At 41.1% G+C, this 114,102-nt stretch overlaps 5 protein-coding genes across 59 annotated transcripts; 2 read left to right on the forward strand and 3 right to left on the reverse strand.

Moving 5' to 3' along the window:
- Positions 1-483: 483 nt before the first annotated feature.
- rerg (Ras-related and estrogen-regulated growth inhibitor) lies at positions 484-7,062 on the reverse strand. Of its 11 annotated transcripts, XM_045707931.1 has the most exons (9): positions 6,922-7,000; positions 6,532-6,571; positions 6,267-6,355; positions 5,903-6,066; positions 5,534-5,586; positions 2,565-4,556; positions 2,323-2,379; positions 2,076-2,149; positions 607-1,349 (listed from the first exon to the last, which is right to left on the reverse strand). In XM_045707931.1, exons 6-9 carry the CDS (start codon positions 2,683-2,685, stop codon positions 864-866), a joined length of 738 nt encoding a protein of 245 aa, XP_045563887.1. In that variant the 5' UTR covers positions 2,686-4,556; positions 5,534-5,586; positions 5,903-6,066; positions 6,267-6,355; positions 6,532-6,571; positions 6,922-7,000; the 3' UTR covers positions 607-863.
- Positions 7,063-10,403: 3,341 nt separating this feature from the next.
- LOC106587097 (CUGBP Elav-like family member 1) lies at positions 10,404-72,036 on the reverse strand. 43 transcript variants are annotated; one of them, XM_014175063.2, is made up of 17 exons: positions 71,859-72,018; positions 70,282-70,326; positions 44,755-44,877; positions 31,042-31,229; positions 26,450-26,532; positions 25,507-25,555; positions 25,201-25,335; positions 24,637-24,716; positions 23,191-23,352; positions 18,685-18,763; positions 17,653-17,823; positions 17,297-17,413; positions 16,981-17,184; positions 16,712-16,732; positions 16,350-16,493; positions 16,053-16,226; positions 10,404-12,797 (listed from the first exon to the last, which is right to left on the reverse strand). In XM_014175063.2, the coding sequence occupies exons 3-16, from the start codon at positions 44,856-44,858 to the stop codon at positions 16,099-16,101; spliced, it is 1,665 nt and encodes a 554-aa protein (XP_014030538.1). In that variant the 5' UTR covers positions 44,859-44,877; positions 70,282-70,326; positions 71,859-72,018; the 3' UTR covers positions 10,404-12,797; positions 16,053-16,098. The 43 variants fall into 43 exon arrangements, with proteins under 43 accessions (XP_014030538.1, XP_014030535.1, XP_045564031.1 ...); XM_014175060.2 differs by having other exon boundaries at positions 10,404-16,226; positions 71,859-72,036; XM_045708075.1 differs by having other exon boundaries at positions 10,404-16,226; positions 18,685-18,751; positions 25,204-25,335.
- ptpmt1 (protein tyrosine phosphatase mitochondrial 1) lies at positions 71,966-75,543 on the forward strand. 3 transcript variants are annotated; one of them, XM_014175092.2, is made up of 4 exons: positions 71,966-72,240; positions 73,931-74,011; positions 74,389-74,580; positions 74,718-75,543. In XM_014175092.2, exons 1-4 carry the CDS (start codon positions 72,238-72,240, stop codon positions 74,847-74,849), a joined length of 408 nt encoding a protein of 135 aa, XP_014030567.1. In that variant the 5' UTR covers positions 71,966-72,237; the 3' UTR covers positions 74,850-75,543. The 3 variants fall into 3 exon arrangements, with proteins under 3 accessions (XP_014030567.1, XP_014030566.1, XP_014030565.1); XM_014175091.2 differs by lacking the exon at positions 71,966-72,240 and adding an exon at positions 72,290-73,073; XM_014175090.2 differs by lacking the exon at positions 71,966-72,240 and adding an exon at positions 73,119-73,798.
- Positions 75,544-78,384: 2,841 nt separating this feature from the next.
- On the forward strand, positions 78,385-84,855 carry LOC106587101 (NADH dehydrogenase [ubiquinone] iron-sulfur protein 3, mitochondrial). Its single transcript, XM_014175094.2, has 7 exons — positions 78,385-78,600; positions 80,253-80,309; positions 80,573-80,670; positions 81,185-81,334; positions 81,526-81,651; positions 84,120-84,239; positions 84,572-84,855. Exons 1-7 carry the CDS (start codon positions 78,546-78,548, stop codon positions 84,731-84,733), a joined length of 768 nt encoding a protein of 255 aa, XP_014030569.1. The 5' UTR covers positions 78,385-78,545; the 3' UTR covers positions 84,734-84,855.
- Positions 84,856-85,480: 625 nt separating this feature from the next.
- On the reverse strand, positions 85,481-96,654 carry c1qtnf4 (C1q and TNF related 4). Its single transcript, NM_001141731.1, is given in 3 exon segments — positions 85,481-87,472; positions 87,475-88,549; positions 96,595-96,654. Coding segments are annotated over 2 exon segments (1,110 nt in total). The 5' UTR covers position 88,549; positions 96,595-96,654; the 3' UTR covers positions 85,481-87,436.
- Positions 96,655-114,102: the final 17,448 nt, after the last annotated feature.

The following is a 114,102-nucleotide window of genomic DNA, read 5'->3' on the forward strand; positions in this document are numbered from 1 at the left end:
TTATATTTTTGTTCAATAGCACCCATAAGCTTTGTTTAGTCATCTTCTCCCTGGTCTTCACAACTATCCATCTTTCCATGTGTATAAATATCAAATTAGTATAGCCAATATACAATACATTCCTTGCACCCCCCGCACATCAAAGCAACTATAGCAGTCTTTTCTATTGCAGGTGCCCCTAATCGTAAAGGCTTGTATCAGGTTTCAGAAATAGGATCCTTTTTAAGGCCCTTTTTACTCAAAAGCCCTAAACTGTGCTGAGTATATGGTTAACATGAATATTTGATGGGGCCACTTTAAGTTCCACGTTATCTTTTGTGTATATACAGTACCTCAGATAGTAGGTGTAGTTTGTGGCTTTCAAAGAATATACTTAAACATAAACATCGAAGCAGGTAATGGTTTCTACTGCCTTAAAGATCGATCTTGAGGAAAGATCAAATACACCTGCCTCTTCTACTTTCAAAAATATACTCTCTGTGTACATCTGCAGAATGTTCATTTTATTCTCATGATACTGCAACAAATATTTACATTTTATTTCTAGATGTTTTTGATATTTAGTTTGTTGTTCATGTCTCATCAAAATACAAAACAGAATTGTAATACTCTTATTACGCTTGATTTTAATCTTATCCCCACAAATATTTATAGAATTACATTCTACAGTAATTGCTAGGTCCATCTTCCGACCGAATGTGTCCAAGTCTCTTATCCAGGTATCCAGGTGTCCAAGTGTATCACTTTCCATAGAGCACTAACACAGCTATTCTAGAGAGGCACGCTGCCAGAACAACATGTTTCACTTTTCCCCTGTGAATAGCCAAATCACAGGCGCTGTTCAGAGCCCCAACCCATCCGGCTCAGTCAGGCAGGAAGTCCCTGAATGAGCTGAAGCTGAAGCTGCGGCCAGGGGTGCCAGGAGGATTGGAGTTGATCCTGGGGATCTTCTCCATCAGCTTGGAGACTGCTCTCCTGCGAAATGAGGCTGGGGAAGTGTCAAGTTGCTGGATCACATCTCCATAAAGAACACTAAAGACGGCCGCTGTCTCTTCCCATCCGTCACGCACTGAAATCTCATGGAAGGGCAGTTTTAGGCCCTGTGACAGGCCTTCTCCATCCTCAGTGCTCACCATTCGGTCAAACTCAAGGTCCTTCTTGTTGGCCACAATAACTATGGGTGGAGGCTCAGGGCTGCACTTGCGGGCGCCTGAAGAGGAGTGGATGTGATTGACGAGGAAACAGAGGCGCATGACCTCGTCAAAGCTACACCTGTCTGTTACAGAGTACACAATCACAAATCCATCTCCCCACTTTATCTTCTCTTCGATCAGCAGGGCATCTTCCTCCTTACAAGAAATGTATATTTAGATATAGAACTGCAACAACAACACAAAAATCATATATCAATAAAAAAACTATACCAGAGTATACCAAACATTAGGAACACCTTCCTAATATTGAGTTGCACCCCCCCTTCCCCCTTTTGCCCTCAGAACAGCCTCAACTCGTTGGGGTATGGACTCTACAAGGTGTTAAATGCGTTCCACAGGGATGCTTCCCACAGTTGTGTCAAGTTGGCTGGATGTCCTTTGGGTGGTGCACCATTCTTGATACACACAAAACTGTTGAGTATGGAAAAACCCAGCAGTATTGATGTTCTTGACACAAACAGGTGCGGCTGGCACCTACTACCATACTCTGTTCAAAGGCACTTAAATCTTTTGTCTTGCCCATTCACCCTCTGAATGGCACACATACACAATCCATGTCTCAAGACTTTAAAATCATCTGGTCAGCCTATGTCATGGAAAGAGCAGGTGTTCTTAATGTTTTTTATACTCAGTGTATATGATTGAGTGGAATGTATTTGCAGAAATAATATGGCCAATTGACTGGTAACACATAGGTCTTCAAACTGCTGACCATGGTTGCATTATATTAAATACTCAGGATTCTGAATCTGGACAGAAACATGAGTGGTCAATGATGATTAGATAGCCTACAATTCTATGTCAAAACGATTGTTTCATAGGAGGATTGCATAACTGTTAGGTTAAGCCAAGCACGCTCACCTGCCCTGCAGTGTCCAGTATTTCAAAGTGTACCACATCACCACCAATAGACATCTCATGTCTGTATATGGTCTCTGCAGAAAGACATGCCAATTGTTTGTCAAACTTGATAGAGTGATCCATATTTATATTATATTCGTTCTAATTATTTATTAGTCCTTAATACACTAGGCTACACTGCGTCTTTACGCATGGCATGACATATCGGATTAAAGTCGACGCAATCCCTCTCCCTCCGAATACCTACCGAGCGTTGGGTCATATTCGCCAATGAATCTTCTAGTGATAAATCGCACAGCCATTGCTGTAAAATACGAAATGAAATATGAGTTTTATGAAAATTACTTTTGATAGATATTACACGTGTGAAACTGAAGCAAGTCTGGAACTAGAGCGCAAATCAGGATAATCTGATGATAACACATAACCTATGCTATAATATTTTCTACATCAATGATTGTTTCTATGCTAAAGTGGCTCTGTGCTTACCAGTTTTGCCAACAGCCGCTTGGCCCAATATCACTATCCTGACCGTTCTCGAAGACAAACTGCCTGTCTTTTTCAAAGTTCTTGATAGACCAAAATTGGTGGACATGGTTTCTTTATCCATTGGATGTTGTTAAATTAGTAATCAAAATCAACATTCAAAACCATAAAAAGTTTCCAAATCATATTCGATGCGTTCCCCGAGCTCAACGAGATTGTACCAGCACCCGCACTCCTGAATAGCAACCTGGACTCAGGGGTAGACGTAATATAGTAAACAAAAAGCCTGGCCCTCAAATGAGTATATGTTATGTATGGTATGTATTAATTTGTGGATGTCCATTATCCATTTATTATATGTTACGTATTAGAATTCGTATGGTTAACTAACCTTAACAATTTAACCTAACATACTAAGTAGTTGCTAATTAGCTAAAATGCTAAAGTTGCTCGTGATGACATTCAAACACACAACATTTGGGTTACTAGACGTCCACCCTGCCCAGACAGTAACATTCTGTCTTATATAATCATACCATACTACTTTGAGAGAGTTTTAAAAGAACCGACCTCAGTCCTCTTTAAAGTGAACTCTGGGGTAGAAAAACAAAATAAGTCAGTTCTCTTTATATTCACACTGCCCTTGCCTTTCAATGAGGAATCAAATCTTTTGCCAGTTCATGTCACTTATTTTGTGGGCCGAGTCCTCTTTGCATTCACATTGCTATGTTTAGAAAGGAACCAAGATATTTTCCAACATGTACTCTGGGTTTTTACAAAGTGCAGGACAAGCCATTTAATCCAAATGTGTTATCGGACAGCTAGATATACCTACTTACATTTTAGAAGCTAATAGATTGCATTTAGTTAAAATATGAGACATATTCATTAGAATCAGAAGATACTATTAACATGTACATTTGATTGGTAACAGAATACATAGCAATAGAGTAACTGCAGAATAAATAATGCTGTCATTGAAAATTGTACACCCAAGGTGGGCTACTGCCCCTTTAAGAGCTAGAATAGATTGCCTACACTATGTTGTGATTTTCACCAAATATGTTGTCTTCTCACACTATTCAAACTCCACAATCAATAAACAGCTTATGAAGGTCTCTTAGCCTATAGATCACATATAGCAAAAAAACTCTTAACAAAAATAAAAGTAATTGACAATCGCTAGTCAATATCCAAAAACAGCAGTTTTTCCCACAAACATGCAGATCCTCATCTTCTCTCTTTTGTGACACCAACATGAGGGTTTATGGCAGGGGAAACAGTGTGGTGCGGGAATAATGACAAGCGAACTTGGGGAGCTTGGCGTTCACATTGTCCTAAAAAAGTGAACCAGACCCCAAATTCAAGCAAAGCCAAGTCAGACCACCTCTCGAGATGGTCTCAGTTCAGATCGCTTCGGGGGCTCTTTTGAGGGGTCTGAGTTCTTTTGGAGTGTTCACACTGCACACAAAAAATAAGCGAACCACACTAAGTTCACAAAAATTGCCTGAAAGGGACCAAGTGTGAAATCATTGTCTCTGATTTTCGTTTACTATGTTATGTCTAGTCTATGAGACCAGACTGGAATACCTCAAGTTTTCCTTCTTTTCTGTCTTCAAGCTAGGTTTCTCAACTCCGCAACATATCATATGGCTATTTGTCATATAGGCGAGAAACTGTGCCTGAATTTCACCGATTTCATAACAGATTCATAAATAATTGACCTTTGACAGATTGTTGTAGATGTACAATATAAGCACATCTGCTTACATAAAAAAAGGTAAATTTACAAAGATTAACTTTAAAGATACCAAATGTTGTGTATAAATAAATACGTTTTCCCATTATATTTTCATACTGAGCACGTGTTCTCAATTTCAGTGGCACATTCACAGACCAAAAGTTTATTTACAATTCAAAACATATAGCATCATGTGAATCTGGGAGCAACTTCAATTGTGTTGATCCGAAGCACTGTCTGTGGTTGCACAATAACTGAAAAAGGAAAAGACAATAGTTAGTCTTGCAGCAGCCACACTTATGTAGCATTATTCTGAAAAACATACTGTCAGGTTATTCATATTGCTTTCACAGAATTTACTTCAGAGGATGAATATCCTTTAGAATGTTTGAACATATAATTCATGAAAAATGCAAGGCCTCAAGTGTGCCTCTCTTTTCTGTTGTGATATCCTGGGTCATTTCCGCTCTCTGGAGAGATGTAATGTTCCTGTTTACTCCAAGAAAACAATATCAAATTATACTTGACCAGTAATTGGCATGTGTGGACAGAGGAATTTAGGTCATTCATTGAAATCTAAAAAAAAAGATGATTATGATCCATCACCCAACTATGTATCTCTTAATTAAAAAGTGTGTAGTGTACCCATTCATACAGTGGTTTCCCACTTTCCTTTTCTACTAGCTACCTTGGAATGTGTCACTTTCCCACAGTAAAACTCTTGCAGCTTTTACACACTTTGTTCATGCTGACAATTCTCCTTGGGAAATTATATTTGATGTTTACATTAGAGTGTTGTTGTTTAGATTGTTTCCCAATTAAATTAAAATACCCTTCATAGGAATATTCAGGGAATAGTGTTGTGCCAGCTTAGATTTGTACACTACACAATTTTAGATATTATTTTAACCTCATTGCTTAAATATCAAGAAAAACATTCAACATGTAAAAAAATATATATATATATATATATATACACATACTTCTTTTCTTCTGGTATCTGTGTCTTTTCCAGAACCGCATGTGAACTTTGGGCCAGGATTCAGTCTTCTCTATGACAGTTGCCTCTACTCTGACCAAATCACGACTACATGTGAATAGAGGAGGGGAAATGGCTGTTAGAAATATAACAACAAAAAAGTGCAGTATATTCTACGCCTTACTGCATACATTCAAAACCCAAACATGCATAATTTCCCCTTCAGTTGAGATATAGAACTAGAAAACTTACCCGAGTAGGGGCCTCCCAATCAGTGTGAACTCTTCTCCACCAACCAGCAGCACCTATTAGATGGAAGGATTTTGTCCATAAAAAAAGTGTAGTCTACACGACTGCACTTGATTCTAGGGTCTACCAACATTGCAGTTAACAGACTTAATTTGTGTGCCAAACATAGGGCAAGCGAAAGTACATGTGTTTGAGAACTGTAATTTAGTAATATCCATAAAATAATTTACAGGTAATTTACAGCAATAATTTACAGCAATGGATTTGGTAAGAGCATAAAAAGATCTGGGACAAGACTAAAAAGATTTGGCACGTGTGGAAAATCAGTCCTTTCCAAATAGTAATAACACTAAGAATATAAAGCTCACAGACCTTCTCAAGTCTAATCTGGTCACCACATTCAGCATCAATGCGGTTTTCAATGAGGATCAGGTCCTCATTTGTCACTTTCCATTGTCGACTTGCAAAATGGACAACTGCAAAAAGTCTTCCATAGTCTTCCTTTGCAAGGACAGTGTTCACATTTTCTAGAACCACTGAAAGGCAATGGGAGAGTGATCGTTCAGACACAGTAAATTACAAATACAATGAGTCTAAAGATTGATTTAGCCCTAGGCTGAAATGTTATGTCTATCTTTCACTCCAAAATAGCTATGTATTAAAACGTTTTAGAGGACAATTATTTATCGTAAATAGTCCTTGATGCGTGTTTAATGATATTGCTTTATCAAAACACCTTTGTGCTGCCTCTCCTCTTCGTCACGGCTGATGTAGGACATTTCTGGCCACAAGGGTCTGGATAAGGACGTCTGTGGTACATAACTGCTGGGGCACATGAGCCGAAATTGCGTTATTTTGAGTCTATCATATTTTGGATGGGTGAAGGTGTTCTCTTTAAATAACTTGAAATCAGACATCACACAGTAAGAATTGTAATCTAGAATCAATATGGAGTATGAAGTAATCATTTTACATTATAAAGTTGAGTGGATATACTGTACCTTGATGGTAATTTGATGCTCTGAGAACTTTGATGACGTGCTAGGGCAGGACACAGAAGTCCCGAACGACAGCTCTTCAATTAGTTTTTTTTTCCCCTCAGAGAGAGATTGATCCTATTCATTAATCTCTGAAATACACGCTTGTTGGCTATAAAGTACTTACACACCAAGATTATGCTCAATACATTCAATAGCTACCAATTTTATACAGACGAGACGCATTAATGAAAGCTGCTGTTTTCCCTTTTGATTTCAACACAACACTCACCAAGTTTATGAGATGTAATGGTTAGCTAACGTGCAAATTTAGCTTGCTCTATTTCAGAGATAATACACTGCACGAATAATTCGACCAGTTTAGATTTGTCGACATACGGGTAAACAACCTACCCATTTGATTAAGAACAGGAATTTTCATATGTGATTGTAATCTCCAACACGTTCTCAGCATCTCCAGATATCCATTCCTCAAAGTCAGCGCCATCTTGCTTGTGAACGGTAGGTGTTACAGTCATTATATTCCCCGGATTACTGTCAAGTAAAATAAATTCCATAAAAAAACTTGCTATTTGGAAATTAAAGATGCACTATACATAAATCCTTCGCCATTTCCTAGTTGCTAAAATTCTAATAGTCGCCTAATTTCATGTTGTGACAAAACAAGCAAGAATAGTGTAGAGATGTATTGTACTGTCTAAACTGTGAAATACATTTTCCATAACCAAAAATATTGTATTTTCAGCTGTTTGAAGCTGGTGTACAAAACCGAAAGAAAAATACCAAAAAATAAATGTCAGAATAGGAAGGATATAAATAGCGCACATAGAACAGAGCTACTGGTTTCAATGAGATATATAAAGCACATTTCTATGTGCATTTGGTCGGTCGCCCAAATAATTACATATTGCAGCTTTAATAAGACCCAACATTTCACTCTTTTTTTGTTGCAAAACAAGTATTGAATAGATAAATGCAGTGGAAGGCAGAAATAGGTGTGAATGAATGAGAAATATGCTGCTACATACCTAAAGAATAACATATCATTAATAATACGCCAGCCACTCAAGTCATAGACTGTTCTCTCTACTACTGCACAGCAAGGGGTACAGATGCACCAACTCTGGAACCAACAGGACCCTGAACAGCTTCTACCCCCAAGCTATAAGACTGCTAATTAGTTAACCAATAGCTACCTGGAATATCTGTATTGGCTCTTTTTGCTCTAATCTCTTTAAACTCATCACATACGCTGCTGTTACAGTCTTATAGGTACTTTATCCCTACCTACAGTGAGGGAAAAAAGTATTTCATCCCCTGCTGATTTTGTACGTTTACCCACTGACAAAGAAATGATCAGTCTATAATTTTAATGATAGGTTTATTTGAACAGTGAGAGACAGAATAACAAAAAAATACAGAAAAACGCATGTCAAAAATGTTATAAAATGATTTGCATTTTAATGAGGGAAATAAGTATTTGACCCCTCTGCAAAACATGACTTAGTACTTGGTGGCAAAACCCTTGTTGGCAATCACAGAGGTCAGACGTTTCTTGTAGTTGGCCACCAGGTTTGCACACATCTCAGGAGGGATTTTGTCCCACTCCTCTTTGCAGATCTTCTCCAAGTCATTATGGTTTCGAGGCTGACGTTTGGCAACTCAAACCTTCAGCTCCCTCCACAGATTTTCTATGGGATTAAGGTCTGGAGACTGGCTAGGCCACTCCAGGACCTTAATGTGCTTCTTCTTGAGCCACTCCTTTGTTGCCTTGGCCGTGTGTTTTGGGTCATTGTCATGCTGGAATACCCATCCACGACCCATTTTCAATGCCCTGGCTGAGGAAAGGAGGTTCTCACCCAAGATTTGACGGTACATGGCCCCGTCCATCATCCCTTTGATGCGGTGAAGTTGTCCTGTCCCCTTAGCAGAAAAACACCCCCAAAGCATAATGTTTCCACCTCCATGTTTGACGGTGGGGATGGTGTTCTTGGGGTCATAGGCAGCATTCCTCCTCCTCCAAACACGGCGAGTTGAGTTGATGCCAAAGAGCTCCATTTTGGTCTCATCTGACCACAACACTTTCACCGTTGTCCTCTGAATCATTCAGACGGGCATGTATATGTATTCTTGAGCAGGGGGACCTTGCGGGCGCTGCAGGATTTCAGTCCTTCACGGCGTAATTGTTTTCTTGGTGACAATGGTCCCAGCTGCCTTGAGATCATTGACAAGATCCTCCCGTGTAGTTCTGGGCTGATTCCTCACCGTTCTTATGATCATTGCAACCCCACGAGGTGAGATCTTGCATGGAGCCCCAGGCCGAGGGATATTGAGTTATTTTGTGTTTCTTCCATTTGTGAATAATCGCACCAAATGTTGTCACCTTCTCACCAAGCTGCTTGGCGATGGTCTTGTAGCCCATGTAGGTCTACAATCTTGTCCCTGACATCCCATGGAGAGCTCTTTGGTCTTGGCCATGGTGGAGAGTTTGGAATCTGATTGATTGATTGCTTCTGTGGACAGGTGTCTTTTATACAGGTAACAAACTAAGATTAGGAGCACTCCCTTTAAGAGTGTGCTCCTAATCTCAGCTTGTTACCAGTATAAAAGACACCTGGGAGCCAGAAATCTTTCTGAGAGGGGGTCAAATACTTATTTCCCTCATTAAAATGCAAATGAATTTAACATTTTTGACATGCTTTTTTCTGGATTTTTTTGTTGTTATTCTGTCTCTCACTGTTCAAATAAACCTACCATTAAAATTATAGACTGATCATTTCTTTGTCAGTGGGCAAACGTACAAAATCAGCAGGGGATCAAATACTTTTCCCCCTCACTGTATATGTACATATCTACCTCAATTAACTTGTACCCCTGCACATCTACTCTGTACTGGTACGCTGTGTATATAGCCAAGTTAACATTTATTGTTTTACAATTTCCATTTCTCTTTCATTGTTGGGAAGGTCCTGTAAGTAAGCATTTCACTATTAGTCTACCCCTATTGTTTCCAAAGCATGTGACAAATATTTGATTTATGAAGACTTTATTCCAAAATAAATACATTTAAAAAACTATATTTTTGAAGGTTCCCATGAGGACTTTTCCAAGCCTCAACACTTTGGCAAAAGCAAACAGAACAGCGTCTGTAGACACCTCTGTGGCAAAGCAACAGCTCCATTTTTTTAGGGGGAATACCAGTACTGTAGGTCAAATAATGAAAGTCACAGTGGGGTGCCAAAATAGAGTTGGCTGTGAATTGTGTATTTAGGGTTTAATATTACTGTATTGAATGACCATTTCCTTGTCAAGATTGTGGGATTCTTTTTATAGGCATTAGCAGAGAAAAGTATAACTAACAGAAGCAGACTCCAGTGCTGCAACCTTTGAAATACCTGTCCTTAGTCTTTGTTTTGCTTGCTCCAACCTGTCCCATAACGTTTTGTGGGTTGGTGAGAAAGACAAAACACATCTGGTCATTTTCAGCACCAGAGCCCATGCTTCCCAAATTGTCTTGTCAGGCCTCTCTCTAAGTTGTCCAATGGTAATCATAATGGTGGCCATACTCATGACACATAGGGTCATCAGACTCCCAGCAGGAGAATGGGCCTATCCCAGGCCTAAATTGAAAAGGCTTCCTGCTTTTACAAATTGCAGTAAATCAAGATACCAGTAGGGGTCCACATGTAAAGAAATTAGCTTAACTTGCAATTCAGGCTCTCAACAGGGATCTGTCAGCGGTGTTCCCCTACCATGAAATGTACTTTGACGCAAGCAAAAATATGTTCAGGAAATGTACCTTTTCTAGTTGACTCAGATATTTCAACATATTATGCCTTCATATTTTCTTCAGAGAAAAGAGCAAATAGAGACAATTTTAATATGAATTTTTAAAATGTTTAATTGTACATAAACAAACCAACCAAATAGGGATCACAATTTTGGCTCACAAAATGACTGCTTATTGAGTGTGCACTTAGCTTCACGCCTGTGGAGACCGTGTTATCCTTAATCCAAAACATTTAAGACAATATCGAACTGAAATTATTAAAAAAGCAACTGTTTTGGCCATGTAATAAACTCAGCAATGTCTCACAGCAAAATCACAACATTGTAAAACAAAACAAATATAAAGAAAAGATTTTAATTGAATTCTACTAAAGGCGACTTCACAGAAATGCATTATTTTATCAATTAATATTACAGCTGTACAGACTAAGGTTTGGTCATGTGGCAACTAAGCTCTACATGGTTGAACTTCTTGAATTTCAATGTCACATTGTGAAATATAATAACTGTGTTCAAGTAGAAAAGGCAAAAACTGTACAAACCAAATGTTAAATAGAAAATCAGTCACTTTGTACCAATAATAATGCTAAAAATATCCAACAGGTTTCTTTTTTAGGATCACATTTAAACTCAGACCTAGCAGCTGACAAATCTGGAAATACAAATCTGTCACATAATGTTAAAATGAAATGAGCCCAGTCAATCCAATTACAATTTGTCTATTTTTTCTGTAGGCCAATTAATTTAAGGAGATTCCATCCAACACATTTTTGTTGAACAATGGGAGATCAATAACCCAGAGAAGTGTTTTTTAACAGTGAAAATAATTAAAGGGTAGTTCTGAGTACAGAACATGTGACAGTTCTATGATGTGGGAAGAGGTTCCATTTCCAAAACCCAACCCTGGTTTGAGAAGAGGGCCCTGACGTTAACCAACAGGGATGGAGCCATGTTTTAACTACTGCAAAGACAAATGGTTTGTATAGATGTGGACCACTTAAATTATGACAGTAGAAGGGATTCATATTGCGTAAGTAAAGCAAATTGACGAGGTTAATGCACAACGACACACACTTAACATGGCAAAAGTTATCAGACAAAATCATAAGGTCAGATAAAGCATCACTTCACACGCTACAGACAGTGCCAATGCAATACAACTATATTAAAGACAGGGTATGCTAATAAAACCTGTGCTCTCTGGGAATAAAATACAAAGTTTATCAGGACCTGCATGAAAAAGGTAGTGTTTAGCCTTTATTATGAGACAAAAACAAAATCACTCCCAACCCAACATAATTAATCCCAAAGTGCCTACAAATAAACCTTTAAGGGCACATGCTTTATAACCTGGTTTTAATGCATGAGATCTTTGATTTTGTTGTTTGACCTAGTTTGGGGACTATTGTACTACAGAAAAATCTAAATAATTCCAACACCTAACTTCACCTCAAATCCCAATATAAAATATGGGTCTCTAAAATTAGTCTAAACACACACATGAAAACCTACAAGGTACAACCCACCACATTAACGTTGAAAAAGAAACCAACCCCTACTTTTTGTTGCCCAGATCTTAACTTCAGTGGGTAACGTGTAAGAGATAAATGTGACCAACAGCATCGTTTGGCACTAGTTTATTCATCTTTTTTTAATTTATTCTATAACAAAACGCAATCACATTTTGCTGAGGATTTCAGTGCAGTTACAAAAAACATGCATGCTAAATATATATTTAACTGTGAAAAGAAAATCAATTCTGCTAATTTTATTATTCAGACTAAGGATGATTTCCACACAAAAGGAAATTAAAACATTATGTGCCTGTGATGACTTCACACTGAAAGACAAAAACAGTGATTCAAGTGTATATCATTGTCACTCAAAAGAAACTCCCAAAAAATTACCATCATGCCAACTAGCCTAGCACAAAATTACAAAGTCATCCCCAGTTCAGCAAAATGTGACCAAAGACATCCTAAAAAAAGTGTATAACTTACAAGAGAGAAAACACCCAAACACAGAAGTCGTTTCTATAAATTGATTGGTTGTTTTCAGACACAAAACAAAAATAACGTAGGTTGGGGGCGCTAGGAAGACCGCTCAAAATATAATGGGAAAAAGAAATTAGTTTTACTATTAAGGTAAAATTAAATAAAACAAAATGAAACACATTTGGAAAAATTGAGTGGTTATGTCAGTAAGTTCTACAAAAATAGATTCTCTTTTTTGCTTGTAACAATACTCATGTAGCTTTATACATAGATTTTCTTGGCAGTCTTTCTAGCGCACCCTACTGGCAGCACAAAGGACAAGAGAGAAACACCCCCCCCCCCCAATAAATGCCAAAAGCTAACAAAGGTCAAAAAGGTGAACATTTCAAGCATCAGAGAAGTGCAGAGGACAACGAACTGGACGATGAACTTTTGACGTCACATCAACATGCTAGGCAAACGATGAACAAACGGGCACGAAGATATCTAGAATAAAACAAAACAGGGAGACAAACCTAGGTTAAAGCAACAACGGAAAAAGGAGAGGGAAGAAAAAAGAAAATCATGAATGATTATCTTTGCATGGGGAAGGGGGGGGGGGGTCACTACCAGATTCACAATCTAAACACAGAACATTTAATGTGAGACAGAAGAGGTGAAAGGACAGAGGGGGAACACAAGCAACATGCGATCAGAGAATGGAGGTGAGAACTTACAGGACACAACAGCGAGACACCACACTGACTGCCTACTACTTACTGTACAGTCAACATTTGTGACTTAGTATTACGTTTGAGGATTTTTAATACAGTAGTCAAAAATAAAAAAATGATTAGTATTCCAATTTCAGAAAATATTCCTCCCAAGGGGTTTAGTGCCGTCTGTCCCAATGTGCTTTTATAATTTCCTTACTGATTGTAAAAATGGCAATTTTTTTGATATTCATTGCTTGTAATGAGTCACCTGGGTTATGAGCCAGCAATATTAGATGAAGTGTGCTTTGACAGAATGATCTATGAGAGCTGATTGTCAACTAATCTCAATTGACGTTTCTCTTTTGGTTTTGTGCTTTATCTGTTCATAACTCCATCATATGCAATGCAGCTAACTTACATCCACAGCAAAACAGTGAAGTACAGTATCTGGCAAGGAGGTAACGTCTTTTTAAATAAGAGGCAGTTTGTCAATACAATACAGAAAGGGTAAGTAAAGAAAGCGCAAACAAACTTCAGACATTTTACATAAATGAGTAAAAAAGTTTAAGCTATAAAACTTTAAGACTACATTAGTCTGTTTCACTTTGTAAACAAAACAGCTTTTCTGTGAGTGTTTGGCATCTTCTCATGTTCTCTACCATAATCTGCTGCTATTCTTAAGGATTTGTCTTGTGTACGCTTACTCAAAATTATGCCTTTCATACAAAACAAATGTATGAGATGTACAGTAAAGTTTACAGTGATGGTTTAGTTCATATACAACAACTATGAACAACTATGTGCCCCCATCAGTTGAGAATCAGTCTTTGGACTTATTTTAATGGCAGCAAATACCCTTGACTTAACCCTGCTTAAGCCTATTTTCTCAGTTGGTATTGTTATGCACATGGAAATAATAGTTAAATAGGCACATCTATTCTTAAAATGTAAGGGGACTACTGTTTCGAAACCTTTAGCAGCACTGGCAAATCCTACTCATTGACAGTTCTATACAAAATTTCCACTTGTTGCACATGAACAATAAATACTTGAATAGGGCTACACAGGTCAGTAGTTTAACCCTCACATATTTAAATGTAGTAACCAACGTCACATTAGGATTCTACAAAATACTGTTGAAGATTCTTGAAAAGGATCATTTAAATTCAGATAAATAATATAGGCAATAAATAGTTCCCGACACTCGGGAGAAGTATAAAACCCCTATAAAAATAGAAAAGGCATAATAGTTTTGTAATATACATCTGGACAATTGTTTATTTACCATTTCCATAAAAACACTTCATAAGTTAATGGAGGTCTAAGAAACTGATTACTGTGTTGTAGTGATAAACATTTATTTAACGTCGCCAATCATGAAACGCTAGCGTTTTCAGTCAATAATAAATACACACACTGGAATAAAAATCTGCAGGGAAGCCAGTATTTTGAGTGAGTAGTCTCATCTAACCAGCTCAGAGGTTTAGCAGACTACTTGAACTGAGGATGACGAAGAATTACAAAACATTTTGGTTAACACAGAGGATAAATAATAATAAAATAAATAATATCTACTTATAACATTATTTTTGCATCAGTAATTAGTAGAGACGATTGGATAAGTTAGGATGAATCTGACAAAATGTTAACTTTTAGTGTTGCACTTTTCCAGAACACTCACTATTCCTGCAAGCCTAAAATGCCAAGTGATATTCCATTTAGTGTTAGCAATAGGACTGATGATCTACTTGAACTGACTGCTAAAAACAGAAAGGAAATAGATTGAATGTGAATATTCTAAATGGGGCGGAATGCTCGTTTGAAGCTAAAGATCATGGCAGAATAGAGACTGCATAAGTTATTGCCACTATTAAAGTTACTGTTCCTCACTTAAAAGATATGTGAAGGGCAGCATGAGACAGAAGGCCAAATTTACACATCTGACAGGTGGGGAATAAAATTACTTAAGCCAGATGACACCATAGTGGCTGTGTTCATTAAAACTTAAAGTAGGACCCAATTATACCTCCCTTCAGCACAGTATCTGTTAAATGATGCAGGACCCCATATTCTCTATCAGATATTCAATTGAAAAAAGGGGGAAGTATTTCAGATAAACTACACTACATGCCTGAAGCAAGGGTGTGGCATTTTGACATTGTCTTGAGACAAATCAAGAGGTTTGCAAGTTAAATATCTCACAAAACCATCCAAGGCAATACTGCTGACGTCTTACAAATCAATGGATTCAGAGTTGTAAAAAAGTATATTTTGCGCCAAAATATAATGTTGAGGAAAGAAATTCAAGCTTCTTGTTGGTTGTTGAATAAATAAACAAACAAAATTATAAATAATAAGTAAAAGCCTACTGTATGCATTGTATTCCTGGTACAGCATCACAAATAGACTTCAGGCAACTTATACAAAATAAAAAATAAAAAGATAATGGCTCATCTGCTGGAGTGAAGTCAGATCTTGCGTACATGTAGATAATTGATCATTTCAGTTGGCAAACAGCTATTGTTTTCTTGCCATTATCCGGTGCATGGTCTGTCCATCCTCATTTCAAAAAGGCAGTTTTCTGGAAGGCTCCGCATGACGCTCAGTGTCCTAATGTACTGTATCAGTTTACGAATGCAACCATGGGGATGGTTTGGTTATGATGGGATTCATTTGAAGTGGGGTCAGGGGGCATGGGGCAGGATTAGGTGGTGGTGGGAGCAGGAGTAAAAAATTAAGGGGATATTTTGGCAACTGGCTGTCATTGTGCAACATCATTATGACTTAAAACTTTTACACAGCAAACTAATGACCACCTTAACTTAAAAACAAACTAATTCAAAACCAAAACAGAATGTAAGTATCCAGTTTCAGTTGAGCAAAATCATATACTTTTTGTTTTCTGCTTGCGTTTGTTAATACAGAGAACAAAAAGGAGTGACCCCAGCAAAGTGATCATCTTGTCATGCGCAAAGGGAGAGGGAAGAATGAGGAGGGTAGGGGGTTGAAGCAGGGTTTTAGTTTCTTATTCACACACTCCACTTACCAGAAAAAAACATTTCCTAACCAAGTCCAATTGAGAGATAAAGTGCTCAGTATGGCTTGCTGTCATTTTTGGATCGCTTCAGCTGCACCTTTAGTCGCTTCATACCAATTTGGAAACCGTTCATCGACTGAATGGCGGCCTGAGATGAGACTGGATTGTCGTAACTCACAAAGCCTGTAAGAGAATCCAGATAAAAGTCATATGCAAGATATAAATCAATCCTTGCCTTCATAATAAGAACACACTATATACACAGCCTTACTAGTGATGTGCTGTTTTCCCCATCCTCCAGCTTACCAAAACACTTGCTGAGGTTGGTCTGCTTGTCAATGAACACCTTAGCGGAAATAACGTTGCCAAAGGGCATGAACATCTGGAGCAGGTCCTGGTCTCCAAACTCCTGGGGGAGGTGGTATATGAACAAGTTGGCTCCCTCAGGGCCTTAAGAGAGCAGGAAATAATTTATTAAAACGTCTGACACAACAAGATGTCAATGGATACAACTAAGCCAGAGGCAACCATTTTGTTTTTGACAGATTAATAGCATTTCAAAATGTTATCTGAGGAGCCTTTTGATACGTATTTCTGCTCATTTTAAAATGAAATTTTCAACAACTAGTACTGTGAAAACATTTCAGAGTGTTGCAATTAAATCTTACCCGTGCTCCGACTGTCGCTTGCTGTAGCAGCATATTTAAAACAAGACAGAACCCTCAGGTGACAATACATATTTTCACCAATATGCCACACTAAGGTCACATCACAAATGATTTAACCTAAACTCTTAATCTCCCTTGCACTAGTACTACATTCAAACATGAATCACAGCGTAGCATGTGATCCCTGTAGAGCAGACATTTGAGTTAACACAAATCTCTCCATCCCCACTCCAACCCTTTTATGCCCCATCTCCATCCCCCTTACTTGCCTTCCTTCTGGCTCCCTGCAGCACTGACACTCTGTTGGGAGAGCAGGCTCTGGTTGTAGAGGCTGGGGAGGGCGGCAGCAGCAGCGTACTGCTGGATCCCGGAGTAGGCCTGGGTAAGGGCTTCCATGGTGCTACCAGTTCCGTTCGACATGCCCCCGCTGCCTAGACCACCGTTCAGGGCTGCCATCCCTAGACACAGGAGCTCTGTTACAAGATTAGGGCTAGAATACCTTGAATATGTATCATGCACTCTTCACATTTGAGATAATATATTTGTTGTAAATTAATTAATACAAATATGTTTGAGTCTGCTAACCTGCAAGTGAGCCCATGTTGAGGCCGGCTCCAGCCCCTGCGGCCAACGACTGCAGTGCCCCTAAGGAGGCCATGGGGTTCACTGAGTTGTTGTTACAGGAGGTGGGTGACGATCCTGCTGTGGAGATGAGTCAACCCCAAAACAATTAATCACCTAGAGGAAAACTCCACTAGTAGGACTTCAAAGTCTTAATACGCAGACCAGGGAACAGCCTGAATGCAGAGACTAGGGACGGGGAAGGCAACAGGAGGAAAGGTTCATGAGAAACAATCAACAGTGTTTACAGAGGTAAGTCCGTGGAACGAGGTTAAAGATGCATACAGGTGAGGGGGTGAGAGATAAAAAGTGTGACCAACCCTTGTAGGTGTCCCATGATGAGTGTGCCTGCTGTCCAGTACTCGTACCTGAGCTGGTGAGCACGCTGAGGGGACTGCTAGAGGTGGTGAGAGCGCTGCTGCCCGTGGGCGTGGCCTGTGTGGCGCTGGCCGCCGCTGCCAGAGCAGCCAGGTTCTGCATGGCATTCAGCCCTGAGACACATGCATAATCGGCACTTAAAAAGGCCCTGGAACCTAGATCTCGCTTAGGTCAATATATAGGCTACACCAAGTCGAAACTAGGATCATGCAATCACTGTTTTTGTTTTACAGCATGTGAAGCTTAAAGCAGAGAGTTGCAAGTACCTTTCCAACACAATCTGAAAATGGGTGAGATGGGAGGCAAAAGTACAAACTTAGCAGCCCACTCAATCAACACAACAAGAGCACCGGCCAAAACACACAGAAAGCAGATACCCCATAGATCACTGCATTGTTGTAAGTCAGAGAAGAGGGATAATGAGCTAACTTTGGTAAACATTTTGAACCAACTCGGATGAAGTTTCAATACAAAAGTTAAAACAGGCTTTGTAAAATATTGAATAATTGTAGCTTGCCCCATGACATACCCCGTGGCTCTGGATAAGAGCGTCTGCTAAATGACGTAAATGTTATCATATTGGAATGAAAAACATTAAATTGTTCCGTTTTTGCCTTGAATTCGATCAGCAGACACTGCTAGAAACCAGATTAAAAAAACACCAATTTGTTTGTTAATGTTTACGTCTGGAGTTTCCTGGTGGCAGCGCGTTTCAGCTCAAAATGTGATTAATATATGAGCAGGATATCAACATGTTCCCTCACCACTGCTTGACACAAACACACCGCACTGAAGAGATTACTTCGGAGTTCAGGCATGCAGGGAATGATGCATGCAGCAGTATCAATAATGCACATCTTCACCAGGCACATTACAGATGGCAGTTGGATGAGGAGGAAAATACATTTAGCATGCAGGTGTAAGAATGGAAAGGGGGGGGGGGAGGAGGAGGTAGGAAATGTCTTTGTTTTTACCTGACATACCAGACATGGGGTGAAGGTTGTTGAGGGTATTCCCAGAGGTGGCAGACTGCTGGAGGAGCTGTAAATAAAGCTAGACATTACACCAAAACAGAGAACAAAGGGTCAGGACTGCATCCAGGACTGTGCTTTCAGGAAAGAAATAGCAGAGAGAGAGAGAGAGAGAGAGAGAGAGAAAAAGGTAAAGTGGGTCAGGAGGACAGATGAAGCGTAAAAGGACAGGAAAGAGTGGAGGTGTAAATGTTGGTGATGAAGAAGGAAAGAATCACAGAGAAAAGAGTTGAAAAAAACATGATGCTGAGAAACACAGTGGGATGAAATGGGAGTTAAGAGGATTTAAATGGAAGGCAAGACAGTGAAGAAAAGGAAGAGGTTGGAAGATTTTCACAGCACACCCATGGAGCAGCACTAACAGCATTGTAGAAAGCTCTGCCCTCTATATTGGAATGGCCACATAATTGGAGGGTCAGAATTAGAGAAGCCAATTGAAAACATATCAGGTCTTTAGATGAGTTGAGACTAGATGGCCATTCAACATAGATAATTGGCAACGATGCAAATATAAATCTAACATTGTCTAGAAACACAGCAAACCAAATACAAGCAAGGAGGGAGGGAGAGAGGGAGAAGTCTGGATGCAAAAAATGGGTCTTCGTCTAACCTGTCAGATTAAGTAAATGGCCCAAAGACTTACACAAAAGAAATCAGATAATGTGTCTACTCGGTAAGGTCAGGGAGAATACTTACGAGGCAAAACTAACAATGTTCAATGAATGGAAATCATATGTCAAATTAAGTCTAACAAATTGACAACCTCCAGTTGGCACTGTACAGTCAATGCTCTAGAGCAGGGGTGTCAACACATATGGCCTGGCCTGCGAGGTGGTCCAATCCGGCCAGCAGGTGGTTTGTAAAAAATAAAAAAAGGTATCAACTGACGTTATTTGCCACATGCTTCATACACAACAGGTGTAGACTAAAAGTGAAATGCTTACTTACGGGGCCTTCCCAACAATGCAGGGATAAAAATAGAGAGAAATAATAGACAAATAACACAAGGAATAAATACACAATTGAGTAACTAGAATTTGCCGACATACACGGTGCACCAGTACAGAGTCGATGTGCAGGGGTACGAGGTAATTGAGGTAGATACAGTTGAAGTCGGAAGTTTACGTACACTTAGGTTGGAGTCATTAAAACTCGTTTTTCAAGCACTCCACAAATGTCTTGTTAACAAACTACAGTTTTGGCAAGTCGGTAAGAACATCTACTTTGTGCATGACAAGTATTTTTTCCAACAATTGTTTACAGACAGATTATTTCACTTATAATGCACTGCATCACAATTCCAGTGGGTCAGAAGTTTACATACACTAAGTTGACTGTGCCTTTAAACAGCTTGGAACATTCCAGAAAATGATGTCATGGCTTAAGAAGCTTCTGATAGGCTAATTGACATCATTGGAGTCAATTGGGGGTGTACCTGTGGATGTATTTCAAGGCCTACCTTCAAACTCAGTGCCTCTTTGCTTGACATCATGGGAAAATCAAAAGAAATCAGCCAAGACCTCAGTAAAATAATTTTAGACCTTCACAAGTCTGGTTCATCCTTGGGAGCAATTTCCAAACACCTGAAGGTACCACGTTCATCTGTACAAACAATAGTATGCAAGTATAAACACCATGGGACCACGCAGCCGTCATACCGCTCAGAAAGGAGACGTGTTCTATGTCCTAGAGATGAACGTACTTTGGTGCGAAATGTGCAAATCAATCCCAGAACAACAGCAAAGGACCTTGTGAAGATGCTGGAGGAAACAGGTACAAAAGTATCTATATCCACAGTAAAACGAGTCCTATAATCGACATAACCTGAAAGTCCGCTCAGAAAGGAAGAAGCCACTGCTCCAAAACCGCCATAAAAAAGCCAAACTACGGTTTGCAACAGCACATGGGGACAAAGATTGTACTTTTTGGAGAAATGTCCTCTGGTCTGATGAAACAAAAATAGAACTGTTTGGCCATAATGACCATCGTTATGTTTCGAGGAAAAAGGGGGAGGCTTGCAAGCTGAAGAACACCATTCCAACCGTGAAGCACGGGGGTGGCAGCATAATGTTGTGGGGGTGCTTTGCTGCAGGTGCACTTCACAAAATAGATGGCATCATGAGGGAGGAAAATTATGTGGATATATTGAAGCAATATCTCAAGACATCAGTCAGTAAGTTAAAGCTTGGTTGCAAATGGGTCTTCCAATTGGACAATGACCCCAAGCATACTTCCAAAGTTGTGGCAAAATTGCTTAAGTCAACAAAATCAAGGTATTGGAGTGGCCATCACAAAGCCCTGACCTCAATCCTATAGAGAATTTGTGGGCAGAACTGAAAAGCGTGTGCGAGCAAGGAGGCCTACAAACCTGACTCAGTCACACCAGCTCTGCCAGGAGTTATGGGCCAAAATTCACCCAACTTATTGTGGGAAGCTTGTGGAAGGCTACCCGAAATGTTTGACCCAAGTTAAACAATTTAAAGGTAATGCTACCAAATACTAATTGAGTGTATGTAAACTTCTGACCCACTGGGAATGTGATGAAAGAAATAAAAGCTGAAATAAATCACTCTATTATTCTGACATTTCACATTCTTAAAATAAAGTGGTGAACCTAACTGACCTAAGACAGGGAATTTTTACTACGATTAAATGTCAGGAATTGTGAAAAACTGATTTGAAATGTATTTGGCTAAGGTGTATGTCAATTTCCAACTTCAACTGTATGTACATATAGGTAAGGATAAAGTGACTAGGTAACAGGGTATATAATAAACAGTAGCAGCAGCACATGTGATTCAAAAGAGTTCAGGCAAGAAGGGCCATGGCAGATAGTTAAATATTTAACCAAATATCGTACCCGGACAAACTACTTAGCAGTCTTATGGCTTGGGGGTAGAAGCTGTTCAGGGTCCTGTTGGTTCCAGACTTGCATCGGTACTATCATCAAGGACATCAACCACCCGAGCCACGGCCTGTTCACCCCACTATCATCCAAAAAGCGAGGTCAGTACAGGTGCATCAAAGCTGGGACAGAGAGACTAAAAAACAGCTTCTATCTCAAGGCCATCAGATTGTTAAATAGTCATCACTAGCCGGCTACCACCCGGTTACTCAACCCTGCACCATAGAGGCTGCAGCACTATATACATAGACATGGAATCACTGGCCACTTCAATAATGGAACACTAGTCACTTTAATAATGTTAACATACTGCTTTCTCATATGTATATACAGAGATGGGCTGTATGTTCCCAACATAAGCATTGATGAATGATCACGCAGAGAGAAGACCGCAGAGAAGCAAGATTTAGACATTGCATATAATTTAACAGTTCCATTTCACATCATGCTGTTGATATAAATCATGTATTATAATTTACCGGTTTCTTGCAGTTATTTTTCCCAGGAAAAAGGAGTGGTTTTGGGCAGTAAATCTCAGTAAGCGGGTTTCTGCCATTCAACCCTAATCGATACCGCTTGCCATGCGGTAGCAGAGAGAACAGTCTCTGACTTGGGTGGCTGGAGTCTGACTATTTCTAGGGCCTTCCTCTGACACCGCCTGGTATCAAGGTCCAGGATGGCAGGGAGCTCGGCCGCAGTGATGTACTGGGCCATACGCACTATCCCTGTAGAGCATTGCGGTCGGATGCCAAGCAGTTGCCATACCAAGTCGTGCTGCTGGCAGTCAAGATGCTCAATGGTGCAGAACTTTTTGAGGATCTGAGGGCCCATGCCGAATCTTTTCAGCCTCCTGAGGGTGAAGAGGCGTTGTTGTGACTTCTTCACGACTGTGTTGGTGTGTGTGGACCATGATAATTCCTTAGTGATGTGGACACCCAAGGAACTTGAAGCTCTCGAGCCACTCCACTACAGCCCTGTCAATGTGGATGGGGGCGTGTTCGGCCATCCGTTTCCTGTAGTCCATAATCAGCTCCTTTGTCTTGCCGACATTGAGGGAGAGGTTGTATACCTGGCACCACACTGCGAACTCAAACTTTTAAATCAGTAAAACCAAATAAAAACTGTAGAAATGATAATGGATCTACATTCAATTTTGACGGCGATGAAGCACAACACATTTTCAGTGCGTCCCTCCGGACCTCTATGTAGACCGAATGCGGCCCCCTGGGCAAAATTTGTTTGACACCCCTGATCTAGAGACTGTCTAAACCAGTCTGCCAAACAGCAGTGCATTTTAATGTGTCCCAGCTGTAACCCTCATCTTTCTAGGACAAACCTGAGATTGTAGCCAATTGTAGCCCAAACCTTAATTTGCTTGCAAACACAAACAACAAGCTAAGCGTTGTCCTGAATAAGTACCTCGGGAAATTTGAACCAAAAAATGTGTCAATTTCTAAACTGGAACATGAACAAGGGCTTCAAGCCAAGCCACGGGTCTTTCCAAAGCTCTGCTGGGGATGGTGCAGGAGGAGGTGGTCACTTACTGCCAGATACTGTGGGCCCAGAGAGTTGAGCCCGGTCAGATTCCCCCACATTGAGGCAGCGTTGAGCTGCTGCATCTGCTGCTGAAGCTGCTGGGCGATGCGCTTCTGCTCCTTGTCCTTCTGCGTGTCGGCAAACTTCACTACGATGGGAGACGAACAGCCCTAAAAATTCGGTATAGACAGCAAATGGTGTCATTTGAAAACAATCTTCGATATTCCTCCAGCACGATAACAGCAATTTCAAAATGGCATTACTTGAGTAATGGGCCCTTTAGCAACCCAATCATATAAGTGAGGTAAAGAGGAAAACAGCAGGTTATTATGTTATACTAAACAAAAATATTAAAACGCAACATGCAACAATTTCTAAGATTTTACTGAGTGACAGTTCATATAAGGAAATCAGCAATTGAAATAAATTCATTAGGCCCTAATCTATGGATTTCAAATGACTGGGAATACAGACATGCATCTGTTGGTAACAGATACCTTAAAAAAAGGTAGGGGCTTGGATCAGAAAACAAGTCAGTATCTGGTGTGACCACCATTTGCCTCATGCAGCGCAACATCTCCTTCGTATGGAGTTGATCAGGCTGTTGATTGTGGCCTGTGGAATGTTGTCCCACTCCTCTTCAACGGCTGTGCAAAGTTGCTGGATATTGGCGGGAAGACGCCGTTGCACACGTCGATCCAGAGCATCCCAAATATACTTAATGGGTTACTTCTGGTGAGTATTCAAGCCATTGAATAACTGGGCCATTTTCATCTTCCAGGAATTGTGTTCAGATCCTTGTGACATGGGGCCGTGCATTATTATGCTGAAATATGAGGTGATGGCAGCGGATGAACGGCACGACAATGGGCCTCAGGATCTCATCACGGTATCTCTGTGCATTGAAACTGACATTGATAAAAATGACATTTTGTTCATTGTCCGTAACTAATGCCTGCCCATACCATATCCCTACCACGGGGCACGCTGTTGACAACGTTGACGCCGTACACGTGGTCTGTGGTTGTGAGGCCGGTTGGACTTACTGCCAGATTCTCTAAAACAATGTTGGAGGCGGCTTATGGTAGAGAAATGAACATTCAATTATCTGGCCACAGGTCTGGTGGACATTCCTGCAGTCAGCATGCCATGCCAACTCCAGTCCAAGGTACATCTGTGAAACGATCTTGCTGTTTAATCAGCTTCTTGATATGCCACAACTATCAAGTAGATGGATTATCTTGGCAAAGGAGAAACGCCAACTAACAGGGATGTAAACAAATTTGTGCACACATTTTTTGAGAAATAAGCTTTGTGCATATGGAACATTTCTGGAATCTTTTATTTCAGCTCATGAAACATGGGATCTACACTTTACTTGTTCCATTTATATTTTTGTTCAGTGTAGATTCTCTGTTTCTGAGGGATGGGAGGTGTGCAGGTTCAATGCTTACCTCCATAGTTTGTGATTGGTGCATGGATTTGATTGTTGACTGTGCCATCTGTCTTGCTGTAAAAGTGATAAACGCACAACCTGCAGAAGGGGGACAACTCGTAAATGGTTGACATACACGGTCCTGACTCCTGACAGCATTTAGAAACACATAACAGAAAGCATACAGCCCAGATTGCAGCATGATATGGAGTCCGGTAAGTTTGATTTAGTTAAACAGCCCCAAAAAAACACACTTGGAACAGTGTCAAACAGATATTTGGATCATCAATTACTAGAACTTAGTCAATAGAGACTAAGATTGGCACATTTTCTGTGAGAGGATATGTATGGAAGATGTGTGGGATTTGTCAACGAGAGGACAAATGAGAGTAATGACTTATCACTCATCTGTTTGCAACTACTTTAGAGTGTGTGTATGTACCGTATGTAGAGAGATTAATGTTAAAACAACGACCAGTTCTTATAGTATAACTGATAGAGTAAATGTGTTTGTGTACGTCTTGTTGAAGGTGTGTGTGTGTGGATGACAATGAGGATGAAAGGTGAACTGAATCTGCCTCACCACGGCTCAGTCCATCCGGCCCACGTAGTATTCTACATTCCTCGATCTGTCCGTACGGCGAGAACATAAGTCTGATGTCATTCTCATTACACTTTTTCGATATCATCCCTATGAACAACTTCCTGTCTTCCACCGCTGAAAGAGACAATGAGGAAGAAAAGGTTGTTTCATCAAACAACGACTAACTGCATTAGAGACAACATACAACAAAAAGGGCAGCTTCTAAGAGGTAGGGCTTCAACATAAAAACAAATTACCACACCATCCAACAGTCTCCACTGCCTGCAGAGATGTAGCTATACTCACCATTATTCTTCTCACTGTCAGCTGGCTTCATCTGAATGGGGTGATGCATCTGTTGGGGTAAGACATTGAATTTAAAGGAAGCAAGAAGTGCTGACAGACTGCCTTGATGGGTATGAATGGATATGTGTGGTAGGCATCCCTATAAAATCTGCGACGCGGAGAACGCAGACGGAATCGCAGAATCCAGACATTAAAACGGAATTCAACAATATATTTAACTTAGTAGGGAATCAAATAAATGTATTGAAAATTATTCAAATTTGCCCAAGTTTATCATAAAACATGAACAGAATGCATCAGTGATGGGTATTTCCTGCAACTTTCTGAAGAGGCAACGAGAATTCCCCGACTGTATGTGCGGTGCGCGCATCTACCACTTTGTGTAGGCATTAACAATGATGCTACTAAGTATTCTGGTAGATGGAAAGGCTTTCCCAAAAACCTTCTCAATTAAATGTCAACTACAAAGTAGCCTATGCTTACCTGGCAGAATGAGATCATTATTTGCATCAATGCAGTATTTCTTTTGCAAACTATCATCACATCTGCTCTACAAAAACAGCCTATTGCTAGGTGCCATTGAAATGAAAGGGTAAATGCACACCAAAATCGCAATACAATGTAGAAAATCTAGACCTCAAAAGCAGTCTCCTGATGTGGTTTAACCATTGTTGTGGACTTAGAAAACAACTAAATGGGATGCTCTATTTAAATAAGTGTGATTTTTGAGAGGGAAAACCTGAAAAAAGGGGGAAATGGAAACCTGGAAAAACTAAATGGAGAAAACGGAATGTTGGGGGGGGGAGACAGATTTTATAGAGCCCTACATCGAGATAAAAGCTGAACAGGAGCACTGACTGTTGTACTACAACCTGGCACGCTACCCAATACTTTGCCTATTCGATTTACTGATGAAGTTAAAACTTACACCAATTCTACTCACCCCTGGGAGAATTTTCATGTTGTGAAGGGCATTTTGTGCTTCCAACGCCGATTTGCGAGCGTAATATGTTATGAAACAACAACCTGTTTGGAATGGGGATAGACAGTTGTTAGACAAAGTAAATGTTACTCAATTTTAAAATGACATTGATAGAGTATTGGTGGGCCATCTATGCCTCCTTTATTAAAAAGGCTGCGCGACCGAAAGTAACCACCACAGTTCACATATTCTGTACATGCGCTACTTCACGCACACATCCCCCTCCCTTCACGTTTCTCTCCCCCTTCCTATCAACCAATTTGATCGACATGATGTAGGCTAGCCAACATCCGAGTCATTTCTGAACAGCTGATATAAAAACCTGGGATTTTAACAAACATTCCCAAAATATATATGCAATACCAGTCAGAAGTTTGGACATCTACTCATTCCAGGGTTTTTCTTTATTTTGACTATTTTCTACATTGTGGAATAATAGTGAAAACATCAAAACTATGCAATGACACATACGGAATCTCATAGTAACCAAAGAAGTGTTAAACAAATTAAAAATATGTTATATTCGAGGTTCTTCAAACTTGCCACACTTTGCCTTGATGACAGCTTTGCACACGCTAGGCCAGGCCTGGGCAAAGGCCGGCCCGAGGGTCGTATGCGGCCCACTACCTGTTTTAATATGGCCCGTGGAATCATGCTCAGATCACATAAACGTATTTGTTATTCAAATTAAAAGCCCAATGAATACCTCGCCTTTCTGTAATGATTTAACTCACATTGCTTGTGGGACATTTATTTTGAAGGCACGTATAAATAACTGCACGAGGACAGACAGTGACTGACAGGCTGACACACAGTTAGTTACAAATAGTAGCTAGCTAGAAATTGCGCAAAAATGAGTTTTTCAAAGATTTCAAAGAAAAGGAATGTAGAGTGTTCCAGCGAGAGTGGACATAAACATATTTCTTTATTGAGGTATCATGGAAAGCTGTGTGCAAAGAGAGCATCGTTGTCTTGAAAGACAACAACTTGTCCCGACACTTCCAGACGAAGCATGCAGAGAAATATAGGAATATGTCTTCTGAGCAGAGGGCAAGTGCATCGAAAGAGTTGCTTTCTCAGTTGCAAAAGCAGCAAGGACTTTTCACAAAACTGCATTCAGCAAACGACGGAATTGCGAGAGCTAGCTATGCATCTTAATTATTATTATTTTATTTTTTTAATCTTACTTAAAGGTATTTTTGCAAAACTGCATTGTTGGTTATTAAGGGCTTGTAAGTAAGTATTTCACTGTAAGGTCTACACCAGTTGTATTCGGGGCATGTGACAAATACAATTAGATTTGAACTGTCCCACAAAATTGCTAAACATCTGCAGCAATACTTTGCCCCGACAAGAAAGAGCTGTTTGAAAACAACAGTTGAAAGACAAGATCAAGTAGCTGAGCTGAACCCAGATCAGAAAATTATTTTCCTGCATTGCATTATTCATCAGGTGCTCTGTAAATGTGTTCTGAAAATGAGCCATGTTGTAGATAGTCACTAAAGTGGTAAACTTCATAAGAGCAAAATCTTTAAACCACAGGCAGTTTGTCTCACTGTTGGAAGAGACAGAGTCGGGTACTGAAGATCTCCCCTACCACACAAACGTGAGATGGGGTGAGTTTGGGGAAGGTGCTTAAAAGGGTGTGGGACCTGAAGTCGGAGATGGCTGAGTTTCTGCAAATGAAAGGAAAATATGTGGATTTCCCTCAACTGCAAGATAAAGAATGGTTGGCTGATTTTGCCTTCACCGTGGACATCATGGCCCTCATGAATGAACTGAATTCCAAACTACAAGGGAAGGGCCTTTTTGCACATCAGATGTACAGCCTTGCCAAAGCCTTCAAGGGAAAATTACTCCTCCTGACCCGACAAGTAGAAGCCAACAATCTCACCCACCTTCCTACACTACTAGTCTGTTCCCTATCAGATGACCAGTGGGAGAAGTATACGTCGCCCCTGCGTGCTTGAACGGTGAGTTCATTGTTTTGAGGATTTCAAAGTGTTGGAAAATGACACGCTGTTGGTTTCCTCTCCTTTCACCTTCAATGTGGATAACGCTCCCACTGACCTGCAACTTGAGCTTATCGATCTTCAACCTGATGCAGTGATTGGAGAACTATTCAAAACAATGTCACTGACGAGGTTCTATGCATCACTTGATGAACAAAACTTCCCAAAGATTGGGAGTCATGCTCAGAAGATGTTTGTACTGTTATGGTCAACCTATGTATGTGAACAGACATTTTCAGTGATGAAATATAAGATCGCTCATCTCTTACTGACTCTCACCTCTCATCTATCCTGCGGATAGCAACGTCAGTAACTATACCTGACTTCACTGGTCTAGTCAATGCCCATCAGAGACTACACTCCTCACACTGATTGAGTAGTTTAAATGTAATGTTGAGCTCTCTCTTTCTTGTGCATGCCTGTTAACAAGAGTTCTGTCTGTGGTGCTGAATGCACAGTGTACTTTTCCCTCCATGTAGTTACCTACCAAAAGGAGAACATGGATGTGGTATATTTCTGTGCATGTTAAAAAAAGTTAAATAAGTAGCATATCTGATCGTGATTTACAGTAGATATATCTGTCACACAGCCATACACATAACGTATAATCCTGTAATATGATTCTGGCCCGCGACGGCAAAAATATAGTCCTATGTGGCCCTCCATGGAAAACAATTTCCCAGGCCTGCTCTAGGCATTCTCTCAACCAGATTCATAAGGTAGTCACCTGGAATGCATTTCAAATAACAGGTGTGCCTTTTTAAAAGTTAATTTGCGGAATTTCTTTACTTCTTAATGCGTTTGAGACAATCGGTTGTGTTGTGACAAGATAGGGGTGGTATACAGAAAACAGCCCGATTTGGTAAAAGACCAAGTCCATATTATGGCAAGAACAGCTCAAATAAGCAAAGAGAAACAACAGTCCATCATTACTTTAAGACATGAAGGTTAGTCAATCGGTAAAATTTCAAGAACTTTGAACGTTTCAAGTGCAGTCGCAAAAACCATCAAGTGCTATAATGAAACTGGCTCTCATGAGGACCGTCACAGGAAAGGAAGACCCAGAGTTACCTCTGCTGCAGAGGATGAGTTCATTAGAGTTACCAGCCTCAGAAACTGCAGCCCAAATAAATACTTCAGAGTTCAAGTAAGTGATATCTCAACATCAACTGTTCAGAGGAGACTGCGTGAATCAGGCCTTCATGGTCAAAATGCTGATAAGAAACCACTACTAAAGGACACCAATAATAAGACTTGCTTGGGCCAACAAACACGAGCAATTGACATTAGACCGGTGGAAATCTCTACTTTGGTCTGATGAGTCCAAACTTGAGATTTTTGGTATCAACCGCCGTGTCTTTGTGAGACGCAGAGTAGGTGAACGGATGATCTCTGCATGTGTGGTTCCCACCGTGAAGCATGGAGGTGGTGTTGTGATGGTGCTTTGCTGGTGACACTGTCTGTGATTCATTTAGAATTCAAGGCACACTTAACCAGCATGGCTACCACAGCATTCTGCAGAGATACATATGTCATCCCATCTGGTTTGCGCCTAGTGGGACTATCATTTGTTTTTCAACAGAACAATGACCCAACACACCTCCAGGCTGTGAAGAGCTATTTGACCAAGAAGGAGAGTGATTGAGTGCTGCATCAGATGACCTGGCCTTCACAATCACCCAACCTCAATCCAATTGAGATGGTTTGGGATGAGTTGGACCGCAGAGTGAAGGAAAAGCAGCCAACAAGTGCTCAGCATATGTGGGAATTGTTGGACTGTTGGAAAAGCATCCCAGGCACATTCTTGGCATTCTCTCAACCAGCTTCACGCTGGTTGAGAGAATGCCAAGAATGTGCAAAGCTGTCATCAAGGAAAAGGGTGGCTACTTTGAAGAATCTCAAATATAAAATACATTTTGATTTGTTTAACACTTGTTGGTTACTACATGATTCCATATATGCCATTTCATAGTTTTGATGTCTTCACCATTATTCTACAATGTGGAAAATAGTCAAAATAAAGAAAAATCCTTGAATGAGTAGGTGTGCCCAAAACTTTGACTGGTATTGTATACATATTTTGTAGGCCAATTTAAAATGTAGGGTACAACTTTCTCAGGTCTGTTGTAACTAAGGATATTGCAGTTGCACAAGTAGGGCGCAGTATACACATTGCATTGGAGCAAAACCAATCTGCGTTTTAACCAATTAACATACATCTGTTAAACTGAAAAAATAACATCTATTTTGACTGGCAATCTTCCTCCAGCTCAGACAATGTTGCAAAAAAATAATAACATTAAATCGCTATTTAGACTGCCTGTCTGAGTCCTGCTTGTTTGATATGCTGTGGTAGCGGAGGGAGTAGTAAAGTAGAGAATACCGCAAATAGGCAGAAGCTTCTGTTGTTTAGCTATCGGAAAAAGGATTCCAGAGAATTCAGCAACACAGCCAATACATATAAAAAAGGCAGGGAACTCTGGATAGGGTGAGGAAGTGTAATGGACACCTCTTGTGAAGAACTCAAGACAGCACTGTCACCTTTGCTCTGTGGGGGGTTTTGACTCCTGTCACGCAACACATTGATTTCGTAGACGGCGCCGTAAGGCTCAAAAAGCTCCCGCAGCTGTTCCTCTGCCCAGGACCGTGGGATCTGGCCAACAAACATCTTGATAGCGTCGATGTCGGGCTGGTCCGGGTGGTCCAGGGTCCCATTCATCTTCTTTGCCCTGAGAGAAAGAGAACGGTTGTTAAAAAATGGCTACCTGACGTGAACTAGGGCAACAGAAGCTACATTTACAAGCAGTCTTCCCCAGTGGTACATTCAATATGACCCTGCTGGAAATAACAATTGCATAATACACTACATAATACACTAAGCAGCTGGAAGCTTCACAAAATGGCATCTTCTGAGCAAGGGCTGTTTTGCAGAAAGGTACAATCAAGTGTAGACTATTTCAGTAGCACTGCATAACTTGTAGTCAACTAAAGTTGTTAAGTGTCAGTTGAAAGAGGTGATGTGACTGAGGAAACATTCGAAAATGCATACAAAAACATACAGCACCAAATGCATACTGCCAGCCGAGAAATGACCTATGCAACTAAGACCAATAGCTCTAAAGAGAATGATCTTGAATGTGGACATTCGTTTTGGGAGATCTGATCTTTCATAACCAAACAATGATTTATTTCATGTAATATTGAATGCTGCACAGAACAAAAGAACATCAAGTCTATCCTTGTCAAATCCATAATGTGTATGAATTAATATAAAAGCCATTTAAATATCATTTGAATTTGTGCAAGCACAAACCAACTAGGTTTTCAGTTGACCAACACTTACCTCCATATCAGAGAAATCCAATCAAGACTGTTTAACCTAATAAAGTAGTCAAATTCTGACTACGCTAATTCTATTTTTATGCATTCAGACACCGATCATATTCAGTGTTTAAGCCTATATCACATTTCAAACAAATGTAAGACGGATTTATTGAGATTGCACAAAAGATTTCAAATAGGACAAGAATATTTCAAGGTACCCAAGTGGGGTACCTTGAAATATAAGTGAGCACTAATGATTGATAATAGGATGATCCATTACTAAAAATAGGCCAGAAGTTAGGTTTAGAGGATATCCCTAAAACAAGAAAGCGGCATAATCAAGGAAATTGAGGGAGAGGAGAATGATAGTGATATTAGATCTTTTGAAGTTGGTAGGATTTACAGTGCATTCGGAAAGTATTCAGACCTTGACTTTATCCATATTTTTTGAAATGTTAAAGCCTTATTCTAAAATGGATTAAATAGTTTATTCCCTTCATCAACCTACACACGATACCCCATATTGACAAAGCAAAAACAGATTTTTAGAAAGGTTCACCTTCCAACAGGACAACGACAACCCTAAGTACGCAGCCAAGACAACGCAGGAGTGGCTTCGGGACAAGTCTCAATGTCCTTGAGTGGCCCAGCTCGAGCCCGGACTTGAACCCAATCCAACATCTCTGGAGAGATCTGAAAATAGCTGTGCAACGATGCTCCCCATCCAACCTGTGGCGCAGCGGTCTAATGCACTGCATCACACTGCTAGAGGCGTCACTACAGACCCTGGTTCGATCCCAGGCTGTATCACAACTGGCTGTGATCGGTAGTCCCATAGGGCGGCGCACAATTGGCCCAGCGTCGTCCGGGTTAGGCCGTCATTATAAAATAAGAACCTGCTCTTAACTGACTTCCCTAGTAAAAATAAAAATCTGTGCCTCAACACAATCGTGTCTCGGATCTCTACGGACAATTCCTTCGACCTCAAGGCTTGGTTTTTGCTCTGACAGGCACTGTCAACCGTGGGACCTTAAAATAGACAGATGTGCGCCTTTCCAAATCATGCCCAATCAATTTCATTTACTACAGGGCAACTCCAATCAAGTTGTAGAAACAGCTCATGGATGATCAATGGAAAGGGGATGAACCTGAGCTCAATTTCGAGTCTCATAGCCAAGGGTCTGAATACTCTGATATCTGTTTTTAATTTTTTTATAAATTAGCAAAATTGTCTAAAACCCTGTTTTTGCTTTGTCATTATGGGGTATTGTGTGTAGAGTGATAAGGAACATTTATTTAATCCATTATAGAATAATGCTGAAATGCAACAAAATGTTCAAAAAGGAGGTCTAAACACTTTCTGAATGCACTGTACATTGAGAAAGGCCGAGAGAGCACGGAACACGTTCCGAGAAATACGTAAAGCGATAGATCTAAGGACACCATTTTATGAGCACTTGAAGGGATAATTCGGGATTATGGCAATGATGCCCTTTAACTACATCCCCAAATTCAGATTAACTCATGGATACCATTTTTATGTCTCTGCATCCAGTATGAAGGAAGTTAAGAGGTAGTTTCCATAGACTTTCCAAACATTGCACTAATGCTAGTTAGCAACTTCCTTCAAACTGCACGCAGATGTAAGAATTATATCCACGAGTTCATCGGACTCGAATTGCCAAAATCCTTTAGTATCACTTCAAGGATACCGGGAAATATGATCTCAACGGACACAAAACTGCCTTTTGAAATGTCATTTTTTAGTCATTGAAGGACATTCTGGTCCAAGGTAAATCTGTGCCCTTCAATTAAACCCGGTTTGTGAAAATCCTTCAACCTGGTTCTATTTCTGTTGTACTCATAACACAAACAACCATTAGATCACTGAATAATATGCAAATATATTCTAGATCGAAATGGCCTCAATCAAATAGGCAAACCAACCATAAGCTTTAATAGGGTTGGGCGGTATACTGTGGCATTTTGAAATACACACGCTATGATTTTCAATTCCATAGAAATTATTTTTGTAATCAATGTTAATTTTTTTTTAAATACAGTAAAAGTGTGCACAAGGTTAATAGATAAAACAGATTGCATTCTTAATTTCACCTGATTATTTTTCATTATGAAGTTTTCCGAACAGCTGATTGAGCCAGTCAGGTGTTTGTTTACAAAGAAGTACAATGAGCAAATGGGAGCTTTGTGAGGGGAGTCACTCCTGTGCAGTGCAACTTAAGTGAGGTGATGAAGTTACACTTAGTTCTATGACATTCACAACTGTTTGTCAGCTATATGTTATAACTATTAAGTTAACTTTCTAAAAATGTGCCAAATTAAAATTATTTGCAGCTGTTTATTTGGTTTGCTAACTTGCTAGCCAAGTGGCTATTGCAAGATCAAGCTTCTGAATCTTGGTAACAGCAGAGACAATCCCCTGCTTGATTACAGATATACAGTTAGATATACAGTTGAAGTTTACATACACCTTAGCCAAATACATTTCAACTCAGTTTCCACAATTCTTGACATTTAATCCTAGTAAAAATTCCTCGTTTTAGGTCAGTTAGGATCACCACTTTATTTTAAGAATGTGAAACGTCAGAATAATAGTAGAGAGAATGATTTATTTCAGCTTTCATTTCTTTCATCACATCCCCAGTGGGTCAGAAGTTTACATACACTCAATTAGTATTTAGTAGCATTGCCTTTAAATTGTTTAACTTGGGTCAAACGTTTTGGGTAGCCTTCCACAAGCTTCCCACAATAAGTTGGGTGAATTTTGACCCATTCCTCCTGGACAGAGCTGGTGTAACTGAGTCAGGTTTGTAAGGCCTCCTTGCTCGCACACGCTTCCTCAGTTCTGCCCACATATTTTCTATAGGGTTGAGGTCAGGGCTTTGTGATGGCCACTCCAATACCTTGACTTTGTTGTCCTTAAGCCATTTTGCCACAACTATGGAAGTTCGCTTGGGGTCATTGACATTTGGAAGACCCATTTGCGGCCAATCTTCAACTTCCTGACTCATGTCTTGAGATGTTGTGTCAATATACAGTGGGGGGAAAAAGTGTTTGATCCCCTGCTGATTTTGTACGTTTGCCCACTGGTCATTACCTGTGGCTCAGTTGGTAGAGCGTGGTGTGTGCAACGCCAGGGTTGTGGGTTCGATTCCCACGGGGGGCCAGAACAAAAATAAATAACTAAATAAATGTATGCATTCACTACTGTAAGTCGCTCTGGATAAGAGCGTCTGCTAAATGACTAAAAGAAAGGATCAGTCTATCATTTTAATGGTAGGTTGATTTGAACAGTGAGAGACAGAATAACAAAAATATCCAGAAAAACGCATGTCAAAAATGTTATAAATTGATTTGCATTTTAATGAGGGAAATAAGTATTTGACCCCCTCTCAATCAGAAAGATTTCTAGCTCCCAGGTGTCTTTTATACAGTTAACGAGCTGAGATTAGGAGCACACTCTTAAAGGGAGTGCTCCTAACTGCAGCTTGTTTCCTGTAAAAAAGACACCTGTCCACAGAAGCAATCAATCAGATTCCAAACTCTCCACCATGGCTAAAACCAAAGAGCTCTCCAAGGATGTCAGGGACAAGATTGTAGACCTACATGGGCTACAAGACCATCGCCAAGCAGCTTGGTGAGAAGGTGACAACATTTGGTGCGATTATTCGCAAATGGAAGAAACACAAATTAACTGTCAATATCCCTCGGCCTGGGGCTCCATGCAAGATCTCACCTCGTGGGGTTGCAATGATCATAAGAACGGTGAGGAATCAGCCCAGAACTACACGAAAGGATCTTGTCAATGATCTCAAGGCAGCTGGGACCATTGTCACCAAGAAAACAATTACGCCGTGAAGGACTGAAATCCTGCAGCGCCCGCAAGGTCCCCCTGCTCAAGAATACATATACATGCCCGTCTGAAGTTTGCCAATGAACATCTGAATGATTCAGAGGACAACTGGTGAAAGTGTTGTGGTCAGATGAGACCAAAATGGAGCTCTTTGGCATCAACTCAACTCGCCATGTTTGGAGGAGGAGGAATGCTGCCTATGACCCCAAGAACACCATCTCCACCGTCAAACATGGAGGTGGAAACATTATGCTTTGGGGGTGTTTTTCTGCTAAGGGGACAGGACAACTTCACCGCATCAAAGGGATGATGGACGGGGCCATGTACCGTCAAATCTTGGGTGAGAACCTCCTTCCCTCAGCCAGGGCATTGAAAATGGGTCGTGGATGGGTATTCCAGCATGACAATGACCCAAAACAAACAGCCAAGGCAACAAAGGAGTAGCTCAAGAAGAAGCACACTAAGGTCCTGGAGTGGCCTAGCCAGTCTCCAGACCTTAATCCCATAGAAAATCTGTGGAGGGAGCTGAAGGTTCGAGTTGCCAAACGTCTGCCTCGAAACCATAATGACTTGAGGAAGATCTGTAAAGAGGAGTGTGACAAAATCCCCCCTGAGATGTGTGCAAACCTGGTGGCCAACTACAAGAAACATCTGACCTCTGTGATGGCCAACAAGGGTTTTGCCACCAAGTACTAAGTCATGTTTTGCAGAGGGGTCAAATACTCATTTCCCTCATTAAAATGGAAATCATTTTATAACATTTTTGACATGCTTTTTTTTCTGGATTTTTGTTGTTGTTATTCCGTCTCTCACTGTTCATATAAAATTATAGACTGATCATTTCTTTGTAAGTGGGCAAACGTACAAAATCAGCAGGGGATCAAATACTCCCCCCCCCCCCACTGTATCCACATGATTTTCCTTCCTCGTGATGCCATCTATTTTGTGAAGTGCACCAGTCCCTCCTGCAGCAAAGCAAAGCACCCCCAGAACATGATGCTGCCACCCCCGTGCTTCACGGTTGGGATGGTGTTCTTCGGCTTGCAAGAATCCCCCTTTTTCCTCCAAACATAACGATGGTCATTATGGCCAAACAGTTCTATTTTTGTTTCATCAGACCAGAGGACATTTCTCCAAAAAGTACAATCTTTGTCCCCATGTGCAGTTGCAAACCGTAGTTTGGCTTTTTTATGGCGGTTTTGGAGCAGTGGCTTCTTCCTTTCTGAGCGGACTTTCAGGTTATGTCGATTATAGGACTCGTTTTACTGTGGATATAGATACTTTTGTACCCGTTTCCTCCAGCATCTTCACAAGGTCCTTTGCTGTTGTTCTGGGATTGATTTGCACATTTCGCACCAAAGTACGTTCATCTCTAGGAGACAGAACACGTCTCCGTCCTACTTGCGTACTATTGTTTGTACAGATGAACGTGGTACCTTCAGGCGTTTGGAAATTGCTCCCAAGGATGAACCAGACTTGTGAAGGTCTACAATTATTTTTCTGAGGTCTTGGCTGATTTATTTTGATTTTCCCATGATGTCAAGCAAAGAGGCCCCGAGTTTGAAGGTAGGCCTTGAAATACATCCACAGGTACACCTCCAATTGACTCCAATGATGTCAATTAGCCTATCAGAAGCTTCTAAAGCCATGACATGATTTTCTGGAATGTTCCAAGGCACAGTCAACTTAGTGTATGTAAACTTCGGACCCACTGGAATTGTGATAGTGAATTATAAGTGAAATAATCTGTCTAAACAATTGTTGGAAAATGTACTTGTGTCATGCACAAAGTAGATGTCCTAAACGACTTGCCAAACAATAGTTTGTTAACAAGACATTTGTGGAGTGGTTGAAAAATGAGTTTTAATGACTCCAACCTAAGTGTAAGTAAACTTCCGACTTCGACTGTATGCTGTCTAATACTGGTTTATTCCGTGCAGAAAACTGTGAGTAGCCTTTTAACATTACCTCGTGTTTAGAGCGTTAGGCAAGTTAGCGAAAGGTCGCTGGTTCGAATACCCGAGCTGTCAAGGTGAAAAATCTGTCGATGTGCCCTTGAGCAAGGCACTTAACCGTCATTTGCTCTAGGGAGTGCCGTACTATTATGGCTGATCCTGTAAAACAACACATTTCACTGCACCTATGTGGTGTATGTGACCCCAAAAATAATCGAATTGCAAGGACAGACAAAAAAAAGTTTATGTTCACATGAGCTTGTTAGCACTTACCTAGCATCCGCTATTTGGAATGCCTTAGTTCTTGTTAACAACTTGTTAGCATTTTGGTAACATACATTTTTTGGGGCTATTTTTACCTTTGGAAAAAAATAATTGCACCCCTTGTGTGCACCACCGGTAAAACCATGTATGGTACTGGTAAGGTAGTAAGGTATGAAAATATGGTTACCGCTCAAACCTAAAGTCTAACCATAAGCTCTAACCTACTTTAGTTTCAAATGTATGACAATACCTGGTAGTAGCCTATTTATTCACTTCACACTCTAAAGCCTTAATGTGTATGTTACATCTAAGCAAAGCTAAAATGAAAAGATATTTAGAAGTAAATAAAAAAACACAAAATCAACAAAGAATAAGCAACAAACCTTCCTAATGATTTCCCTGTAGAGAAATTGACAGAACCATGGCAATGACATGGGTTAGAACACAAAATATGTAGTCTACAGTATGCATCAACTTCAGCCAAAGATACTTGTTTTAAAGTCTCTGACATGTACAATAACTACTGATTGAAAGTCGATCTAGATAAAAGCAGCAGCTAAATTAATAAAATCCAACTACACTGCATACGAATACAGACTCTGAACCATTATGGGGGCCACTTGGGGATTATGCACCTGTTGAAAACACGCTCTTCTACCGTTTTCCCATTCGACATCTACATATTAAATTTAAAGCACCAAGTTTTGGAATGGAACATTATGGCAAGCACAAAAATGTCATGTCACAAGCTGGGACCAAACTACAGATCAAGAAATTGAGTATCAGTATAGACTGATGCTGAAAACACATGACTGAATACGAGGTGGATCCAATATATCAAACAAGTAACATTATAGCCTACCCCCCCAACATGACACCAAAACTAATGTAAAAAACTAAACCTCAAATCCATTTCTGAAAAGCACTTTAGCAATAGTCTATTAACCCATTACTAGAAAGAAGAAAAATGACTTACACAGGACTAGAATTCAAAGAGCAATGGTCCACCATCATCTCAGGCAAAAAATCCAGTTTAAAAGAGGCCATGTTTGTGTTTCTCCCCTTTTCCAAAGTAAAAAAAAAAAGGAAAAGACAACTCACTTTTTCACACCAGAAAAAAAGGCAAGATACACTGCAAACTAGAGCCTGCTCAGAAACTTTTCTTCAAGAGTGTGAACTTGTGGAAAGAAGCATAGGAGAGGCTGTTGTGGAAAAACTATGGCGAAACTACATGGAGACTGATGCAAAACTACAAGAAGTAACAAAAAATGGTAAAGAACCAACAAATTCAATTAATTGGACAACGGTGAAACTTTGAACCAGAGTAGAACACACAACAAATCCTCACTGTCCAACAAACTGGGTCTAGATTAACAGAAGAGTAGGCAGGCCACTAAAAGCTGTGGCCCTGGGTTCCACAAAAAAAAGTGCTGATGGGCTGGGGCTTTTTGTGAGCATTTCTCTTAGCCAAGCAGAACTGGGTGCAGCGTCAGATAAATAGAGTGTCAGATTGATGCTGATAAGGACGAGTGACTGTCCAGAATGAATGGGGAACGGGAGCGAGCTTGTAATCCCTGCACTAATATGAGGCTGGGAGACAATCAGGTTCCGGCACTGGGACTCGGTCACCCTGTTGTTCTGTGGCAGTGGGTGGTGGTGGTGGGGGGGCTGGGTCATATGACATTGGTCGCATTAACTCCCCACCCTAACCCCTGACCTTAGGAAACCTACAGGCATGACAGTGAACACAAACAAGGAGGGCAACCTGTGTAAACAACCTGGACAGTGGATGGCTCTATAACCTTTCCCTTTCTTTTGTTTGCGCCATCACAACAACCAGAGGGATTTCAAAACCACTATTACGATTTAATACGCCCCACTTAAATTATAGAAAACACTGCTTTCAAGCTTTCTTGACCATTTCTATAGAATATCTCTCAGTTGGCCCAAGGGAAACATTGTAACACATTTCAGATAATTACTATAGCTCCCGCCTTGGGCAAATCAGTGAAATTTTATAAATGCCAGATCTCTATGGAAAGACGCATCATGCACCCAAGTTTCGTCAAAATAGGCCCAGTGTGGTCTGAGATATAGCATGTGGGAATGTTCCTGGTTTGGTGGGAAGCATGCACGCACACAAGCGTTTGATGAAAGCAATGTCTATGTGGGAACATTATGAGATACATCTAAACTGAACAAAAAGATCAAATGTAAAATGTAACAATTTCAAAGATTTTACTGAGGTACAGTTCATATAAGGAAATCACTCAATTGAAATAAATTCATTAGGCCCTAATACTTGGATTTCATGACTGGGAATACAGATTTGCATCAGTTGGTCACAGATACTTTTTTTAAGGTAAGGGCGTGGATCAGAAAATCAGTCAGTATCTGGTGTGACCACCATTTTCCTCATGCAGCACGAGAGATCTCCTTCACATATAGTTAGTTGATCAGGCTGTTGATTGTGGCCTGTGGAATGTTGTCCCACACCTCTTCAATGGCTGTGCGAAGTTGCTGGATATTGGCGGGAACTGGAACACGCTGTCGTACACGTAGATCCAGAGCATCCCAAAAATGCTCAAAGGGTGACATGTCTGGCGAGTTTATAAGCCATTGAAGAACTGGGATATTTTCAGCTTCCAGGAATTGTGTACAGATCCTTGCGATATGGGGCCGTGCATTATCATGCTGAAACATGAGGTGATGGCGGCGGACGAATGCCACAACAATGGGCCTCAGGGTCTTGTCACAGTATCTCTGCTGCATTCAAATTGCCATCAATAAAATGCAATCGTGTTAGTTTTCTGTAGCTTATGCCTGCCCATATCATAACCCTACCGCCACCATGGGACTCTGTTTATAACGTTAACATCAGCAAACCGTTCGCCCACACGTCTGCTCGGTACAGTTTAAACTAGAATTAATCTGTGAAGAGCACGCTTCTCCTGCGTGCCAGTGGCCATCGAAGGTGAGAATTTGCCCACTGAAGTCGGTTATGATGCCAAACTGCAGTCAGGTCAAGAGTCTGGTGAGGACAACAAGATGAGCTTCCCTGAAACAGTTTCTGACAGTTTGTGGTGAAGAAGCCGCATGTGGAGGTCCCGGGCTGCCGTGGTTACCTGTGGTCTGCGGTTGGATGTACTGCCAAATTCTCTAAAACGACATTGGAGGCAGATTATGGTAGAGAAATTAACATTACATTTTCCTGCAACAGCTCCGGTGGACATTCCTGCAGTCATTATGCCAATTGCCCGCTCCCTCAAAACTTGAGACATCTGCAACATTGTGTTGTGACAAAACTGCACATTTTAGAGCAGCCTTTTATTACCCCCAGCACAAGGTGCACCTGTGTTATGATCATGCTGTTTAATCCGCGTCATGAAATGCCACACTTGTCAGGTGGATGGATTATCCTGGTAAAGGAGAAATGCTCACTAACAGGGATGTAAACAAATTTGTGCACAAAATGTGAGAGAAGTAACAGTTTGGACGCTACAGACAGAAGTTGAAAGATCGGCTATAGACGCTTGTGGGGTGGGGGTGGGGGGGTTGTAGAGCAAAATGGAGAACACCATCGTGAGAATGAGAGTCTAGTTTAAAACAAATAAAACAAAATAGTTTGTAGTCCAAACTGTTCGGATGCTTCCGACAATTTTGTGAGAAGAAGGATTTTCAAAATGTCTCATGGTCTGACAAATACCGCTCCATCTGTCACCTTTCACCGCAGATGCGGAAGTGCGACATCGGCAGATGCGGTGGATTGAGACAGATCCAATGCCAAAAAAATCCCTAGTTTAAAACGGACAGATTTATGTGGATTTTTTTATGCCAATTAGATTTCCACGGTGGCGCGGACATCGACTCTAGTGGGTTAAAATCGTCCCAGTGCTATCAGACATATCACATACGAACAAACTAATATACGAAAGCACTAACAGATGGAGACAGATCCACAGTCCCCTTCCCGATTTCATCGTGGGGGACAACAAGTAGACTACACAGACAGACATGATATGGGGAATAGGAGACATTGGCCTAACTTATGAATGCATACTGATTAATGGCATATAGTGGTGTAGAACTAGGCTATTGTCACAATGTATCTAAGTGTTGTCACGATACCAGAATTTTGACTTCGATACCAAGTTTAGTATCATGACAGTGTTTCCGCAGCAGTCACAAACTCATTGCTGTCAGACCAAAATAATAACTCTGCCGAGGCGCACTTTGAAGATGCTGCTAGAACTGTCCACATTTACTTTTCCTCTGCAAACAAAACAAGTAATGAATAGGAAAATCAGATGGCCCCATATGATATTTTATCCATTTACCTAGTTGGCTTGTTGTGTGTTCTATGCGAGAGAAATATTCCTCGAGGCGCATTCAAGTTGCGAGTACCATAGGGAGGGACAAGCTGTCAAAGCACAACAATACTTGCAATTGCAAAAATTGCCGTTTTAATGGCCTTTGTTGAAAAGGGGGGATCCCAGCTTTGCATTACAACTTTATTTATTTCTCAACTCCTAAATATACCGAACTGCACAATTTTCAACTGAGTTTAGCAGCAGTGCAATTCTTTGCAAATGCATAGGGGAGAGTGGGGCTAAATGTAATGGGTCAATTGTAGGGTAAAACGCCACCCTCTCTCCCTCCCTCCTGGAGGACATGAGCCCTAGGATCATGCCTCAGGACTACCTGGCCATCCCCAGCCAACCTGGTCATGCTGCTGCTCCAGTTTGAACTGTTCTGCCTGCGGATATGGAACCCTGACCTTTTCACCGGATGTGCTACCTTGTCCCGGACCTGCTGTTTTTTTTTTTTTACTTTCTCTCTCTACCGCACCTGCTGTCTCGACCTCTGAACTGACATTTACTCCTGAGGTACTGACCTGTTGCACTCTACAACACCTCTGATTATTATTTGACCATGCTGGTCATCTATGAACGTTTGAACATCTTGAACAATCTGGCCTTAAATGGCCATGTACTGTTATAATCTCCACCTGGCACAGCCAAAAGAGGACTGGCCAACCCTCAGAGCCTTGTTCCTCTAGGTTTCTTCCTAGGTTCCTGCCTTTCTAATGAGTTTTTCCTAGCCACCGTGTTTCTACATCTGCATTGCTTGTTGTTTGAGGTTTTAGGCTGGGTTTCTGTATAGCACTTTGTGACATCTGCTGATGTAAAAAGGGGCTTTATAAATAAATGTGATTGAGCCATCGACAAATTGTGAGTAGACAGATGACTTTTTTGTTGTTGAGCAAAGGTTGTGGCAACCACGGAAAGTGTTGGGAGGAAGAAATTGTGACATGAAGTGGTTTCTGTGATAAGTACAGGCAGAGGGCGTATTTACCCTGGTTGGCAGTTACCCCAATTTAGCCAGGTTGACCTACAATACAGTATATTCACTGTGTTTATGAAAAACATTTTTAGACATAAAATTCATCAATAGGATGCTAACTAGTTAAATATCACATTTGGGACAAGGCTAATGACTAGCCCAATAGGTTGAACGCAGGGTTTGAGCCCTGAATGCTGACAGCCGTGGTATATTAGACCGTATATTTTTACTCCTCTAATTACGTTGGTAGCCAGTTTATAATAGCAATAAGGCACCTCAGGGGTTTGCGGTATATGGCCAATATACCACGGCTAAGGGCTGGGTGTCCAGGCACTCCGCTTGTGCCTAAGAACAGCCCTTAGCCGTGAAATATTGGCCATATACCACACCCCCTCTGCCTTATTGTTTAAATACTTAACCCCATGCTTCAGCTTATTTATTTGCAGTTTATTTATGCTGCATCAGTTGGCCTACAGGTGATAATGCTTATTGCTAACGGCATACCTCTTAATATGGACCAAGCATAGGCTATATGCATGGTCCAATATGTACAAATAAATTTGAACAAATCATTTCACCAATGTGTTAATGGGCTCATTTCCGTAAGTGTAAATTATATTTTAGATGGTGTCAGCATCATTTTATTGTAATTTATTTTGGAGTAAAATATCCTTTTAAAAAGTCACCTGAGCTTCTCAAGTCCTTCTACATAAAAATATCTGAGGGGCACACCGGACCCCCCAAAACAAGAGGGGGAGGAACCCGCACTTCAACAGTTTATGATGGAAATCAGCATGTTCTGTGGTATTTATATTATCAATTGATGTTAACTTGTCTTGCTAGCTTACAGCTGAAGCTATCTTGCAAAGCTGAAAGCTACTGGTATCTTCTTGCATTGTAAAGTGTTCTAGCCTTTATGGACATTGTTTGGCAAATAGTATTAACATTTTCAACATTTCTACATGCAGTGTCGCATTATTCAAGTGTGTCAATTTCTGTGCGGCATGAGTTGGGAGCTAACATGATACAGCCCGGGAATCCTAGTGCAGGCTAGCAATGAGTAAGTGGAGCTGGCACAGTGTGTGCCTCGCACTATACGGGGGACATTGGCTGTGCAGATAGAGTTGATCCGAGACACACATTTGACACAAGTACCGAAATACAAATTCCAGTACCAAACTGTTTTTCATGTTCTAGTATTGAAAAGGTACAGAAGTTTCAGTATACAGCGCGATACTAGTGTCTACATTATAGAATAGCAGATGCGAGAGTAATTTTCTAAAATGTCTGCTCGAAACATCCTGAGGCCTTTCAACTTTATAATCTTGATACACTACCATGCAATTCTTAACCACTACTTGTAGACCCAACTAGTATCTACTACTATAGTGTCCTTGTGAATTAGCCCTTGTGTGGCATGTCAAACCAAAGCATACCAGTGTAGGCAGAGGGTCCATTGAAGGGGAAAAAGCAAGGGAGAGAAAGAGTTCTTACCCTCCCATGGTGGGTACCTCCAGGGCAGTGTGGGGAAGCTCACATTGTGGCTGCCCATGCTGCTCCGTGGACAGGTACAAGACTTCAGCGTCGATGCTATCCATCCAGTGCCTTTCACAATCACTACAGAAATACACCAAACAGCACAGGACAAACATGATACTCATGAGTCACAAGAAAAACAAACAGTGGATGGAAAGGACTTACAGTGACTGAGACAAAGAGTTTGACAGAGGAAAAAGTGTAACATGCATGTGGAAGATATGAAAGAAATCAAAATGTACATGACAAAATTGGACACAAGAATGATTTTAAAACAAATGAATTACAGGCACTCCATGTAGGCTAGACTGTGCATAGACATTCTTTCTGTATGCAAACAAGGGCAGGCAACCTAGAGAACGTTACATAGAATGCACAGCTACTAGAGTAGAGTGATTTGACTTATTGCGTTAAAGACGATATGAAATGAGTGGACCTAAAAATACTGACATCTCCTTGGCCTACATTTAAAAAATGAATTGCTAGTCTGAGTTACTTTGTGCTTCTCTGAATTATTTGCACAACAAAGTCAAGGGATGAGAGAAGCTAGGTCAATGTGTTCTCAATCTAAGAACAAGGCATTTGGTTAGATTACAACTACCCTGGGGTGTAAAGGTGAAAAACTGCTTTCTGACACGAAGTACACTGACATATACACTTATACAATTCGCTAGCTGTGTTGTTGAAAGGCTCCAAGATTCAGGACTGTTTACAAGGCAGATGTCCATAGCTACTCCATCATGCCAAAAAGTGTTTAAAGTAGGGATGCACAATATAAATTGGTAAGCATATCGGAATCGGACGATATTAGCTAAAAATGACAACTTCGGCATTGGCCCGATGTCCAGTTTAACACCGATGTGCAAAACCTATGTCAAATCTGACGTGCATACCTATATAAATGTAGGTAGATTAAGTAATGACACCACAAAAAAATAAAGCGCTACACGTGCAACACAGCATTTCTAACCTAGCCCACAATGTCTGCTGTGTGGATCGAGCAGTCAACAAGTCGAGCAGTCATTTGAAAGAGTAAGTACATTTCTGCGAGACAACTCAAAGGCGAAATTCATTAACACCAAGATAATGGAATTCATCGCCCTTGACAATCAACCGTTCTCGGTCGTGGATGATGTTGGCTTTCGCCGACCGGTCAAGCACCGGTACACACTACCAAGTAGGCGCTATTTTTCAGATGTTGGCCTATCGGAGTTACACAGTACTGTTGAAACTCACATCCATGAGCTACTTGCTATAGGGGTCACTGCTATTAGCTTCACAACTGACATTTGGACCAGCGATGTCAGCCCCATAAGCATTGAGTCTGACAGCACAGTGGGTCAACGAGGATTTCGTACTGAGGAAAGCCGTATTGCATGCTCAAGAATGTGCTGGTTCTCATACCGCTGCTGCCATTTCAATGGCATTTGAGAACACGGAACACTCCTAGCTCCATTCGAACAACTGACTTGAGAAATAAGTTTAACTGCGTCTGCAGCAGACGTGAAACACTCATGGCATTGAAACGCCTGCTCAAAAAAAAAAAAAAATAATAATAATAAAAAAAAAAATTGGGTTAACTTGGAAAAGCACTCTAGTAGAGGCAGTGAACAAGCGATTCAGTGGCACTCTCTCTGAGCCTCTACTGTGTTGCCACCATGCTCGATGCTATGTACAAGCACCGCTACATCGATGCAGCTTTTTTTTTAAACAGGGCTTACGTGAAATGTTACAAACAGTGACGACAGAGCTGAAACTTCACTGCTTGACATATGATGAAATAACTTTTTGGTCAGTGTGTACAGTGCCTTGCAAAAGTATTGGCATTTTTCCTATTTTGTTGCATTACAACATGTCATTTAAATTGATTTTTATTTGGATTTCATGTAATGGACATCTACAAAATAGTCCAAATTGGTGAAGTGAAAAAAATAAATAAAAGAAAAAGTGGTCTGTGCATATGTATTCACCCCCTTTGCTTTGGAGCCCCTAAATAAGATCTGGTGCAACCAATTACTGTGAGAAGTCACATAATTAGTTAAATAAAGTTCACCTGTGTGCAATCTAAGTGTCACATGATCTCAGTATACAGTGGGGGAAAAAAGTATTTGATCCCCTGCTGATTTTGTACATTTGCCCACTTACAAAGAAATGATCAGTCTATAATTTTAATAGTAGGTTTATTTGAACAGTGAGAGACAGAATAACAAAAAAAATCCAGAAAAACATGTCAAAAATGTTATAAAATGATTTACATTTTAATGAGGGAAATAAGTATTTGACCACTCTGCAAAACATGACTTAGTACTTGGTGGCAAAACCCTTGTTGGCAATCACAGAGGTCAGACGTTTCTTGTAGTTGGCCACCAGGTTCGCACACATCAGGAGGGATTTTGTCCCACAGCTCTTTGCAGATATTCTCCAAGCCATTAAGGTTTCGAGGCTGACGTTTGGCAACTCGAACCTTCAGCTCCCTCCACAGATTTTCTATGGGATTAAGGTCTGGAGACTGGCTAGGCCACTCCAGGACCTTAATGTGCTTCTTCTTGAGCCACTCCTTTGTTGCCTTGGCTGTGTGTTTTGGGTCATTGTCATGCTGGAATACCCATCCACGACCCATTTTCAATGCCCTGGCTGAGGGAAGGAGGTTCTCACCCAAGATTTGACGGCACATCGCCCCGTCCATCGTCCCTTTGATGCGGTGAAGTTGTCCTGTCCCCTTAGCAGAAAAACACCCCCAAAGCATAATGTTTCCACCTCCATGTTTGACGGTGGGGATGGTGTTCTTGGGGTCATATCCAGAATTCCTCCTCCTCCAAACACGGCGAGTTGAGTTGATGTCAAAGAGCTCCATTTTGGTCTCATCTGACCACAACACTTTCACCCAGTTGTCCTCTGAATCATTCAGATGTTCATTGGCAAACTTCAGACGGCATGTGTATGTATTCTTGAGCAGGGGGACCTTGCGGACGCTGCAGGATTTCAGTCCTTCACGGCGTAGTGTGTTACCAATTGTTTTATTGGTGACTATGGTCCCAGCTGCCTTGAGATCATTGACAAGATCCTCCCGTGTAGTTCTGGGCTGATTCCTCACCGTTCTCATGATCATTGTAACTCCACGAGGTGAGATCTTGCATGGAGCCCCAGGCCGAGGGATATTGACAGTTCTTTTGTGTTTCTTCCATTTGCGAATAATCGCACAAAATGTTGTCACCTTCTCACCAAGCTGCTTGGCGATGGTCTTGTAGCCCATTCCAGCCTTGTGTAGGTCTACAATCTTGTCCCTGACATCCTTGGAGAGCTCTTTGGTCTTGGCCATGGTGGAGAGTTTGGAATCTGATTGATTGCTTCTGTGGACAGGTGTCTTTTTTTACAGGTAACAAGCTGCGGTTAGGAGCACTCCCTTTAATTAAAACCTCTTCAGCGTCTGATCCCGTTAGTGGGATCAAAATCCAGCGAAAAATCATATCGCCAATTAGCATTAAAAAAAAATCATAATTTAAAAAAAAAAATGTTTTTTTTTGTTTTTTTATAGATACACCTCTCCTGAATCGACCCACGTCGTCCGATTTCAAAAAGGTTTTACAGGAAAAGCAAATCATTAGATTATGTTATATGAGTCCATCGTAAAAAGCAGCAACATAGCCATTTTCCGACCAACCACTTGCATCACAAATAACCAAAAAACAGCTAAATGCAGCACTAACCTTTTACAAACTTCATCAGATGACACACCTAGGACATCATGTTATACAATGCATGCATTCTTGTGTTCAATAAAGGTCATATTTATATATAAAAACAGCATTTTACATCGGCGCGTAACGTTGACTGACTATTTTCCCCTCAAATGCGTCCCGGGAAACAGCGCATAATTCCATTTATTACTATTCGAAAACGATTTTTTACATTTATATTGTCAATCTAACATTTATAGATGAATATCTCTTGAGAACACCTGTCATACCAGATTTTAAATTAACTTTAATGGGTAATCACACTTTGCGATAAAAGGAGATGCAATACACAGAAAATGAGCTAATAAACCGAGCTCGGCGCCATCTTGGAACAATCGCATGTCACATCTCATCTTGTATAAGATTGTCAATAATCGCCTACCTTTAGTTGTCTTCATCAGAAAGCACTTCCAGGAATCCCAGGTCCACAACAGATGTATTTTCGGTCGAAAAAGTCCATCATTTATGTTCCATTAGCTTTCTGTTGTTAGCGCGTCTGAATGCTGTATCCAAATACTCTGCCGGGCACAGCCGTTTCGAAATAAAACGTTTTTTTTTCCCATTTAGGTTCGTTCAAACATGTCAAACGTTGTAAAACATTAATCTTCAGGGCCTGTAACACCAAGAGAGCCAATAAGATTCGAGGGGGATGATTTCATTGTGTTTCAAACCGTTTACAAAGGTGGGGGTAGACATGGCCGCCGGCGTCATAATGGTGATGGCCCATCCCCTGTGACCAATTTCCAACGCGTCTCATTCACTGAGTTTCGACTGTATAAGGCTCAAACCACTGTGAAAAGACTGGCGACATCTAGTGGAAGCAATAGGAAGTGCTCACTGAACCATTGTTAACGGTGTGATTAATAGGGAAAGATGAGAAGTCGAGTCCACAATTCTGAATTCCACTTCCTGTTTCAATCGGTCTCGGGGTTTTGACTGCCATAGGAGTTCTGTTATACTCACAGACACCATTCAAACAGTTTTAGAAACTTTAGGGTGTTTTCTATCCATATATAATAAGTATATGCATGTCCTAGCTTCTGAGTTTGATTAGTAGGCCGTTGAAAATGGGAACGAATTTTTTTCAAAATGCGCTGTGGCGCCCCCTATCCTAGGGTATCCTCAAGAGGAGTGTGCTCCTAATCTCAGCTCGTTAACCTGTTGGGGATAGGGGGCAGTATTTGCATGGCCGGATAAAAAAACGTACCCGATTTAATCTGGTTACTACTCCTGCCCAGTAACTAGAATATGCATATAATTGTTTGATTTGGATAGAAAACACCCTAAAGTTTCTAAAACTGTTTGAATGGTGTCTGAGTATAGCAGAACTCATATGGCAGGCCAAAACCTGAGAAGATTCCAAACAGGAAGCGCCCTCTCTGACCATTTCTTGGCCTTCTTTGTCATCTCTTTCCAAAACAGAGGATGTCTGCTGTAACGTGACATTTTCTAAGGCTCCCATTGGCTCTCAGAAGGCGCCAGAACGTTGAATGATGACTTTGCAGTCCATGGCTGAAAAACAGTAGCGCATTTGGTAAGTGGTCGATCTGAGAACAATGAGACGGGTGCGCGCGTGCACGTGAAGAGTCCATTTTACTTCCTCAGTCTTTGAACGAAAACAACGACTCCCGGTCGTAATATTATCGCTATTTTACGAGAAAAATCGTATAAAAACTGATTTTAAACAGCGTTTGACATGCTTCAAAGTACGGTAATGGAATATTTTGAATTTTTTTGTCACGATACGCGCCGGGCGCGTTACCCTTCGGATAGTGTCTTGAACGCACGAACAAAACACCGCTATTTTGGATATAACTATGGATTATTTGGAACCAAACCAACATTTGTTATAGAAGTAGAAGTCCTGGGAGTGCATTCTGACAAAGAACAGCAAAGGTAATCCAATTTTTCTTATAGTAAATCTGAGTTTGGTGAGTACCAAACTTGGTGGGTGTCAAAATAGCTAGCCTGTGATGGCCAGACTATCTACTCAGAATATTGCAAAATGTGCTTTCACCGAAAAGCTATTTTAGAATCAGACACCGCGATTGCATAAAGGAGTTCTGTATCTATAATTCTTAAAATAATTGTTATGCTTTTTGTGAACGTTTATCGTGAGTAATTTAGTAAATTCACCGGCAGTGTTCGGTGGGAATGCTAGTCACATGCTAATGTAAAAATCTGTTTTTTGATGTAAATATGAACTTGATTGAACAAAACATGCATGTATTGTATAACATAATGTCCTAGGAGTGTCATCTGATATAGATCATCAAAGGTTAGTGCTGCATTTAGCTGTGGTTTTGGTTTTTGTGACATTATATGCTAGCTTGAAAAATGGGTGTCTGATTATTTCTGGCTGGGTACTCTGCTGACATAATCTAATGTTTTGCTTTCGTTGTAAAGCCTTTTTGAAATCGGACAGTGTGGTTAGATTAACGAGAGTCTTGTCTTTAAAATGGTGTAAAATAGTCATATGTTTGAGAAATTGAAGTAATAGCATTTCTAAGGTATTTGAATATCGCGCCACGGGATTCCACTGGCTGTTGACTAGGTAGCCCAGAGAGGTTAACTGTATAAAAGACACCTGGGAGCCAGAAATCTTTGATTGAGAGGGGGTCAAATACATATTTCCCTCATTAAAATGTAAATCAATTTATAATATTTCTGACATGCTTTTTTCTGGATATTTTTGTTGTTATTCTGTCTCTCACTATTCAAATAAACCTACCATTAAAATTATAGACTGATCCTTTCTTTGTCAGTGGGCAAACGTACGAAATCAGCAGGGGATCAAATACTTTTCCCCCCCCACTGTATATACACACACAACCCTGTTCTGAAAGACCCCAGAGTCTGCAACACCACTAAGCAAGGGGCACCACCAATCAAGCGGCACCATGAAGACCAAGGAGCTCTCCAAACAGGTCAGGGACAAAGTTGTGGAGAAGTACAGATCAGGGTTGGGTTATAAAACATATCAGAAACTTTGAAAATCCCACGGAGCACCATTAAATCCATTATAAAAAAATTGAAAGAATATGGCACCACAACAAACCTGCCAAGAGAGGGCCACCCACCAAAACTCATTAATCAGAGAGGCAACAAAGAGACCAAAGAAAACCCTGAAGGAGCTGCAAAGCTCCACAGCGGAGATTGGAGTATCTGTTCATAGACCACTTCAAGCCGTACACTCCACAAAGCTGGGCTTTAATGAAGAGTGGACAGAAAATAGCTATTGCTTAAAGAAAAAAATAAGAAAACATGTTTGGTGTTCGCCAAAAGGCATGTGGGAGACTCCCCAAACATATGGAAGAAGGTACTCTGGTTAGATGAGACTAAAATTGAGCTTTTAGGCCATCAAGGAAAACGCTATGTCTGGCACAAACCCAACAACTCCCATCACCCGAGAACATCATCATCACAGTGAAACATGGTGGTGTCAGCATCATGCTGTGGGTATGTTTTTCCATCGGCAGGGACTGGGAAACTGGTCAGAATTGAAGGAATGATGGATGGCGCTAAATACAGGGAAATTCTTGAGGGAAACCTGTTTGTCTTCCAGAGATTTGAGACTGGGACGGAGGTACACCTTATAGCAGGACAATGACCTTAAGCATACTGCTAAAGCAACACTCGAGGGGTTGAGAATCTGTGGTATGACAAAGATTGCTGTACACCAGCAGAACCCATCCAACTTGAAGGAGCTGGAGCAGTTCTGCCTTGAAGAATGGGCAAAAATTCCAGTGGCTAGATGTTCCAAGCTTAGAGAGACGTACCCCAAGAGACTTGCAGCTGTAATTGCTGCAAAAGGTGGCTCTACAAAGTATTGAATTTGGGGGGGGTGAATAGTTATGCATGCTCAAGGTATTTTTTTCTGTCTTATTTCTTGTTTGTTTCACAATACAAATAATTTGCATCTTCAAAGTGGTAGGCATGTTGTGTAAATTAAATGATATGAATCCCCCCCCAAAAAAAAAATAATATTTTATTTCCAAGTTGTAAGGCAACAAAATAGGAAAAATGCCAAGGGGGGTGAATACTTTCGCAAGCCACTGAATGCGTTTCAACTATTTAACTGTACTAGAATGCCGCAAAGCTTTTAAATATCAGTTCTCTATCGTTTGTTTTTTTTTGGGGGGGGGGGGTTCACATCATTTGATTTACACAACATGCCTACCACTTTGAAGATGCTAAATATTTTTAGTGGGAAAAAAACAAGACTTGCTCCGGTACTTTGGCGACTAATATATATATATATATATATATATATATATTTTTTTTTTTTTTAAACCTCCCACTTTGGTCTTGATGTGTCAATGTGTTCATACATGTATAAACTACGAGCAGAATTACTGTTATACCTCAATTAGCCACGAAATCCCTAGGTCGAAAGCAACTGTTATCTGGAAGCCGTGCAGTGCCATTTTCTCTACATTTCCTCCCACGTGGGCCTGCCCCCTAGCAATTAGATATATGGCCAATGACCTTCAGCCCCTTGCCATTTGAGTGACAGCTAGCAAGATGCACACACAGTAGAGAGCGAGAGAGAGCAATGACGTGGTGCACATAGTCGGGGACTATTTTTGGAAACCGTTTTTGGCTTGTGGGCGCTACTTTCAGAACTACTGACTAAAAAGTATACAAAAGTACTGAGATCGTCTCCCGAATGGCGCAGTGGTCTAAGGCAGTGCATCGCAGTGCTTGAGGTGTCGCTATAGACCCGGGTATGATCCCAGGCTGTATCACAGCCGGCCGTGACCGGGAGACACAAGGCGGCGCACAATTGGCCCAGCGTCGTCCGGGTTAGGGGAGGGTTTGGCCGGCCAGGATTTCCTTGTCCCATCGCACTCTATCGACTCCTTGTGGCGGGCTGGGCTTCTGCAAGCTGACCTTGGTTGCCAGCTTGACAGTGTTTCCTACGACAGTTTTTTTTAATAAACACCAATAAGAAAGAGAGAGTCCTTGATACTACTCACCTATAAATTGTGCAGATTGTCCATGACTCAAGTGAAAACGACGTTAGATAAGAGATAAGAGAAAATCATAGGCCTCTAATCTCAGACAAGCATGTGTTCACTTTGTTGTTGTCAAAACTGTTCCATCCCAGCAACACACAATTGTTGAGAATGCCTTATCCTTTCACATGGCTAATTCATTTTCTGAACCAAGCAATGCACCAATCCTGGGCTATGAATTATTGATCCGTTCTCAGTATAGCCATGCAATGAGTCCTATCTAAACTGTAATATCTCTGCTGTCTGGCTTGATTGTTGTTAATGTACAAAGCACAAGGCACAGAGGGTTTAAAGCAGATGGTCGGGGGGCCGGAACATAATTATAAATCATTTGTACTCTGCAAATTGACGCAAGCACAAACAGATATTCTATTTGACAAAAACAATAATTTCAAACCTTGAATACATTGGTACACAATCGCGTCTCTATTTATGAGCGGAAATACTTGGGAATAGATTTCCTAAATTAAAATCATTTTGAGGTGAATTCCTAGTGACTTTACAGTCTAATTTCCAAAAACGATAATAACATTTTTAAATGTGGCCTGCGGGCCGCCAGTTCACGACCCCTGGTTTACATGTACACGTTAGCAAGCATGGTATTTGTCCAATAGTGCTGAGCGATAAACTGAACTGATTTCAAAAAGCAGTTGATTTTTTTTTTTTTAAATATCAGGGTTTTTAATTTCAGTTTCGCTGATTTTTGAGGAACATTAAATGCACCAAAACAATTAATAAAAGTCCCATGATGGTAGTGACTGCCCATTACTGCTTATCACTTAACCATCATTTATTCATATTACTTTAAAATATTTCAGTTGTGTATATACTATAGTGAACAAAAATATAAAGGAAACATGCAAGAATTTCTATGATTTTACTGAGGTACAGTTCGCATAAGGAAATCAGTCAATTGAAATAAATGCATTAGGCCATAATCTATGGATTTCACATGACTGGGCGGGGTGCAGCAATGAGTGGGCCAGGGAGGGCATAGGCCCACCAACTTGGGAGACTTCTTCAAAACTTGAGACATCAGTGGCATTGTGTTGTGACAAAACTGCACATTTTAGAGTGGCCTTTTACTGTCCCCAGCACAAGGTGCACCTGTGTAATGATCAGGCTGTTTAGTCAGCTTCTTGATATGCCACACCTGTCAGGTGGATGGATTATCTTGGCAAAGGAGAAATGCTCGTTAACAAGGAAGTAAACAAATTTGTGCACAAATTGAGAGAATTCATCTTTTTATGCGTATGGATAATTTATGGGATCTTTTATTTCAGCTCGTGAAACATGGGACCAATACTTTACATGTTGGGTTTATATTTTTGTTCATCATAAATGTGTTCTATTTGAGGTCTTTATTATTTCATTCCAAGTCATAATCTTTTCTCTATAGAGCTAAGGCTTATACCTTCTGACAAAATCCCTATTTTAGTAGTTATAAAACATAAATAAGGCATTTTTTTTAACCTTTATTTAACTAGGCAAGTCAAATTCTTATTTACAATGACGGCTTAGCAACAGTCAGTTAACTGCCTTGTTCAGGGGCAGAACAGATTTTTACCTTGTCAGCTCGGGGATTTGATTTTGCAAACTTCCGGTTACTTGCCCAACGCTCTAACCACTAGGCTATCTGCCGCCCCGGCATACTTATATGACTGCTGAATACCAACTATCAATCACGTAGATCGGTACTGGTATCCCCTGTATATAGCCTCGTTATTGTTATTTTATCGTTTGTCATTTTTTTATTATTATACTTTACTTAGTAAATATTTTCTTAACTCTTATTTTTCTTAAAAATGCATTGTTGGTTAAGGTCTACACCTGTTGTATTCGGCACGTGACAAATAACATTTTATTTGGTTTTTGCACTTTCAGGTAGAGATACCTTGCGAAGCAACCGCCCTTTCCCCCCCCCCCCCCTCACTATGGTCAGATAAAATAGGTAAGAATCAGGATAGATATTTTCATGAGGTGAATTGGTTTTGATCTGTAAACAAGATTGTTGCATTGTTGGTTTTACACAGAGAGAGACAGGTGGTGATACTAGGGGACGGGTCCAGAAAATTCAGACGAGCGAACAAGGAACTTGGGAGTTGCCATGAATAGACACTACTAATAAAACAGTTGCTAAGGAGGTTGGCAGTCTTGCAGGGTTACAACTAGGGTTGCAAAGGGTCAACATTCTTCTGGAAATGTTCCATGGGAAGTTAAGCCCAGGAATTATGCTTAAATTCATAAAAAAAAAGGTGGCTTATAACAGTGAACCTTTGTTGTGGGATACACAAGGCAATTCCAGGTCTAGTGGCATATCCCCAATTCAATGGAATTGCAACCCTCTGCATACACAGTGCATTCTTCCATGACATGTGCAGTGCACTCTTCCATCACACGTACAGCTGATTCTCAAGATCTTGAACACTAATGAGATGCTATTGAGCCCACACTACTACACTGTCTGAGCCAAGGACTACATGTTTTCTGGTAAGTTTTGATTACAATACTGAGTGGGGTGAATATATTTTATATGACATACATGATTTTTTGTTTTGTTAACTGGAAAAAAAATGCTAGTTCGTTTTTGCTACCATGTGTGTTTTAGCTTGCTTGAGCCTGCTAACTGAGTGCACATTTTTTTCTAATCTTTACAGGAAAATGCCACGGGCACTATCTGATGTGTGGAGACATTTCACTGCAGCTAACGTAGAAGGAAAAGCTGTGTACATTTGCAAATACTGTGCCAAATCATATGTGAAGAATGCAACAAAGATGCAGAACCATCTGGCCAAGTGCATAAAGTTCCCTCAGTGCTCACAACAAGGAACCTCTGACAAAAGTCCCTCTACTTCTATTCGAGATGAAAATGATGAACCTGACACCTTATCGAAAGCAACAGCTCATGGTCCTCCTGGAACCAGAAGTCTTTTTGCCTCAATGGAGGAATGTAGTGGGAGAAATGCTGATGAATATCTTGCTCAAACTATGTATGCAACTGGTTCACCTCTGATCCTCACAGGCAATGTCTATCGGAAGAGATTTCTGAATGTTCTATGCCCAGCATACACCCCTCCAACCAGACATGCTTTATCTACTCATTTGCTGGATGCAGAGTTCAACAGAGTTCAAGTGAAGGTCAAGTAAATTAGAGAAAGCAGACTGTATTGCAATCATCTCTGATGGGTGGTTGAATGTTCGTGGGCAAGGAATAATTAACTACATCTCCACCCCTCAACCAATACTCTACAAGAGCACAGACACACCGGTCTCTACATTGCAGATGAGCTGAAGGCAGTTATCAATGACCTTGGACCACAGAAGGTATTTGCACTGGTGACAGACAATGCTGCGAACATGAAGGCTGCTTGGTCTAAGGTGGAGGAGTCCTACCCTCACATCACACCCATTGGCTGTGCTGCTCATGCATTGAATCTGCTCCTCAAGGACATCATGGCACTGAAAACAATGGATACACTCCACAAGAGAGCCAAGGAAACGGTTAGGTTTGTGAAGGGTCATCAAGTTAAAGCAGCAATCTCTCTCACCAAGCAAAGTGAGAAGAATAAGAGCACCACATTGAAGCTGCCCAGCAACGTTGGGGTGGTGTGGTCATCATGTTTGACAGTCTCCTGGAGGGGAAGGAGTCTCTCCAAGAAATGACCATATCACAGTCTGCTGATATGGACAACCCCATCAAGAGGATCCTCCTGGATGATGTATTTCGGGAGAGAGTGGTAAGCAGCCTGAAACTCCTGAGACCTATAGCTGTTGATCTTTGCACGGATTGAGGGAGACAATGCCATCCTGTCTGATGTTCAGACTCTGCATGCAGATGTCAGATAAGAAATCCATACTGCTCTGCACACTTCACTGTTGCTCCAAGCAGAGGAAACTGTAGTTCTGAAATACGTCAAAAAGCGTGAAGACTTCTGCCTGAAGCCCATACAAGCCGCAGCGTACATGTTGGATTCCAAGTATGCTGGAAAGAGCATCCTGTCTGGTACAGAGATCAACAAGGCCTATGGTGTCATCACTAATGTGTCTCGTCACCTTGGCCTGGATGAGGGCAAGGTTCTTGGCAGTCTGGCGAAGTACACTCCCAAGCAAGGGCTTTGGGATGGAGATGCAATATGGCAGTCGTGCCAACATATCTCCTCAGCCACCTGGTGGAAGGGACTTTATGGATCTGAGGCGCTTTCCTCTGTTGCCTCCATCATCCTCCAAATCCCACCAACATCAGCCGCCTCAGAGCGCAACTGGTCCTTGTTAGGGAACACGTCAAAGCACGCAACAGGCTGACCAATACAAGGGTTGAAAAATTGGTGGCCATCCGGGCAAATTTGAGGATTTTTGAGCCTGACAACAAGCCATCCTCAACAGGGTTGGAAAGTGACAGTGAAGATGAGGCCTCACAGTCTGATGTTCAAGAGGTGGACATTGAGGAGGTCCAGGGAGAAGACATGAAAGACAGAGAAAGACAACCAAAGCTTTAGTTTCTAGACTATCATTTTACAGATGCACATTGAAAACATTTTTGGGAGATGTGATGGATCATTGGGGATCGTTCAATATTCCCTTTTGTTGTTCAGTGAAATCATCCCATGTGAAGAGACAACTAATTTAATTCAAGTTAAATTAGTAACTAAATTGTTTTTTTTAATTATTATTCCTATTGGAAGGATTGAGTCATCTGCAATTATGTCTACTTATAAGGTAAAAGGTTTATGTTTGTCTCCATATGACACTGTAAATAAATAAAAAAAGAAACGTCCTCACTGTCAACTGCGTTTATTTTCAGCAAACTTAACATGTAAATATTTGTATTAACACAAGATTCAACAACTGAGACAAACTGAACAAGTTCCACAGACATGTGACTAACAGAAATTGAATAATGTGTCCCTGAACAAAGGGGGGGGGCGCGGGGTCACAATCAAAAGTAACAGTCAGTATCTGGTGTGGCCACCAGTTGCATTAAGTACTGCAGTGCATCTCCTCCTCATGGACTGCACCAGATTTGCCAGTTCTTGCTCTGAGATGTTACCCCACTCTTCCACCAAGGCACCTGCAAGTTCCCAGACATTTCTGGGGGGAATGGCCCTCACCCTCACCCTCCGATCCAACAGGTCCCAGACGTGCTCAATGGGATTGAGACCGGGCTCGTCGCCATGGCAGAACACTGACATTCCTGTCTTGCAGGAAATCACGCACAGAACGAGCAGAATGGCTGGTGGCATTGTCATGCTGGAGGGTCATGTCAGGATGAGCCTGCAGGAAAGGTACCACATGAGGGAGGAGGATGTCTTCCCTGTAACGGACAGCATTGAGATTGCCTGCAATGACAAGCTCAGTCCGATGATGCTGTGACACACCGCCGCAGACCATGACAGACCCTCCACCTTCAAATCAATCCCGCTCCAAAGTACAGACCTCGGTGTAACGCTCATTCCTTCGACGATAAACGCGAATCCGACCATCACCCCTGGTGAGACAAAACCGCAACTCGTCAGTGAAGAGTACTTTTTGCCAGTCCTGTCTGGTCTAGTGACGGTGGGTTTGTGCCCAAATGCGACGTTGTTGCCGGTGATGTCTGGTGAGGACCTGCCTTACAACAGGCCTACAAGCCCTCAGTCCAGCCCTCTCAGCCTATTGCAGACAGTCTGAGCACTGATGGAGGGACTGTGAGTTCCTGGTGTAACTCGGGCAGTTGTTGTTGCCATCCTGTACCTATCCCGCAGGTGTGATATTCGGATGTGCCGATCCTGTGGTCTGCCACTGCGAGGACGATCAGCTGTCCGTCCTGTCTCCCTGTAGCGCTGTTTTGGGCGTCTCACAGTACGGACATTGCAATGTATTGCCCTGGCCACATCTGGAGTCCTCATGCCTCCTTGCAGCATGCCCAAGGCACGTTCACGCAGATGAGCAGGGACCCTTTTGGTGTTTTTCAGAGTCAGTAGAAAGGCCTCTTTAGTGTCCTAAGTTTTCATAACTGTGACGTTAATTGCCTACCGTCTGTAAGCTGTTAGTGTCTTAACGACCGTTCCACAGGTGTATGTTCATTAATTGTTTATGGTTCATTGAACAAGCATGGGAAACAGTGTTTAACCTCTCTTGGGAAGGGGGCAGTATTTTGAAGTTTGGATGACAAACGTGCCCAAAGTAAACTGCCTGTTAGTCATGCCCAGAAGCTAGGATATGCATATGCATGGTAGTATTGGATAGAAATCACTCTGAAGTTTCTAAAACTGTTAAAATAATGTCTGTGAGTATAACAGAACTGATATGGCAGGCGAAAACCCGAGGAAAATGCATCCAGGAAGTGGGATTTTTTTGATATGAGTTGTTTTCCATTGAATGCCTATTGACTATGTTATGGGTTAGGGCCCAGATTGCAGTTCCTATGGCTTCCACTAGATGTCAACAGTCGTTAGACATGCTTTCAGGCTTGTATTTTGAAAAACGACGAGTAAAAATACCTTTTGGCCAGTGAACAGAGGAAGTATGTAGAGCTGAATTGGGCGCATGACCGTGCCATTCGTTGTTTTTTCCTTTCTATTGAAAACGCTATTGTCCGGTTGAAATATTATTGATTATTTAGACAATAGACAACCTGAGGATTAATGTTAAACGTCGTTTGACATGTTTTGACAAACTTTACCGGTACTATTAGGATGTATTCGTCTGCATGTTTTGACCGGATTACTGAACAAAACGAGTTTTTGGTATATAAAGAGGGACTTTATCGAACAAAACTAACATTTATTGTGTAACAGGGAGTCTTGTTAGTGCAACCATATGAAGATCATCAAAAGGTAAGTGATTAATTTTAATCGCCATTTCTGACTTTTGTGACTCCTCTACTTGGCTGGAAAATGTTTGTATGCTTTTGTAAGAGGGGCGCTGTCATTCAGATAATCGCATTGTATGCTTACGTGTAAAGCCTTTTTGAAATCTGACACAGCGGCTGGATTAACAAGAAGTTAATCTTTAAGCCGATGTATAACACTTGTATATTTTATGAATGTTTATTATGAGTATTTCTGTATTTTGAATTTGGCGCTCTGGAATTTCACCGGATGTTGGCCAGGTGGGACGCTACCGTCCCACCTACCCATAACAAGTTTTAAACCCTTTACAATGAAGATCTGTTTAGTTATTTGGATTTTTACAAATTGTCTTTGAAAGACAGGGTCCTGAAAAATTGACCTTTCTTTTTTTGCTGAGTTTATATCCAATGCAAAAAAACATTTCATTTAAATGGTATTAATATTAATTTGCATATATTCCCGTTAATTCCCATGGAAAGGTTCCACCTCTGAATATTCCAACCCTAGATACACAAATTCTTGGGACAAGAAACATTCATTGCCAAATGAAATACTTGTCACAATAATGCATTGAAAGCTCATTACAAGCTGTGAAACCCCTCAGTGAGTACAGTTAAACACACACAATATTATGATTGTTGTGGATAATCAGATTAATATAATAGTTATTTTAAGTGTTTACATACTTCGCAAGATGAACAATTTCCCTAAAAATCTTGTTGACATGGACACATCTGAAATCAGGCTACCTGATGGGACTTACCACAGCAACCATGTTCTATTTTGACAAAGTTTGCATGCGAAAACTATTTCTAAGATGCATACTATTTTTCTGAACTCACTTCACTCGCGCATAAGATGGAGGCTTGTGCTGCCGATGTTTGCCCATGCACAGATCAAATATGCCGATTTAAGCTGTTTAGATGTCCTAATAATTTGAAAGATTATTAAAACATCATGGTTTTCTGAACAAAGGCCTGATTGATGGAGTGCTGCAGAGATTGTCCTTTTTGAAGTTTCTCCCATTTCCACAGAGGAACTCTGAAGCTATGTCAGAGTAACCATCGGGTTCTTGGTCACCTCCCTGACCAAGGCCCTTCTCCCCCCCCCAATTGCTCAGTTTGGCCGGGCGGCCAGCTCTAGGAAGAGTCTTGGTGGTTCCAAACTTCTTCCATTTAAGAATGATGAGGCCACTGTGTAGAGTTCCTCTGTGGAGATGGGAGAACCTTCCAGAAGGACAACCATCTATGCAGCACTCCCTCAATCAGGCTTTTATGGCAGAGTGGCCAGACGGAAGCCATTCCTCAGTAAAAGGCACATGACTTCCTAAAGGACTCTCAGGCCATTAGAAACAAGATTCTCTGGTCTGATGAAACCAAGATTTAACTCTTTGGCCTGAATGCCAAGCGTTACGTCTGGAGGAAACCTGGCCTCACTCATCACCTGGCTTAACTTCCTGACTGATGTCTTGAGATGTTGCTTCAATATATCCACATAACTTTCATTTCTAATGATGCCATGTATTTTGTGAGTGCACCATTCCCTCCTGCAGCAAAGCACCCCCCACAACATGATGCTGCCACCCTGTGCTTCAAAGTTGGGACGGTGTTCTTCAGCTTGCAAGCCTCCCCCTTTTTCCTCCAAACATAATGGTCATTATGGCCAAACAGTTCCAGTTTTGTTTCATCAGACCAGAGGACATTTCTCCATGTACAATCTTTGTCCCCATGTGCAGTTGCAAACCGTAGTCTGGCTTTTTTATGGCGGTTTTGGAGCAGTGGCTTCTCCCTTGCTGAGCAGCCTTTCAGGTTATGTCGATATAGGACTCGTTTTACTGTGGATATAGATACTTTTGTACCCGTTTCCTCCAGCATCTTCACCAGGTTCTTTGCTGTTGTTCTGGGATTGATTTGCACATTTCGCACCAAAGTACGGTCATCTCTAGGAGACAGAACACGTCTCCTTCCTGAGCGGTATGACCGCTGTGTGGTCCCATGGTGTTTATACTTGCGTACTATTGTTTGTACAGATGAACGTGGTACCTTCAGGCGTTTGTAAATTGCTCCCAAGGATGAACCAGACTTGTGGAGGTCTAGAATTTTTTTCCCTGAGGTCTTGCCTGATTTCTTTTGATTTTCCCATGATGTCAACCAAAGAGGCACTGAGTTTGAAGCTAGGCACACCTCCAATTGACTCAAATTATGCCAATTAGCCTATCAGAAGCTTCTAAACTCATGAAATCATTTTCTGGAATTTTCCAAGCTATTTACAGGCACAGCCAGCCTAGTGTATGTAAACTTCTGACCCACTGGAATTGTAATATAGTGAATAAGTTAAATAATCTGTCTGTAAACAATTGTTGGAAAAATTACTTGTGTCACGCAAAATAGATGTCCTAACCGACTTGCCAAAACTATAGTTTGTTAACAAGAAATTTGTGGAGTGGTTGAAAAACGAGTTTTAATGACTCCAACCTAAGTGTATGTAAACTTCAACTGTATCTGAAGTACTGTCCATTTACTTTTTGTCAGACAACAAGATGAGTAGACCTAACGAACAGAAAAAGCACTAGACTATGTCAATCTACTATCCCCCATAGTACAAAAGTTGACCTATTCTATTGCGTGCGATAAATAAATATTCCAAACATAGTCTGGGACAGTTGTGGGATGCGATAGATCCAAAATGAATACAACCACGAGCATCAAAAAACCTGTTTTAAGCAATGAGCCTGACGCAGCAACAGATGAGAACATTCAGCTTAAAATGTTGATAATGCAGACACGACAGTAGACTATAAGCGTGAATCTTCCATTAACAGGAAAACTATTTGCTCAAAAGTGACCACAAATGCAATTATGCATGTAATGCTTTTATTCCAAAGATGCATTTTAATGGTGAAAATGAACTTTCCCAAACGTGTGTATAGTACGCCAGTTCAGCTCAACAGCCATGGTAAAGCTTATTAATTTTCTTCATTTTACAAATGTATTTGGCCACTTTAGTTGTGATACAAACCTTATCAATACATATAGGCCTATGGGCTAAGCTACATGAGGTGTGTGACTGTGATTTGAAAAAGTTTCTTGCCTTAAGATGGGCATCATTCACAAGTGATAGGCTAATATTGTCACCCTTCACACCATTCTTGATTTAATGTTGTCTTTACACATACTAAATAATGTGGGAAATCTGTTTTGATTTAGAATGGACCATTATCATGCACCTGTCTCAAAACGGGCAGCGGGAAAAAACATACATATCATCTATGCACTTAAATAACTAATGGAAGACGTTTTTCCGGTGGTTCATTTTCATGGCAGCCAGGTAGGCTAAACTCCTGTTGTAAAGAGAAGCAATATGCTTCATATTAGGAAAGTTGATAAATAAATAGTAGGCCTAGCCTATAAAAAGCTGATGGGATCCTCTTTTTAATAGAGACCATCACTCGGTTTTCTCACGCAATTGCATAGCCTATAGAAATGTTGCGCAACATGAGCTCATGAAGTATTTGATTAGACTTTTAAGGGCATTTGCATTGATGTCAGAGTGATTAGAGGGACAATAGAGTGCTGAGTACCAGGCAGTTAGCAAGTTTGGAAAGCTACCAATGACCATCAGCAGCACCAGAGCTTGGAGAAGCCTAATTACCGTGACTAAACGGTCACGTGGAATTTGACTGCCGTCATGACTCGTGACCACCGGTGTGGTAGTAATATGGTCACTAACAGCCCTAACTGGGGCAAGGTTCATCTTCCAACAGGACAAAAACCCTCATCACACAGCCAAGACAATGCAAGAGTGCCTTTGGGACAAGTCTGAATGTCCTTGAGAGGCCCAGCCAGAAGCCGGACTTGAAGCCAATCTAACATCTCTGGGGAGACCTGAAAATACCTGTGCAGCGACGCTCCCCATTCAACCTGACAGACCTCTCCAAATATAGGTGCACCAAGCTTGTAGCGTCATTCCAAAGAAGACTCAAGGCTGTAATCACTGCCAAAGGTGATTCAACAAAGGACTGAGTAAAGGGGCTGAATATTTACGTAAATGTGATATTAGTTATTTTTATACATTTGCAAAAATGTCTAAAAACCCATTTTTACTTTGTCAATATGGGGTAGTGTGTGTAGATTAATGAGGGGGGGGAAACAATTTAATCTATTTTAGAATAAGGCTGTAACGTAACAATGTGGAAAAAGTCAAGGGGTCTGCATATTTTCCGAATGCACTGCTAAACTAAAAAAAAGCTTGGTCGACCAACAGCCTATCGACCAAACAATCGGCAGTCGAATAATTAGGGTCAGCCCTAAAACCAGCGCAGACTGGAATATGAAGATGTTGGGCAAATTATTCTTTATTGAACAAAATACAATTCTGAAGATTCTGGATCCCTATTTTAACAGTAAAATAACAGCCTAATCGTCAACCCAAAATTCATGACAATCACTGGATTAGGTTGCACTTTAAAATATCCTGCATGGACATGTTAGATAAAAACGTATTTCTTGAATACCATCTTAGTAGTATATTACACCTCTTAATAAATGCTGTGAATGACTAAGTGATTACTTATTTTTTCTATTGTGTGTCCAAGCTTTTTTTGTTGTTGAAGCGACCAAATCATGGGCTGGTACCACCAACTGAAGTAGTGCCACCTGGGGAAAATGTTAGTAGAAAGCCCTGTATTCCCTTACCTCTTCCTTTAACAATCAATGGAAATAGTGTTTTTTCTGTAAAAGGGAATTATTTATCAATGGGTCAGAGACATGGGAGGATCTATACAGTGAGCCTGAAACAGTATACTTGTTATTTGGCCATTGGCCCAGTTGTACTGCAAGGACTTTTAATTGGTCAACCACAGGCTAAGGCTGGGTTATAAAACTAGATCCTGTACCTTTGTTCTGTGGAGATAATCACAGGAGAGAATCACTGGAAAGCATCACTGAGGACAGGGGAGAATGACCATCTACTTCCAAGCATGATTTGTCCTATTTGAATAGACCTATTTTCCTCCCCGATTTGCTTTGGGGTCTGTGTTAACCTGTTGGGTATAGGGGTCAGTATTGACACGGCTGGATAAAAAACGTACCCGATTTAATCTGGTTACTACTCCTGCCCAGTAACTAGAATATGCATACAATTATTGGCTTTGGATAGAAACTTTAGGGTGTTTTCTAAAACTGTTTGAATGGTGTCTGTGAGTATAACAGAACTCCTATGGCAGGCCAAAACCTGAGAAGATTTCAAGCAGGAAGTGGCCTGTCTGAGAAGTAGTGTTTCATCTTGGCTCTTTTTATTGAAGACTCAGGATCTGTGCAATAACGTGACACTTCCTACGTCTTCCATAGGGTATCAGAGCCCGGGAAAACGTTGAACGATATCGAGGCAGGCTCTGGCTGAAACACTTTATCGCTTTTGGCAAGTGGCCACTCAGAGTACTATGGGCTTAGGCGCGTGCCCGCTTCGACCGAATGCTTTGTTTTCCTTTGTCTGTTTATCTAAACGCAGATTCCCGGTCGGAATATTATCGCTTTTTATGAGAAAAATGGCATAAAAATTGATTTTAAACAGCGGTTGACATGCTTCGAAGTACGGTAATGGAATATTTAGAATTCTTTTGTCACGAATTGCGCCATGCTCGTCACCCTTATTTAGCCTTTAGGATAGTGTCTAGAACGCACGAACAAAACGCCGCTGTTTGGATATAACGATGGATTATTTTGGACCAAACCAACATTTGTTATTGAAGTAGAAGTCCTGGGAGTGCATTCTGACGAAGACAACAAAGGTAAGAACATTTTTCTTATAGTAAATCTGACTTTGATGAGTGCTAAACCTGCTGGGTGTCTAAATAGCTAGCCCTGTGATGCCGGGCTATCTACTGAGAATATTGCAAAATGTGCTTTCACCGAAAAGCTATTTTAAAATCAGACATCGAGTGCATAGAGGAGTTCTGTATCTATAATTCTTAAAATAATTGTTATGCTTTTTGTGAACGTTTATCGTGAGTAATTTAGTAAATTCACCGGCAGTGTTCGGTGGGAATGCTAGTCACATGCTAATGTAAAAATCTGTTTTTTGATGTAAATATGAACTTGATTGAACAAAACATGCATGTATTGTATAACATAATGTCCTAGGGTTGTCATCTGATGAAGATCATCAAAGGTTAGTGCTACATTTAGCTGTGGTTTGGGTTTATGTGACATTATATGCTAGCTTGAAAAATGGGTGTCTGATTATTTCTGGCTCGGTACTCTGCTGACATAATCTAATGTTTTGCTTTCGTTGTAAAGCCTTTTTGAAATCGGACAGTGTGGTTAGATTAACGAGAGTCTTATGTTTAAAATGGTGTAAAATAGTCATATTTTTGAAAAATTGAAGTAATAGCATATCTAAGGATTTGAATAACGCGCCACAGGATTCAACTGGCTGTTGAGTAGGTGGGCGTCCCACCTAGCCCATAGAGGTTAAAGAATAACATCAACTGCTAACACACTCATCCATATCCAGTCTCTCACCAGAGCCCCACTAAGTATGTCCACAGGATGGTTTTTCAATACTGTCAATAACGTTTAAACTATTTATTTGATTTATTTTTTTTTTTTATACATTTGAATATTTGTAGCTACTTTTAAAGTAAATGCCTATAGAACTTGTACAACACGTTAGGAGATAAAGAACACTGCGCTCTTAATTTCACGTGTACGCTTATGGTAGTCCCCAGTCACGTGTTGTTTGTTTACAAGCACACAACGATGAGAGGCCAGAGCCTCGTGATTCACTCACTGTTGTGCAGCATGCATCAGGTGATTTAATTACAGTTTGGAATTAATAACTAAAATGTTTTCTGTCTTATAACTATTAAGTTACCTGTCAGAAATGTGCTAAATGCTCTGCTGTTGTGCATTTGGTTTGCTAATTTAGTAGCTAGTTAGCTATCTAGCTAAGTGGTTAGCTTCTATCAAAATCAAGCATTCACTTGGTAACAGCAGAGAATCCACTCCTGGATCAAGAGCCTTACTGGCTATTTGTTTTGTGCATGCAGAAAACTGTGAATAGAATTTGAGTTACTTGTATACTTTATGTCAGAAACTGTACAAAATGTTTGTAATGCACTCGTTAGCATTCTCTACAGGATTTTACATGTACTTGTTAGCATTGCTAACCTTCGGATTACAGCGTATTAGTGGGTTTTGAAAACAGCGGCACTTGTGTTTAGTGCTGGTATTACCGAATATCCCAGTACGGCGTAACACAAGGTCGGTATGACAATCTGGATACTGCCCAAGCCATAGATTTCCAAGTAGATTCAAGTCAACATTCACTGTCTTCTTGGTAAGCAACTACAGTGTAGATTTGGCCTTGCGTTTTAGGTTATTGCCCTGCTGAAAGGTGAATTAATCTCCCAGTATCTGGTGGAAAGCAGGCTGAACCAGGTTTTCCTCTAGGATTTTGCCCGTGCTCAGCTCTATTCCATTTATTTTTTATCCTGAAAAACTCCCCAGTCCTTAATGATTACAAGCATTCCCATAACATGATGCAGCCACCACTATGCTTGAAAATATGGAGAGTGCTACTCAGTAATGTGTTGTAGTTGCCCTAAAAATAACACTTTGTATTCAGGACAAGATGTTCATTACATTGACACATTTTTGCAGTATTACCTTAGTGCCCTGTTGCAAACAGGATGCATATTTTGTATTCTGTCCAGGCTTCCTTCTTTTCTCTCTGTCAATTAGGTTAGTATTGTGGAGTAACTACAATGTTGTTGATCCATGCTGATCCATCAGTTGTTTTCTCCAATCACAGCCATTAAACTCCAATGGTTTTTAAATCACTTTGGCCTCTTGGTAAAATCCCTGAGAGGTTTCCTTCCTCTCCAAAAACGGAGTTAGGAAGGACGCCTGTATCTTTGTAGTGACTGGGTGTATTGATACACCATCCAAAGTGTAATTAATAACTTCACCATGTTCAAAGCGATATTCAATGTATTTTATTTTTTTTACCCATCTACCAATAGGTGCCCTACATTGCGAAGCATTGGAAAACCTCCCTGGTTTTGTGGGTTGAATCTGTGTTTGATATGTTCTGCTCGACTGAGGAACCTTACAGATTCATTTCTTATGAATTTATAAAAAAATTCAAAAAACAGGATATCACATTGACATTATGGGGTAGTGTCTGTAGGCCAGTGACAAAATATTTATATTTAATCCATTTGAAATGTTTTCCACCTCTTCCCACCCTGCATAGCAACACAGGTTGGTTTGCAGTACCGTGAATGTGTACCTAATAAACTGGCCACTGAGTGTATATTTTGTATGTATGTATGTGTTAGGCTTTACCTGAGATTATTCTTTACAGAGTCAAGTATATTTATCCAGACCTCAATTGTTCCTTGACTAGCACCATTCATTCTCACCGTCGATAATTCTAATGTTTTAACTTTAACTGTATTCACTAGCGATTTGAGAGAGTTGGCTATTTGGCATCTAAGAGCCAACATCTTTTTTGCGGCAGTGTTGCCTGCCAGCAATAATTGTCTCTGAGAGATTCAAGGAGCTGTCATCGTTAAATAACACAGAAGATGCAACACATTTAAAATGTACATTCATGCACTTCGTCCCAGAAGCATTTAACTGCACGGCACTCCTACATCATATGAAGGAATGTGCCTACCTGATTTAGGGGACACAGTGAACAGTTGGGAGTTAGGGCAAATTTCATCATAAAACTTTTCCTTGGTGTTAAATACAGTCTGAACAAACTTTAAATGTATAAATTGATGATTCGGATTACAGGACGCCAAGGTCATATTTTTCCATATTCTGTTCCAGTTAAAGAGTTGTTCAGATTCACTTAGATCTGTGGACCACTTTTTTAATGACTAGCTCAGAATATGAGGGTACGGATTCCACATTTGGACCATTGGGGGGATGCAAAGCATAATTATGAAATAATGGAGTATGTGCATGCCATTTTGATTCCCAGTTATAAGCACTTGAATGCACTCATGACTCATTATATATGCACCAAAAGTACAATCTGTTTGTCTGAAGTGCCTTGTGAAAGCCTAACACTAAGATCGCATTTTATAACTTAGCAAAACATTTTGGCAATAGAATAAGCTTTTAAATGATGCCCACCTGACCCAGATTGGGATTTATAATAGAACATTTTTGTGATTGCATAAACAACAACAGTTATTTTGTGATGGGCTGGGCTCCAAACAATAAACTACAAGTGTGCATGCTTCAGTTCCTCAATCGCAAAGCTAGGAGAGCCTAATTGTTTGTTCTTGTTGTACCTACCCCAACATTTGAATGAATATTCTTAATTTGTTACTGAATGTATCCAGAGTACTTTCAGATTTCATTACTGGCAAATGCTGTGAAAAGTACAGTAAATGTAAAATGCACATCCAATTAAAAATGTAATGTTTGGATTCAGTCTTGTATCAGGTGAACTGTTGTGTCCTCACCTTTGGTCTGACAATGTCCCCATAATCTCCAAAGTGTTCTCATGCATTTGCTTTTTATATTTCTTCTGTTAGAAACATTTCAATTCAGCCATAAGAAGGCTAAGATGGTAATCATGTTTAGAACCTCTTGTGCTTTTTCTGCCCATGTGATGAAAATGAATCTCTGGCCATGACTTAAATAGCCTACTTGCCCTGCGTCAAGGCATTGAAATAGCCATATTGTTTCAGTGACCCAACAGGCTACTACTACTACTACTACTACTACAGCTCTCTGAATAACATTTTCTCTCTGAATTCCATGTTAAGCCAGCTGAGACCATTACTTAAAAGGACTTTATGAGAATGTAGTCTACCTCTAAGCAGTAGATTCTAGTCAGAGAGAAGAGTGGCTGAGAATGCCTAGCCTGATGACTTACCCTGGGTTTGCTTGTCACGTAGGTAATGGTTCTTCCCCCTTTATCCTGTTAACAAATAGATACATATAATGACCAAATCTGTGTGATTGACATTTCACAGCCACAGATTCTCACTTTTGTATTTTAAGCAATAAGACAAGAGTCAGGGCTGATGATCTGCTTCTGAGATCTAAACCTGCTAACATAAATAGTCAAGTTCTCCAGTTTGGAGGGCTCCATGGTTCCCTGACAACTCAACTGCATTGAATAACTAACACAAGCCATCTTCAACTTGTCATGCATACCACCGCCACCCCCATCCAGTGTAGCACATTACCAGTGCTGTAGGTCAAATTGCAATGCACCAGACAGTGACATGACTGAGTTATTTGTATGCAATCAGTTTCTGTAAATGTGTCAATACTTCAAACATTGCTTATGCTGCATCTTGTATGCATAATGACAAATGTATGTCATGTGAGGTTATGACCACTGCTCTGTTCGACCAAACTCCATCTCATAAAATTAGTCATTACTCCACACGAACTTGTAGAGAACCAGTTATCATCCATCAGAAATTCTCTAGACACATAACAGTTGCATTTGACAGCTACATTCTTATGTATGAAAACGCTAGATTTGAAAATAGGTTACATTGTATATGGATACAGCGAACTGTAGGGATGTGACAGGCCGAGAGAGATCCATCGAAGTCACACTTTTATGAAGACACCAGTCAGAATAATTTTTGGTTTGTCGTGGTATCTAACAAGAATTACTGTATACTGGCAACTTAAATAGTTGCCCTTGAAGAACAAGCCTCAACCACTGTTTTTGAACTGCCACTGTTGCAAGTCACTCGTATGTGGCCTGAGAACAGACGTTCGAGAGAAGTAGACTGACCTCAACCCTCATTTAATTAGTTTACGAACGTTACTAGCTAACTATTCTATTGATTGATGCAAGGGATGTAAAAATTGGAAATGTCCAACAGATATCTTCTCGATTCAACATTTAGAAATTGTGAAAAAGGCCAGCCAGACTCTTTATTTCGCCATTTTTGTTCTAACGTTAGGCGAGTAGAAATAAATAGATGCTTTGCTTGTTTGTTTCTAGTGTATTGAGCATCAAATCCAATATATTACCAGATTTGGCAGCTAACAGTAGCTGTTCTGTGAAACAGCAAGTGTTGTTGCTAGCTAGCCAACTCGTAGTGTGAGGCTAACAGTTAACTTATCTGTTTAGAACCAGGCTCGGTGGTACTAGTAACGTTAGCTTGTTGATAAGCACACCGACGGGCTATTTCAGTCTTCTGTTAGCTAAATGCAAACATTATCAAAAGTAGAATCATGCGTATTTGGGAGCATTAGTTAGCAGTTTGTATGTTTTTGTTGTTGGTAAGAATGGTTCCATTTAGCAAACGGGTAACTAGCTTTCTGGAAAGCAGTTTAATGACGCATGTTGTTTGTGACCCTCTTCGCTGAGCCAGCTCACTGATCCATAAACAAGCCAAATGTGCGCCGCCTTCTAGCATTGGATAACACATTTCATAGCTAGATAAATTAGCTGGCGAATCATTTTATTTTTACCCTACTTACCTGTGAGATGTCTTAACTTTAAATGCGACTACCTACGTGTTTAGCCAACACAGTGTGTTATCAATATTTGCTAAGTGTATGTGGTGGCTTATTAATTGTTTCGATTATTTTCTTCTCCAGCTCACTTTTAGACTTGTACTTCTATCTTGCAAAATGGCGGCCTTTCCTGCATTTACCATTAAACTCTCGGAAACAGGGGATTGGGGGTGTGACCGTCGAGGATGTTTTTTTTAATTGAAGTGAATGTTGGACCAAACAACGTTAGCTAAATATTTTTTGTAAGCTTTTTCTAAATGTGCGTTATATTTAACAATTTTTCTTGCGTTTTCCGGGCGCCTTTAGACCCATTTAGAATAACAAGTGTCCCATCTGTCAAAACATGGTAAGTTCTATATCCTTTCTCATGGGAGGATGTTATGTATTCATTCAGTTATTTTATAGCTCGAGTGTCACCTGCAAAGTTATTGCGTTGCCATTCAATATATGTTGATCAGTGCATTTTGATGTAAGTTGCCTCTTCGCCAGGTCTAAGGGAAAAACTACATTTTGAGCAGCATGTGAAACGAATTCTGAGAAGTCTGTTGTTCAACACCGTCTGAAACAAGCATTACACAGATGTTCATGTTTCTCAGTTGATAGTTCTCAGGTTTTGACAGCTGGCTGATCCTGCCCCATTATCTGCTTTTAGAGAAGTTGATGATGAGTATGACATCTCCTCTCCAAGGCCCAGGAATCTCCGATTCAAACTAGACAGCTCTGCAATCGTTATGTTGAAATACGTTTGTTACTGAGCAACTGTCTTAATTTAGTCCCATTGAGGCCGATATTCAAATAAAGGTCTAAATACAAATGTACACGCAATCGAAAGAATGCCTATTCACTCACATCCCAATGATCCCGGATAGCACTAACCATACTGCCATGCACAAGTCGGAAGTCTACAACAGCTCAATACATTGTACATTGTAGGTGCCGAATAGTGTTGTTTTTTTCCCCCTGTTGCATGTAAAACATTTTTTTAAATCCTTTTTTGGAAGTACATACCGGCCGACACGGGAGTACATTTAGACAGTTGCTCATCGAAACCATACTTTTGGTCAATACAGAACGTATTTTTACATAACGCTTGCAGAGCTGTCTAATTGCAGTTTGAATCGGAGTTTCATGTTAGAGACGAGACACTCATCGCTGACTTTTCTAAAGCACAGATACTGGGTATGTGGTTCAAGTTTTATTAGAGGATATGCATACATCGTCCAACGAAATGCGTACTTACAGGTTCCTTCTCAACAATGCAACAATACAAAATAGTAAAACAAATAATAAGAAGAATACGAACAAAGTAAATGGCAGTAGAAAAACATTTTTAGCATAAGTATAATACAGGAAGGCACAATTTATAGTACAAAATTTACACGTGTATTGTGGACAAAGGTATAACAAGAGTCTGGTAGCAGCAGTTGTGATGTGTGCTAACGTGCGGGGAATCAGAGCAGGTGGTCAGTCTAGTTCAAGTGTTCAGCAGTCTGATGGCTTGTAGATATAAACTCTCGAAACGATCCTATGGCAAATATATTAAGTATCGTTCGTTCTTCAACCTAACAATTTACTTTGTGTAATAAGTCATCCGGGCCACAAGGCGAAGTAGCCTGTAAGGTTGAATAGTAACTCTAGAACAACACGTTTTCGTACCATTAATTTAGATATTGTTGGTTTGTGGTGGGCCGTGCATTGTATCTCGGATTTGGAATTTGCTTTAACATTAGAGGTGCAGACTACGCTGTACTGTGAACATGTCTGGGGCGTTAGCAAGGGTACTGTTTTATCCCACATTAGCGTATAATGTTGTCATGGAAAAAGTATCCTCAAGACGGTGGTTCAATCGCGTGGATCAGACTATCATTCTAGGAGCCCTGCCTTTCAAATCAATGACTAATGAGGTAACGTTAGCTAGCTAATACATTTTTGTTTCGTGAACTCCAGTCCAGTCTTCTACTTGTAGTTGGCATGCACGAGCTACTGATTTTCTAATGTTAAAAAACATTGCCATCAACATTATTTTCTTCTTCCAGCTGGTGCAGACAGAAAATGTCAGGGGGGTAATAACCATGAACGAGGAATATGAAACAAAATACTTCTGCAACTCAGCTGAGGTGAGCTGATGATTTACTTCCTATGAAAATCAATGGCCGTCCTCTTGGAGAGAGGTGTGGAATATTATTTCAGTCCTGCTCCATAGTCTACCGACTTGGCTGCTCATCATCAGGACCTTGATAAACTGATTCACGTGTGGTAGAGCAGAGTTAGAACAAAAGCCTGTCTAGGTGGGTTGGCCCTTCTCTATCCATTGGTACAGTAGTTTAATTGCCACAAATAAATACAGAACCTTGTTATTTAAAAACAGTAGCTTTGTGGTGCTCTTGTACGCAAGGTCTGGGGAATGTCCTGTATGTCAAACATTGCTTGTTGTGAGTTTTATAATAGCAAATGTGAATTTGTATTAGAAACAGCTTTGTTTGGTCTGAAACAGGAGTGGAAAGCCGAGGGGGTGGAGCAGCTGCGACTCAGCACAGTGGACCTGACCGGTGTGCCCAGTCTAGAGAACCTGCACAGAGGAGTGGAGTTTGCACTCAGTCACCGGGAAAAGGGCTCCAGTGTGTATGTCCACTGTAAGGCTGGACGCTGTCGCAGTGCTACACTAGCTGCTGCATACATCATACGGGTGAGTCGGTGGTTTTGGCCAGCAAACGACAGTCTTTGCTATCCATCGATTGCCGCTGCTGGCTATCCTGATCATCACTAGTACTGAATTAGTTGTATCTACCTGACTTGTACATCAGTTTGTTGGTCTGTTTACAGATACACTGCTGGAGTCCAGAGGAAGCATGTCAGATGTTGGCCTCTGTCCGACCACATGTAATAATTCGTTCTTCACAGCTGGAGATGCTTCGGCGGTACCATCAGCAAGTCTGTGGCGGGGATTCCATTTAAGAGTGAGGCTGCAAGCATACTTATTGCACTTCTACAGAAACTAAAATTAGCGTTTGTCAAGACAAACAATATGCTGCTTGAAGGGATTTTTGACCTTGAGCTCATTCTTTTACATAGTTTTGTTACTCAACTGGATCAAGTGTATATTGTATAATTCTCAAATGTTGTATAATTCAAGTGTCATCACAGCTCATCAGAACATGGGGTATAATAAATTGCCATCCCCATCAAAGTACTGACGGCTGGGTGAAGGGGGTGTATTTAAAAGCATGTTTCCACAGATTTTTTTTTTCTTAATTAGGACATTTGATTACAATTTCTACGTTAAGAAAATGTGTTATTTTCATTGTTACTAATTTCACTGATTGTTTGATAGTGTTCTATATGGGTTGTAAAAACATATTGGAAAAGAATGACATTATTATAGAAGGATAGCTATTGATACTTAATCCATTGAAACATAACCGGAGTGAACACGGGGCCTAATTGTCTGGAAAGCCCATGTTGAAATGAGCGTTTGAATCAGGAAAGTTTACTCACGACCTCTACCAACCAGAATGTTGAATGAAGTGATATGTTAACGTACTTTAGCGGTTCTCTGTGCAGTTGGTCGTTTTGGCAGTAGGAATGTGAGACAATATCCACAGGAAAGTATAATTATGCCGAACAAAAATATAAAATGCAGCTTGTAAAATGTTGGTCCCATTTTTCATGAGCTGAAATGAAATGTTCCATATGCACAAAAAGCTTATTTCTATAAAATTGTGTGCACAAATTGGTTTACATTCCTGTTAGTGAGCATTTCTCCTTTGCCAAGATAATCCATCCACCTGACAGGTGTGGCATATCAAGAAGCTGACTAAACAGTGTGATCATTACACAGGTGCACCTTGTGCTGAGGACAAAAGGCCACTCTGAAATGTGCAGTTGTCACAACACAATGCCATAGATGTATCAAGTTAAGGGAGCGTGCAATTGACATGCTGACTGCAGGAATGTCCATCAGAGCTGTTACAAGAGAGAAATTACCATAAGCCGCCTCCAACATTTTAGAGAATTTGGCAGTACATCTAACTGGCCACAACTGCAGACCACACCAGCCCTGGATATCGGTCTCTTAACATTCCGCAAGGAGTTGAACGTACCTGAACAGAGACTGGCAACTAAACTAGGCCAAGATACATTTTGGATTAAAAATAGTACAGCAAAAGATAGCTCTTGATGAGATCTATCCAGTTAAATTACCTGTCTGAATGGTAAAGTATATGGTAAAACAAAGATCCATCAACCGTTGGTTCTACTTCATCACAGTTAGATGGGGTGATGCAAAAACGTTTAAAGATTTATATAACTAAACCAAGATAGACCACAGCCTGTCATTTCCAATGTGAACAAATGACTCATAGTGGGCAAAAATAGCAAGGAGAGCAGAGCCAAGCACGAGCTAGCGAGATCATATCGGCGCGTTCTAGCTAGCATCTGCATTTTTCCATAAAGGAACACCTACTCTAAAATGCGCGAATGCAATAACTCAATTCGCCTTTGCGCTCCTAAACGCTATTTTTGGTAACTTTTGCAATGGTTAAGTCTACAAATCTTTGTCCACTCTGTTCATAAGTTTTTAGTTTTGTGAACAGAAAACTGTATTGACAAATTAAGCAGAACGTCGGCCAAAATCCATCGCCTCCAACCGACGGCAGATTGTCTTCCTCTCACTCCATATTTGATAGTGAGTGGAAAGGTCTTCTTCTGTGGGTTTTATGGCGGACTACACCCAAAAAGGTGTATTGCCGCCACCAACTGGACGGTTTAAAACCAAACAATTTCATTAATACATACGTCATAGTGAAACTAACCTAATCCAACCTAATAAAAATAGTTACATTGCCAAAACAAACAAAACTCCCACTTCCTTTTAGTTCTCCATATCTCCCTTCTCAGCCTCTAGGACCTGAGCGGGTGGAACGGCTTGTGCCAATATTGCATGTAACTCCTTCGCTGACAAATCTTTCAGCCCCAGGAACTGCTCCGCCTCAATCACTATGATTTTTATCTTCCCGGACCTTCTCTCCACCTTGGCAGTGCCATTAATTACCATAGCTATAAATGCCACAAAGTCCACCTTCTTAACCTTTAAAATGTCAGGATCTGCTGGTGAAAGGCAGCCCCTGCATTCTGAAGTGTAGGCCTATCCACTACTCTTCTGGTGCACCATTCAAACCCTCAACCCTTTGTCACAACTGCTGCATATGAAATGCTCTGTACAACCCTGACTTTGGCCACCTCATTCCCTTTCACGCTTGTGTGGCATTTGGAAGACGTGGCTTCATGGTTCCCACTGCAATTGCAACATCACATATTCATCACTTTTATAACACATATGATCCTTTCCACAACTTGGACATCTCGGCTTCTCCCTTCTGCAAACCCCTGCTACACTCTGCAAAAATCACTGAAGCTGGATACTCATATCTCCCTCACTAGCTTTAAGCACCAGCTGTCAGAGCAGCTCACAGATCACTGCACCTGTAAATAGCCCATCCAGCTACCTCATCCCCATACTGTATTTATTTATCTTGCTCCTTTGCACCCCATTATCTCTACTTGCACATTCATCTTCTGCACATCTATCACTCCAGTGTTTAATTGGTATATTGTAATTACTTCGCCACCATGGCCTATTTATTGCCTTACCTCCCTTATCTTACCTCATTTGCACACACTGTATATATACTTTTTCTACTGTATTATTGACTGTATGTTTGTTTATTCCCTGTGTTACTCTGTGTTGTTGTGTGTCGAACTGCTTTGCTTTATCTTGGCCAGGTTGCAGTTGTAAATAAGAACTTGTTCTCAACTAGCCTACCTGGTTAAATAAAGGTGAAATATATATATATTTTTTTAAACATGACCAAAACCTTTACAATGATCACACTGCATTGGTCTTGGGATAAATGCTCTGACTCTGTAGTTAATATACCATAACTGCACTTGAGTAGGGAGAGACTGCATATCAAAAAACAAAAGAACAGAGACTTCACTTTTCACCACATGATTCATCCGACGTGCTTCAAATCACTCCAGGAATATTTTTAATCTCTTCGAAATCGACTTCCCACGAAACGCCAGATATAACCCCCTTAGAGCTGCCCTTCTCAGAAGAGACACACACGACACTTCAAATTTATCAAATCAGTTAAGACACAACACACGTTCCTTCTGATCCACAGAACAATCAAAACAAGCCCGCCACTCGTGAACTTTACAGCTTTCACTTTACCCAGCACTCTCCACCAGTTTAGATAACTCAAATGGTTTATTCAAAATCGGTACTCTGCTCAGTACCTCCTCATTAATAACCCGTACTCCTACTAGATACGAAGGGTCATTATCATCACTGTACACTACTTTGGTCCGTTTTCCATTATTTTAGACAATACACAAATTCTCCTTGATTCTACCGCCATTTTATTCAGAATTCACTTCATCATCCGCTTCCGCTATCTTTCATTTATTTTATTTTATTTTTTATCTTTCATTCGTCGTTTTGGTCCTATTTTCGAGCGGAAACGTCAAGCGGATGCCTTACATTTACATCCGGTGAAATATCTGTCTCGTTCTATCTGTGCGTTTAAACTACCCAGCGTTATAAAAAAAAAAACAGAAGAAGAAAATTGACAACGTCATTGAAAAAACATGGCGGCATCGTTAGTGCGTTTTGTTCGCGGAGGTTTTAGCAGGACTTTGAATCGTAAGTATATTTCGAGCATTAACTATGCACTAACATGCTGTCTTCATTTATAGTTAATGTGCATGATAACGCATTTATATTGGTGTTAAGATCGCGCTATCTCTACTCAGCCAGTTCTCACTTGACCTTCCGTCAAATTGGCTAGCAAGTCAGTGGTTATGTTCCAGGTCGGGATTTTAGTTGTCACACTGCGCATCTAGAGGTTTACTAAACGCAAGTCAGATGTTGATCATCTGTGCAGTACGACTTAAACAGACGACCTGGAACGCACATTGTCATGTCAATTTATAACTTGACACTAACAGGCATGCATGCTTATAATACACTATATATACAAAGGTATGTGGACACCTCTTCAAATTTGTGAATTTGGCCACAGCCGTTGCTGACAGGTGTATAAAATTGAACACAGCCATGCAATCATCATAGGCAAACATTGATAGTAGGATGGCCTTACTGGAGAGCTCAGTGACTTTCAACGTGGCACTGTTGTCAGTTCATCAAATGTCTGCCCTGCTAGAGCTGTCCAGGTCAACTGGAAGTGCTGTTATTGTGAAGTGGAAACTTCTAGGAGCAACAACGGCTCAGCCGTGAAGTGGCAGGCCACACAAGCTCACAGAACTGGACCACTGAGTGCTCTAGTGTGTAAAAATCATCTGTCCAACTGCCTCTGGAGGCAATGTCTGGAGCTTCATGAAATGGGTTTCCATGGCTGAGCAGCCACACACAAGCGTAAGATCACCTTGCGCAATGCCAAGTGTTGGCTGGAGTGGTGTAAAGCTCACCGCCATTGGAGTCTGGAATAGTGGAAACGCGTTCTCTGGAGTGATGAATCGCGCTTTACCATCTGGCAGTCCAATGGACGAATCTGGGTTTGGTGGATGCCAGGAGAACACTACCTACCCGAATGCATAGTGCCAACTGTAAAGTTTGGTGGAGGAGGAATAAGTGTCTGGGGCTGTTTTTCATGGTTCGGGCTAGGCACCTTAGTTCCAGTGAAGGGAAATCTTAATGCTACATTGTAGACGATTCGGTACTCCCAGCTTTGTGACAACTGCTTTGGGAAGGCCCTTACCTGTTTCAGCATGACAATGCCCCTGTGAACAAAGCGAGGTCCATAAATAAATGGTTTGTCGAGATCGGTGTGGAAGTACTTGACTGGCCTGAACAGAGCCCTGACCTCAACCCTATCAAACACCTTTGGAATGAATTGGAACGCTGACTGCGAGCCATGCCTAATCGCCCAACATCAGTGCCCGACCTCACTAATGGTCTTGTGGCTGAATGAAAGCAAGTCCCCACAGAATTGTTCCAACATCTAGTGGAAAGCCTTCCCAGAAGAGTGGAGGCTGTTATAGCGGAAAATGGGGGACCAACTCCATATTAAAGCCTATTATTATGGATTGAGGTGTTCGATGAGCAGGTGTCCACAAACTTTTGGTCATGTAGTGTATCTATTAGCTAGCTATATCCTTGTTTTGACATGTTATGTAGCCATAACTGAGTCAAGTAACGTGAAAGTGTTAGTCACTTAGCTGCTAGTTAGCGAGCAGTCAACTAGCTCAGAGGAGAGGACCATGCTGGTAATCCAACCCGTTTTAACGTTTGTTAGCTATTGAGTACGTAATGTTATTTTATGTAATATGTTACAGTTGCCAATCGAAGCCCATGTCTCATGCAAGCGAGATCCGAGACTACTGAAACAAAACGTGAGTATACCAGTGTCTAGTAGAATTCACCCAGCCCGTGGCATTTGTCTTTATGGTGCACATTGTAGATAATCATCATCAGTATGTTGAACCCGCAAAGTCCTAGTCCATCCCCAATGTAGTATAATTATCTAACCATTTAGTTTTAAATGCAGTCAGTGATCTTTGCAACACTGAATACAATAGATGATTGAGTGCAACAATAATTGTATTGCCTCATCCTTTAAAAAAAATATATATTTCATGTGCCTATCTCTGTGTAGCCACGGTTAGACCCAAGGATGCGGTCACCCATAACCAACTTGCAGCTTTTGGAGAATATGTGGCTGAAATGCTTCCTAAATATGTGCAGCAAGTCCAGGTAAGATAATGTAATTGCACCAACTGCTATAATGAATAGTCAGCTTTAACACAAAGACAGCCACACAATCATACAATGTTGAGCAACCCTTAAGGGAAACTGTACTGTAAATCCTAAATGCATATGGTGCATCTCAAACATGGGGAATATACACATAAGGTTAGAAAGGAGCCCACACTTGGGAATTAAGCTGGCAACCGGAAGGTGTCTTGTATCAAATCCTAGATTTGAAATTCATTGTGCCCTTGAGCAAGGCACTTAACACCCCACAACAACAAGTCCCCGGGCGCCCAGTGTGGCAGCCCCCGCCCCTCTCCAAAACCTGTTTGTATGTGTATATTTCAGAGGGGTTGGGTTAAAAGCGGTTAATTTCGTTTGGACCTTGTGTACAATTGACCACTAAAGTCATTTTAATCTTTATTTACCTTCTTAAAAAGCTTGCCATTTGGTATAGGTAATTGAATGTCACTTTGAAGCCATATGAGCTTCACAAGGATGCATGTTATATCTTCAGGTGACGTGTTACAATGAGTTGGAGGTGATGATCCATCCTGACGGGGTCATCCCTGTGTTGACCTTTCTGAGAGACCACAGCAACGCTCAGTTCCGAAACATGATTGACCTTACTGCAGTTGACATTCCCACTCGCCAGAATCGCTTTGAGGTACTATTCCGTCCATACCCCCAGGCTGTTCCAATAGTATACCTCTCTCTTCATGACAGTGCTTTGTTATTTTTGTGGTTATTAACGTGTGGTCAGACACAAACTTAGAATTTAACCAGATTACTTTGAGGAACCCTGATCTAATCAGAGGTGAAGTTTTTATGTCTAAGTCTGTTTTCTTTGGCGAATAGATTGTGTACAACCTGCTCTCCCTGCGCTACAACTCCCGGATCCGTTTGAAGACCTACACCGACGAGCTCACCCCAGTAGACTCGTCTGTGTCTGTCCACAACGCAGCCAACTGGTACGAGAGGGAGGTAAGTCTGACAGTTACATCGTAAGAATGCTTTGCTTGAAGGATTCTAAGATTTCAATGTAACATTTTTGTGTTGGCAGCTCAGGATTCATATTTTGCCTGACAAAGGCAAATTCTAATGAAAGGATAGGTTTGCCAAGCTAGCAGTAATTTACCAAAGTTACCGGTAATTAACAGGTGATCTATGGCAATCTATTGTAACTTTGGTAATTTATACATTTAAAAAAATATATAGTATACTTTTTTTTTTTTTTTTTATTTTTATTTTTTACATCTGTCTATGTTCTCCAAGATTTTCTAGTGGAGACATGATATGGTTCAAGAGAAAATATCATAATTAATGAAAAAAAAGCATCTGATCAACAAAGGCATTATTTTCAATTAACTCTGCAACTTTTCCAATTATTGACTTTTTTCACAACTGCCACCAGTTTAGCGACCAAAAGATGAATAACAAAGACAAATTGACATAGTAAAATAAATGTGTGTGTGTGGGGGGGGGATATAAAGGATAATTCATGCTGAAACCCATACTGTCGACATCAGAAGTTTACATACACTTAGGTTGAAGTCTTAAACTCATTTTTCAACCACTCCCCAAATTTCTTGTTCACAAACTATAGTTTTGGAAAGTCGGTTAGGACATCTACATTGTGCATGACACAAGTCATTTTTTCAACAATTGTTTACAGACAGATTATTTCACATATTATTCAATGTATCACAATTCCAGTGGGTCAGAAGTTTACATACACTAGGTTGACTGTGCCTTTAAACAGCTTGGAAAATTCCAGGAAATAATTTCATGGATTTAGAAGCTTCTGATAGGCTAATTGGCATCATTTGAGTCAATTGGAGGTGTACCTGTGGATGTATTTCAAGGCCTACCTTCAAACTCAGTGCCTCTTTGCTTGACATCATGGGAAAATCAAAAGAAATCAGCCAACACCTCAGAATAGAAATTGTAGACCTCCACAAGTCTGGTTCATCCTTGGGAGCAATTTCCAAACGCCTGAAGGTACCTCGTTCATCTGTACAAACATTAGTACACAAATATAAACACCATGGGACCCCGCAGCCGTCACACCGCTCAGGAAGGAGATGCTTTCTGTCTCCTAGAGATGAACGTACTTTGGTGCAAAATGTGCAAATCAATCCCAGAACAACAGCAAAGGACCTTGTGAAGATGCTGGAGGAAACGGGTACAAAAGTATCTGTATCCACAGTAAAACGAGTCCTATATCGACATAACCTGAAAGGCCGCTCAGCAAGGAAGAAGCCACTGCTCCAAAACCACCATAAACAAGCCAGACTACGGTTTGCAACTGCACATGGGGACAAAGATCATACGTTTTGGAGAAATGTCCTCTGGTCTGATGAAACAAAACTAGAACTGTTTGGCCATAATGACCATTGTTATGTTTGGAGGAAAAAGGGAGGCTTGCAAGCCAAAAACACCATCCCGACCCTGAAGCACAGAGGTGGCAGCCTCATGTTGTGGGGTGCTTTGCTGCAGGAGGGACTGGTGCACTTCACAAAATAGATGAAATCATGAGGGAGGAAAAATACGTGGATATATTGAAGCAACATCTCAAGACATCAGTCAGGAAGTTAAAGCTTGGTCGCAAATGGGTCTTCCAACTGGATAATGACCCCAAGCATACTTCCAAGTTGTGGCAAAATGGCTTAAGGACAATAAAGTCAAGGTATTGGAGTGGCCATCACAAAGCCCTGACCTCAACCCTATATAACATTTGTGTGCAGAACTGAAAAAGCGTGTGCGAGCAAGGAGGCCTACAAACCTGACTGTTACACCAGCTCTGTCAGGAGGAATGGGCCAACATTCATCCAACTTATTGTGGAAGGCTACCCAAAAACGTTTGACCCAAGTTAAACAATTTGAAGGCAATGCTACCAAATACTAATTGAGTGTATGTAAACTTCTGACCCACTGGGAATGTGATGAAAGAAATAAAAGCTGAAATAAATCACTCTCTCTACTATTATTCTGACATTTCACATTCTTAAAATAAAGTGGTGATCCTAACTGACCTAAAACAGGGAATTTTTACTAGGATTAAATGTCAGGAATTGTGAAACTGAGTTTAAATGTATTTGGTTAAGGTGTATGTAAACTTCCGACGTCAACTGTATATTAAACAACAATGATATTCACTAAATTGATGGTTTATATTTAGGATAATGTTTTACAGCTTTGTCATTCAATTTTTTTATTTAACAATGTTTTGATTATTTTATATGTTTTACATGTTATAAGGCCACACAGGGCCAGAGAACTACAGACACCTGGATAATCTGAAGTACCCAAAAAAGGCCATTAAAATCACAAAAATAAAAACTTGAATGTTACCCAAATTCTGGTCGTTTACTGGTAAACTTAGAAGGTTTTCGGTAATATACACTCCCTTTCCAATACTATGAAAGTATGTTTTGTGCTTGTGTCATTAGGTGTGGGACATGTATGGAGTTTTCTTCGCCAACCATCCTGACCTGAGACGTATTCTGACAGATTATGGGTTTGAGGGGCATCCATTTAGGAAGGACTTCCCACTGTCTGGATTTGTGGAGGTAAGGTCAGATAAGAATGCTGAGAAATGTCCCATGTAGTGCACATACATTAAAGGCCAAATTATAACCTAATCCTATCTTAAGATCTGTACATGTGACTTCACAATACTTCAGTATTGTATCTACCACAGGAGGTTGGTGGCACCTTAATTGGGGAGGACGGGCTCGTGGTAATGGCTGAATGAGTGGAATGGTATCAAACGTATGGATTCCATAGGTTTGATGCCATTTCCATTTGCTCCGTTCCAGCTATTATTATGAGCCACCCTCCCCTCATCAGCCTCCACTGGTATCTACCATGTTGTTCATTCTGTCCATCTGGTACATCTCAGGTGCGTTATGATGATGAGGTGAAGCGTGTGGTGGCAGAGCCTGTGGAGCTCTCACAGGAGTTTCGTAAATTTGACCTGAACAGCCCATGGGAGGTGTTCCCAGCCCACCGTGAGGCCAAGGCACCTGAGCTGCCAGCTGGGGATAAGCCAGCTGACAAGTAACCATCTACCCCAGAGATAAAATCTCCACACCTATATTTAATATTTCCGTACTGTTGATGGACTCATGTCCCACTTGAGCCCACTCAAGTATTTATGTAAATAAAAACAAAAGGTGAACATTTTGTTTGTCTTGATATTTTTTTCTTTAGTTGGATGTGCTGAATAAACTGTAGCACTAGTACAAGCACATTTTATTGGTCACATACATGTGATTAGAAGATATTATTGCAGGTGTAGTGAAATGCTAGTGCTTCTAACTTCGACAGTGCAGTAATATATAACAAATTACACATACACACCTAAGTAGGAATAAATTAAGACTATATATATATATATGTGTATATATATGTGTGTGTGTGTGTGTGTATATATGTATGTATGTATGGACGAGCGATGCCAGAGCAGAAGTGACTAAGATACAGTACAATCATGGTGGAAACCCAGACCTTACCTGCTTTACCATAGCAGACCAAAAGAGGGCACTGTGCATGTTAAAAAGCAGTTCCGTAGCAGTGTGATACCATAGTGCAGGTTATATTGTGACATTTTTAGACTTATATTCAAGACCACATATGCTGTACATGTATAAATATTATTATTGGATCAAATAGATTTGTATATTTGAATATTATTGAGGTCAATCTATGTCTCGAGTCGATTAGCATCATGCTGATATAAGCTCTCCCTATGGGCATGGTCAAGTTCACTGACATAGATGTGCCTTCTACCAATAAGAGCACAGAAAAATAAACATTAACTTTTATTTATTCTGCTTCACATGTTCCAAAGCATCCATTGTATAAGAAATATTTTGAACATCTCAAGGAGACAACAAGAAGCTGACTGTACTAACACATGGGTTGAATATACCCAGGGCAAAATGTTATTTTGTTTACAATCATTCCTTTGTAAGGACAAAGATATAAGCACAAGTCACCAACATACCACTTACAACAAAGTTATTTACCAAAAATCACGTATGGATAGAAATATGGTCTCATTACAAAGATCTGCAAAGCTGTTAGACGATTATTCTCCATGACAGCATGCATGAAATTATAAGTCAAAATATTCTGTAAGACTCAATTCCCAAAATCATAATGCATGTTATGTCTCTGGAAATTGATCTCACTGAGCTCTTAGAAATAATACTTTTGGTGGGTTCCTTACTCCCTCACAAGTTATCATGCTAGTGGTTTTTAAATATAATTAAAGCTGTTATACAAATTTGGTCCACTCAACTCAAGAGGACTATTTCCTATTGCAGTCCATGCACAGAATGATTGAAATTGAACTACAAAGCAAATGCTAAACTATAATTTTCGCATACAAATTGAAAAATTATACATCAGTTTCAAATATTTTTCAAATCACTGTATCGAAAAAGTCCTTCCACCCTCAAAGTACAAAAGTTGCCACAATTAGGGAGTCAAGAGTGTGACGAAGGATGCTCTCCAAAAGTAGGTTGTGAAAGGGCAGCACCACAGGAGTGAGTATGTGCCTGACTCAACGCAGTCACAGACAGGTTAGTGGTTTTTCTTCATGAATCTTGTTCTGGAGGCAGCTATGCAGAGTGGTCACTAGCTGGCACAGCCAGAAAGTCATAAAATCAGATTTTAAACATAACCTTAACTACACAGCTAACCATAATGCCTAGCCCTAACCTTAAATTAAGATTAAAAATACAGTTTGGACTTTGCAGCTGGAACATCTAGGGCAAATGGCTCAGTTCTGCCTCCAGGGCAAGATTCATGAGAACCTGCTATTCGCATAGTAGATGACTATTAACTGGGAGACTAACTATTACTGAAATACTGTCTCATTACTCATTGTGTCACATTTTGTGTTTATGCCTTTTGATAAGATGCTAATTCAAAAGGAACACTACCCAGAGATGATGGTGTAGAGAACCCAATAGGCCCACAATACTGATGTGGAGAATCAAAATACAGTATTTGCAATAGCGTAAAACTAACATTACAATTGGACTATATGCTATTTTTATATGTTGTTTAAATGACCTCTCAAACTAAGACTGTAATTTGCTGAAGTCTGGCACAATTTGAACAGCATTTTTCTCTCTTGGGGTGTGTGAATTAAACCTGCACGATTATCATAAGGGATGATATAGGCAATTCAATTCTCTCCACAGCGTTTACCATCTGAGGAAATGAATTCAACTCTACTAAGTTAGAAATGTAATTATGAGTCTGGTGCCCCGAGGTCCAAAACTAGCATGTGCTCTGTGAGAATGTGCTCAGACTTCAAGCTACAACCAGGGTGAGTATGGTGTCTGTCTTCGTCCAATGGACACCCCTGCAGGGTAAAGGGATATTTTATTCTAAATATTGGTCATGCTTTTTGGTTCAAAATTTCATTTTATTTCATTGTGATCAGACACTGGCCTTAGCAGAAACTCACTCTAAAATGAAGGAAAAATACTCATTTTGACACAAAACAAGTGTCCCCATTATTTGACCATGCCTTTCAAGACATTTGATAAAGGTATGTTAAAAATCCAGATAAGTATTAACTGAGACATCATATCCTGAAAATATCAGAAATGCTAGCAAGTAGTAACATCTTCATTCAATTCAAGACTCCAAGTTGGAGTTTGACAAAGTAAACCCATTGAAAGAATTAGCTGGACATAGAATAATTGAGTGTAGTAGGTCCACAGCCAACTGTTCTTAACACTGTCCCTTATGGCTTCCGGCTCTGCTGTTGCTGCTGATTGGTGTTTTTTTTTGGAGTTCTGGATAGACCAGGAATCCAGTGAAGGTAATATACTTGGCATGGTTGCTGTATGCTCCAAAGCCATCGCGCTGGTGGCTATAAAGCCAGACGATATCACCACGGCGCAGAGACAGCATCAGACTCTGGCTCTGCAGAGCCTTTTCGGTGTCACTGTCATCGTAGATCATGGCCTGCACCTCCAGGTGGTTCTTCATCAGCTTGACTGACAGGGTTTTGTGGGGAAGCTTGCCAGCATTGAAGGAGAAGAAGTAGGCTCCTGGAATACGGCAGGTGAATACACCTTCGGTGACGTTAAAGTCAGCGCCAATGTTGACAAAGTCTGTGTCAAAGGCGATAGGACGGTGCTCTGGGAAGCCCTGGTCCACCCCTACGATGCTCTGAGTGCGGCCAACAGAGAAGGCTGACCTCTGGTCTTCCTCTTCATCCTCTACCTCCTCTCTCTTCTCTACGTTGTCCCTTTCTCCTAGCCCATCTTGGTCTGTTAGGGTGTGGTCATTGGCAGTCGCCTCGTTTCCATACATACGAGTTGGGTCCTCGTGCTTGGGGTCTTGGAAGGTGTAGGTGTCAGGGTAGATTAGGTAGCCGTTAAAGGTGGTGTAGTGACCTGTGTTGCTGTAGATGGCATAGCGGGGATCACCGTGAAGGCGGAGCCAGACTGTGTCACCAAAGTCCAGCTGCAGCATGGCGCTTTGGCTCTGCACCTTACGCTCTTCTCCCGCATTCTCATCATACACAATGGCCTGCACTTCATTCCTGTTCTTCATTAGCATGACTGACAGGTCACGACGTGGGAATTTCCCCACGGTGAAAGAGAAGTAGTATGCTCCGGGGATGCGGCAGCGGAACATGCCTGCCTTTGGATCAAAGTCTCCACCGATGTTAACATACTCCTTGTCAAAGGTCACCACCATCTTAGGTCCACCCTCCATGCTGCTGGTGCGTGCCACTGAGAAGGCAGACCGCTGTTCTGCATCCTCAGGCAGGCGAGCAAAGGCCCACATGCAGGTTACCTGACACATCAGGCCAATCAGGAGACTGTTAGGTGGTATCGTCATCATCCTGTTGGGAAAAAGATTGTCCCAGTTAATTACACAACAAAATCAGGTGCTTAATCTCAATATAATACACAACAGGTATACTCTACTCTGAATTGACTGTATGTCAACAATCGAATAGCTCAAGGCTTTGCCAGCTCAGTTCCGAAGTCAAATCAGAAACAAGTGAGATTGTTATTAGTGATTCAGTACCACCTGGATCCATTGAAGATTTAACCTTCTCTGAGACACTTGCTTTGAAAATATGTTTACCCCAAACAGAAGCAGCATTAATCCGTTCCTAATTAGCATAGGCTTTCATTTTACTCAGCTAATGAAGGAACAAAAAAGATAGACAAGAATATTTGCCCTCCGCTGTCTGAGGTGCCAAACCAACTGGAGAAAAACACACATTCAGCTTCACCCGAAGTCATCAATTTACTCAACATCAATTATATCATGACTAAATTCTCTCCTGTCTCATCACTATATTGAACCCAATGTCTTTGTAAATATGATAGTGCTTTGACAAAAGAGCTTGCTAAAGAAACACGGCAGCAATCAACAGCAATCATCGAAAGGAATTAAGCTGCTGTCCTGAACCTTCCTTTATAATTGCATGTTTTAACATTCTCTATGTGCAAATTATTATAGTCAGTGAGCATCATTATGTCCACCATTTAAAGGCTTGATCCCAAATACAAAGTCACACTAATCGGACTGTCCTTTTTTTTTTATTGAAGGCAAACAAAGTCTGGTCTACCAGGTCCTATCATAGTTAAATAAAGGTTAAATACAAATAAATAAAATATAATGTGTTAAATGTCTGTGTGTGCTGCAATAAATATGGTTTTTAGTATCAATGTGGGCAGATTTCACTATAATTGTCCTTTCCAAGTACTAATTTGTCCCTATCTTCGGTGAGGTTGAAAACATAGATTTGTCTAATGAGATGCTGCTGATGCAATACACATTCATCTTCATCAGTGAAGCCACAACAGAAGCGAACCTGTCAGAAGGAGTTTCAGGCAATGTCTTAAGTTTACTTTACCAACATACAGTAGGTTATTCCATGGGGAGTCTGAAAATTTCTAACAGTAAAGGAATTAAACAGAAAAAATTTGATCCCATGGGATTGATACTATTTATAAACAGCACTTAGGCTGATATGAACACAATAGACATAGTTCTTGTCCTTGCGGGGACTGAACTCATCGATTCCGCATGTGATTTTCTGCTGCTCGGGAAGGAAGACTAGATTTGTGTCTTGGGGGTGTGGTTCGACGTGGGTGTGTTATGTTTGCTATATCGTACCCTGGCAGTTATTGTTGTTTGTACCTCTTGAGACACGGTCGCAACATTTCGCCCTCAAAATAGTCCGAATTAATCTATGATAAATCTATTATTTTGGACGTTTTGTTTTTATAACTTTCTCACCATCTATTACCGGAGTTTGCGTCTGTCTGGCAGCGTTTCACAGCAAATCATGTTACAAAATAGGTTGCGGCAGAAAACGAGATGCTTGCGAATGGATTTGGAATTTTGGAATATTGACAAGTTGCAGTTGGGATGCGCAACGTCTCAATTCTAATTTTGCCCAAAACAGTGGCAAACTCAATGATCACTATCAAACACATTAGCAAGTGGCCACTCGATAAAGGGCTTATGAGCCAATGGTGTTCTTTCAACATAACATTGGTGACATGTTGTTTTATGTAAACAAGTAAGAGGCGCTGCGTAATTTGGGCAGGTCTATCTCACTGTCTGTAGATTCTGCCGTACAATTGGATAGAGCACAATCAGTGCAGCTGATTCTCCGTGCATGACAATTCTCCCTAGGCGTTACCATCCTGTGTTGGTGGGCAAATGGGCATGATCGAAATCACCCGTGAAATATCCAATGGAAGTAGGAATGTAGCAGCTGTTGCAAATCTCAGTTTTGGAAGATACTGACTTTATGATAAAAATGATACTATACACATTGTAGTACAGTTTTACACTGAATAATATCGATGCAACATAAGCCGTTTTCAACTAGATAAATATTTTTGTTGGGTTCAGCTGCTCTTTAAGGATTGTGAGTCTATCGATGAACGACAGTTCTAGTATTGTATGGCAGCAGCCTCAAGTATTTGCAGCGTTCTGCATTTGACCCGCTTGCTGCAAAGAAGTTGCTCATTTCTTTATGGTTGATGCAGAGTGACATGTTGAAATATGCTCCATGAGCGCATCATCCCTGTTTCCATCCAAAGACGAATAAATCGCTTGTGAATACATTTACATGGCAAGCCTTTGATGCTGACTGAGGGCTGAGTCTTGCCCTTACAGTGAATGTGACATTGTCTGTGTAGATATTCATCACATCTTCAATTACATTGGAGGAATTTACAATTATATATTTTTCTATTCAACCAAATATGAACAGAATACATAATCACTTCTATTTTGGATGTTGATAGCTTGTTTGTAGTTATTTAATATTCTGAAATCTATTTTGAGTGTGTGCATGTTTTTTTTAGGGACACTGTGAAATAACTAGGCCTATGGGAGTCCAAAATAAGTTAGAGAGAGCAGCATTTCCGCACTTTAATGCTGTTGGTGAAAAGCATTCCACCACGCTGAGCCATCTGCTAGAGGTGATAACAAACAAATGCTCAGAAATGAATAAGTCCCAATGGTGGCCAAATAGTCTCATCCCTGGAGTGTGGATGGATCCAAAAGTGGGCCTAGGTTGTGGAATGTTAATTTAGATAATAGGTAGACTAGGTAGGTAGATAGGTAGACTCTCAGTTAAGGTATAATACTTGAACGTAAATATTAGCCTATCGTACATTTGCAATGAAATGAATACATTTCTGGAAGTATATTCTCAGAGTATACTCAAGTAAAATGTCACATACTATAAAACAAATATAATATGTCATATGTGCAACATACTGTACAGTGCATTCGGAAAGTATTCAGACCCTTTGACTTTTTCCATATGTTATGTTACTGCCTTATTCTGTAAAGTATTATATAATTTTTTCCCCTCGTCAATCTACACACAATACCCCTTTAATGACAAAGTGAAACAGCTTATTCGAATTATAAACCCCTTATTTACATAAGTATTCAGACCCTTTGCTATGAGACTTGAAATTGAGCTCAGGTGCATCCTGTTTCCATTGATCATCCTTGAGATGTTTCTACAAATTGATTGGAGTCCACCTGCGGTAAATTCAATTGATTGGATATGATTTGGAAAGGCACACACCTGTCTATATAAGGTCCCACAGTTGACAGTGCATGTCAGAGCAAAAACCAAGCCATGAGGTCGAAGGAATTGTCCGTAGAGCTCCGAGACAGGATTATGTCAAGGGACAGATCTGGGGAAAGGTATGAAAACATTTCTGCAGCATTGAAGGTCCCCCAGAACACAGTGGCCTCCATCATTCTTAATTGGAAGAAGTTTGGAACCACCAAGGCTCTTCCTAGAGCTGGCCGCCCAGCCAAACTGAGCAATTGGGGTAAAAGGGCCTTGGTCAGGCCGGTGACCAAGAACCCGATGGTCACTCTGACAGAGCTCCAGAGTTCCTCTGTGGAACTTCCAGAAGGACAATCAGGGCTTTATGGTAGAGTGGCCAGACGGAAGCCACTCGCTTGGAGTTTGCCAAAAGGCACCTAAAGACTCTCAAACCATGAGAAACAAGATTCTCTGGTCTGATGAAACAAAGACTGAACTCTTTGGTCTGAATGCCAAGCGTCACGTCTGGAGGAAACCTGGTACCATCCCTACGGTGAAGCATGGTGGTGGCAGCATCATGCTGTGGGGATGTTTTTCAGCGGCAGGCACTGGGAGACTAGTCAGGATCAAGGGAAAGATGAACGAAGCAAATTTCAGAGAGACCCTTGCTGAAAACCTCAGACTGGGGTGAAGGTTCACCTTCCAACAGGACAACAACGACCCTAAGCACACAGCCAAGACAACGCAGGAGTGGCTTTGGGACAAGTCTCTGAATGTCCTTGAACCCAATCAAACATCTCTGGAGAGTCCTGATAATAACTGTACAGCGATGCTCCCCATCCAATTTGACAGAACTTGAGAGGATCTGCAAAGAAGAATGGGAGAAATTCCCCAAATACAGCTGTGCCAAGCTTGTAGCGCCATACCCAAGAAGACTCGAGACTGTAATCGCTGCCAAAGGTGCTTCAACAAAGTACTGAGTAAAGGGTCTCAGTACTTATGTAAATGGGATATTTCAGTTTATTTTTTATTTTTACATTTTTGCTAACATTTCTCAAAAACAGTTTTTGCTTTGTCATTATGGGGTATTGTGTGTAGATTGATGAGAAGAAGAAAAAAACTATTTCATCCCGTTTAGAATAAGGCTGTAATGTAACAAGATGTGGAAAAAGTGAAAGGGTCTGAATACTTCCCGAATGCACTGTATCGTATATTTTGCTGAGATCAGATGTGGTTTGATGGGTTTACTGCTGTTCTTTCTGAGGCAGAGGCTACTACTTTTAAGTGTTCATATAGTGGTGGTCCTATGACATTTTTCTTTCCCCTTTTCTATCCCTCTGTGGATTCTGGGGATGAAAACAATAAACAGAGGGCCATTGTTCCTGGGTGAGGACACAACCCCCCCATCTGCTTGGGTCAAAATGAAAGAAGCACTTGTCAGTACCAGGTACAGTTTCATATGTCTTCACAGCTTTTCAGACATGGATATCAGATGCATTTTCTGTGTCCCCCTAAAGTGTGTACATGTTTTAATACAGTACAGTGCATGTCATCTTTACAGTTCCAAGGTTTGCATGCAGAATTGCACACAAAACATCCATTGTGCTCAAAAGCAAATATTTCCATAGCTCCCAATAATACCTTGAGTTAAACCCACCCACCGGAAGCACAATTGAAAACGCTTTCTCTGCTGAATCTTGTAGGCAGGTAGAGAGGATTACAAAAACCTCAAAATGTGGCATTGACCCACAAAAACATGTAATGAAGCACAAACTAATTTGCGAAAGCACATAACCGTGGCAACAGCACTGCTGTCAAGGGTAAACATCAACAGCTTTGAAAATGATGCCCTGATAATTAGCTTTGCAATAACCCAGCATACCCAAAAGCAATCCGGGTGTTATTTATATAGGATTATGTTAATCAGACATCATCATGTTGCTACAGCGTATTTCAGGTTCATGTTTTATGATACACAGGGTTTAAATGAAACAGACACACAGAAACGCAGTGGTATCATATCCTGTGCCCTTTTCAGTTGCTTCTCATCTTTTGGTTTGTTTACAGGATATACTACACAGAGGATAATAATGAAAATCAACGGAGAAAAAACGAGTTAAAAGCTTACATTTTCATAGTAACTAGTATGAGACTTATGTACAAAATGTGTTTTTACATGTTCAAAGAATATCATTGCCACACACCTAAAGGTAAATGAGAGGCACTCTCAAGCGAGCCCCTCAATCTTTGTCGTAGGCATAAAGTGGTGAAATAGTCCCCTCTCTCCCATATGATCAGCCTCTGAACATGACCTGCTCAAACCTAATTCCAGGATAATAGCATCCCTATTTTAGCTATCTGTGCTAATTAATGTAATTATACATGACAATGAGGTGTACCGCCACTATGCCATAGTTACAACCCTGTAGGCGCCAGACATATGGCTGATACCATAGCCTTATCATCCTATCGTTGATCTGTGAACAATAGTTAATTTGCTTAGTTGGCGCATTTATCAAAGGAGATGTGCATACATTAGCTTAAATTTACAATAATAGTTAAGCGTTGGCTGTAGATATTCCTCTCAATAAACTCACCACCCTTCTCTCTGCATTTCCAAAATGTAAATTTCTGCTTAGCATCACCTACTTCTGCTTTGAATAAGGATGTTTCTGTATTATCTTTGCACCATTGACATTGGGGGTTACATTGATCTTTTTTTTCAACAGCGCAGACAATTTGAGTAATTCTGCCCCTGAGTGTGGATGCATATCAAAGTGCACACTTCAGTCAGAGGACCCTGGTATCTGAGATGATATGAAGGGTCCCTGCCGCTTCTGTCCCTTTTATTAGTCACATTCTCGCCAGATGTCATCTCACTGCTCAAGTGGAGCCTTAACACGAGGCAGGGATCTGTCACCATCTGGGATCATTGGCTCAAACGAGAGAAAAGGGGTAGAGAGAGAGAACCAGCAACAGGGGGAAATGAGAGCAAAGAGCTTTTTAAAATGTCAGGCTTGAGAAGGAATCTGTATCTGTGAAACTATTTTGTACTATTTGACGTTTTGCGCATACCACCATGATTAAAAAAACGGAGAGGAAAAGCTTTCCCTGGACTGGCCCTTAATGCACAGTCCCATCGTTTATAATATGACAGCATTAACGACCCAGAAGCACACAGACACAGTCCATTAACAGCGAAGCACGGTTTGTGTTCGATCTACACCCTACCAACAGGAGCAAGACACCTGGCGAGAATCTCACATATTGATTGTGTGAAGAGAAGAGAGGCTCACTGAGAAGTTGACTTGACAGCTCCCCAAACGAGTCCATAGATAGACTGGCTTCAGATGGGTCTCAAGGTTTGCAGGGTGGAGGCAGACTCGCAGCAAGGAGTATCAAACACAGCCACTGTTTTGGGGACCGCAGGGACCTCTGCACAACAACCACTGCCCATGGGACAATGCATGAAATTGTCTGGCCAACTTATCTCTTTCATTGATGAACACGGCACGGGTACTCATTATACATGATACTCCCATCAGCGCTATCATCAAATCAAATTCTATTGGTCGTGTACACATCAATCAATGCAGTTAAACACTATTATCCTTCAAGATCCCTATAGCCTACAGTATCATAAACCTCTGCAGTAGGGCAAGATTAGTTGCAATGGAACATTTTTAAATTAGGAAGATTTAATATTAGTAATAAAAAATAAAATACCATAATGACATTGATATTCCCTCTGTGTGACATTTTTTGAGGTTAACGGTCTTGTTTTGTATTGTAAACTTTTGTGGTTCAAACCAGAGATCTAGATACTTAGCTATAGTGACAACTCTGCTGAATGTGTGTATGACTGAGCCTGTAATCCTCCCACTCACATTTTGAAGAAAAAAATGAAAACATCAACTCCCTCTAACTAGGACACCTGCCTGACTGAGTTTGCATTTGTCTCCATGTTCCTTCCTGCTTGTATGTACCAATTGGAATTGGTTAAGATTAAAGCCCCCTCGGTGTTTTATCATCTCCTTTCTTCTCTATACCTCCCATTGCTGTTGACAGATCAACCTGAACCTGGGATTGGGTGGGAGATGATGGAGGTGCTCTTTCTTTGTTAGTGTTCTCCATGTACTGTAGATTAATTAAGCAATAAGGCACTAGCGGGTGTTGTATATGGCCAATATACCAGTGCTAAGGGCTGTTCTTATGCACGACGCAACGCGGAGTCCTTAGCCGCGGTATATTGGCAATATACCACAAACCCTCGAGGTGCCCTATTGCTATTATAAACTGGTTACCAATGTAATTAGAGCAGTAAAAATACATGTTTTGTCCTACCCGTGGTATACGGTCTAATATAACATGGCGGTCAGCCAAACAGCATTCAGGGCTCGAACCACCCAGTTTATAATATTCTATATACCATGCCCACGCATCCTCCTGCAAGATGTTATTACCTTCTTCTGGTCTATGCATTGGAAACACTCAAATATGAACAAAGGAAGAGAAATTGAGAATACAGCAGGAGATGTACATAGGCGGAGAGCATTGTATCCGGAGTCAACTAACAAACCACAATCTCAAGCCTACAGCAATCCTCTCACCCCCCTGAGATAAAGAGTGGTACATGATAGATGAAATGATACATTCCTATGTACTCAGCAGTGTTTGGCACCCAGTCCGGATTCCATATAGATGTTGCTGTAGATCGGTGCAGACAAACAATGCATGTTGCTTAGACGCGACATGACTGTAAAATGCACAACATCTACTCCATGCAAGAGACAAAAAGTAACCCGCTCTATACTGCAGTAACCCTTCGTTCAAGGTGTCCTTACCTCTGTGTAGGAGGAGACTGTGCTGTAGGAGAGGAATGCTCAAAGTTCTTCAAAAGGGCTCTGCACCAGGAAGCGTTCACTGTCTTTGTGTGTATCAACCTGCTGCTGCTGTCTGTGAGGCTGTGTAAGCAGCACACACACATACACACACACTGGAGGATATGAGAGTGATAAAGGGGCTCCTCATCTGATCAGGGAGACTCTGGAAGTGCAGAGCGCTCCTCTACTAAGGCATTTTCTGCATCGGGGTGACACAAGGGGGTATTGGAAAAAGTGTGGGGATTTTTGATGTGATGTCTTAGCATGATGTTCCATGTATCTCAAACAGATAATGGGTTTACAGAATGTGTCTATATTTTCTAATTGGATGTTTTTTAATATGTTTGTGCATAATGTTGTGTGTGTGTGTGTGTGTGTGTGTGTGTGTGTGTGTGTGTGTGTGTGTGTGTGTGTGTGTGTGTGTGTGTGTGTGTGTGTGTGTGTGTGTGTGTGTGTGTGTGTGCGCACCCGTGCGTGTGTGCTCACATGAAAGGGGAGGAGAGAGCCTGTCGGGGTTTAATCACTGACGGGCTTTGTTATATGGCAACAACGTTGCCAATTTCACACCCATCCACATTGTTATAGTCATTATCCTCATTCTCAGTGGGAAAGAGGGTGGAAGAAAGATAGCATGTAATGCCCTCAAATTGAAATTCATCTAGCAATACTTCTTTTATAATCTCATTCAAATATCTGTTCCTCCTGCGCATATTTAAACGAGCAATCCTTCAATGTGTAACTTTGCCAGTACTTGGCAGACACACTCTCTTCCTGCAGCAGGTGCTGCTAATTCAGCACCATGTGGACCTCCATTCTGTTCATGTTTGCAGCAAATGACCCATTTTGGCTCAGAACAAACACGGGAGAGATGATGCCTCCAAAGTTCTCTCACTCTTTGAGACCAGTAGCCCTCCATTCTTCCTCCACTCTCCTGGGTAATCAACAAGACCAAATCAAATCAAATCTAATTCCCAGAGTCAATGTAAATGCTGCATGCTGTGGTATTGAATGGCACATAGAGGTTCAGGTTCACGTTTGATACAGCAATTTAATGGTTTCTAGTGGGTATACATCTTTTTATTTACTGAACATGTATTGGTAGGTGTTCTGGTTCAAAACAGATTCTCATTGAAATATCATGAAATGCTAAAGAGATAAGTAATCTCAACAACAACAAAAACATGGTTATTCTTATTATGAATGGGAAACGACATTGACAATGGTAGTTCAGGGCAACGTTGAGAGTAATGAGGAACAAATTTTAAGTCGGAGACCAAAATATGGTTCTTACAATATAAAGTGACATCTGAGCCTTTACTTTCCGAGCATTTGTCATCCTCCTTTTGTCATTGTTGTAACATGTCACACATGACTTTGACAGCATAGCTAGGGAGGGTAGGGGAGACAGTTGGAGGGAATGTTTATGAGGAAACGACGACATGTATATTGCTTTAATAATACTCTTCTGGTATCAAATCAGGGCCCATTGTTGAGCACACTCTTATTCAAGGATGCCAAGCACACAAATGTAATGTAAAGGAATCTATTTTATATTTTATTAGGATCCCCATCTGTGGAAGGTATCTGCTGGTGGCGTGTGGATGAAGAAAGGATAGACTCTGGTTTGATCAGCAGAAGAGGATCGAATATTCCCATATGAGTGATGGAACAAGCGATTTTCCATTAAAGCAATCACAATTTCCCCCGGTTAATAATTCAGGATAGAGATCTGCAAGCGTTGACGGTCACATTGGCTCTTTCTAGTCAATGTTGTACTAAGGACCTCAGTACTGTCCTGAATAGTTGCTGCGTTCTTGATTTATAATACGAATGCAGTCACAGTACACAGTCAGAAGCCAGTGCTTTTTGCCTCTTGCTCATATCTCTCCTTAATGTGTACTGCACGCGAGTCAGATGCTGCTACTCATGTTTTTAACATCAACAACTAACATTAAGTAGATGAAAGGCTCATCCGTTCTACCTTCAGACCTCACAATGATGCACACGGAAAGTATTGTTCCACAAACCATGTGTCCCTTTGAAATGTATGTACTGCTGGAGATGGTATGGGGACCCTTTGATATACTGTATCTATGACCAGAGACTGTTTGAAAGTTGGGCTGGCCTACTTTCCTCATTAGCTATTTTTTTAGTACAGGCTGAGGAACTAAAAATAGCACCATGCAGATATTCTACTTAAATCAGGCCATACAATTGGTACACAATTTGTTATTGGCAATGGATCTTATTGAGATTAGAGATGATCATTTTGAAATGAAGAGATTAGCCACAGCAAGAGGCAATGATGGAATACAGAAATAACACTGGTCATGAGTGTAGTGTAGTGGAATTCGCACACGATGGGAATATTCAACCGTGGTGCATATCGTCCCTGGAAAGAGCATCCACAACCATGTCGATGTCATTCTAGTCTTATGATTCTGATTTATTTCATTCTCACCTGACAAATTGCAGCCTTCATGCGTCACATCCTGAACTATCATTTTCTGACTCCAGTCTATAATGTTGTTACATACGGTGGTGATTTCCCCCCCCAAAAACCAAAGGGATTTCGCACGCCTGTCCTATCCCATCCCCATCTCAGATGTGGCAGCCCAAAGTAAGCGAACATTCCAGGCATAATTATTCCGCCTGCTATGAATATTACATAATGTGATTTTCGTAATCTGATCTGTCATCTAATTGAGCATGATCTGTATCGATGTAATTAGGATATATTACAACAACGAATGTAAACTGAATTCTTAAGGATGAATATATCGACAAAGGGAGGACACCTACTCTAACACTCAAACCTACTGGACTGACAGACACACAGTTCTTTCTCAATGGAAAAGAACAGACAGGGGACCAGACTGTACAGGTTTGATGGTATTAGCAAGATGCCCTTGCAGGTGTAGGCAGTCCACTGTCTAACCTCAAAAGCACAGCCATCATCAATCTATGCCTCACTTCAGCTTGGCTGTGACTTATAGCCTTGCCCTACAGAGGAGAAAAGGGTATTGTGACAAAGGAGTCTGATTTTCTCCACTTCACTCTATTCTATTCCCAGGAATGACACCAGAACATGATGAATCAATTATTGGAGGAGATTTTTCACACCCTCCCAAAATTTGCTTTGACTTTATTGGTTTAATTTATTCTCAATTTTTTTCACAAAGTTTCAAACCGCAATCAGATGAGGAACGTGTTTTTCTTTGGGATATAAAGGAAAATACAAGGATGATTGACTGATAAAAAATATTTAAAAAAAAATCCACTAAAGACATTCACATCATGGTCGTAAATCCAGGTCTTTGGAACATTATCCCGACATGTAAGATTACTAAAGGCCTCATGTGGAGAGGGCTGCGGAGATTCTCTTCCAATAAATTCAAGCTCAGAGATGTTTTAAAGCCACGCAATAAGGTATTTCAGGATCCAGTAGGGTTAGGGACAAGGTCTGCAGTGGTCTGCAGTGAAGCCAATGTGATTTGCAGCAGTGGCTGACCCTATGTATACTGCTCAAAAAAATAAAGGGAACACTAAAATAACACATCCTAGATCTGAATGAATGAAATAATCTTATTAAATACTTTTTTCTTTACATAGTTGAATGTGCTGACAACAAAATCACACAAAAATAATCAATGGAAATCCAATTTATCAACCCATGGAGGTCTGGATTTGGAGTCACACTCAAAATTAAAGTGGAAAACCACACTACAGGCTGATCCAACTTTGATGTAATGTCCTTAAAACAAGTCAAAATGAGGCTCAGTAGTGTGTGTGGCCTCCACGTGCCTGTATGACCTCCCTACAACGCCTGGGCATGCTCCTGATGAGGTGGCGGATGGTCTCCTGAGGGATCTCCTCCCAGACCTGGACTAAAGCATCTGCCAACTCCTGGACAGTCTGTGGTGCAATGTGGCGTTGGTGGATGGAGCGAGACATGATGTCCCAGATGTGCTCAATTGGATTCAGGTCTGGGGAATGGGCGGGCCAGTCCATAGCATCAATGCCTTCCTCTTGCAGGAACTGCTGACACACTCCAGCCACATGAGGTCTAGCATTGTCTTGCATTTGGAGGAACCCAGGGCCAACCGCACCAGCATACGGTCTCACAAGGGGTCTGAGGATCTCATCTCGGTACCTAATGGCAGTCAGGCTACCTCTGGCGAGCACATGGAGGACTGTGCAGCCCCCCAAAGAAATGCCACCCCACACCATGACTGACCCACCACGAAACCGGTCACGCTGGAGGATGTTGCAGGCAGCAGAACGTTCTCCACGGCGTCGCCAGACTCTGTCACGTCTGTCACGTGCTCAGTGTGAACCTGCTTTCATCTGTGGCGCCAGTGGCGAATTTGCCAATCTTGGTGTTCTCTGGCAAATGCCAAACGTCCTGCACGGTGTTGGGCTGTAAGCACAACCCCCACCTGTGGACGTCGGGCCCTCATACCACCCTCATGGAGTCTGTTTCTGACCATTTGAGCAGACACATGCACATTTGTGGCCTGCTGGAGGTCATTTTGCAGGGCTCTGGCAGTGCTCCTCCTGCTCCTCCTTGCACAAAGGCGGAGGTAGCGGTCCTGCTGCTGGGTTGTTGCCCTCCTACGGCCTCCTCCACATCTCCTGATGTACTGGCCTGTCTCCTGGTAGCGCCTCCATGCTCTGGACACTACGCTGACAGACACAGCAAACCTTCTTGCCACAGCTCGCATTGATGTGCCATCCTGGATGAGCTGCACTACCTGAGCCACTTGTGTGGGTTGTAGACTCCGTCTCATGCTACCACTAGAGTGAAAGCACCGCCAGCATTCAAAAGTGACCGAAACATCAGCCAGGAAGCATAGGAACTGAGAAGTGGTCTGTGGTCCCCACCTGCAGAACCACTCCTTTATTGGGGGTGTCTTGCTAATTGCCTATAATTTCCACCTGTTGTCTATTCCATTTGCACAACAGCATGTGACATTTATTGTCAATCAGTGTTGCTTCCTAAGTGGACAGTTTGATTTCACAGAAGTGTGATTGACTTGGAGTTACATTGTGTTGTTTAAGTGTTCCCTTTATTTTTTTGAGCAGTGTATATTAAGAACACCTGCAAAATGCAAATCCTTTTCAGAGGAAAGGCTTGCTCCCCCGCTCCCATTTGTCCTATGCTGAAATGTCAATAATATAGTCCTCACAACTGACAATGACATTAACATTTGGATTCCCTGTCTTGAGGCATGCTGATTCAATTTGTTTCCCCCATCACATCATTTATAGGGAGTATTGAGGTTAGTTTCCTTTGAGTTTTCTATTTCCCCAGATGGACACCCCTTCCTTTCTCAAGGTCAACCATGTATGCAGTTCCCAATGCTATTGGTTCCTCACGACTCACATGTAGCTCTCCTGTGGCTTTCCAATAGGCTTGCATGTCTCCTCGGTCTGTTCTGCCCTATCTCGTTAATATGATCTAGCAACTCCAGTCTATAAGCGGTTACACACTTTAGCGGGCATGGCCATTGGAGATAGACTGTACCATTCACATCTTAATGACTCTTCCCCCCCCCCAGAGCTTTCTCAAGATTCAAAGACACATGAGACTTGTGTCACTGTTTCCCATTCACTCATATAACTAATTGCCTACACACCTGACACATTAGATACTTCAGAGTATGGCTACACTGGAATCACAGTTCTATTCACTTTGATACCGGAGGGCTGGAAGAATCCAATTCTTTTAAAGCAATTAAAACACGTCCCCTCTTCAAGTTGGTCATACCGGGGTGGCTTTGCTAATGATTCTGCGGCCGCAAAGCAACCGTGCCCACTTAATGAGCATGACTGAATTATGCAAAGGAATGGTGCAGCGTTTTACATCGTATAATGTGCATCAATGCCGAGTGCAAACACTCATAGAGGACTATTCACGCTCAAACAAGCAAAAACAATTACTGGACAAAATTCAAATGTGATGTTGTGCATATTGTTTACACATCAAAGACAAAGCCATGTGCATATTTAATCATTGTCAAAGCTCACACGTTTGTGTATTTCTTTATTCATTTATTGACACAGGTAAACACATGGCCCGAAGTGTTTCTGAAATCACTGGACATGGATTCGAATAGGATTTGTCTAGAACTGTTCATGCTAGTCCTCAGGACAACGGAGGCTGGCTGAGTATACACCGTAGCGATTGAAATACACAAGTTTGCAGTAGCTTCATCGTGTTTCGTCTGCTCATCTCTCTTCACCCAAACCCCCCCCCCCACAACACTAATTTCTGTAGCTCATTTCCCCATCAAAGCTGGAGTGTCCTGCCTGTATGACTGATAACAGCTTCAGAACAACCAGATATTGTAATTTACTTTCCTCTCTCTACATTCAATTCCCGGGAACAGTGAAATTCAACAGAGAGCGGGTCAAGTAGCCGAAAGGTTGCTCGATCGAATCCCGGAGCTGATAAGGTAAAAATCTGTTGTTCTGCCCCTGTTCCTAGGCCGTCGTTGTAAATAAGAATTTGTTCTTAACTGACTTTCCTAGTTAAATAAAGGTTAAAAAAAAGTAGGGAGGACATAAGTTTATTTCCAAAACACTGTATCCACACATTGGTTACATGTGTTTTTTCATCAGAAATGACTGCTTATGGGTACCCTTTGTGTGTGTAAAACATGTCTGTTCTCAGATTTTTTTATTAATAGATTCGTTTTTTTTGCTCAATTATATATATCCATTGTTTAGCTGGAATGGAACATTCTCTACTGTATATTTGACTGTAATATGTGGTTGTCTCACCTAGCTATCTTAAGATCAATGCACAATTTTAAGTCACTGGATATGAGCATCTGTTAAATGAATAAAATGTCAAATGTAAATGTTTTACATGCAGATCTCACCAAAAACAAAGGAGGACCAAGGCACACTTCATATAATTAATTAAAATGCCTTTGTTTGTAAGGCATGTACAATGGAAATAAAGTTTAAAAACTCTTATTGTATTGATCATTTAAAAAAATAAAAATAAAAATATTGATGTCACAAATGTATAATTTCTACAGTTCTTTATGAAAAACATTATTATTTGTTACATTGTAAAACCTAGCAGTACTACTTATTTCTCAGAGTGAGGCGGATATATAGCATTTAGCTAAAAAAAACATGATTATTTGCCTTTCTGAAATGAAACCATCAAGTGATAGATTTCAAACAAACACATGTCTGTCACTGAACAACCGCATGCCATGATTAGACAGTGAAAAAACACACCAATTTCTTTCATAAGTTCTTTAAACCATAAAAGCTCATTGACCAACATTTCTGAAAATGGACATATAGTGTTTTGGAATGAATCTCTCTAGTTGCAGGTAAATTCCTTTTGTGGATTTCCGCTATTTTCATGACAGTTCCCCAAACCTCTTGAGTCCCACCGTGACGCTGGCACGTTTTGGACTTCTGACTTTTAACGGTTTACGTGCAAAGGAAGCAAAACAATGAAATACATCATTCCAACACTGCTTAAAATAAGTTATACGATACTAATGAGATATATAAGCAATATAACAATTTAAATGTACACACTATGGCATAAGGGAACAATGAGTGGATCTCAGGACCCATGCAAGCCGTAATTTCAATTAAATCAAATCAAAGTTTATTTGTCACGTGCGCCGAAAACAACAGGTGTAGACCTTACAGTGAAATGCTTACTTACAGACTCTAACCAATAGTGCAAAAAATAAAATAAAAAAATTGTATGTGTGTGTAGGTAAGTAAAGAAATAAAACAACAGTAAAAAGACATTTGAAAATAAGAGTAGCAAGGCTATATTCAGACACTGGTTAATCAGGCTTATTGAGGTAGTATGTACATGTGGGTATGGTTAAAGTGACTATGCATATATGATGAACAGAGAGTAGCAGTAGCGTAAAAAGAGGGGTTGGCGGGTGGTGGGACACAATGCAGATAGTCAGGTTAGTCAATGTGCGGGAGCACTGGTTGGTCGGGCCAATTGAGGAGTATGTACATGAATGTATAGTTAAAGTGACTATGCATATAAGATAAACAGAGAATAGCGGGGGGGGGGGGGCAGGGGGAGGGCACACAATGCAAATAGTCCGGGTAACCATGTGGTTACCTGTTCAGGAGTCTTATGGCTTGGGGGTAAAAACTGGGGTGGCTGGGGTCTTTGACAATTTTCAGGGCCTTCCTCTGACACCGCCTGGTGTAGAGGTCCTGGATGGCAGGCAGCTTTGCCCCAGTGATGTACTAGGCCGTATGCACTACCCACTGAAGTGCCTTGCGGTCGGAGACCGAGCAATTGCCATACCAGGCAGTGATGCAACCGGTCAGGATGCTCTCGATGTTGCAGCTGTAGAACCTTTTGAGGATCTCAGGACCCGTGCCAAATCTTTTAAGTTTCCTGAGGGGGAATAGGCTTTGTCGTGCCCTCTTCACAACTGTCTTGGTGTGTTTGGACCATTCTAATTTGTTGTTGATGTGGACACCAAGGAATTTGAAGCTCTCAACCTGCTCCACTACAGCCCCGTCGATGAGAATGGGGACGTGCTCGGTGCTCCTTTTCCTGTAGTCCACAATCATCTCCTTAGTCTTGGTTACATTGAGGGATAGGTTGTTATTCTGGCACCACCCGGCCAGGTCTCTGACCTCCTCCCTATAGGCTGTCTCGTCGTTGTCGGTGATCAGGCCTACCACTGTTGTGTCGTTAGCAAACTTAATGATGGTGTTGGAGTCGTGCCTGGCCATGCAGTCGTGGGTGAACAGGGAGTACAGGAGGGGACTAAGCACGCACCCTTGGGGAGTTCCAGTGTTGAGGATCAGCGTGGCAGATGTGTTGCTACCTACCCTGACCACCTGGGGGCGGCCCGTCAGGAAGTCCAGGATCCAGTTGCAGAGAGAGGTGTTTAGTCCCAGGATCCTTAGCTTAGTGATGAGCTTTGAGGGTACTATGGTGTTGAACGCTGAGCTGTAGTCAATGAATAGCATTCTCACATAGGTGTTCCTTTTGTCCAGGTGGGAAAGGGAAGTGTGGAGTGCAATAGAGATTGCATCATCTGTGGATTTGTTTGGGCGGTATGCAAATTGGAGTGGGTCTAGGGTTTCTGGGATAATGGTGTTGATGTGAGCCATTACCAGCCTTTCAAAGCACTTCATGGCTACGGACGTGAGTGCTACGGGTCTGTAGTCATTTAGGCAGGTTGCCTTTGTGTTCTTGGGCACAGGGACTATGGTGGTCTGCTTGAAGCATGTTGGTATTACAGACTCAATCAGGGACATGTTGAAAATGTCAGTGAAGACACCTGCCAGTTGGTCAGCACATGCCCGGAGCACATGTCCTGTTAATCCATCTGGCCCCGCAGCCTTGTGAATGTTGACCTGTTTAAAGGTCTTACTCACGTTGGCTACGGAGAGCGTGATCACACAGTTGTCCGGAACAGCTGATGCTCTCATGCATGCCTCAGTGTTGCTTGCCTCAAAGCGAGCATAGAAGTGATTTAGCTTGACTGGTAGGCTCGTGTCACTGGGCAGCTTGCGGTTGTGCTTCCCTTTGTAGTCTGTAATAGTTTGCAAGCCCTGCCACATCCAACGAGCGTCGGAGCCGGTGTAGTATGATTCAATCTTAGCCCTGTATTGATGCTTTGCCTGTTTGATGGTTCATCGCAGGGCATAGCAGGATTTCTTATAAGCTTCCGGGTTAGAGTCCTGCACCTTGAAAGCGGCAGCTCTACCCTTTAGCTCAGTGCGAATGTTGCCTGTAATCCATGGCTTCTGGTTGGGGTATGTACGTACAGTCACTGTGGAGACGACGTCCTCAATGCACTTAATGATAAAGCCTGTGACTGATGTGGTGTATTCCTCAATGTCAACAGAAGAGTCCCGGAACATGTTCCAGTCTGTGATAGCAAAACAGTCCTGTAGTTTAGCATCTGCGTCATCTGACCATAATTTTATAGACCGAGTCACTGGTGCTTCCTGCTTTAATTTTTGCTTGTAAGCAGGAATCAAGAGGATAGAGTTGTGGTCGGATTTACCAAATGGAGGGCGAGGGAGAGCATTGTACGTGTCTCTGTGTGGAGTACAGGTGATCTAGAATTTTTTCCCCTCTGGTTGCACATTTAACATGTTGATAGGAATTTGGTAGAACTGATTTAAGTTTCCCTGCATTAAAGTCTCCGGCCACTAGGAGCGCCGCCTCTGGGTGAGTGGTTTCCTATTTGCTTATTTCCTTATACAGCTGGCTGAGTGCGGTCTTAGTGCCGGCGTCTGTGGTGGTAAATAAACAGCCACGAAAAGTATAACCGAGAACTCTCTAGGCAGTAGTGTGGCCTGCAATTTATCACAATATACTCTACTTCAGGCGAGCAAAATCTAGAGACATCCTTAGATTCCGTGCACCAGCTGTTGTTTACAAATATGCACAGACCGCCCCCCCTCGTCTTACCGGAGTGTGTTGTTCTATCCTGCCGGTGCAGTGTGCTTCCCGCTAGCTGAATATCCATGTCGTCATTCAGCCACGATTCTGTGAAACATAGGATATTACAATTTTTGATGTCCCGTTGGTAGGATATTCGTGATCGTACCTCGTCTGGTTTATTGTCCAATGATTGCACTTTGGCGAGTAATATTGACGGTAACAGCAGCTTTCCTAGTTGCCTTCTGCGGGTCCGAACGAGGCATCCGGCTCTTCTTCCTCTGCGTCGCTTCCTTTTGCGAATAATTGGGATGTCTGACCTGTGGGGTGTTTGGTTGTGCTCTGCTCACTTGAACAGGAAGGTGGCGTGGCGATCCTTCTTGTGAGCAAACTTTGTCATCAAAGTCTGGCATTCTATGACTTTATGGTGATTTCAAGACAAGTGGGAACTAAAAAAAAGTTCCCAGTTGTTTTGAATGCACTGAAGTCGGAGACTTCCCAGTTGTTTTGAACCCGGTCATGATTGGGAGACCCATAAGGCTGCGCATAATTGGCCCAGTGTCGTCCGGGTTTGGCCGGGGTAGGCCGTCATTGTAAATAAGAATTTGTTCTTAACTGACTTAGTTAAATAAATACAAATATTTAAAAAAATGAAATGTGGCAGAAGTCATTCTGGACTGACAGCATGGCCAATGTATTTCTGGCTCATGGTGTTGTGTGTGAATTTCTATCCTTTTAAGCTTGGAAAAGACCCTTTCAAACAGATGTTTTAAATCCTTAAACCCAGACTAGGATCACACACCCTCTCCACCGAATAGCAGGCAGGGGAAGTAAAATAGTGATTGCTTTGCAACACTCCCAGTTAGCCACTGATTCCTTCCAAACCACTCATTGTTTAATTTGAGATTCCGACTTGTTTATGTCCAATGATCAATGAGCACCGATACATTTTCTCTATAATTTCTCTTCATATGACAAGGATTGAAAAGTATTTTCCATCAGATTGTCGACATGATTCATGATCGTGACTGTTTGTCTAGCTAGTAAGCTAAGATTTTGAAAGTATGATGTAGACTTGATCAGTCCAATCGAAGCCACGGTAGATATGACAGAATTTTATCTGTGGCCAATGATCTGTCTATGGCAGCACCAAATGTGACTTGAACTGCCTAGCTCTCCCTGTAGATTCTGCAGGGAAGTAGTATCCTCATGAGTAACAGAACACTGAGCCATTCACGGCACAACTGGAGAAGATTACCAACGCCTACGCTCAGTGCTTTTACTGGCTGCCCCTCCACCACAGAAAGCAATGAGCTAGGCTGAAACACCTGCATTTTGGAGCTGCTTTATTCAAGAAAGAGATAATGTTTGTATGCAGCTTTATGAACTCAAGGAATCTATTATTTTACATTGTTTGCAAACTGATTTGTAACGTGAATGAATGCCAAAACAACATGCAAGACAGGCAACTTTTTTGTTTTTAGCTAAACAGGTGGGTCTTAAATTAGGTGGGGCTCTGCCCCCACCTGCCCTGAATAATGGGTCGCCACTGCATGAGACATCCCGAAAACGTCTGTAGCATCCAAACTGTTTGGCCTAAAATATGTCCACCATGGAAAAATGAGACTCTATGACCCCAACAAGCTCACAGGACTCGTCTGAAGTCTGTACCTCCGATCTGACAACTTCTGTCTGTAGCGTCCAAACAGTTTAGGCTACACACTAATATGACCCCTCTATGGAAAGGTGAGACTCTCACGAACACATACATGCTTTGCTTTAGGGTGCCCACAAGCCTCATAAGAAGGTAGCCAGGTACGAGTAAAACATTTTTATGTAAGTACTGTATATATGGAATTAGTTTAGTGCCCCCCCAAAAAAAGGGGTTAAATATTAGTCAAACAATGTATAATAATTTCCTGATCTTTCTTATACAGTACCTCTCAGATATAGGACAGACACTTTAAAATAAACTTCCTTTTGATAATTTTTTTTACTGTTTTTCCCTGTATGAATCTGTTATTCAATGGATTTCTATGGGCTAAAGGCAGTAAGGCCGAATCATTTTATATATATTTTTATATATTCTAAAGGGGTCCTAAAATTCAAAGTCAAATAGCTAAATGATCCTTGGTATGACCATCTTAAAATAATTGGGTACAGACCGTCGCATTGGATTCATCTACTTATTCTACATCCGACGATACCAGCCATTAGTCGGTGACATCGGGGGCTGAGCTCGACAAGGGTGGATCCCGAAAACGGTTCTTCTCACAAAAATTTCTGAAAAGGCAGAGCGGTTTGAGCTACAAATTATTATGACCCATCTATGAAAAGCTGAGACTCTCACGAACACACACCTCGATGACACTCACAAGCCATACAAGAGTCGTTAGAAGTTAAGGGGTGATAAAATAATTTATATGTTTAAGGTTTTGACTAAATGATTCCACCCTGAAAATGTATAACTGAGTGATTATAATACTAATTCTGTAACTGTGTGTGCATAGGACAAGCTAAGACTTTACTATTTAGCAATATAAGTGAGACATTCAAGGAAAAGGGGAACTGTTAACAGACAGCAGACAACTTGTGACCACTGTGAAACTGATAACAGGAAGAAGGTCTCCCCACCCAGGGAGGGGAGAAACCTTTAGGCTTGCAGTAGATTATTTAACATGGGGCAGGATATGATAAGCAATGTATGTGATGGAGAAGACTTGTAAATAAGCATTGACAGTGTTAAAGAAGAGGGGCATTTGTAAGGGGTATGACATATGGTAGGACCAAATGTTAGGTATAAAAGGCTGTGTACATTGTATGATATTCAGAGCTCTCGTGAATAAACTTGGTTGACTATTGTAGGCTGGGCCTCCGTCTGTGTCATTTAACCAGAACCTTACAAACTCTGGGGTGCAGACTGAGTAGTTTAATTGAAGTTCAGTTTATGAACATTGGGAACAAAATTCTCATAACAAGGGGTTCTTCTACATAGAAGTTCATAGGAAATCCCAGGACATAGTGTTTATAAGAAGCTCACATAGTTGCTGTCACAAGCTCCAAACTGTTGTCACGGACTAGTTGGATATTAATTTCCCACTGAGCAAACAATTTCTGTACTTACAACATTCTTATAAATGCATTTTTTAAATCAGGTTTATCAGGTTTTATAATTGTTTTATGTTCTACTTGTAGCTCTGGGTGTCCTGAAAAGAAAGTGGTACACCACTTCAATGTGCGGCTAAATATGAGGACAGAGCAAGCAGATGAATGAAAGTAGTGCTGTGGGAAACCTGGTTACAATGGAGTTAAGAATAAAACAAGGACCCTTTGAACCTCTTGTGTATGTTTGCTTTGCACCTTGCTGTCTTGCCTAGGAAACTAAAATTGTTTAGGGTGTGATTTTATCTTTCTTTTTCCTTTAACCTTTATGTAATTCGCAAGTCAGTTAAGGACAAATTCTTATTTACAATGACGGCCTACCCCGGCCAAACCCTAACCCGGACGACTCTGGGCCAATTGTACGCCGCCCTATGGGACTCCCAATCACGGCCGGTTGTGATACAACTTGGAACTGAACCAGGGTCTGTAGTGACGCCTCTAGCACTGAGATGCAGTGCCTTAGACATTTGCGCCACTCGGGAGCCCAAAATCTGCCTTTTTCAGGAGTCTGATTTAGACAGAGAAAGACAGAAATTAGTTATCAATTGGATTGGCACAAACCAGGAAATAAAGTGACCTTAACAGCTAAGTGTCTCCCTCCCAGATCATCCCCCAGAGCAGTGTGATTGATTCTCTCTGCTTCTCTACAGGCTACTGAGTTTTGTGGGAGGGAGAAATGTGGGGTGTCAAATTTCTCTCAGTCATTGTTTTACAAAAGGATATTTACAGAAAAGGATCTTTGATAGAAAATCCCATTTTACTTCATAGAAAGGCTGCAATGTGCCCTTGCTGGCCATTTAAAGTATCTACAGAAGACGTGGTTACACTTGAACGGTATCTTACAGCACGCTTATATGACTACAGTGTTTTAGAGGTTACCAAGGAATATTAAGGTGGCAATATTTTCAGACTGCATAATCTTTAAAAAATGTAAGCGCTGCAGACAATTCCCTTCTCCTTGGAGCCCAATTACAGTTTCTCTCTGTACTGTGGCAGACTGCTACCAAACCCAGCTACAGCCACAGTTATTCTTTCTCATCCTTGTATTGCTCAGAGATATACTGGAGGCTCAGGTTTTTTATTTAGAGTTTTATTTTTTGCACTAATAATCTGGGGTGATTATCAGGGATCCTTTGAAACAAAACTAGAAAATGTTCTATTAAAATGTTGAAAAGAGTCAAAAGGTATTTGGTAAATTATTATACCACTCCTATAGCCTAATGTTGAATTAATCCCCCCCACAGAATAAAAAAAATATATAGTCTCTAATTTGTAACAATCCTAAAGGGTTTTGCAAAGGCAATCAAGGGTCTTGCATGGGATAAATACTCCCAGTGGCAAAAAAAAATGAAGAGACAATACAGCTGAGGTTCTAATACACTAAGCACTTCTCTTCAACCACACCTCCCTCCTTCCCTTCTCCTTGGTGTAAAAAGCCAGTAGACTGGCAAGACTGACCCAACGCTTGAGAGATTTCTTCCAGTCCATTTTCACCCCGGTGGTGGAGCGACATAATGTAGAGAGGTGGGGTGGAAAGTGATACAGAAAAAGAAAGGTATTGGAACTGCTGTGGTGAAAGTGGGCTAGAGAGAGAATACAGGAAGTGGAAGGAGAGAAAATAGTCTTCAGCTGCTGTTCCAAATACATTTCATTGGTCATTTTTCCACTCCTCACTTGTCCAGTGTTGGTGATCGCGTGCCCACTGGAGATGCTTCTTCTTGATTTTAGCTGATAGGACTGGAACCTGGTGTGGTCGCCTGCTGCAATAGCCCATCCGTGACAAGGATCGGCGAATTGTGCGTTCCAAGATGTCATTCTGCACACCAATGTTGTACTGCACCATTATTTTTCTGTTTGTGGCCTGCCTGTTAGCTTGTACGATACTTGCCATTCTCCTTCGACCTCTCTCACCAACGGGCTGTTTTCGGCACCAGGAACGCTGCTGACTAGATGTTTTTTTGTTTGTCGCACCATTCTTGGTAAACTCTAGACACTGTCGTGTGTGAAAAGCCCAGAAGGGCAGCCGTTTCTGAGATACTGGATCTGGCGCGCCTGGCACCAATGATCATACTACGCTCAAAGCCACTTAGGTCACTCGTTTTGCCCATTCTAATGTTCAATCAAACAGTAACTGAATGCCTCGATGCCAGTCTGCCTGCTTCATATAGCAAGCCATGGCCACGTGACTAAGAGTGATGCATTTTCGTGAATGGTGTGGTGTACCTAATACACTGGCCACTAAGTATACATGCCAGTAAGCCAACAAGAACAGTTGGCTAACCATATTAGAGCTAAGTATCATGTAGGCAATTGCTTTCAAAAGCAGCCTACATTGCAGATTCTCATGGGATGAGAAATAAATATCCTTTTCTATTTACTGTAGTAAACTATCATTCCATGGATATCCACCTTTCATAAAATGTACTATGTGGAAGCTCGCTAAAGCACTCTGGAGCATCGTTTTCCTCGGCATTCTCGTTTCTGTTAACGTGCTGTTGCTAAGAGACCAACCAGTCTTCCTCATTCTCACTCCCGACTCCCACACACTCAGAGCGAGCATGTGTCCTGTCTTTCACAGACCCCTCATGTGATGTTCAACACTGTAAACTCATGAAGCGTGGAGAAAAGGGGGTTGGGGTAAAAAAGAGGTCCCTACCCAACCTCATGGTGCTCCTCATCACAACCCTCCCATTCCTATCTGGTGCACTGTAAAAAAAATAAAAAAAAATACATCTCTCTCATAAGAAAGGTCCTTGTTTTTTTTAGTGGGAGAGAAATCAGGCATTTTCTATAACCATGACTACCTACCGTATGTGTTCAAAAAGTGATTTGCATTATTTTCTCTAAAGAAAATTAACTACTTGTAATTCAGGAAACAATAGAGAACAATTAGTAATGGCGTCTTTTTGTCGGCACAAATGCCACCATGGCTCGTTCTACAAAACCTATAGGGAACTTAATGGAATTTTTGTAGGATTTTTGGATAAACACGGCAAAAATAAGATCTGTGGTTAACACAGGCTTAAATCTTACACGTTTTGTCTATGAGATAATCTTCATCAGCTAACGTCACTTTGTGAATTTTAAAACATTTATGTAATAACAAAAGCAGATAAAGGTGTCATAATTCATAAAAGTCATGTTACTTGACTGATATATCATAGAACAAAACGTATAAGAAATCTCCTCAGCCTGTGTTAACCTCAGACCTTCCCCCCCCAGCGTTTATCCCAAAACCTTATTCTTTCCCCATTGGAATGGCTGAACGAACCAGTGACTCATTTCTGTTTTTAGGGCTACAAGCTCTGGCAAGCTCTGTCACTAGGAGAGCTGTCTCTAGTTGGCCTAGCATACGGGACCCATTCGACATCCAATATCTTCAAAGGCCAAAAATACAACTTCTCAATTATTCATGTGTATGTGGGGTTTTGACACTCATGCAGGTCAGTGGCACATAGGGAGGATTGAAGGCTACTCCTGTGCACATGGAGTTAGGTCAGCAGCTTTTGTAACACCTGATGGCTGTAAGCAAAATTTAAATGGCAAATAACTAGAAAGAAAACCTAAATATAATACATTTACTGAATAATTTATGCCGACTAAAAAAAATGTACTGAATGTTGAATATGTATGCCACTTACCGTAATCACTTTCATTTGCCATTTTATTTTTGTGTCTTTCTCCTCCATTGCCCATCTGTAACCACCACACAACCTAAATCATCCTGGTTAGATAATGGATTGAATCGCATATTAATTGACTAGCATATGCAAATGTTAGCTGCCATTGATCACATGGGAAGTGAGTACATTAATGATGAGACCTATAGATGTTTCAAAATACTCTATCACCATGCATCCCTATATGGTCTTCCTTTATAATGTTGG

This window comes from Salmo salar, chromosome ssa26, assembly GCF_905237065.1.
Source record: "Salmo salar chromosome ssa26, Ssal_v3.1, whole genome shotgun sequence".
NCBI lineage: Eukaryota > Metazoa > Chordata > Actinopteri > Salmoniformes > Salmonidae > Salmo > Salmo salar.

Excerpts from the sequence above, each read along its gene's own strand:
- rerg (XM_045707931.1), bottom strand. The coding sequence starts at position 2,685 with ATGGATAAAGAAACCATGTCCACCAATTTTGGTCTATCAAGAACTTTG. Across the intron at positions 2,380-2,564 it reads AGCGGCTGTTGGCAAAACTG|CAATGGCTGTGCGATTTATC; the intron begins GTAAGCACAGAG and ends CGTATTTTACAG. Across the intron at positions 1,350-2,075 it reads TACTGGACACTGCAGGGCAG|GAGGAAGATGCCCTGCTGAT; the intron begins GTGAGCGTGCTT and ends ATTTCTTGTAAG.
- LOC106587097 (XM_014175060.2), bottom strand. The coding sequence starts at position 44,858 with ATGGATAGCATCGACGCTGAAGTCTTGTACCTGTCCACGGAGCAGCAT. Across the intron at positions 31,230-44,754 it reads GAGGTACCCACCATGGGAGG|GGCAAAGAAGATGAATGGGA; the intron begins GTAAGAACTCTT and ends TCTTTCTCTCAG. Across the intron at positions 17,185-17,296 it reads CAACATGGGCTCACTTGCAG|AGCTCCTGTGTCTAGGGATG; the intron begins GTTAGCAGACTC and ends ATCTTGTAACAG.
- ptpmt1 (XM_014175090.2), top strand. The coding sequence starts at position 73,652 with ATGTCTGGGGCGTTAGCAAGGGTACTGTTTTATCCCACATTAGCGTAT. Across the intron at positions 73,799-73,930 it reads TCAAATCAATGACTAATGAG|CTGGTGCAGACAGAAAATGT; the intron begins GTAACGTTAGCT and ends TTCTTCTTCCAG. Across the intron at positions 74,581-74,717 it reads CTGCTGCATACATCATACGG|ATACACTGCTGGAGTCCAGA; the intron begins GTGAGTCGGTGG and ends GTCTGTTTACAG.
- LOC106587101 (XM_014175094.2), top strand. The coding sequence starts at position 78,546 with ATGGCGGCATCGTTAGTGCGTTTTGTTCGCGGAGGTTTTAGCAGGACT. Across the intron at positions 78,601-80,252 it reads TTTTAGCAGGACTTTGAATC|TTGCCAATCGAAGCCCATGT; the intron begins GTAAGTATATTT and ends AATATGTTACAG. Across the intron at positions 81,652-84,119 it reads CCAACTGGTACGAGAGGGAG|GTGTGGGACATGTATGGAGT; the intron begins GTAAGTCTGACA and ends TTGTGTCATTAG.